The 144,179-nt window shown below is 43.9% G+C and overlaps 1 protein-coding gene and 1 long non-coding RNA gene across 2 annotated transcripts in view; both read left to right on the top strand.

Moving 5' to 3' along the window:
* LOC130285355 (izumo sperm-egg fusion protein 1-like) overlaps positions 1 to 11,453 on the top strand; it is a 12,524-nt gene extending 1,071 nt beyond the window's left edge. The window contains exons 4-12 of the mRNA XM_056536718.1: positions 2,273 to 2,293; positions 2,517 to 2,531; positions 4,023 to 4,106; positions 5,530 to 5,580; positions 7,310 to 7,384; positions 7,618 to 7,718; positions 8,063 to 8,204; positions 10,673 to 10,844; positions 11,038 to 11,453. Of these exons, the coding sequence (XP_056392693.1) occupies positions 2,273 to 2,293; positions 2,517 to 2,531; positions 4,023 to 4,106; positions 5,530 to 5,580; positions 7,310 to 7,384; positions 7,618 to 7,718; positions 8,063 to 8,204; positions 10,673 to 10,844; positions 11,038 to 11,092 (716 nt within the window). The 3' untranslated portion in view covers positions 11,093 to 11,453. The remainder of the gene's footprint in view (positions 1 to 2,272; positions 2,294 to 2,516; positions 2,532 to 4,022; positions 4,107 to 5,529; positions 5,581 to 7,309; positions 7,385 to 7,617; positions 7,719 to 8,062; positions 8,205 to 10,672; positions 10,845 to 11,037) is intronic.
* A 16,983-nt stretch (positions 11,454 to 28,436) lies between these two features.
* LOC130309960 (uncharacterized) lies at positions 28,437 to 117,670 on the top strand. The gene is made up of 7 exons (XR_008858534.1): positions 28,437 to 28,505; positions 64,356 to 64,415; positions 64,499 to 64,546; positions 80,738 to 80,949; positions 109,353 to 109,667; positions 116,980 to 117,135; positions 117,235 to 117,670. It is a non-coding gene; the product is annotated as an uncharacterized LOC130309960 (long non-coding RNA).
* The last annotated feature ends 26,509 nt before the right edge of the window (positions 117,671 to 144,179 follow it).

Here is a 144,179-nt window from a genome sequence, read left to right on the forward strand (position 1 = left end):
TGATTCACCTTCTCACATATCATTACCAGAAACATGAAATAAAGAAATTAAGAAAACACAACAATCCTCCTGTGTCATTGGGCTGCTTGAGGCTGTGTTCACACGTTCAGGTTTTTAATGATTAAAATGAAAGCCAAAAACAGCTCATATATGAAGGACACGTACAGAGGAGACAATTTATCTTCTCCTCTTTTAAGATCCATTCCTGGCTTGTGGAATGTGGATGGCTATGTGGGAATATCGCCTTATAGGCCAAAATACTGTGAGGTAACACAGCCATAGAGTTGATATCAAGGCTGGTGCAAGGATTTTTGCCACCCTAGGCAAAACCTCATTACGTCCCCCCCCCCCCCCCCCCCCCCCACTAAAAAAGAAAAAAAAAAAAAAAAACTTTGGTCTAAAGAAATATATTTTGGCCGGTGTGTAAGCATGGCCTTAGTAGGTTGTGTTCCCACATTTGTTTGTGAACGATATCACCATACAATGAATAACACCGCACTGTTAACACTGTGATGCTGGGGGGAGCCTGGGGTGTCAGTGCATGTGGGGTGCACATAGAAGATGCTGGGTAGCCCGCCTGATTGAATAGTATGGGTGTCACTAATAGATTGTAAGGCAGCATGGTGCACTACACATTATCATGTAACTGCCACCCTGTGTATGCCTTATCTTTGTGCAACTATAATACTAGGCAAGTACCCCCCTCATGAATAGTAGGCGTGTGAGTGGTTGTTCATCAGTATTTTACACCTGTGCGACCTCCCCTTATATAGCATTGTGGCTGACTTGCATCATTGTGGGAATAGGTGCCTAACCAGCCCTTGTACCAGTAACCAGTAAGTGTGGTGTTTTTTCTGTAATTTTTTTGAGTGATTTTTGTCCCAAACATATTCACACCCTTTCCCCCTTCCTAACATGTGCCGGGTGCCTCAATCTTCCACGCAACCTCTGAGGCAGTCTAAACAGGACACATAAAAGACGTCCCTAGCATGCATCATCTGTAGAGTTGCCATCTTTATCTTGCAAAAAAATACCAGCCATGCTAATTTGCATATTTGATGATATATGTGTGACATCAAAGGAAGAAATATAATACATATGTGGGGGGAAATTTTGTCCTCTTCTGACCCTTATAATTTTTTTATTTGTTTGTATACGGTGCTGTATAAGGAAGGGCTCATTTTTGTACCGTGATCTGCAGTTTTAAACTGTGCCATTTTTCATGTGACTTTTTGATCTCTTTTTATTACATATGGGAGTTGCAGATAGTTTCCAGCATGCCCTCACACAGCTCTGTAGCTACCCAAAACCAAAACTACAACTCCCAGCATGTTGCACTATATAGTAAAATAGTATAGGTTGCAGTGCAACATGTTGGGAATTGTAGCTTTGAGTCAGCTACAGAGCCATAGGTTGTGTCAAAGAATGTTGGAAGTTGCTGTTACTAGCTAATTACAATACCCAGCATGCCTTGACGCAGCCTAAAGCATCTGGTATCTTTATCCTAGAAACTGCCACCTCACCCACTTTCCTTGACTCAAAATGTGCCAGAATGGTTCACAGAGTAGAGAGGTGCAAACTCCTCCACCATTCTCTATGTTGGGGCCTTGTGAGGTCACGGCATTGCACATCTGTTGAATTTGGGGAGGGGAGGAAGTTGATAGCGGGGCTAAAAGTTAACTAAAATCCCAACAAAGTTTTTGCTCACCACAGATAAGGTTCACTAGAGACACATCAGGGGGTAGGCTGGGAGTGCACGGAACCATGCAGAGGAGCCGGTACTCATAAGGAGCTTGTCCAGGAACAAAAAAATTGTGGAATATCAGCTCCCCTAAAAATTCAAACTTTAATAATATCCATAAAAAATCTTGTGCTCAAAAACAAACATTTAAACGCTAAATGAAACACTGACGCGTTTCGGTTTGTTAGAAAGCCTTAATCATGGCGATAGTCTCACTACAGCAATAGTGTCTGCTAAAGGACACAAATAAAGTTGAAAATGGAGGCCATTGGCATTGAGAGGGGGAGGGGAAATATCTGAGTGCTCTGCATACTGGAGATGAGTGTGCCCCGGCAGAGGAAAAACAAAAAAAACCTGCTTCCTGAGCGCAGCACCCTTATTCAATGTGCGCTCTAGGATGGAGTCTACATTGCCTATAGGTGGCATCGGCGTTTGTTTACATATGTGTATAGCTATAATATATAGTGTGTTTTACTAATATTCTGATTTGTTATTAGTCATTTACATTTTTTTTTTATGTTCAATTTTTAGGGAGATGCCCTAACAAGAAAGGTGAGTTCTTATAGATATTTTTCTATGAAAACATTCTATATTTATTTTACAAGTGAGTTACACAGTAACAACTCATAGTAACTCACCATTTCTGGGACTAGTCACCTCAGTCGCTATTGGTAATTTAGACTGTTGTTTATAATTTTTTTCACTATTATAGTTTTTTTCAGTTTAAGTATATGACAATGAAATATTAATATTCCTTTTTTATGTTATTTTTCAGATTTTGACAACTGTGGTAAGTAGATTTTATATTTCTTATATAAATATTATAAAATAATTTTATAGGACCATGTTCACATGAACATTAACCATGTGGGTTTTTAAAGTAAAACAAGCACAATGATTTCAACATCAAAACCATGTCCTATCACTAAAAAAATCCCTGCTGCCATTGATCTCAATGAGGGATGTTTAACAATGAAGAAAAAAAGAAGTGACATGTGGCCATCCAGTCCCGAACTTATGCACCCATTAGAATCAATAACAACTTCAGGACAGGAACCCTCCCCGGTCTGACCAAAGTTTGGAGAAAGCTATGGTACAGTAATGTGTATAACCCCTTAACGACGAGCGCCCTAAATGTACGTCCTGGTGCGGTGGTACTTAACGCACCAGGACGTACATTTACGTCCAAAGCATAACCGCGAGCAGGAGCGATGCCTGAATCATGTGCGGCAGGTCCCGGCTGCTGATCGCAGCCAGGGACCCGACCGTAATGGTGGACATCCGCGATCCCACGGATGTCTGCCATTAACCCCTCAGATGCAGTGATCAATACAGATCACGGTATCTGCAGCATAGCGGTCACTTAAATGGATGATCGGATTGCCCACAGAGCTGCCGCGGCGATCCGATCATCCAGCACGGCAGACGGAGGTCCCCTCACCTGGCTCCGCTGCCTTCCCGGCATCTTCTGCTCTGATCTGCCTTCCCGCAGACCAGAGCAGGTGACCGATAATGCTGATAAGTGCTGTGTCCTATACATAGCACGGAACAGTATTAGCAATCGAGTGATTTCTATAAATAGTCCCCTATGGAGACTATTAAAGTGTAAAAATAAAAGTAAAAAAAGTAAAAAAATAAAGTAAAAAAAATGTGAAAAACCCCCTCCCCCAATAAAAATGTAACTTGTCCCATTTTCCCTATTTCATCCCCAAAAAGTGTTTAAAAATATTTTAAATACATATTTGGTATCGCCGCATGCGTAAATATCTGAACTATTAAAATAAAATGTTAATGATACCGTACGGTGAACGGCGTGAACGTAAAAATAAAAAAAAATCTAAATAGATGCTTTTTTATTCCCCCAAAAATTTATAAAAAATGGATTAAAAGTTCTATATAAGCAAATATGGTATCAATAAAAAGTAAAGATCACGGTGCAAAAAAGGAGCCCTCATACCGCCGCTTATACGGAAAAATGAAAAAGTTATAGGTCTTCAAAATATGGGGATTTTAAACATTCTAATTTGATTAAAAAGTTTGCGATTTTTTTTAAGTGCAACAGTAATACAAAAGTATGTTATCAGGGGTATAATTTTAATCGTATTGACCCAAAAATAAAGAACACATGACATTTTTACCGTAAATTGTACGGCATAAAAGCAAAACCTTCCAAAATTAGCAAATTTGCCCCTTCCAAAATTAGCAAATTTGCCCATAGCAAATTTGCCCATGTTAACATACCCTAACATTGTAAGTTTTTTAAACAACTGCCTTTCCTCAGGTTTATTGGTCCAAACATTGACCAACTGCAGGACCTGTGAAAAGGAGAAGACGATTTGCGCTGGAGGATCTCCTGGAAATCAAGGTAAGGTTAATAGTAAAGTAAAATAATTGTAAGCTTCATAGTAAAACTCATAATAGTGACCAGAATGAATACGATCGCATCATCATCAACCTTATTATTCCATAAGTCACTGCTGTGCATGTACATAAGATTTGTATTAAAAGTTCACAGTGGTATCAGAATATGACTATTATACAGGAATACGCAGCTCTACATATCTGCTATACTTCTCTCTGTGAAAAAATAATCTAAAACCAGTAAATAGGAGCTGCTGTTGACTGGCTTCCAATATTTATTTATAACAGAGGGCATCAGAAAAGGAACATGAGGAAAGTGAGAATAAACAGGCAGCTGTTTTGTTGGGGCACACTTGGGTTGTCTCTATCTTTAGTGCTGGCTACTTGGATGGTGTTATTTTAGACTACTGGCTGATACTTTATGGAGGTCACTATGGTCAGCAGTCTATGGGGACATTTGTGCACAGTTTAGAGGGTGCTATGTAGAGGACACTATATATAGAGGACATGTTTGGGAGAATATAAGCTTTGTTATTGGACAGGGGACATTAGCTTAGGTGGTGTGCTAATATGACATGTTATAGTTTTAGTATTGGAGTGCAGCTACAGACAAATAGTCACTTGTGACATCAGGGTAGCGTTAACCACCATGCTCCAAGGTACAACAGTTCTCCTGGGCCAAGCACTGGAGAATAACAACATCAGATGCAGGGTTATGGAAAACTGCCTATACTGAGGTTCAAGATAACTGTTAAAATCCCTTACAATGCAAATTGAAAGAGGGGAGATGCAGAGGAACTATTAGACTTTAGACTTGAGACCACCCGCGCTGACTTGAAACTCACTGCTGTGCTTCCCGCCAGGCTTTGACTTTAGACTTTTGGATCAAGAGTTGCCTGGGGCTTTCTATCTCCTGCTATTGTAGACTTTTAGACTGGACCTGTGTGGAGGGGTACTTGCAGATGGTTGAAGGGTTTTGACTTTTCCACAGGAACTCTTCAGGTTACTACAGACTCCTCCCCACTACTCTCCACACTGCTTCTTCAGTTCTTCTCCTCAACAGAATATCTCCTCCCCCCTACACTACTTAAAGCACAGGCTTGGGGGCATCCCATCGGGCATAAGGATCACATGGTTTTCTCTGCATGAGGAATGTTAAACATTTATTAAATGCAACATAATAAATACATTGGAAAACAAGAAATGGCAAATTAGAGCACAATACAGAACCCTGAGCAGTGGGGCCAAGCAAAGGCACCTGAGGCAGCATTTACCTGACAGGGCCATGTCTTGTACTAGAGCACCACACTTACACTATGTAAAATAAATCACAGGGCCTGGACATTGTGCATATCCTCCTTCTATAGAAATTACAATATTGTGTCTTGATGATGTAATTTTTATATTATGTTTCCCTCTCTTCACAGAATTCTTTGACAAGTGCACCTGCATATGCACCACCCAGAACAAATGTTTCGGTAAATATCCACTTATATTTAGGAAGTAGAAAACATAGAACATAAAATCCAGTACATTTTTGTACAATATTAAAAGGCTACATTGTAAAATGAGAAGGAAAAAATGGCAGTATAATGGGTAGCTGCAAATTTATACAAAGCTTCAGTTTTTTTTAACCCCTTAATGACCAATGACGTTTATACATACCGGGCGGCCCTCACCTGACTCCTGTAGCTGAGGGCCACCAATAATAGCCAACATGATGTAAAGGATTCACTACTAAGGTAACCAGAGGGCTTACCTTTCTTTCCCTGTGATCCATCCTTGAGCCCAGCTCTTTAAATCAAGCGCAGAGCACACAGTTCAATGCAGTTTTATGGAACTACATTGACTTGTATGAGGAATTTAATGATTCCTCCTAAAAGTCCCCTAAGTGACCAATAAAGTGAAAAAAAAATTATAAAGGTTTAACCCACACATTAACCATTACATTAACCATTTCATAGAGCCCGGTAAAAAAAAAAAAGAAAGAAAAAAGTAATAGTGGTCAGAAAATGGAAATTCAATTTTTATTTTATTTTTTCTAAAAAGTTTAGAATTTTTTTTAATCAGTAAAACATAATGCAAACAATATAATTTGAGTATTGTTCTAATTGTGCCAACCTAAAGTATCAAGATTACATGTTAGTTTGACCATACGATGAATGAAGTCTATGCACTTCCATAGATTTATATAGAGGGGGCGGGGCATGATGTCACAAGAGGGTGTGACATCACTGTCGCACATTCCGTAAGAAAGAATTTAGGTGCTAAACCTGACAAAAAGAGCCAGAATCATGTTAGTAAAAGAGGGCCAATATGTTTGGTTTTTGAAAAAATGTCAGGAACACACCCCTTTTCTGTGACCATGCCCCTTTCGGGTGTTCTCATAAAATGGAGACTTAGTCGGGTTTTTCTCAATTCTGGAGCAAAATCTGGTGCAAAATCTGGTGCAGACAGAATTTCTGGCGCAAAGGGCACAACCCGACAAAACATGTCGGGTTTGCAAAAAAAACATTAGAGCCAATGTGTGAACATCTCCATAAAGGAGTAATCTGGGTTCAGAAAGTTATACAGATTTTTAATTTACCTCTATTTAAACATCTTAATCCCTCCAGTACTTATCAGCTGCTGTATACTACACAGGAAGTTGTATTGTTCTTTTCTGTCTGACCAGAGTGCTCTCTGCTGACACCTCTGTCCATGTCAGGAACTGTCCAGAGCAGGAACAAATCCCCATAGCAAACATCTCCTCTGGACAGTTCCTGACATAGACAGAGGTGTTAGCAGAGAGCACTGTGGTCAAACAGAATTATTTTTTTTTTTAAACTAGAAGGAAATTTGTAGTATACAGCAGCTGATAAGTACTGGAAGGCTTAAGATTTTTAAATAGAAGGAGGTTAAAAATCTATTTAACTTTCTGGCACCAGTTGATTTAAAAAAAAAAAAAAAATTTACACCGGAGTACCCCTTCAATATTCAGTACCCTGCTAATAGAAAATCTTGCTGAACCAGAAGGACATTTACTTTACTATACCTCTCCAATGGTGCCATAAGCAGAATAGAAGCCTCATTCATGGCGGCCTGTGTTTTGTCCATGTGACAGAGGGGTGATACCCATCACCCCTTTATCAGGAGATTGATTCTAAGGAAAAATTCTACAGAGACTTTAATACTCGGATCACACTTTACTTTTTTTTTTAAAATCAGATTTAAAGTCCGGAGATGAATGCACTCCGTGCAAAGATATGACATCACGTCTTGCAGAGGTTATAGACTGTGGAGGTAAGTAGATAGTATAAAATAAACCAGTCACTAGCATATACAATGTAAAGGCATCTCTCTGTAATGACAGACAGATGTAGTCCCATGTAAGGAACCCCAGCACATTCATATGCTATGATAGTATATATATATATATATATATATATATATATATATATATATATATATATATGAAAGTGCAGAGACAGACTAGCTACAAAATTATGACTATAATATTTCATGTCACTTTTTAGAGAGAAATATTGCAGTTACAGAAGATCACGATGTTCTCCTTGCCTGTAACTTAGAATGGTATCCGAGGCTTGAGGACGGATATAAAAACATTTTCAGTAAGGTAAAAACCATTAAAATTGTCAATAATATAGGTGTAAAGTAGAAAATGATTGTCATAAAAGGAGATATGTCATACAAAAAAGGGGATAGGGTTTGGATCGCAGGGGGTCCCCACAATCTCCTGTACGGAGCCATGGCTCTCCCCTGGAACGGCGCGTCAGGACCCCTGCCCGAAGCGGAGGCGCCATGCCTCCTCCACATATCTCTATGAGAGAGCTGTTCGGCTATCTTCCGTTCTCCCATAGAGATATATGGAGGGGGCGTGGCAGACCCTGCTTTGGGCGTATAAATCTATAGTTTATAAGCCATTGAGACATATCTGAAACACTCTTATTATCTCTCCAGACTTCTCATCCTGCACAAAGGGTAACTGAGGATCCTTATATTGAGCTGAAAGAAATTCAGAAATATGAAGCTGGCCAATACATATGTACCACCATTCTTAATTCTGGTGTGCCAATCGCTAAATATACTTATAACGTGAAAGGTAAGAGCCCATTATTACGGACAATTTACTGGATTTTGGATTTAGTTCTGTTATACATGACTATAATATTATTTATAGTGTTACAGTTATTTAAGAAAATACCCATCTCTAGATATAGTCAGTAGAAGTGTATGGTAGCGGCCTTCACTCCCCAGTTTACTTCTCGCTCCCACTTGTTGTAGGAGACAGGCCCCAGAGAATTAGGATCTCATACAATGAGATGAATTGAGGGGTGAAGCAGGGAGTGAAGAGCACTACCATGGGCTATATTTAGAGGTTGGTAAATTAAAAGGGGTATTCCAGGCCAAAACTTTTTTTTATATATATCAACTGGCTCCAGAAAGTTAAACAGATTTGTAAATTACTTCTATCAAAAAATCTTAATCCTTCCAATAGTTATTAGCTTCTGAATTTGAGTTGTTGTTTTCTGTCTAACTGTTCTCTGATGACTCATGTCCCGGGAGCTGTGCAGTTCCTATGGGGATATTCTCCCATCATGCACAGCTCCCGGGACGTGACATCATCATTGAGCAGTTAGACAGAAAACTTCAGAAGCTAATAACTATTGGAAGGATTAAGATTTTTTAATAGAAGTAATTTACAAATCTGTTTAACCTTCCTGAGCCAGTTGATATATATAAAAAAAGGTTTTGCCTGGAATACCCCTTTAACCCCTTAAGGACTCAGCCCATTTTGGCCTTAAGAACTCAGACAATTTAATTTTTACGTTTTCATTTTTTCCTCCTCGCCTTCTAAAAATCATAACTCTTTTATATTTTCATCCACAGACTAGTATGTGGCTTGTTTTTTGCGCGACCAGTTGTCCTTTGTAATAACATCACTCATTATATCATAAAATTTATGGCGCAACCAAAAAACACTATTTTTGTGGGGAAATTAAAATGAAAAACGCAATTTTGCTAATTTTGGAAGGTTTCGTTTTCCCGCCGTACAATTTATGGTAAAAATGACATGTGTTCTTTATTCTGAGGGTCAATACGATTAAAATGATACCCATTATTACAAACTTTTATATTATTGTTGCGCTTAAAAAAAATCACAAACTTTTTAACCAAATTAGTACGTTTATAATCCCTTTATTTTGATGACCTCTAACTTTTTTATTTTTCTGTATAAGCTCATTTTTTGCGCCATGATCTTTACTTTTTTTTGATACCACATTTGCATATAAAAAAATTTTAATACATTTTTTATAATTTTTTTAAATAAAATGTATAAAAAAAGTAGGAATTTTGGACTTTTTTTTTTTTTTTTTTCGTTCACGCCGTTCACCGTACGGGACCATTAACATTTTATTTAAATAGTTCGGACATTTACGCAATACCAAATTGGCGATACCAAATATGTCTATTTAAAAAAAAATTACGCTTTTTGGGGGTAAAATAGGAAAAAACGGACGTTTTACTTTTTTATTGGGGGAGGGGATTTTTCACTTTTTTTTACCTTTTACTTTTACATTTTTTTTTACACTTGAATAGTCCCCATAGGGGACTATTCATAGCAATACCATGATTGCTAATACTGATCTGTTCTATGTATAGGACATAGAACAGATCAGTGTTTTCGGTCATCTTTGGCTCTGGTCTGCTCGATCACAGACCAGAGCAGGAGACGCCGGGAGCCGTGTGGCGTTCTGAATGATCGGATCCCCGCAGCAGCGCTGCGGGCGATCCGATCATTCATTCAAATTGCGCACTGCCGCAGATGCCGGGATCTGTATTGATCCCGGCACCTGAGGGGTTAATGGCGGACGCCCGCGAGATCTCGGGCGTCGGCCATTGCCGGCGGGTCCCTGGCTGCGATCAGCAGCCGGGATCAGCCGAGCATGACACGGGCATCGCTCCGATGCCCGCGGTTATGCACAGGACGTAAATGTACGTCCTGGTGCGTTAAGTACCACCTCACCAGGACGTACATTTACGTCCTGCATCCTTAAGGGGTTAATAGTAAAACGGATTAAGGTTAAATGATGGCTGTTCTTTAATTATAAATTAAACTGGGTTCACACTGTATCATATTCGGTGTGTATTTTATTCTCTGAGCGGAGATTCCATCTCTAGCTGGAGCTGATAATGAAGCTTGGCAATTATATACAGGGGCATAGCTATAAGGGGTTCAAAGGTAGAAGTCGCACCGGGGCCCTGATGCCTAAGGGGGCCCCAAAGCACATATGCCCCATAAGAGACCAGTAGTATAATTGACACATGGGGCCCTGTTGCAGATTTTGCACGGGGGCCCAGAAGCTACAGGTTACGCCTGTAGAAGTGTATTGGGCTTTCATTTGAGGCAGAAATTTTATCGTGTGAATAGACCCTAAGACCTGTACAATTGTATTCAACCTGCAGCTCTATGTTTCATATGGTATGAAAAGCCTTTATGACCAATATTGTTATGTTATACTTTATTCTGATGGTTTGTACTATTAAGACAATTTCTTTAATATTTAGTTGGCAGCGGATTAGGAGCAGTGACTGAAATAGACAAGCCTGTGCCAACACTTCCCGCAGAGACAGAAATGTCAACCTCCGAGCCACTAGCTGAGGATCCCACACTTAAGTTACCCGACATTGCAGCATATGTAGCTGGTGCCATCACCTTATCACTGTTCGCTGGCCTAGGGTTTGTAACACTTAGTAGTATTTACATTGCCATATAACAAAGGGATCAGTTATTCTAACTAACAGACATCCTCAGCTATACAGTACAATATATCCATTTAATGATGTCTGCTCACACTCCACCCATTCTCAAGGTGGTGGAATGTACATGTAGATATCAAATAATGTAATAATATCTTTATTTTTTCTTTCAGTATCTTCATGTGCTTAAGAAAATCAAAAAAGGCTAAGGATATCTCGCCAGTGTGAAGGCTTTAAGATCATGTGGCCACACAAAAAAAAAGTAGAAAAAAAAGATGAAAAAACAAAAACAAAGAAAAAAAAATAAAAAACCACAAAAAACTTAAAAAAATAAATGTTTCCTTCCCCCGAAGAAACCTTGTCTGTAGCATTTATTTAATTTACACCGATATCTGCATGTATCTAAAACAGCCGACAATGAATTAGAACTACTAGGGGCAGCTGCCCTGGGCACTGTCATTCCTGGTGACCCAAAGTAGCTAGCTCCATGCTAAAGCAGCTAGCCACTGCCGCCGGTCCAGAGAGGGCCGGCCCTGCCACTACACTGCGGCTCACTGTTCTAAAGCGGCACCGTGGCCTTTAAAACAGTGAGCCTGCGGCATGGACAAACAGGGGACACCGCACAAGTGACGTTCCTCCGGAGACCCGCGCAGGAGGACGTCACCGTCGTCAAACGTCAATCTCAGCCGATGCAGGAAAGAGGAAACCACTGACGGCCAGGTGAGTGTGTCTGTAAGTGTATGTCTGTAGTGTGTCTGTAAGTGTATCTGTCTGTAGTGTATGTCTGTAGTGTGTGTCTGTAAGAGTATGTCTGTAGTGTGTGTCTGCAAGTATATGTCTGTAGTGTGTGTCTGTAAGTATATGTCTGTTAGTGTATGCAGGATCGGCGTTGGGGGTGGCAAACCAGGCAATTGCGTAGGGCCCCCGTCCCCTAGAGGGCCCCCTGCCAGCTGCTCAGTAGGAGGGGGGACTGTTTTAAAACAGTTTAAAACAGTGACCAGCTCCATGCCCCGTGCCCGCAGGGGCCCCCCGTCACATTCGTGGCATCCCATTGTCACGAAAACTCTTTTCAGGACTCTTTAAGGATGCCCCGTTTACCTCACCATAACTTTAAAATCACTGAGGCCGCTGGGAGGAAGCGCACGCAGGGACGTCACTCACGTCCCTTGCGTGCACCCATAGCAACAGTACAGTGGAACGGAGCAGTGAGGAGGACGCGCGGGTATGGTAAGTGACCAGCGGTCATCTTCAGTGTTCTGACCACCACTCCCGGGATCTACTGCTATGGCCCATAGGCCATAGCAGTAGATCGTGACCCCGGAGCGGTGGTCGGAATACTCAAGTGGGGCAGTAAACAGGCATACAGCCTCCAGCCATACACTGTATATGTCTGAAGGCTGTATGTCTGTGGGAGAACATAGTGCACCTAATGTGGGGGATTACTGTATACTGCACCTCATGTGGGGAATTATACTGCACCTAATGTGTGGGAACTAAACTGCACCGAATGTGGGGGAACTACTGTATGCTGCACCTAATGTGGGGGAACTACTGTATTCTGCACCTAATGTGGGGGAACTATTGAATACTGCACCTAATGTGGGGGAACTACTGTATACTGCACCTAATGTGGGGGAATTACTGTATACTGCACCTAATGTGGGGGAACTACTGTATACTGCACCTAATGTGGGGGGACTACTGTATATTGCACCTAATGTGGGGAACTACTGTATACTGCACCTAATGTGGGGAACTACTGTATACTGCACCTAATGTGGGGGGACTACTGTATACTGCACTTGATGTGGGGGAACTATACTGCACTTAATGTGGGGGAACTATACTGCACCTAATGTGGGGGAACTATACTGCACCTAATGTGGGGGAACTATACTGCACCTAATGTGGGGGAACTATACTGCACCTAATGTGGAGAACTATACTACACCTAATGTGGAGAGCTATACTGCACATAATGTGGGGGACTACTGTTTACTGCACCTAATGTAGGGGACTATACTGCACCTAATGTGGGGGACTATACTGCACCTAATGTGGGGGAACTACTGTATACTGCACCTAATGTGGGGGAACTACTGTATACGGCACCTGATGTGGGGGACTAAATGTATACTGCACCTAATGTGGGGGAACTACTGTATACTGCACTTAATGTGGGGGAACTACTGTATACTGCACCTAATGTGGGGGGACTACTGTATATTGCACTTAATGTGGGGATTACTGTATACTGCATCTAATGTGGGGAACTACTGTATACTGCACCTAATGTGGGGGGACTACTGTATACTGCACTTAATGTGCGGGGACTACTGTATACTGCACCTAATGTGGGGGAACTATACTGCACCTAATGTGGGGGAACTATGCTGCACCTAATGTGGGGGAACTATACTGCACCTAATGTGGGGGAACTATACTGCACCTAATGTTGGGGAACTATAATGCACCTAATTTGGAGAACTATACTACCCCTAATGTGGAGAGCTATACTACCCCTAATGTGGGGGACTACTGTATACTGCACCTAATGTGGGGGAACTATACTGCACCTAATGTGGGGGAACTATACTGCACCTAATGTGGAGAACTATACTACACCTAATGTGGAGAGCTATACTGCACATAATGTGGGGGACTACTGTATACTGCACCTAATGTAGGGGACTATACTGCACCTAATGTGGGGGACTATACTGCACCTAATGTGGGACAACTACTGTATACTGCACCTAATGTGGGGCAACTACTGTATACTGCACCTAATATGGGGGACTATACTGCACCTAACGTGGGGCAACTACTGTATACTGCACCTAATGCGGGGGAACTACTATATACTGCACCTAATGTGGGGGAACTACTGTATATTGCACCTAATGTGGAAGAACTACTGTATACTGCACCTCATGTGGGGAAACTACTGTATACTGCACCTAATGTGGGGGAACGACTGTATACTGCCCCTAATGTGGGGGAACTACTGTATACTGCACCTAATGTGGGGGAACTACTGTATACTGCACCTAATTTGGGGGGACTACTGTATACTGAACCTAATGTGGGGGAACTACTGTATACTTCACTTATTGTGGGGGTATTACTGTATACTGCAACTAATGTGGGGGAACTACTGTATACTGCACCTAATGTGGGGGAACTGCTGTATACTGCACCAAATTGTGGGGGGACTACTGTATACTGCACCTATTGTGGGGGACTACTGTATACTGCACCTAATGTGGGGAACTATACTGCACCTAATGTGGGGAACTATACAGCTCTTAATGTGGGGGGACTATACTTGCACCTAATGTGGGGGAACTATACTGCACCTAATGTGGGGGAACTATACTGCACCTAATGTGGGGGAACTATACTGCACCTAATGTGGATAGCTATACTGCACCTAATGTAGGGGACTACTGTATACTGCACCTAATGTGGGAGACTATACTGCACATAACGTGGGGGACTATACTGCACCTAATGTGGGGGAACTACTGTGTACTGCACCTAATGTGGGGGAACTACTGTATACTGCACCTAATGTGGGGGAACGACTGTATACTGCCCCTAATGTGGGGGAACTACTGTATACTGCACCTAATGTGGGGAACTACTGTATACTGCACCTAATTTGGGGGGACTACTGTATACTGAACCTAATGTGGGGGAACTACTGTATACTTCACTTATTGTGGGGGTATTACTGTATACTGCAACTAATGTGGGGGAACTACTGTATACTGCACCTAATGTGGGGGAACTGCTGTATACTGCACCAAATTGTGGGGGGACTACTGTATACTGCACCTATTGTGGGGGACTACTGTATACTGCACCTAATGTGGGGAACTATACTGCACCTAATGTGGGGAACTATACAGCTCTTAATGTGGGGGGACTATACTTGCACCTAATGTGGGGGAACTATACTGCACCTAATGTGGGGGAACTATACTGCACCTAATGTGGGGGAACTATACTGCACCTAATGTGGATAGCTATACTGCACCTAATGTAGGGGACTACTGTATACTGCACCTAATGTGGGAGACTATACTGCACATAACGTGGGGGACTATACTGCACCTAATGTGGGGGAACTACTGTGTACTGCACCTAATGTGGGGGAACTACTGTATACTGCACCTAATGTGGGGGAACTACTGTATACTGCACCTAATGTGGGGGAACTACTGTATAATGCACCTAATGTGGGGGAACTACTGTATACTGCACCTCATGTGGGGAACTACTGTATTCTGCACCTAATGTGGGGGCACTACTGTATACCACGCTTAATGTGGCGAAACTACTGTATATTGCGCCTAATGTGGGGGAACTACTGTATACTTCACCTAATTTGGGGGGACTACTGTATACTGCACCTAATGTGGGGAAACTACTGTATACTGCACCTAATGTGGGGGAACTACTGTATACTGCACCTAATGTGGGGGAACTACTGTATACTGCACCTAAGGTGAGGAACTACTGTATACTGCACCTAATGTGGGGGAACTACTGTATACCTAACCTAATGGCGGGGGACTACTGTATACTGCTCCTAATGTGGGGAACTATACAGCACCTAATGTGCGGGAACTATATTTGCACCTAATGTGGGGGAACTATATTGCACCTAATGTGGGGGAACTATACTGCACCTAATGTGGGGGAACTATACTGCACCTAATGTGGGGGAACTATACTGCACCTAATGTGGAGAACTATACTACACCTAATGTGGATAGCTATACTGCACCTAATGTAGGGGACTACTGTATACTGCACCTAATGTGGGATACTATACTGCACCTAATGTGGGGGACTATACTGCACCTAATGTGGGGGAACTACTGTGTACTGCACCTAATGTGGGGGAACTAATGTATACTGCACCTAATGTGGGGGAACTACTGTATACTGAACCTAATGTGGGGGAACTACTGTATACTGCTCCTAATGTGGGGGAACTACTGTATACTGATCCTAATGTGGGGGAACTACTGTATAATGCACCTAATGTGGGGGAACTACTGTATACTGCACCTCATGTGGGGAACTACTGTATTCTGCACCTAATGTGGGGGCACTACTGTATACTGCACTTAATGTGGCGGAACTACTGTATACTGCGCCTAATGTGGGGGAACTACTGTATACTGCACCTAATGTGGGGGAATTACTGTATACTGCACCTAATGTGGGGGAACTACTGTATACTGCACCTAATTTGGGGGGACTACTGTATACTGAACCTAATGTGGGGGAACTACTGTATACTGCACCTTATGTGGGGGAACTACTGTATACTGCACCTAATGTGGGGGAACTACTGTATACTGCATCTAATGTGGGGAACGACTGTATACTGCACTTAATGTGGGGGGACTACTGTATACTGCACCTAATGGCGGGGGACCACTGTATACTGCACCTAATGTGGGGGACTATACAGCACCTAATGTGGGGGAACTATACTTGCACCTAATGTGGGGGAACTATATTGCACCTAATGTGGGGGAACTATACTGCACCTAATGTGGGGGAACTATACTGCACCTAATGTGGGGGAACTATACTGCACCTAATGTGGAGAACTATACTACACCTAATGTGGATAGCTATACTGCACCTAATGTAGGGGACTACTGTATACTGCACCTAATGTGGGGGACTATACTGCACCTAATGTGGGGGACTATACTGCACCTAATGTGGGGGAACTACTGTGTACTGCACCTAATGTGGGGGAACTAATGTATATTGCACCTAATGTGGGGGAACTACTGTATACTGCACCTAATGTGGGGAACGACTGTATACTGCACTTAATGTGGGGGGACTACTGTATACTGCACCTAATGGCGGGGGACCACTGTATACTGCACCTAATGTGGGGGGACTACTGTATACTGCACCTAATGTGGAGAACTACTGTATACTGCACCTAATGTGGGGGGACTACTGTATACTGCACCTAATGTGGAGAACTACTGTATACTGCACCTAATGTGGGGGAAACTATACAAAAATATAAAATTGTACTATTCTGATCCCTATAACTCTTATTTTTTTGTATATAGGGATGTATGAGGGTCATTTTTTGCGCTGTGATTTGTAGTTTTTATCGGTACCATTTTTGTTTTGATCAGACTTTTCGATAGCTTTTTAGATATTTTTTTTATAGTATTTGAAGTGACCAAAAAAGTTCAAATCTGGTTAGTTCACTACTACGACGTTTGGGGCCCCACTTTTGATTTTGCCTAGGGCCACGCTAAGCCTAAAACCGGCCCTGAGTGTATGTCTGTAGTTTCTGTCTGTAAGTGTATGTCTGTTAGTGTGTGTCTGTAAGTGAATGTCTGTACTTTCTGTCTGTAAGTGAATGTCTGTGGTGTGTGTCTGTAAGTGTATGTCTGTAGTGTGTCTGTAAGTGTATGTCTGTAGTGTGTCTGTAAGTGTATATCTGTAGTGTGTGTCTGTAGTGTGTGTCTGTAAGTGTATGTCTGTAGTGTGTGTCTGTAAGTGTATGTCTGTAGTGTGTCTGTAAGTGTATGTCTGTAGTGTGTGTCTGTAAGTGTATGTCTGTAGTGTGTCTGTAAGTGTATGTCTGTAGTGTGTGTCTGTAAGTGTATGTCTGTAGTGTGTCTGTAAGTGTATGTCTGTAGCATGTGTCTGTAAGTGCACGTATGTAGTGTGTGTCTGTAAGTGTATGTCTGTAGTGTGCGTCTGTAAGTATATGTCTGTTAGTGTGTGTCTGTAAGTGTATCTGTCTGTAGTGTGTGTCTGTAAGTGTATGTGTGTAGTGTGTCTGTAAGTGTATGTCTGTTAGTGTGTGTCTGTTAGTGTATGTCTTTTAGTGTGTGTCTCTAAGTATATGTCTGTAGTGTGTGTCTGAATGTGTATATCTGTAGTGTGTCTGTAAGTGTATGTCTGTTAGTGTGTGTCTGTAAGTGAATGTCTGTTAGTGTGTTTCTGTAAGTGTATGTCTGTAATGTGTGTCTGTAAGTGTATGTCTTTAGCGTGTGTCTGTTAAGTGTATGTCTGTAGCATTTGTCTGTAAGTATATGTCTGTTAGTGTATGTCAGTAAGTGTATCTATCTGTAGAATGTGTCTGTAAGTGTATCTGTCTGTAGTGTGTGCCTGTACGTGTATGTGATAGCCTGGGGGGTGTAGGGGATGGGGAGTGTAGCTGCGCGGTAATCAAAGTGTGCTTGTTAACCCTTGCTATTCGTGACACCAGTGTGAGGGCTCCTCAAAGCTTTTCCTACCGCCGCCCTTCCCAGGAACGATAGGGAGGTAAATGATAACGGGTTTGAGGTAGAGAATAATAGATTGTCCACAACTGGAGAGCTTCTGTAAACAGTGTTAACTTTTACTGAAGATTTTCTGTACACTTCATTAACACAATAGTCTCTTAGCATAGCAATAGCTTTCCTTTGGAGATTGACAATGGTTGGGAATTTAGCCTTCAGAGTCTTTTAGTCTATTGCGCTGTTCCACTGGATTTAGGGAATTAGTTGCAGTCCAGTAGTCACGCTAGCATTAGCAGGAATTTAGATTTGAACTCCCGATTTTGGTTCTGCTGAGGCCGTAGGTTTTGAGGCCTAGCATGTCTTTGAAAGTTGCGTAGCACACCGTCCTGTTAGTCCGTCATCCACAAGAGCAGCAACCCAAGAGAGCGATAATTGGACGCAGCTCCCTTATATGGGCAGCGTCTGGACGAACGCTAATTGGTCCATACTGATGTCAATCACCATTACAGAGATTTGTGGGTAACACGTGACCCAAGGACCTCCTACGGTCCTACAACATACCAAAGAGGTTGCTAGCATGGTCACATGACCGAAGGTCTGGCGACACTGAGCAAGGTAAGTACTATACATTCCTATGAAATATAGATATAATTATTAAATATAGACATATATTAACATTAAAGTTAGACTTTAGGAGAGGCGACTAGGGGCTTTCCCATCTGAGGAACCCTTCCTGAACGTAGTTATTCTGACTTTGGGGACCTCTACACTAGGTACGATATGCAATACGGTACCGGGACACAACAAACCCCCTTACTTAAGATAAGTTGGCCTCGACGTCAGTCCCCTAAGACAGAGGGACTAAGTGAAGGTCGGGTACAACCTATAAAGCTACTTAACATTTCTTTTTTTGTGTACATACATTGGTTTGGGTAAACCCACGAACAGGATTGGTTCATGAATTTAGAAACAGGATGGTATTATTCACATGAGATACATCCTACTTAACATTTTTTTCCCTTTCTCTATCTCACTAGACAAGTTAAATCTCACAATACATTTTTGCCATGTTAGCTACCTGTTTAGTACACTGGAAGTATATTGGCTTGCCCGAGGCTTTCGAACAATAAGTCTGGCTACTATTGGCTGCACACTCCTATCCCTAGAACACAACAGATAAACCTTACCTAGGTTACCTTTAATTACGTGCATTAATTTCAGCTTGCAAGAGTATCTACTGGCCAGGCAGAACATCTCGCACACGTATAAGAACAGAGAATTAGTGTACATGACAGTGGCAGGAATTGGAAAAATTTGACATTAGCTGCAATTCCCAAAGCATTTAATTTAGTGTGAGACAAGTTTTTGTTTGTTTTGTGTATTAAGTTTAAGTGAGGTAAGTACACTTAAGTGATTGTTTTGTGAAGTACTATGTGTTTAGTACTATGTGTAAGGTCAGTCTTGAAACCTTAGGGGTAGTTTCCCTTGAGTGGACCTTTGAGAATGACGCAACACCACTTCCTTACTCTCAGGGACTTCTTCGAAGGACAATTCTCTGGCAACTTCGGTGGGACCCTCTCGAGGACTATAAACAGAAGTCATATCTTCTGGAGGACTGGCGTTACCCATCAGACTTGGTGAGGGAAGTCCTGGAGTACTTGGTGCAAGCACGGGAGTACTTGGAACTGTCACTGTAGGTCACTCAGTGCCAGGCGAAGATATCAAAGCCGGTTGTGCTGCAGCCGGACACTGTACCCCAAAGAACGTGGTAGGGCGATGAGAGGAGAACAGTGTAACATCCATTGTAGGGTGGATTCCTTCTTCTGCAACATACTCTCTTGTCGGCCTTGCCTCTGAGGAAGCTGAAGGAGGTGGCTGGGGCAAGTCATCCTTCATGCACAACTTTATCCTATTTTGGTGGACTACCTGTGGCTGGAACCCCTCCTTCTGTATTTCATAAAATTCTGTGTCGGGGTATAGCATGACAGTAATAGTGTAAGCCTCCGTCTCCCACAGAGAGTCCAGCTTATGCGACGAGGAAACTTTCGGAGCCAGACTGTATCCCCAAGTTTCAGTGGTGGAGTGGATGCATGCCGGTTGTAGTCCTTTTGCTGTCTGTACTGAGCCTCACCCATTTTCTTCTCCACAATATCCTTAGCTTCTTTAATCCTCCTTTGGTGCTCAGAAACCCAGTTTTGAGAGGCCTGAGGAGAGTTGTTGAAAGGTGCTTGCAAGCCGAAGGCTCTATCTTTAGGCAGTTGACCGTGTTGGCCCATCATCAAGAAGAAGGGAGTGTACCTGGTGAAACAGTGGATAGTATTTTTGTAGATTTCCAACAGTTCAAGCAGTAGTCGGGGCCCCTCTTCGTGCTTCGAAACAGATGCTGCCCTTAGCATGTGAATAAACACCTGATTAATTCTCTTGCACAGTCCATTCCCTTGAGGGTGATATGCAGTGGACCTGAGCTTCCTGCAGTCATGAAACTGACAGAGTTCCTGGAATAGCTGAGCTTCAAATGCAGTTCCCTGATCAGTGAGGACCGATTCAGGACACCCGAGTGGTTGGACCCAATGGCTCTAGAAGACCTGGGCGGCCGTCCTGGCAGTTAGATCCTTGACGGGCACGACAACCACCCACTTGGAATAATGACCCACTATAGTCAAAGCATAGGTGTATCCAGATCGAGTAGGAAATAACTTCACATGATCCAGAGAAAACAGCTGGTTAGGCCTCTCAGTACGGATGGGATGTAACGGGGCTCTTGCATCTCTGCAGGAATTTTTTGTAACATTGCAGATGTGCATTCGGCACACCACTTCTCAATATCTCCACGCATCCCCACCCAATAGAATCTTCTTCGGATAGTGGCCTTGGTCTTGTGGACCCCAAAGTTTCCCGACTGGTCGTGATAGGCGTTTTGGACCATGGCAGCATCCCTTAAGGGGACCAAACCCTGATACAAGCGTTCTCCAGAGACTGTGTCCAAAGAATTCCGGCATAACAATCCTTTGTGGAGGAACAAACGACTTCTCTGTCGCCATAACCGCTTCAACTCCAGATCCCCTTGCGCCTTGCGAAGCCTAGTTGGCACTCTCTTCTGCAATAGGTAGTCCACAAGATCTCCCATAACTCGACTCTCATCCTGCAGCGTTTTCCAGGTGTACAGGGAACCTTGAGGGGCCCTGGGTCGTCACCTTCCTGAGCTGTCAGAGTGCTCTAACTCATAAACCTCTGATAAAAGGTTGGCATCTCTACGTCCTCCCACACATCTTCCATAGGCAGCTCTTCTCCAGGGGACATGCGGGAGAGCACGTCTGCGTTAACATTAGTTTTTCCACTACGATACTTGATGTTAAAATCGTAGTTTTCCAGCCAGGAGGCCCAGCGTTGCTCAATGGCCCCCAACCTAGCAGTGTTCAGGTGCACCAATGGGTTGTTGTCGGTGTAAACTGTGAAAGGAGTGGCTGCCAAATAGTCCTTGAATTTCTCAGTGACCGCCCAGACCAGAGCAAGAAACTCGACTTTAAAAGAACTGTAGTTAGTGTCATTCTTCTCTGCACCCCGGAGGTGTCGGCTAGCATAGGCTATGACTCTCTCCATACCATCCTGCAGCTGCAATAGAATGGCCCCCAAACCTTCAAAGCTGGCATCAGTGTATAACCGGAACGGCTGGCTGTAGTCGGGGTACACTAGGATGGGAGGCTCAGTAAAAAGATGCTTCAGGGCCCGGAAAGCCACTTCTTAGTCTTTGCCTCCACTGTATAGGGAGTCTCCCATTATAGTTCTCTTTGGCAATTCCCTGTAGCAGTGTAGTCAGGGGCCCGACAATCCGAGCGAAATGGGGAATGAACCGTCTGTAATAACCGGCAAACCCCAAGAAGCTTCGGACTTCACGTACGGTCCTAGGTTTTGGCCAATCTTTCACGGCACTCACTTTATCGGGATCAGGTTGTACGCCTTCGGCACTGACGACATGCACCAGATAGTGAATCTTGGGCTTCAGCAGGTGGCACTTGGAGGGCTTAACTTTCAGGCCATGTTGTATCAGAAATTGAAAGACTTCTCGGAGATGCTAAAGGTGTTCTTGATATGTCCGAGAGTAGACGATGACGTCATCCAGATAAAGAAGGACACTCTGAAAATTCAAGTGCCCAAGGCATCTCTCCATCAGTCGATGAAAGGTAGCCGGGGCATGGAAAGCCCAAAGGGCATACTCTTGAACTCGAAGAGCCCCTTCGGGGTCACAAATGCCGTATTTTCTTGATCCTCTTTGGCCATAGGGACTTGCCAGTACCCACTAGTCAGGACTCTTCTATCCTAGGAAGAAGGTAGGCATCCTTATGGGTGATGTAATTCAACTTCCTGTAGTCCACACAAAATTGAATGGTTCCATCCTTTTTCTTAACAAGGACTAAAGGAGCAGCCCAAGGACTCTGGCTCTCTTGGATGACATCAGCTTCTTTCATTTCCTGCAGCATTTTTTTCACGGTCTGGTTCATTGCAGGAGCAACCCCCTGGTGCCTTTCCTTGATGGGGGGGGGGGGGGGGGGCTATCCCCAGTTAGAATCCGATGCTGGATCATCATGGTCTCGACAAAGTCGGTGGGGTGTTTACTGAAGGCTTCCTGAAACTGTTTAGCCCCATGAATGACTCCCCCAACCTGGTCCACGGGAGAATCGTCATCTCCTATCTGAGAAGTCCACTGTCTGGGGCTTGGACATCACGTCTCGGGAATCCAGATGGTGCAACTGAGCAACAGGAGTATACTTGGCCAATCTTGTGAAAACTGGGGAGAGGTTGACCACTCGAACTTGGACTCTCCCATTCCTCACAGTGACAAGGCTTCTAGCTGCACGTACCAAAGGCTAGTCTTCCAATTGCATGGGTTCCAAGAGTGTCTGGTAATCTTGATTCTTCACCCGTGGTTGGGCTCGGCACCAGATAATAGTCCGCGTCTGCGGCTGCAGTGTGACGGCTCATATGTCTTGAATTCTCACCCAACAGATCTCTCTGCAAGGATTGAGAACCATTTCTTCAGCTTGGAGTGTCCTGAGGTGGTGTTGCGCGACTCTCCGGCCAGAGGGTGACATGTAGGGAAGAGAAGCCTGCAAAGAGTTAACTATGTCATCAAAACAGTGTCTCATGATGTTCATTCCCAGAATAAACTCAGCTGCATGGTCATCAACAACACTAGTAACAATAACACCTTGTCCCCTTAGAACATGATTCCCTACTTGCACTGTGGGCTTCCAGTAGCCATGTTTGGGTACTGGTTTCCCATTCCCTGCCATTACGCGAAAGTCTACGTCATGAGGCTCACACAACATTTCAGGACCCCAATACTTATAAAACACCCCTCGAGGAATAGTGGACACCTGGGACCCAATGTCAATCAAAGCTTGCAATTTGACCCCTTCTACTAATACTTGTACATAGGGGCAGGGGGCAATATACACAGAGTCCTGTTTTGGTGCTGGTTGATTCCGGACCTTCTGCGATTACTCCCGGGGTGCGGTCCTTGACCCCAGGGGATGCCCAACATTGGCTCTTCCAGTGTCCAGTCTTGTTGCAATGGCTACAAACAGGCCGTTGCGTCCAAGGGGGCCGCACAGGGGGGGGGGTATTAGGCGGCCTGGCGGGATGAGGGGCAGTCTCTTTGGAAGAAGGGGAATTAGTCCTACCCACCATCTCTTTCACAACTTTAGTTAACTGGTCAATGTCTTGTCAGACATGTTGTAAGTCATTAGCCCAGAGACTAGAGGGAGGTGACACCGCAGCAGGTTGGGGTGTAGTTATGGCCGAGGCCCCCAAGGGTTCAGTAGAAAGGGGGCTAACTTCTTCGGCTTCGGGGCCAGATTCAATGACCTTAATGACCAACCTCTTAAAGGCTGGAAAAGCCATATAAGGGTTTTGGGCCGCCAGCATCCTGAATGGGGCCTTATCCCATTTATTCTGGGCCCCATCTATGAACCTGACCATCAACACCCGGTTACCCTGATCGGGCGTAATGCCATCTAGCTTTTGTACTGCTTCTAATGCGTTCTGCAGGGCTACAGCATAGGCCCGAAGAGTCTCACCTGGTTTCTGACATCGCTCATACAATCTTAAATGTACATCAGAGGGGGAGTGAGACTCGAACACTTGCTAGAGCCCCTCAAAGATTTTCTCCACTGTAGCCTTGTCGGCCGATGGCCAGTTGTGTTCTTCCGCCAATGCAGGTCCCTGCAGCTGTCCAGTAAGTAACTGCACTTGTAGATGAGGGGAGAAAGCCTAAAAAGCAAAGAGGCTGGATATCTTCTCTTTGAAGTCCCTCACTGTAAACGGATCCCCGCTATAATGTGGGAGAACAGGGTTCCCCAAAAAGACAGGAGTAGCCGCAGGTGTCCTGGAGGTCAGTGCAGCGGCTGGAGATGAATCAGGTTGGACCTGCCCTGCTGGCTGTGCTGGTTCCCCTGAGGAAACCGCTGGAGTACTATCATCTTGCTGACAAAGGGGCGCAGGTGACGCTGGAACAGGTACCGGATCAGGGTCCGGTGGTGGAGCAGGCCCTGGAAGTGGTACTGCCACTGCGGGATCCGACATATTGGCAAACGGCATTGTCCCTTTAAATGAAGCTCGGGAACGTTGGTCCCTTTAAGAGACGTAGCTGTTCTCTGATCTGGAACTTGAGTGCGTAGATCTCAAACTTGAGAGCGTTGATCTGGAAATTGTGTACACTGAGCTGCAGCTTGAGTGCGATGAGTGGGAGTTGAATGGAATGCAGCCAGGGTTTTAGTTTAGCGATCTGGTGCTTCAAGGTTTTACACTGTGCTGGCTCTTTAACACTTTTAGTCTTCAGCCCGACTCTACGTTTCTTTTTCACACCCGCTAGGTCTGTCTGCAGATTTTCTGTCCGGGTCTCTCCCAAAATGGCCGCCGCAGCTCCGGAGACTTCGGTGGGCGGAGTTTCAGGATCGCGCGCGTGGAAAGGACTAGCTGTGCCCTTAACCCCTTGCGCTGCGAATTGCGGCTCCGCAGTATTTTTCGCCTCCCCCTTATTTTTTGTGCACACTTTCTGCACACTGCACCAGCAGCATTTTAGCAGGAGATTCACAATACATTAATAAAGTCTTTTGCTTAGGGGGAGTACACTATACTTGGTGGCAACAGCTGGAGGCACACACCCGTATCCTGTTCGTAAGATGCCTGATAGCCTGGGGGGTGTAGGGGATGGGGAGTGTAGCTGTGTGGTAATCAAAGGATGCTTGTTAACCCTTGCTATTCGTGACACCAGGGTGAGGACTCCTCAATAAAGCTTTTCCTACCACCGCCCTTCCCAGGAACGATAGGGAGGTAGATGATAATGGGTTTGAGGTAGAGAATAATAGATTGTCGACAACCGGAGAGCTTCTGTAAACAGTGTCTTTTAGTCTATTGTGCTGTTCCACTGGATTTAGGGGAATTAGTTGCAGTCCAGTAGTCACGCTAGCATTAGCAGGAATTAGAGCAAAACTCATAATTTTTGGTTCTGCTGAGGCCGTAGGTTTTGAGGCCTAGCGTGTCTTTGAAAGTTGCGTAGCACACCGTCCTGTTAGTCTGGTATCCACGAGAGCAGCAACCCGAGAGAGCGATAATTGGACGCAGCTTCCTTATATGGGCAGGGGCTGGACTAACGCTAATTGGTCCATACTGATGTCAATCACTATTACAGAGATTTGTGGGTAACAGGTAACCCAAGGACCTCCTAAGGTCCTACAACATAACATAGAGTTTACTAGCATGGTCACATGACCGAAGGTCCTGCGACGCTGAACAAGGTAAGTACTATACATTCCTATGAAATATAGATATAATTATTAAATATAGAAATATATTAACATTAAAGTTAGACATTAGGAGAGGCGACTAGGGGCTTTCCCAACTGAGGAACCCTAGCTGAACATAGTTACTCTGACTTTGGGGACCTCTACACTAGGTACGCTACGCAATACGGTATCGGGACACCACATGTATGTCTGTAGTGTGTGTATGTAAGTGTATGTCTGTTAGTCTGTGTCTGTAAGTGTATCTGCCTGTAGCATGTGTCTGTAAGTGTATCTGTCTGTAGTGTGTGTCTATTAGTGTGTCTGTAAGTGTATGTCTGTAGTGTGTGTCTGTAAGTGTATTTCTGTAGTGTGTCTGTAAGCGTATGTCTGTAGTGTGTGTCTGTAGTGTGTGTCTGTTAGTGTATATCTATTAGTGTGTGTCTGTCAGTGTATGTCTGTGGTGTGTGTCTGTAAGCATATGTATGTAGTGTGTGTCTGTAAGTGTATGTCTGTTAGTGTGTGTCTGTAAGTGTATGTCTGTAGTGTGTGTCTGTAAGTGTATTTCTGTAGTGTGTCTGTAAGCGTATGTCTGTAGTGTGTGTCTGTAGTGTGTGTCTGTTAGTGTATATCTATTAGTGTGTGTCTGTCAGTGTATATCTGTTAGCGTGTGTCTGTAAGTGTATGTCTGTAGTGTGTGTCTGAAAGTGTGTGTCTGTAAGTGTATGTCTGTAGTGTGTGTCTGAAAGTATATGTCTGTAGTGTGTGTCTGTAAGTGTATGTCTGTTAGTGTGTGTCTGTAAGTGTATGTCTGTAGTGTGTGTCTGAAAGTATATGTCTGTAGTGTGTGTCTGTAAGTGTATGTCTGTAGTGTGTGTCTGAAACTGTATGTCTGTAAGTGTATGTCTGTAGTGTGTGTCTGAAAGTGTATGTCTGTAGTGTGTGTCTGTAAGTGTATGTCTGTAGTGTTTGTCTGTAAGTGTATGTCTGTTAGTGTATGTCTGTAAGTGTATGTCTGTAGTGTGTGTCTGTAAGTATATGTCTGTTAGTGTGTGTCTGTAAGTGTATGTCTGTAAGTGTATGTCTGTTAGTGTATGTCTGTAAGTGTATGTCTGTAGTGTGTGTCTGTTAGTGTATGTCTGTAGTGTGTGTCTGTAAGTGTATGTCTGTAGTGTATGTCTGTAAGTGTATGTCTGTAGTGTGTGTCTGTCTGTAGTGTGTGTCTGTTAGTGTATGTCTGTAGTGTGTGTCTGTAAGTGTATGTCTGTAGTGTATGTCTGTAAGTGTATGTCTGTAGTGTATGTCTGTAGTGTGTGTCTGTAAGTGTATGTCTGTAGTGTGTGTCTGTTAGTGTATGTCTTTTAGTGTGTGTCTGTAAGTGTATGTCTGTAAGTGTATGTCTGTAGTGTGTGTCTGTAAGTATATGTCTGTAGTGTGTGTCTGTAAGTGTATGTCTGCAGTGTGTGTCTGTAAGTGTATGTCTGTAGTGTGTGTCTGTAAGTGTATGTCTGTAGCATGTGTCTGTAAGTGCACGTATGTAGTATGTGTCTGTAAGTATATGTCTGTAGTGTGTCTGCAAGTGTATGTCTGTAAGTGTGTGTCTGTAGTGTGTCTGCAAGTGTATGTCTGTAGTGTGTCTGCAAGTGTATGTCTGTAGTGTGTGTCTGTAAGTGTATGTCTGTAAGTGTATGTCTGTAGCATGTGTCTGTAAGTGCACGTATGTAGTATGTGTCTGTAAGTATATGTCTGTAGTGTGTCTGCAAGTGTATGTCTGTAAGTGTGTGTCTGTAGTGTGTCTGCAAGTGTATGTCTGTAGTGTGTCTGCAAGTGTATGTCTGTAGTGTGTGTCTGTAAGTGTATGTCTGTAGTGTGTGTCTGTAAGTGTATCTGTCTGTAGCATGTGTCTGTAAGTGCACGTATGTAGTGTGTGTCTGTAAGTGTATGTCTGTAGTGTGTGTCTGTAAGTGTATGTCTGTAGTGTGTGTCTGTAAGTGTATGTCTGTTAGTGTGTGTCTGTAAGTGTATCTGCCTGTAGCATGTGTCTGTAAGTGCACGTATGTAGTGTGTGTCTGTAAGTGTATGTCTGTAGTGTGTCTGTAAGTGAATGTCTGTAGTGTGTGTCTATAAGTGTATGTCTGTAGTGTGTCTGTAAGTATATGTCTGTAGCATGTGTCTGTAAGTATATGTCTGTAGTGTGTGTCTGTAAGTGTATGTCTGTCAGGGACGTGCACACATAGGGTTCAAAGGGGGCTTCAGCCCCTGCCCTTTTTCGCCCTTGCTTCTTTAATGCCCTTTTTTTTTATTTTTGCAAAACTGGTAGACAAAGGGAGTCTGCTCACTCTATAGAGGTGCTACCTCTCTGCAGGGGTCACTTGTATAGCGCTGGCACTAGCAGGGAGATGCTCGGCTCCTTATACAAGCCGCCCCCCCCCCCCCTCCTGTTCTGTTGCTGAACGATCTCGCACAGTGTAACTTCCTGTCGGCTGAGTCTGCAGGGACCAGGAAGCACAGAGTCCTGCCGAACATCCAATTACTGAAGTATTCCCTGCACCCAGCCAGCTTCCTATAACAGTGAGTGTATTCATATATAGTGTGCAGATGTATTGTGTGAACATGTCTGTGAAGCCTTTGTGTATAGTGTGGTGTATATGTACTGCATGTATATACACATGTATGGTGTATGTGTGAGTATGTGTATGTAAGTGTGTATATGTATAGTATTTTATGTATGTTACATGCAGTGCTGTATCTGTCACTAGGCCAACAAGGCCCAGGATTGATGCAGCACTTATTGCAGTGTTGGTCACAAATCACATGGCGCCCCTGAAGTACACTAATGTTTGTATATAAGTTTCTATATTTGTCTGTAATCAGTGTTTCCCAACCAGGGTGCGGCCAGCTGTATTGGCTGTCTGGCCATGCTGGGAGTTGTAGTTTTGCAACAGCTAGAGTCACCCTGGTAGTGAAACACTGATTTATGCATGTGTGTGTATTTATCAATGTCTCACAACCAGAGTGCCTCCAGCTGTTGCAACTGCTGAAAGCACTCTGGTTGGGAAACACACACACACACACACACATATTTACATTAACCACTTAAGGACCTAGGGCGTATGGATACGCCTTGACGTCCTGGTACTTAACCCCTTAAGGACTCAGCCCATTTTGGCCTTAAGGACTCAGACAATTAAATTTTTACGTTTTCATTTTTTCCTCCTCGCCTTCTAAAAATCATAACTCTATTATATTTTCATCCACAGACTAGTATGAGGGCTTGTTTTTTGCGCGACCAGTTTTCCTTTGTAATGACATAACTCATTATATCATAAAATGTATGGCGCAACCAAAAAACACTATTTTTGTGGGGAAATTAAAACGAAAAACGCAATTTTGCTAATTTTGGAAGGTTTTGTTTTCACGCCGTACAATTTATGGTAAAAGTGACATGTGTTCTTTATTCTGAGGGTCAATACGATTAAAATGATACCCATTATTATGTACTTTTATATTATTGTTGCGCTTAAAAAAAATCACAAACTTTTTAACCAAATTAGTACGTTTATAATCCCTTTATTTTGATGACCTCTAACTTTTTTATTTTTCCGTATAAGTGGCGGTATGGGGGCTCATTTTTTGCGCCATGATCTGTACTTTTTTTTGATACCACATTTGCATATAAAAAACTTTTAATACATTTTTATAATTTTTTTTTTAATAAAATGTATTAAAGTAGGAATTTTGGACTTTTTTTATTTTTTTTCGTTCACGCCGTTCACCGTACGGGATCATTAACATTTTATTTTAATAGTTCGGACATTTACGCACGCGGCGATACCAAATATGTCTATAAAAAATGTTTTTTACGCTTTTTGGGGGTAAAATAGGAAAAAACGGACGTTTTACTTTTTTATTGGGGGAGGGGATTTTTCACTTTTTTTTTACTTTTACTTTTACATTTTTTTACATTTTTTTTTACACTTGAATAGTCCCCATAGGGGACTATTCATAGCAATACCATGATTGCTAATACTGATCTGTTCTATGTATAGGACATAGAACAGATCAGTATTATCGGTCATCTCCTGCTCTGGTCTGCTCGATCACAGACCAGAGCAGGAGACGCCGGGTGCCGCACGGAGGAAGGAAAGGGGACCTCCGTGCGGCGTTATGAATGATCGGATCCCCGCAGCAGCGCTGCGGGCGATCCGATCGTTCATTTAAATCGCGAACCGCCGCACATGCCGGGATCTGTATTGATCCCGGCACCTGAGGGGTTAATGGCGGACGCCCGCGAGATCGCGGGCGTCGGCCATTGCCGGCGGGTCCCTGGCTGCGATTAGCAGCCGGGATCAGCCGCGCATGACACGGGCATCGCTCCGATGCCCGCGGTTATGCTTAGGACGTAAATGTACGTCCTGGTGCGTTAAGTACCACCTCACCAGGACGTACATTTACGTCCTGCGTCCTTAAGGGGTTAAGGACCCAGGGCGTATCCATACGCCCGTGGGAATTTCGGTCCCCGCTGTGCGCCGGGCGGGGACCAGGCCGGGGTGACTGCTGATATCAATCAGCAGGCACCCCGCGCAAATGCCCAGGGGGGTCATCATGATGACGTGCCACCCCTCCTATCCCTGCTATTGGTCTGCTATTGATTGTCAGAGGCGACGACCAATAGCAGACCGGAGGCGAGGGGGGGGGGTTAACTTTCATTTTCTCCATCCTGCCCACCCACAATAGGCCGGGCAGAACGGGGAACCGAAGGGGACCGGGCACCGACGTCCATTTACCCATTCGGAGGCTGCGGCAACGTTGATCGGCAAGCGGCGTGATGTGCGTCAGAAGAGGACGGCTCCCGGGATCCTACGGAAGCCGGTAAGTTGATCTGGAGGGCTACAGTCTGAGACTGTGGTCTCTAACTGTAGCCCTCCAGATGTTGCAAAACTACAACTCCCAGCATGCCCAGACAGCTGTTTGGGCATGGTGGAATATGTCGTTTTGCAACAGCTGGAGGGCTGCAGTTTGAGACCACTATACAGTGGTCTCTAAACTATATCCCTCCAGATCTTGCAAAACTACAACTCCTAGCATGCCCACATAGCTGTTTGTTGTCTGGGCATGCTGGGAGTTGTAGTTTTGCAACATCTGGAGGTCCACAGTTTTGAGATCACTGTGCACTGGTCTAAAAACTGTAGCTCTCCAGATGTTGCAAAACTGCAAATCCCAGCATGCCCAGAAAGCAAACAGCTGTCTCGGCATGCTGGGAGTTGTAGTTGGGTACCTCCAGCTGTTGCATAACTACATCTCCCAGCATGCCCTTCGGTGATTAGTACATGCTGGGAGTTGTAGTTTTGCAACAGCTGGAGGCACACTGGTTGGAAAATACTGAGTTAGGTAACAGAACCTAACTGAAGGTTTTCCAACCAGTGTGCCTCCAGCTGTTGCAAAAGTACAACTCCCAGGATGCACGGTCTGTCAGTACATGCTGGGAGTTGTAGTTTTGAAACAGCTGGAGGTTTGCCCCCCCCATGTGAATGTACAGGGTACATTCACACTGGCAGGCTTACAGTAAGTTTCCTGCTTCAAGTTTGGGCTGTGGCAAATTTTTCGTTGCAGCGGAAACTCCTTGCGGGAAACTCATCGTAACCCGCCAGTGCGAATGTACCCTAAAAACACTACACTACACTAACTCATAATAAAGGGTAAAACACTACATATACACCCCCGTACACTGCCCCCCCCCCCAATAATAATTAAAAACGTCTTGTATGGCAGGGTTTCCAAAACGGAGCCTCCAGCTGTTGCAAAACAACAATTCCCAGCATTTCTGGACAGCCACTGACTGTCCAGGCATGCTGGGAGTTTAGCAACAGCTGAAGGCACCCTGTTTGGGAATCACTGGTGTAGAATACTCCTATGTCCACCCCTATGCAATCCCTAATTTAGTCCTCAAATGCGCATGGCGCTCTCTTACTTCGGAGCCCTGTCGTATTTCAAGGAAACAGTTTAGGGCCATATATGGGGTATCGCCGTACTCGGGAGAAATTGCACTACAAATTTTGGGGGTATTTTTTTCCTTTTACCGCTTGTGAAAAGGAAAAGTTGGGGGCTACACTAGCCTGTTAGTGTAAAATTTTTTTTTGTTTTTACACTAACATGCTGGTGTTGCCCCATACTTTTTATTTCCACAAGCAGTAAAAGGAAAAAAAGACCCCCAAAATTTGTAACGCAATTTCTCCTGAGTACGGAAATACCCCATATGTAGGCGTAAAATGCTCTGCGGATGCACAACAAGGCTCAGGAATGAGAGCGCACCACGTACATTTGAGGCCTAAATTGGTGATTTGCACAGGGGTGGCTGATTTTACAGCGGTTCTGACAAACGCAAAAAAAAAAAAATACCCACATGTGACCCCATTTTGGAAACTACACCCCTCATCGAACGTGACAAGGGGTATAGTGAGCCTGAACACCCCACAGGTGTTTGACGAATTTTCATTAAAGTTGGATGGGAAAATGAATAAAATTATTTTTTCACAAAAATGTTGGTGTTACCCAAAATTTTTAATTTTCACAAGGGAAAATAGGAAAAAAGCCCCCCCCCAAATTTGTAACCCCATCTCTTCTGAGTAAGAACATACTCCATATGTGAATTTAAAGTGCTCTGCGGGCGAAGTACAATGCTCAGAAGAGAAGGAGCGCCATTGGGATTTTGTAGAGAAAATTTGTCCGGAATTGAAGGCCACATATGTTTACAAAGCCCCCATAGTGCCAGAACAATGGACTCCCGACACATGTGACCCCATTTTGGAAACTACACCCCTCACTTAATGTAATTAGGGGTACATTGAGAATTTACGCCCCGCAGGTGTCTGACAGATTTTTGGAACAGTGGTCCGTAAAAATGAAAAATTACTTTTTCATTTGCACAGCCCACTGTTCCAAAGATCTGTGGGGTGTAAATACTCACTGCACCCCTATTAAATTCTGTGAGAGGTGTAGTTTCCAAAATGGGGTCACATGTGGGGGGAGTCCACTGTTCTGGCACCACGGGGGGCTTTGTAAACGCACATGGCCCCTGACTACCATTCCAAACGAATTCTCTTTCCAAAAGCTCAATGGCGCTCCTACTCTTCTGAGCATTGTAGTTCGCCAGCAGAGCATTTTACATCCTAACATGGGGTATTTCCATACTCAGAAGAAATGGGGTTACAAATTTTGGGGGTCATTTTCTCCTATGACCCCTTGTAAAATTGTAAAATTTAGGGGAAAACCTGCATTTTTGTAAAAAAAAAAAATACATTTTTCATTTACACATCCAACTTTAACGAAAAGTCGTCAAACACCTGTGGAGTGTTAAGGCTCAGCGGACCCCTTGTTACGTTCCTTGAGGGGTGTAGTTTCCAAAATAGTATGCCATGTGGGTATTTTTTGCTGTTCTGGCACCACAGGGGCTTCCTAAATGCGACATGCCCCCAAAAAACCATTTCAAAAAGCCAAATGTGACTCCTTCTCTTCTGAGCATTATAGTTCGCCCGCAAAGCATTTTACATCCTAACATGGGGTATTTCCATACTCAGAAGAGATGGGGTTACAAATTTGGGGGGGCATTTTCTTCCATTACCCTTTGTGAAAATGGTAAATTTGGGGGAAAAACTGCACTTTAGTGTGAATTTTTTTTCCATTTACACATCTGATTTTAACGAAAAGTTGTCAAACACCTGTGGGGTGTTAAGGCTAACTGGACCCCTTGTTAGGTGCCTTGAGGGGTGTAGTTTCCAAAATGGTATGCCATGTGGTGTTTTCTGCTGTTCTGGCACCATAGGGGCTTTCTAAATGTGACATGCCCCCCAAAAACCATTTCAGAAAAATTCACTCTCCAAAATCCCATTGTCGCTCCTTCCCTTCTGTGCCCTCTACTGCGCCCGCCGAACACTTGACACACACATATGAGGTATTTCCTTACTCGAGAGAAATAGGGTTACAAATTTTGGGGGCTTTTTCTCCTATTACCACTTGTAAAAATTCAAAAACTGGGTCTACAAGAACATGCGAGTGTAAAAAATGAAGATTTTGAATTTTCCCCTTCACTTTGCTGCTATTCCTGTGAAAAACCTAAAGGGTTAACACACTTACTGGATGTCATTTTGAATACTTTGGGGGGTGCAGGTTTTATAATGGGGTCATTTGTGGGGTATTTCTAATATGAAGGCCCTTCAAATCCACTTCAAAACTGAACTGGTCCCTGAAAAATTCTGATTTTGAAAATTTTGTGAAAAATTTGAAAATTGCTGCTGAACTTTGAAGCCCTCTGATGTCTTCCAAAAGTAAAAACATGTCAACTTTATGATGCAAACATAAAGTAGACATATTGTATATGTGAATCAATGTATAATTTATTTGGAATATCCATTTTCCTTATAAGCAGAGAGCTTCAAAGTAAAAAAAAAAGCTAAATTTTCAATTTTTTTCATCAAATTTTGGATTTTTTCACCAAGAAATGATGCAAGTATCGACAAAATTTTACCACTAACATAAAGTAGAATATGTCACGAAATAACATTCTTAGAATCAGAATGAAAGATAAAAGCATCCCAGAGTTATTAATGCTTGAAGTGACAGTGGTCAGATGTTCAAAAAATGGCTAGGTCCTTAAGGTATATTTGGGCTGGGTCCTTAAGGGGTTAAGGGATGTGGGACTCCTATCACCCGACACCAGGGACATACTACTGGTGGTTGTAGTCGTGCTATGTTCCTTTACATACTGGTGGTTGTAGTAGAGCTATGTTCCTCTACATACCGGTGGTTGTAGTAGTACTATGTTCCTTTACAAACTGGTGGTTGTAGTTGAGCTATGTTTGGGTGGAGGCGGGGGGGGGGTTATGATTTTGAGGAGATCAAGCATATAATGGCCTATAACCAAACCAGTGTTTCCCAACCAGGGTGTCTCCAGTTGTTGCAAAACTACAACTCCCAGCATGCCCAGACGAGTTTTGCAACAACTGAAGACACCCTGGTTGGGAAACTCTGAATCAAACATTCCCAGAACAAAATAAAAGAAGAATAGAACTACAGAAGTAATTTTTTCACGTTCGTGTCTTCCTCCTCACATTGTAAAAATCATAACGTTTTAAATTTTCCACCTATATACCTATATAAGGGCTTGTTTTTTTGCATCAGAAACTCTATGGCAAAACCAGAAAAATATTTGTGGGGCAAAAGTAAAAACAAAACAGCAATTGTGTAACTTTTGGGGGCTTCTGATTCTACACAGTGCACTTTTCGGTAAAAATGACACCTTATCTTTATTCTGTAGGTCCATACGGTTACAAGGATACCTAATTTATGTAGGTTTTATTTTATTTTTCTACTTAAAATAAATTATATCTACATGCACCAAAATTCGTGTTTAAAATTGTCATCTTCTGACCCCCTATACGTTTTTTTTATTTTTCAGCATATAGGGCGGTATGAGGGCTCATTTTTTGCGCCGTGATCTGAAGTTTTTATCGGTATCATTTTTGTTTTGACCGCTTTTTATAAAAAAAATGTATATTATAAAAAATATGCTATTTTTTATAGTGCCTTTTTTTATTTGAGCCCCTGCCCTCCAAAATGTCTGTGTACGTCCGTGTATGTCTGTAGTGTGTGTCTGTAAGTGTGTGTCTGTAAGTGTGTGTCTGTAAGTGTGTGTCTGTAAGTGTGTGTCTGTAAGTGTATGTCTGTAGTGTGTGTCTGTCTGTAGTGTGTGTCTGTTAGTGTATGTCTTTTAGTGTGTGTCTGTAATTGTATGTCTGTAGTGTGTGTCTGAAAGTGTGTGTCTTTTAGTGTGTGTCTGTAAGTGTATGTCTGTAGTGTGTGTCTGTAATTGTATGTCTGTAAGTGTATGTCTGTAGTGTGTGTCTGTAAGTGTATGTCTGTAGTGTGTGTCTGTAATTGTATGTCTGTAGTGTGTGTCTGAAAGTGTATGTCTGTAGTGTGTGTCTGTAGTGTGTGTCTGTAAGTGTGTGTCTGTAGTGTGTGTCTGTAAGTGTGTGTCTGTAGTGTGTGTCTGTAAGTAAGTGTGTGTCTGTAGTGTGTGTCTGTAAGTGTATATCTGTAGTGTGTGTCTATAAGTGTATGTCTGTTAGTGTATGTCTGTTAGTGTGTGTCTGTAAGTGTATATCTGTAGTGTGTGTCTGTAAGTGTATGTCTGTAGTGTGAGTCTGTAAGTGTATGTGTCAGCATCATTAGGGTTAACAGGTGCTGACATGGTGTTGTTGCAAGATTGCCCGGTTACACCCTGCTGTCTGAGTGGCTAGCTACTGATTGACCACATGTGCATCTCCCTATATTACCAGGCATCAAACACTGGGAAGATGCCTGTGAAACTGGTCATTACCTGAGTAGCTAGCATTTCCTCATTCCCTTGTATACCCGGAAACTTGACTTCTGGCTTCTTATCTGACTTCTCTTTTGTTATAGCGATTCGGCACCTCTTCTGGCTAGACTCGGTTTGACTGACATTGACTTTATGTGTGTATGTTTAGTTTGTCTTTGCTAGTTGCTTGTTTCCCTGTTGCTCCTGACAACTGACAGGATTGTATTTTATTGTGTTGCCATTTGACTCCCCTCACTTATTCAGGAAGGGATTGTCGACCAGTTGCCGACCTATCATTTAGGGTAGGCAGGGACAGGGGCGTGACAGTATGTCTGTAGTGTGTTTCTGTAAGTGTATGTCTGTAAGTGTGTGTCTGTATGTGTATGTCTGTAGTGTGTGTCTGTAAGTGTAATTCTGTAGCGTGTGTCTGTAAGTGTATGTCTGTAGTGTATGTCTGTTAGTGTGTGTCTGTAAGTGTATGTCTATAGTGTGTGTCTGTAAGTGAATGTCTGTAAGTGTAATTCTGTAGTGTGTGTCTGTTAGTGTGTGTCTGTAAGTGTATGTCTGTTAGTGTGTGTCTGTAAGTGTATGTCTGTTAGTGTGTGTTGGTGCTTGCCTCGGGTCCAATCAAAATTAAAGACTGCCCTGGTTGTAGGGGACACAGAGGTAGCAGTCTCAGGAAAGCCCTGGTGCCAAGAACATACCAAAATTACAAACAATATACACCTGACACTTTTAACCCCTTAAGGACTCAGCCCATTTTGGCCTTTCATTTTTTCCTCCTCGCCTTCTAAAAATCATAACTCTTTTTTATGTTTTCATCCACAGACTAGTATGAAGGCTTGTTTTTTGCACGACCAGTTGTCCTTTGTAATGACATCACTCATTATATCATAAAATGTATGGCACAACCAAAAAACACTATTTTTGTGGGGAAATTAAAACGAAAAACGCAATTTTGCTAATTTTGGAAGGTTTCGTTTTCACGCCGTACAATTTATGGTAAAAATGATGTGTGCTCTTTATTCTGAGGGTCAATACGATTAAAATGATACCCATTATTACATACTTTTCTATTATTGTTGCGCTTAAAAAAATCACAAACTTTTTAACCAAATTAGTACGTTTATAATCCCTTTATTTTAAAGACCTCTAACTTTTTTATTTTTCCGTATAAGCGGCGGTATGGGGGCTCATTTTTTGCGCCATGATCTGTACTTTTTTTTGATACCACATTTGCATATAAAAAACTTTTAATAAATTTTTTATAATTTTTTTTTTATAAAATGTATTAAAAAAAGTAGCAATTTTGGACTTTTTAATTTTTTTTTTTCGTTCACGCTGTTCACCGTACGGGATCATTAACATTTAATTTTAATAGTTTGGACATTTACGCACGCGGCGATACCAAAAATGTCTATAAAATTTATTTTTTACGCTTTTTGGGGGTAAAATAGGAAAAAACGGACGTTTTACTTTTTTATTGGGGGAGGGGATTTTTTACATTTTTTTTTACACTTAAATAGTCCCCAGAGGGCTGCGATAAGCAGCCGGGATCAGCCGCGCATGACACGGGCATCGCTCCGATGCCCGCGGTTATGCACAGGACGTAAATGTACGTCCTGGTGCGTTAAGTACCACCGCACCAGGACGTACATTTACGTCCTGCGTCCTTAAGGGGTTAAAGGGTATTCCGGCCATAGACATATTATTCCTTATACAAAGGATAGGGGACATGAATAGGGGGAGCATGTTGTGACATCACGAGGGGACGTGACATCACGTCTCCAGCCCCTAAAACACATAGGATTCCAAGACTGGAGCAGCAGCCCGACATGGAATGCAGGTGCTGCATGGAGATTGTGGGGGGTCCCAGCGGCCGGACCCCTGTGATCAGACATCTTATCCCTTATCCTTTGGATAGTGGTTAAGATGTCTATGGCCTTTAACCTTTGACCTTAAGGACACAGCCAATTTTATTTTAGTGTTTTTGTTTTTTCCTCCTCACCTTCTAAAATTCAGAACTCTTTTATATTTCCATTCCCAGACCCCTATGAGGGATTGTTTTTTGCGTGACCAGACGTACTTTGTAATGACATCACTTACTTTACCCTAAAATGTATGGTAACCCCCCCCCCAAAAAAAAAAAAAAAAAAAAATTTGTGTACGGAAATTTAAGCGAAAATCATAATTTTGCAAGTTTTGGGGTGGGGGGGGGATTTGTTTTTGCGCTGTACACTTATCCCAGAATAAGCAGAGTTTACATGAATCAATTATTAGCTATACTAAATATATTCCTGCAAAACTATACATACATCTCTTCAACTCCTCCTGCTTTATAACATACTGTAGATTGTTCTGCATTTTCACAGTGACAGAATTATTTTAACCCCTTGAAGACATAGCCCATTTGGCATTGAGGGCACAGGAAGTTTTAATTTTCGTTTTTTTGTTTTTTCTTCCTCGGCTTCTAAGAGACATAACTCTTTTATGATTCCATCCACAGAGCCACATGAGAGCTTGTTTTTTGCATGGTCAATTGTACTTTGTAATAGCACCTTTAATTTTAGCTAGCAGAACTGACTTGTTCCCTTTATTATCTGGGCTGATACAATTAAAATGATGAAACACAAATAAAACTGAGGTAAAGCTCACTTCACCTTCCTATAACTGCGCTTACTGCAAATTCTAATACCCAAGGAAAAGGGGAATATAAATAAACAAAGAGTAGTCCTCTAAGTTATAAGGAATAAGTATTTATTTAAACACATGTTAAAAGATAGTCTTGGCAATAATGTATATAGAATAAATGGTTATTATCAAACATATCTGTCTTTACTGTAGATAAATAGATATTTTGCAGTAGCAGTTTTTCCAATTGTTGTTTCAAAAGAATAGCAAAAATGTAGCAGCAAAAAAATTATATAAATATAACTTTTAACCCCTTAAGGACTGAGCCCTTTTTCACCTTAAGGACTCAGCCATTTTTTGCAATTCTGACCACTGTCACTTTAAACATTAATAACTCTGGAATGCTTTTAGTTATCATTCTGATTCCGAGATTGTTTTTTCGTGACATATTCTACTTTAACATAGTGGTAAAATTTTGAGGTAACTTGCATCCTTTCTTGGTGAAAAATCCCAAAATTTGATGAAAAATTTGAAAATTTAGCATTTTTCTAACTTTGAAGCTCTCTGCTTGTAAGGAAAACGGATATTCAAAATAATTTTTTTTAATTCACATATACAATATGTCTACTTTATGTTTGCATCATAAAATTGACATGTTTTTACTTTTGGAAGACATCAGAGGGCTTCAAAGTTCAGCAGCAATTTTCCAATTTTTCACAAAATTTTGAAACTCGCTTTTTTTCAGGGACCAGTTCAGGTTTGAAGTGGATTTGAAGGGTCTTCATATTAGAAATACCCCATAAAAGACCCCATTATAAAAACTGCACCCCCCAAAGTATTCAAAATGACATTCAGTCAGCGTTTTAACCCTTTAGGTGTTCCACAGGAATAGCAGCAAAGTGAAGGAGAAAATTCACAATCTTCACTTTTTACACTCGCATGTTTTTGTAGACCCAATTTTTGAATTTTTGCAAGGGGTAAAAAGGAGAACATTTTTACTTGTATTTGAAACCCAATTTTTCTCGAGTAAGGACATACCTTAATTGTCTATGTTAATTGTTCGGCGGGCGCAGTAGAGGGCTCAGAAGGGAAGGAGCGACAAATGGTTTTTGGGGGGCATGTCACATTTAGGAAGCCCCTATGGTGCCAGAACAGCAAACAAAAACACATGGCATACCATTTTGGAAACTAGACCCCTTGGGGAACGTAACAAGGGGTAAAATGAACCTTAATACCCCACAGGGGTTTCACAACTTTTGCTTATGGAAAAAAAAAAAAATTACCTAAAATGCTTGGTTTCCCAAAAAAATTACATTTTTACAAAGGGTTAAAGCAGAAAATACCCCCCAAAATTTGAAGCCCAATTTCTCCCGATTCAGAAAACACCCCATATGGGGGTGAAAAGTGCTCTGCTGGCACACTACAGGTCTCGGAAGAGAAGGAGTCACATTTGGCTTTTTGAAAGCAAATTTTGCTCTGGGGGCATGCCGCATTTAGGAAGCCCATATGGTGCCAGAACAGCAAAAAAAAAAAAAAAAACACATGGCATACCATTTTGGAAACTAGACCCCTCGGGGAACGTAACAAGGGGTTAAGTGAACCTTAATACCCCACAGGTTTTTCACGTCTTTTGCATATGTAAAAAAAATTATTTTTTTTACCTAAAATGCCTCTTTTCCCAAAAATGTTACATTTTTAAAAAGGGTAAAAGCAGAAGATACCCCCCAAAATTTGTAACACAATTTCTCCTGAGTATGGCGATACCCCAAATGTGGCCCTAAACTGTTGCCTTGAAATACGACAGGGCTCCAAAGTGAGAGTGCCATGCGCATTTGAGGCCTAAATTAGGGACTTGCATAGGGGTGGACATAGGGGTATTCTACGCCAGTGATTCCCAAACAGGGTGCCTCCAGCTGTTGTAAAACTCCCAGCATGCCTAGACAGTCAGTGGCTATCTGGCAATACTGGGAGTAGTTGTTTTGCAACAGCTGGAGGCTCCGTTTTGGAAACAGTGGCGTACCAGACATTTTTCATTTTTATTGGGGAGGGGGGCTGTGTAGGGGTATGTGTACATGTAGTGTTTTTTACTTTTTATTTTATTGTGTGTAGTGTAGTGTAGTGTAGTGTAATTTTTTTTAATTCACATATACAATATGTCTACTTTATGTTTGCATCATAAAATTGACATGTTTTTACTTTTGGAAGACATCAGAGGGCTTCAAAGTTCAGCAGCAATTTTCCAATTTTTCACAAAATTTTGAAACTCGCTTTTTTTCAGGGACCAGTTCAGGTTTGAAGTGGATTTGAAGGGTCTTCATATTAGAAATACCCCATAAAAGACCCCATTATAAAAACTGCACCCCCCAAAGTATTCAAAATGACATTCAGTCAGCGTTTTAACCCTTTAGGTGTTCCACAGGAATAGCAGCAAAGTGAAGGAGAAAATTCACAATCTTCACTTTTTACACTCGCATGTTTTTGTAGACCCAATTTTTGAATTTTTGCAAGGGGTAAAAAGGAGAACATTTTTACTTGTATTTGAAACCCAATTTTTCTCGAGTAAGGACATACCTTAATTGTCTATGTTAATTGTTCGGCGGGCGCAGTAGAGGGCTCAGAAGGGAAGGAGCGACAAATGGTTTTTGGGGGGCATGTCACATTTAGGAAGCCCCTATGGTGCCAGAACAGCAAACAAAAACACATGGCATACCATTTTGGAAACTAGACCCCTTGGGGAACGTAACAAGGGGTAAAATGAACCTTAATACCCCACAGGGGTTTCACAACTTTTGCTTATGGAAAAAAAAAAAAATTACCTAAAATGCTTGGTTTCCCAAAAAAATTACATTTTTACAAAGGGTTAAAGCAGAAAATACCCCCCAAAATTTGAAGCCCAATTTCTCCCGATTCATAAAACACCCCATATGGGGGTGAAAAGTGCTCTGCTGGCACACTACAGGTCTCGGAAGAGAAGGAGTCACATTTGGCTTTTTGAAAGCAAATTTTGCTCTGGGGGCATGCCGCATTTAGGAAGCCCATATGGTGCCAGAACAGCAAAAAAAAAAAAAAAAACACATGGCATACCATTTTGGAAACTAGACCCCTCGGGGAACGTAACAAGGGGTTAAGTGAACCTTAATACCCCACAGGTTTTTCACGTCTTTTGCATATGTAAAAAAAATTATTTTTTTTACCTAAAATGCCTCTTTTCCCAAAAATGTTACATTTTTAAAAAGGGTAAAAGCAGAAGATACCCCCCAAAATTTGTAACACAATTTCTCCTGAGTATGGCGATACCCCAAATGTGGCCCTAAACTGTTGCCTTGAAATACGACAGGGCTCCAAAGTGAGAGTGCCATGCGCATTTGAGGCCTAAATTAGGGACTTGCATAGGGGTGGACATAGGGGTATTCTACGCCAGTGATTCCCAAACAGGGTGCCTCCAGCTGTTGTAAAACTCCCAGCATGCCTAGACAGTCAGTGGCTATCTGGCAATACTGGGAGTAGTTGTTTTGCAACAGCTGGAGGCTCCGTTTTGGAAACAGTGGCGTACCAGACATTTTTCATTTTTATTGGGGAGGGGGGCTGTGTAGGGGTATGTGTACATGTAGTGTTTTTTACTTTTTATTTTATTGTGTGTAGTGTAGTGTAGTGTTTTTAGGGTACAGTCGCACGGGCGGGGGTTCACAGTAGTTTCTCGCTGGCAGTTTGAGCTGCGGCAGAAAATTTGCCGCTGCTCAAACTTGCAGCCGGATACTTACTGTAATCCTCCGCCCATGTGAGTGTACCCTGTACGTTCACATTGGGGGGGGGGAAACATCCAGCTGTTGCAAAACTACAACTCCCAGCATGTATGGTCTATCAGTGCATGCTGAGAGTTGTAGTTTTGCAACAGCTGGAGGCACACTGGTTGTGAAACACCGAGTTTGGTAACAAACTCAGTGTTTTGCAACCAGTGTGCCTCCAGCTGTTGCAAAAGCTACGACCCCCAGCATGTACGGACAGCGGAAGGGCATGCTGGGTCTTGTAGTTATGCAACAGCTGGAGGCATACTACTTTGGCTGGGGATGCTGGGGACTGTAGTTATGCAACAGCTGGAGACACACTGGTTTGCTACATAACTCAGTGTGCCTTCAGCTGTTGCAAAACTACAACTCCCAGCAGTCACCGACAGCCAACGGGCATGCTGGGAGTTGTAGTTATGCAACCAGCAGATGCACTACTACAACTCCCAGCATGCACTTTAGCTGTTTGTGCAAGCTGGGAGTTGTAGTTACACAACAGCTGAAGGTACACTTTTCCATAGAAAAAATGTGCATCCAGCTGTTGCAAAACTACAAGTCCCAACATGCCCATAAGGGCATGCTGGGAGTTGTGGTGGTCTGCCTCCTGCTGTTGCATAACTACAGTTCCCAGCATGCCCTTTTTGCATGCTGGGAGCTGTTGCTAAGCAACAGCAGGAGGCTGTCACTCACCTCCAACGATCCAGCCGCATCATATGAGTCCCTCGTCGTTGCCGCTGCGGCCGTTGCTCCTGGGGCCCCGATCCCAACATTGACGCCGGGGATCGGGGTCCCCAGCACCTGGGGTGCACGTCCCGCACCCGCTCACGTCCTCCGGAAGAGGGGCGGAGCGGGTTGCGGGAGTGACACCCGCAGCAGGCGCCCTGATTGGTCGGCCGGGAAACCGGCCGACGAATCAGGGCGATCGTGAGGTGGCACCAGTGCCACCTCACCCCTGCAGGCTCTGGCTGTTCGGGGCTCTGGCTGTTCCTACACTAAAACTGCCCTCTCCCACACCACCCCTCCTGTACATGGGTCAGTCCATAACCGTTCGTACAGTTCTTAAGTCCAGTCCTTAACTGACCCATGTCTGGTCCCCCACCACCCACACATACACCCTCCCCACCTAGCACTCTAAACAATCAACTAAATACAACCTTATATACAAGACCATAACCCAATTTAGGCCCAAGTTCAGTGCCTGTAAGCCCTTCATACCATATCAGCTGAAAACAAAACAAAAAGCTATGGTGCACATGCAACAACCCACCACCAGGGAGAAGGATGGCAGATCTGATACACTGAAGAAATTTAAACTCTTTCCCTAACTCCCCCTACTATTCTCCCTAATTCTATCCCTTCATTAAAACTGACCCTACTATCACCCTATCCCTAGCCCTGTATGCCTGTCCCTAACTAAAAATAAAGGTACTCTACCAAAAAGGTCTAGTACCTAGGGCACATGAAAAGAAAACCCTCTCCATAGGAGAGAAGCCCTATGGTACCAAGATTGTCATACTCCAAAGACCTGATCTTCCCGAGGTCACCGGTGATGTTCCTACAGACCTCCACCTCAGAGAGGACTTTTTGTTGGGTGGACACTAAACACCGTGCATTCCACGTGTGATACTTAACCACTAAGCTGGCTAAAAATAAAGTGCCCCGATCTCGGCCACCGAGGGTCCTGAATGCCCCATAAGCTCACTCTGGATAGGTAAGGCCGGCAAGTTGACTCCAGCCGATGGAAGAACCCACCCGGTTGTAGACCCCTACGTTAAAGGGACAATCAAGCAGGAAGTGGTCCATGCTTTCCATTGTGTCCACACACTCTTCTCGGGGATACCCCCGGTCATCAGAGTTCCTGTACTTCAGGTTGTCCCTTACACCTAGCTTCCCCGTAAAGCAGTGCCCGGCCAAGTCCCAAAACTTCTGGGGGATCCTTTTCAAGTTTAGAGGATACAACCCCACCCTCAGATCCCAACCTGGGCAGTCCCTGAGCACCAGAGGCTTCTGGAAGTGAGTCAACAGAACCCATTTGTCAAGGAACTGCCTTGACTGGGTCCTGATCTTCCACACTCCCAGACCCCACCGACGTAACGCCTTCAGAGTTGGGGTAGCGTAAGCCGGAAGATATCCATGGGGCATACGGAGGTCCTTAACTTGCCCTCCTCTCTCCCATTCCTGGAAGAAAGGCCGAAACCATTCTCTGCAGGAGAGTACCCACAGAGGAGCCCTCTCTTTCCAGTGGTTCGAAATGTTAGCTTTCAAGAAGGTGTTGGTTAAGAACACCACAGGGTTTACCATAGATAAACCCCCTAGTCTCCTCGTGCGGTACGTAACCTCCCTCTTGACTAGGTTCAACCTGTTCCCCCATAACAGTTGGAAAAACAGGCCGTAGACCCTAGTCTAGTAAGCCGCTGGCAAGATACATACACTGCCCAGATAGATAAACAAGGGGAGCAGGTACGATTTGATTAGGTGTACCCTTTCCCTGAGGGTCATAGACCAACCCTTCCACTTGGTTCACCCTCTGAGTGGCATCCTGGAGCTTACCGTCCCAGTTTTTGGTGGGATAATCATCCTGGCTGAATGTGATCCCCAGAATTTTGTCTTGGGGCCCCGGGAGGGTGTCCGGGAGATCAAACGTGGGATCCCCCCCTCCCAGTTGGAGACTTTCACACTTTTCCCGGTTAATCTTGGACCCGGATGCCTCCGAGTAGCGATCCACCTCTGACATCACCACATCGACCTCCTCCCTCGAGGAGACAAAGATAGTGACATCATCAGCGTACGTCACCACTCTCTGGGTGACATCCAGCTCCACCAGACTCATCCCGACTCCCGCCAACGGCCCACGATCTACCCTCTGGATGAAGGGATCAATCGCGAATACGTATAAAAGCGGGCTCAAAGGACAACCCTGACGGACTCCGGACCCCACCTCAAAGGAGCGGCCAGACCACCCGTTCACCAGCGGGAAACTCTCTGCCCCGGCATACAAGATCTTAAGCCAATTCACGAAAGTACTCGGTAAGCCATACCTCAGGAGGATGGACCAGAGGTACTCGTGGTTCACCCGATCAAATGCTTTGGCCTGATCCAAAGACAGTAAGTACCCCTTCCAGATACCCACACTACTCCACTCCAGTGCCTCCCTGACACTGAGGACAGCACTTAAGGTGTTTTGACCTGGAACAGAGCAGTGCTGAGCCGCCGAAAGGAGCCGGGGTGCAAACTTCACCAACCGATTAAACAGTATCTTGGCCAGAAGCTTCCTGTCCGTATTGAGAAGAGCTATGGGCCTCCAATTCTCAATCCGGCTAGGATCTTTACCTTTTGAGAGAAGAATCAGAGCTGACCTCCTCATTGACTTTGGCAGAGTGCCCGAGGAGAGACACTCATTGAATACCTTGGTCAAGAGGGGAGCTAAAGACTCCTTAAAGGTCTTATAACACTCGGATGTTAAGCCATCCGGACCTGGCGACTTCTTGGGGGCGAGCCCCTCAATCGCCAGTCTCACTTCCTCTTCCCTGATATCTTCTGCCAAAACATCAAGAGAGGGGTCTACCACTAGCTCAGGAATGGTTTCAGCCAGGAAAGCCGACATCCTGTCTCGATCTAGATCCTTCCTCCCCAAGAGGTGCAAGTAGAAAGATCTAACGACCTCCAAGATCCCTGATCTGGACTGATTCAGGGATCCCGTACTATCAACCAGTCCTGAGACTACTTTACTACTCACTGACATCTTGCAGTTCCTGTAAGGGTTGGGCGAGCGGTACTTCCCGAAATCCCTCTCAAAAACCAAAGATGCATGCCTATCGTACTGACACCTCATCAGCAAGGACTTCACTCTGGAGATATCATCACGACTACCTCCAGTCGAGAAAAGAAGCTCGAGTTTCCTCCTCAGACCCTGATACAAGCGATAGCTGTTCAGGGACCTGAGGCTCGAGAGCTGGCGGAAGAACCCCGCAACCCGCTTCTTGAATATCTCCCACCACTCTGACTTACTACTACAAAGGCCCAGTAAAGGTACCTGACTCTGAAGAAAATCCTCAAAGGACCTTCTTATCACCGCTTCTTCCAGGAGGGACGAATTCAGCTTCCAATAACCTTTACCCATCCGGGGGGTCTCAGAAACATTCAAGGAAAACAAAATCATACAGTGATCAGAGAACTCCACCTCAACCACGGACACTGTGAAAGAGACGGCTTCCTCCTTCAAATAAAACCTATCTATCCTAGACCTGCGACTACCTTGATGATAGGTGAAACCAGAGTGGCCTGAGGGGCTCCGGATGTGGGCGTCCTCTAGGCGCGCTTCCCTAACTATATTATTAAGGACCACACTATCGCAATCCAGCGGACCATTGGAGCCTCTCCTATCTTGGGACCTCGTGACATTATTGAAGTCCCCTCCAAAGATCACCTGCCGGCTTGTAAAAAGGAAAGGCTTAATCCTCATAAAAATATTTTTACGGCCCAGCTTAGTTTGTGGGGCGTAGATGTTTATGAGCCGGAGCTCTTGTCCCTTCATGAGGACATCTAAGATCAGGCACCTCCCCATTTCTAACTCAATAACCCGTCTGCATTCAAACGGAGCGGTAAAAAGGACCGCCACCCTACTATACGGCTCAGCCGCTAGAGACCAGTGGGAGGGCCCGCGCCTCCACTCTCTTCTGGCTTTCACCAGAGAGGCTAGATCTGACAACCTGGTCTCCTGTAAAAAGAAAATATCAGCTTCAACACGGCCAAGAAAATTGAAGGCTGCGAATCTAGCCGTATCAGACTTTATACTGGCACAATTAATAGATGCCAGCGTCAGTGGAGTGAGTGCCGCCATCATGGGTGATTGAGTTAGACGGCCACACCTTTACTTCTGCTTCCCCTTCTTTTTCGACCCCTCTTCCCCTGAAGAAGAGGAAAGGGCAGGATCACTTTTGGACCTTTTCTTAGACTCTGATTGGTCCATGTGGTCCCCGTCTCCGTCCGGCCCCAGTCTAGCCCTGCCCTCCGAGGAAGATGCCTCCGCAGGACAGGGCCCAGTTCCCCCCAGAGGCTCTCGTACCCTAGGCACCCCGCTCTCACCTTCCCCCTCCAAGGAGGGGGAGGAGATGGTATCGAGGACGAGGTACCGGTTTGACAGGTCAATCAGAGGGGGGGCAGTCAGGCTTCCGTTTTGGACCTGGTCCGTAGTACAAGGCTTAACAGAGGGCTCCGACCTCTTCTTTCTCCCTTTACTTTTGCCCTTGTCTTTCTTTTTTGGCCTTTCCCCACTCTCCTCGTCCACACTTTCATAGTGGGAGGAATCAGAAGGGTCGGCCATTTTGACTTCCTCTCTGCGCAGCCTCCTGATCTCCTCATCCAGCACGTTCTCCCCCAGGGCTTCAGTGGTTACAGGGCCAGCTTCAGGAGCAGGGGCCAGAGCTACCCCAGTCACCTGGGCACTCTCCAGCTCCCTACTCCTCCTACGATTTTCCTCCCGCCTTAGTTTGGCGGGACCCTTTTTCCTCGTCACTAGCCCTGTTATGCCCCCATCCCTACTCGTACCCTCCCCAGCCGGGACAACTTCACAGCTCTCACCGGCCAGAGCAGCCCCAGCACGGGCGAAGGCGCTCAGACAACGGCTGAAAGGGTGCCCGAGGACACCACACAGGTGACTCCGGATCTGTCTGCAGGATGCAGCCAGATGACCCACCCCACCACACAAAGCACAAACCTGTACAGTACAGGCTGAACTAAAATGGGTGGGGCTACCGCACCTGTGACAGACCTTAGGCTGCCCCTGGTAAAAGACCTGGATTCTGTCACGTCCAAGGAAGGCAGCTGATGGAATGTGGGCAACTGTACTACCTGAACGCTTGAGTTTGACGGAAAACGTCCAGGCCCCAGACCAGATCCCGTGCTCATCTAGATTTTTCTTGGGCATGTCCGTCACATCCCCATACCGTCCCAGCCAGATCATGATGTCATAGCAGGAGAGTGACTCGTTACGAGTCAAAACGGTCACTTTCTTGACTGAGTTCTGATGGGAAATAGCCTTTACAGCAAAATCCCGCCTGCCGGGCTCATTCTTCGCCACTTCATAGTTCGACCAGAAGAGTTCGAGACCCTCCGGTCGAACAAAACTGACGTCAAATTCGGACGAACCATAGGGGTGAATCAGGGCAAAGATGTCACTCGCCCTGAATTCCATCTGGAGAAGGAGCTGAACCACTTTAGCGCGAGGCGGGCACACATCCTTGCCCCTCCAAATTAGACGGACCACGTTCCTACGGTTATTGTCCTGCCCGGGTGTTGGGAGGGACCAGACCACCTCCCCATTCTGCTCTCGGAATGCCCCCAAACCGTGCCTCTCTATCCAGAAACACAGGTCGACCTCACCCCTTCCCTCTAGCTGGATTGACCTGTCTCCCCTACGTAGAGCCTCCAGGAGGCACTGCTGCAAGTGACCCCCGGGGCCGGATGGAGAGGGGAACCCCCCCCGGCAGCGACATGAGCATAGCTCCTAGGAGCAGTCACTACCGGGGGGCAGCCGAACCAGACCCAGATTCAGACCCAGGACCACCATTCACACCACTACACCCACTACACTCGCGTTGTGCCTAACGTATCCTGGGCTGGCTGGGACTTGTAGTTCTGCCGATTTTAACAGAGTCTTTTTTGCTGGCTTTGCTGTTGCTGGGGTCGACTCCGATGGCTCCTCCTCCATGGGCGATGTTACTGCCTGAGCTTGGGGCTGCCCCTCCGAGCGCACCCCAGCTCCTCCCAGAATGCCATCAACATGTCTGCCCGACTGCACGGGCTCTGAGGCTGGCACTGGCGCTCGGACACTCTCCCCCCTCACAGGAGAGTGCCCCGCAGCACCCACAGAACACACTGACCGACCGTTTTCCACTCCCGAAGCCCGGACACTCCCCCCCCCTCACAGAGGAGTGCACTGCAGCGCCGGTAATGTCCACGACACTCGGGGGACCGCCCCCCAAGCACACAGACATTTCACTTATCTGGACACTCCACCCCCTCACAGGGAAGTGCCCTGCAGTGCCAGCAACACCTGGGGAACCGCTCCCCGAGCAAACAGCAGCATAGCTTGCCCCTGGTGCCTGGACACGCCCCCCACCACCCTGGGGCGGTCCCGCAGCACCAGGGCTGCTCGCCTTAAGCCCAATAGGACTTGCTGACTCTATAGCGTCCTCTGCTGTCTTGGACGCCATGCTGTACCCCCCTTTCTGGCCCTGCTTCACCACAGAAACGGGGACTGGCAGTTTGGGGTGCCCAGCAGTCTGAACCAACTTTACAGCTGTCCCAGACTGCTGGAAAGGACGAAACACATAAGTCACAGTCTCCTGAACCTTCTGCCTTTTCTTCCTTTTCTTTACTAGATCATCTTTACCGAGATCCTCACCAAAGGTAAAATCCTCCATACGGTAGGGGACTCCTGCTGTATAATGGCTTGCAGCAAACCCCCACTGGCCAGCTCCTCCTCACCGCTCTCCTCTGTCTCCCCATCACTGGAGGATAGCGCCACCTGGGCGGGCTCAGGGTAGCTATCTTGGGCGGGCTGGGGGTCACACACACTAGGGGTGGCATCCATTTCACTTCCCACAGCCGACTCTCCGCCATCTTCCTCCCCTCCTTCCTCCTCACTGCTCTCCTGAGGGCAGCCTGCACCATATTTCCTTTCTTTGAATCTCTCCTCATTAATCAGTTTTTCTTTTAGGAATCCTGCCCCCTCAGAGATTTTTCTTTTGGCCTCCGCCACCTCTATCTTCAGAGCCCGCCCCTGGGCAGTGAACTTCTGCCTCTTACCTGTAGGGCCCTGGTCAGCCTGGTAGCGAGCAAATCTCAGGTCCTCTCTCAGGCTCCTCAGCTTCCTGCCCAGCTCTTCGTACTCCGCCATCTTGGCTTGTATCCTTGAGCCATAGGTCGCCAATGACTCCCTTGGTCCCCGTGCCCCCCATTGCTGGGGTTTCGGGGTAGCAGGAGGACCGCTGGTCTTTGCTGATGCCTTATGTCCCTCTGATCCGGTCGGGGGAGTGGGCTCCACATTTCTGCGGGCCCTGCTGGAACGTCTCACCCCGACCTTGAATCTGGCTGTAGACACTTTCTTCCCCCTTCTCGCCAGCCGGGAACGAGAGGTAGAAGCCAGAGGCTCCATGCAGGAAAGCCCTCCCAGGGAGCCTGCCATGCTCCTGGGAAAGCCCGATGTAAAAACCTGCTTCTCTGCCTGGAAGTCTGGAGAGCAAAAGGAGCCACACCCGACAGCTGCACACACTGAAACCACAGGATGTGTTCTCTGCTGACACCTCTGTCCATGTCAGGAACAGTCGAGAGCAGGATAGGTTTGTTATGGGCATATGCTTCTAATCTGGACAGTTCCTGACATGGAGAGAGGTGTCAGCACAGAGCACTGTGGTCAGACTGGAAAGAACTGCACAATTTTCTCTGTAGTATACAACAGTTGATAAGTACTGGAAGGATTAAGATTTTGAAATAGAAGTAATTTACAAATCTGTTTAACTTTCTGGCACCAGATGATTTGAAAACATTTGTTTTTCAACGTATTTCAACCGAAGTTCCCCTTTAGGGAGGTTTAGGGGACCAACTAAAATAAGAGAAGAGAGTGTTAATGGTAGCGGAAAAAAAAAGTGAGGCAGAAAAACAGGTGAAGTCTAAAAAATGCTCAGAAGTTTAGGAGGAATGTTCATTTTGAGGATGTTAATCAGGACTACCCACAAGAAATCTTTCTTTCCTCATTTAGAAAGATCAGATCAGATGGCATGGAGTGGGGTTGATAGATAAGGGCAAAGATATCATCTGATGACTTAGTGGGAGCTTCAACACATAGAAATTTAATAGAACATGAGTACATGGTAAAATAATAGTTTGCTTGTACTGTCTCCGTCACAGCATGTGGTAAGCTGACATTTAGGTCCACACTCTTGCCAACATTAAAAGGGTACTCCAGTGGAATTTTTTTTTAAATCAGCTGGTGCCAGAGAGTTAAACAGATTTGTAAATGACTTCTACTTAACCCCTTAAGGACCAAGGATGTACCGGTACGTCCTTGGTCCTGCTCTCCTGATATAACGCGGGGTTACACAGTAACCCCGCGTCATATCACGGTGGGCCCGGCGTCATAGTGAAGCCGGGACCCGCCTCTAATAGCGTGCAGCGCCTATCGCGGCGCCGTGCGCTATTAACCCTTTAGCCGCGCGCTCAGAGCTGAGCCGCGTGGCTAAAAGCGAAACCGAAAGTGGCCGGATAGCTCAGTCGGGCTGTTCGGAATAGCCGCGGCTAATCGCGGCATCCCGAACAGCTGACAGGACAGCGGGAGGGCCCCTACCTGCCTCCACGCTGTCCGATCGCCGAATGACTGCTCAGTACCTGAGATCCAGGCATGAGCAGTCATGCGGCAGAATCGTTGATCACTGGTTTCTTATGAGAAACCAGTGATCAATGATGAAGATCAGTGTGTGCAGTGTTATAGTGTTATAGGTCCCTATGGGAAAAAAGTGAATAAAGATCATTTAACTCCTCCCCTATTAAAAGTTTGAATCACCCCCGTTTTCCAATAAAAAAAAAAAACACAGTGTAAATAAAAATAAACATATATGGTATCACCGCGTGCGGAAATGTCCGAATTATAAAAATATATCATTAATTAAATCATTAAATCAATAAGTCCTATCAATGCAAAAATGATACCGTTAAAAACTTCAGATCACGGCGCAAAAAATGAGCCCTCATACTGCCCCATACACAGAAAAATTAAAAAGTTATAGGGGTCAGAAGATGACAATTTTAAACGTATTAATTTTCCTGCATGTAGTTATGATTTTTTCCAGAAGTCCGACAAAATCAAACCTATATAAGTAGGGTATCATTTTAATCGTATGGACCTACAGAATGAAGATAAGGTGTCATTTTTACCGAAAAATGTACTACATAGAAACGGAAGCCCCCAAAAGTTACAAAGCGGCGTTTTTTTTCTCAATTTTGTCGCACAATGATTTTTTTCCATTTCACCGTAGATTTTTGGGCAAAATAACTGACGTCATTACAAAGTAGAATTGGTGGCGCACAAATAAGCCATCATATGGATTTTTAGGTGCAAAATTGAAAGAGTTATGATTTTTTAAAGGCAAGGAGCAAAAAACGAAAATGCAAAAACGGAAAAAACCCCGGTCCTTAAGGGGTTAAACATCTTAATCCTTCCAGTACTTATCAGCTGGTGTATGCTCCACAGGAAGTTATTTTCTATTTGAATTTCTAATCTGTCTGACCACAGTGCTCTCTGCTGACACCTCTGTCCACATCAGGAACTGGCTAGAGTAAGAGCAAATCCCCATTGCAAACCTCTCCTGCTCTGAACAGTTCCTTAATCGAACAGAGGTGTCAGCAGAGAGCACTGTAGTCAGACAGAAAATACATTCAAAAAGTAAAGAACTTCCTATGGAGCATAAAGCAGCTGATAAATACTGGAAGGATTGATATTTTTAAATAGAAGTAATTTACAAATATGTTTAACTTTCTGGCATCAGTTGATTTAATCCCTTAAGGACCACTGATTTTTCAGTTTTTGCTAATTTTTCATTTTTTCCTCATCACCTTCTAAAAAATCATTATGCTTTCAATTTGGCACCTACAAACTCATATGAGGGCTTATTTTTTGCGCCACCAATTGTAATTTGTAATGACATCAATTATTTCACCACAAAATTTGCAGCAAACCTAGAAAAAAAACTTTTTGGTAAAAATGACACCATTTCTTTATTCTGTTGTTCAATAGGGTTACAAGGATACCCAATTTATATAGGTTTTCTTTATTTTACTACTTAAAAAAAATTATAACTACAAACACCATTATTTGTATGTTTAAAATTGTCCTCCTTCATATATTGGGGGGGGGGGGGGGGGGGGTATGAGGGCTCATCTTTTGTGCCATGATCTGAAGTTTTTATCGTTACCATGACTTTTCATACATTTTTTTAAGGTATACAAAGTGACCCAAAATACGCAATTTTGGACTTTGGAATGTTTTTTACGTGTACACGGTTAACTAACCTTATAATTTTATAGTTCGGACATTTACGCACGCGGCAATACCTCGTATGTTAACTTTTATTATGTTTATATATTTTTTATGTAGAAGTCGTGAAAAGGGGGGTGATTTTAACTTTTAATAAGGAAGGGGTTAATGTGTGTGTTTTTGAATTTTTTTTTTTTACACTTTTAGTCCCCTTAGTTGACTTTTAGGAGGAATCACTTGATATAACCACATTGCTCTGTGTGCTCTGCACTCAATTGATAATCATTCACAGCTCAGCAGCCAACACAGGTGGAGAGGTAAGCCGTCCGGCGATCACGCTGCGGGGGGGGGGGGGGGGATCCATCCCACTGAACCACCAGGGAGCAGTGGAAGGTACCTTTAGACACCACTGTCAGCTTTGACAGCAGTGATCTAAAAGGTTAATAGCCAGCCGCATTGATCGCCGCATGTCGGCTGTTAACGCCGACCCCCAGCTACAGGAATTAACTGGGGGCTGGCTGCTATGACGGGAGCTTGAGTCGGGAGCCCGCATCATACCCTGTTAACGGCACAAGGACGTGTATACATAATAAGCAGTTTGTTCTCTATGGGGAACAAAGACCATTTGATCTGAGTTGGTTAGGGATTCTAGATGGCTCAATAAACTGTTGACCATCAATATTTATCAACAAACAGGGGTGGCAACTGGAGCAGAGTTGAGGGTCCTTGATTTCCTTAGGGAGCACCACAACGTAAACACCTAAGAATGATTGAGGGAAAGAAGGAGAAGGAGAGTTGCTATTGAAAGACGCTGAGAGGAGAGGATTGCCCAGAGAGTAAAATCTTATACAACCTTGCCTAATGTGTGCCCGGCCGGCCGATTAGGGTAACCTATGATAAGAAGGGGGCTAACCATAAAGATAAGCTAAGATAAAATAGGCTAAAAATGAGGGAGGGTGGGTGGGTGAACAAAATCAGACAGCCGTGACCTGGACACCCAGAGTCACTGCTTGTTATAGTGCCCAGACTCCTCCCACAAATTGGGTTAAAGAGGTTATCCAGGAAAAAAACTTTTTTTTATATATCATCTGGCTCCAGAAAGTTAAACAGATTTGTAAATTACTTCTATTAAAAAATCTTAAACATTTCAGTACTTATGAGCTTCTGAAGTTGAGTTATTCTTTTCTGTCCAAGTGCTCTCTGATGGCACGTGTCTCGGGAACCGCCCAGTTCCCAGTTTAGAAGAGGTTTGCCATGGGGATATCCTTCTAAACTGGGCAGTTCCCGAGACACGTGTCATCAGAGAGCACTTAGACAAAAAAGAACAACTCAACTTCAGAAGCTCATAAGTACTGAAAGGATTAAGATCTTTTAATAGAAGTAATTTACAAATCTGTTTAACTTTCTGGAGCCAGTTGATATATATTTTTTTCCTGGATAAGCCCTTCGACTGTTTCAGCTAACCTCCACTTATGGTCCGGTTACTTTACGTGTACTGTAATGAAAATCAACCAGATGATGGATAACCTATCATAAGAAGGGGTCAAAACACCAATCTGATAGGAATACTATTTTATTGAAAAAAGTACAATGAAAATTAAACATTAGCCAACTGATTAAAGGCTCTTGCCATCTCCAGCTTGGGTCAGGAATGTACCTGTGGTAACACAGGGAATTCCAGCGGCCCAACTTCTTGATAACATGCAAAGGGATGGCATGCCTAGAAGCAGATTACGCTGCCCCTATCCTAAATGAGTGACATGAAACGGTAGCCGGATCCATGCCAATGCTACGTGCTAGTATTTGGACATGTCTCAAAAAGTCCCTGGAGGTCAAAGGGGATCCCGGAAATGGAAGTAAAGGGGAATCAAGAGGTTTAGAGTGTAGCAAACTTAATAACTGATAAAGGACTTTCAAGGGGCTCCACTGATTGTTGGTGGGGTAGAAAATTACTTCTACTTGTTTTGTTTGTTGAGTTTTGGTACGCGCTACCAATAGCTTGAAGCCAAACCCAGAAGGCAGTAAATGTTTGATTAACATTGTTTGTGAATTGTAGGCAGTCTTAGTAAATTCACCCTGTCTGAGAAACCCGTAATTACCCATATAGATTGCTGCTTTGATCACCATACTGGCAGAAACACCAAAAGGGTTTGGCTGAATTGCTGGATGTTTGCAGCGGACACTGGAACTCTGGAAGGTGGCCTATGTTTCTTAGTTTTTTGGATTCCCTTCAAGGCTGCTTTAACCGGAAACGGTAGTGTGGTATGCCTGCTAGATATAACAGGATAGAGCTGTGGGATAGTTTGAGAGATGAGTGGCATAAGGAGACAAATGCTAGGATGTACTGGATGTCCAGAGGGCAAGGTGACGGGTATTTGAGTTGGAACTTGAGGAAAGTGTTCCAAGCTATTTTGTTTGATATAACAGTGTTATTTGCTAATGAGTGGTTTATTAAGTCAAGGGGCTCTGATAAATGGCTGCTTATTCCAATATCAGAGTGTTGAAAAGAGGTGCTGGCGTGGCCATCCTGTCTGCTTCCGGCATCACTTGGCGGAAGACCTGGAAATTAAAACGAGTGCGTCAGCGGCGACATTCTTTTTCCCCTCTATGTGAACACACAAGTGAAATTTTTGTAACAGGGCCATGTGAGTAAGTCTGCGGAGGAATTACATGATAATTAGGGATTTTGACCTGCCCGTGCAAATAATGTCGCGGGTGGCCATGTTGTCTGTATGAAAAACCAAGGGACTGTAGAAGAATGGGGTGTGGACAAATCGTATATCAAACAGTATTTATTAGAGAATTTTCCCCATGCCACACCAATAGGACTCACCCTTCACTGGTTAAAGGGGGCCCTGGAGAAAGGACCAATCACAATCCCTTTAGAGACTTCATTCTTTAATAACTCCATCACAACCTCGGAGTTGCTAGCAGCAGACTGGAGATTCCTGCACTTGAAGGTATTGTGAGGTAAGCTTATCAAACCGGTGTTGAAACCTTTATCAAAACCTTTGCACAGGAATTCTACCAGATATGGTGCAGGGTGACCGCCCAAGTATTCACGGAGGACCTCAGTCTAGTCATACCTCGGGACCTGACTTTTTGGGGCACAGACCCTTGGGGTGAGCTCTGTGACAGATACAGGAAATGTGCAGCAAGCTACACTGGCTGAACTGACATGAAGAGAGGTTGAAGCTGTTGCAAATTTGTGCATTTCCTAAATAGTGGACCGGCCTACGAAGCTTGTCAACAGTAGGGCCTGGTTGCGACTTGGGCATGACTCCACTGTCTGTGGCTGAGGTGCTGGCTATGGCATTAGGACACCAGTCTGTGGCATGGGTGGAGGACTGGCAAATGGCGCAAAGAGGTACCCTAAGGCCGGCAAAATGCCTGCAAAAAAGTTCAGTGTTGAGAATAGCCCAGTTCGTAACTTGCTGGAATTGTGAGAGGGTGGCTGCTGCTTTAGCGTAAAAGGACCGATGATAATTGTAAAATGAGTAACCCCCATATTTGTAGCCCAAATCCACTAATTTGTGTAGATACTGGTAAAATTCTATCCTCCTATTGGGATAAACGACACAAACTTCATCCCTATAGAGACAGAAGGATGGTACAAATTCAGAGATGTTCAGCTTCCTGTTGAGCTGAGGATCCCTAGCCTTCACTATAACTGACACCTCGTCGCATGCTAAGGTCTTTTTATCCAAGACATATTGTGATGCCACCAGGAAAGATGCTAAATTGACATCCTTCCCGTCAAGGATATCTTTCCTGAAGGCCTCAGGGATGAAGTGAGCAGGAATGAGGCCTACAGTGGGAGAGGATGTATCTGGAGACGATAACCCTGGTGAGGGAGTGGCAGCAGATGGTGTAGCAGTGCCTGGCCCAGAGGAAACCGCTGATCCAGTGAGGACAACAGACACTGTGGTAGCGACAGACACCGGGGTGGTGATGGACCCTGATGGGACAACAGCCTCAGTGGAGACACCTGACACAGGAGAACCAGCAGACTCGGGGGAGAGTCCCGGGGCTGCAGGACTAGCATGAGACTCCAGTGCTACTAGCCTATCTTGCATATCCTGCATGGATGTTGACAAAGAATTCAGGAGAGTATGAATCTGAATTAGCGAGACATACTCTCAATCAGCCTGATCTTGGGCACCCGGAATCCCATGGGAGCATAGGATCCTGAACAGTTCTGCTTTCCTGGTCGTGGCAGGGAAAGAAATGCCCCAATGACACAGTTCTGCTGTGATCTTTGGAATAGTCCAGGCCCTGAGCAACTGGGCACTACCCTGTGATGATGATCTGGAAGGTGAGGGGGGGAACTGCTGCCCCTTCCATGCTTTCAGAAATGAGAGACATCCCCCTAAAATAATCCTCCCCACTCTTTTGACAAAAGAAGGCAACGTGAGGCGCGTGGATTGATGAGCAATCTGCCTCGAGAGGGGCATAGAGACAAGACAGGTGAAGTACAAAAGCCAGAAAATGAGGCGTGAGGATTGATGGGGGCAAACAACCTCTACTGGCGCCCCCCCCTTCTTAATATTTCAACCCTGATGCAATACAACCCTAAACATGAGGCCTCGAGGACTGATACGGCAATCCACCTCTGAAAGAGACGGGGAGAAAATACGACAACATAACTAATGATAGCCTCTCCCCATAATCCGGAGAGCCATGATACTTATGAACAAAGATATGACCGGTGCACTGCTAAAATTAAAGAGAGAGAACTAAATATATATATCGCCTGACAACCCGAGTCAGTGTCAATTGCGAGTGACGTGATGTATTGCGTACACGTGATAAATAGGGGTGAACAAAAAAATAGGTACGATACCTTGACACTTGAAATGCAGATAATTGAATTCAACATTTGTCGAAGATGGATAGGAAGAAATGCCTTATAATATAAGACAAAGCAAGGAATGGCAAATGAAACCCTTCTACTCCTAAAACGGGAGAACTTAAGGTAGCTAAAACACTATTCAGAGTCTACCTAACACTAGGTAACTAACTAAGCAAACATCTTAACATGACAGAAAAATTTAATATACATATGCAATAACCCTACAACACATGCAATGTAAAATGGGATCGGTGCAGAGTACAGTGATCCCTAAACATACGATGGTAATTCATTCCAAATGAACCATCGTTAGTTGAAATCATTGTATGTTGAGGGATCCGTGCAATGATAAGTATAGGAAGTTGGACGGCGTGCGCGGCAACGTGATGACGACAAAGGAGAGCAACGACCATGCAGGGGATCCTGAAGAGGACGGTCCGGAGCGCAGGGGACAGGTGAGTGATCATCACCGCAGCACATGGGGCAACTTAAACAGCTATTCGGCAGCAGCTGAAGCAGTCTTATGCTGACTTCAACATGCGATATCCTCTGAGAGGCCATCGTATGTTGAAATGATCGTATGTCGGGGCCATCGTAGGTCGGGGTTCCCTGTATGTAGTGATTTCGCCAACAGGGTAGCCCGAACGGCTCTGGAATATAATGCAGTATGTAATTCAGAATCAGTATGGCATGAGTAAATTAAGTAAATATCCAGAGACCATACCAGCAGAACGATGCCACGAAGCTACTCTGGAGTAAAATGCAGGATACAACTTGGTGCAGCGTAGGTAACGTAAAATATGTACATCGTGACCACACCAGCAGAATAGTAAGTGCAGCTCTGGAGTATAATACAGGATATAATTTAGGATCAGTACAGGATAAGTAATGTAATGTATGTACACAGTGACCCCACCAGCAGAATAGTGAGTACAGCTCTGGAGTATAAAACAGGATATAACTTAGGATCAGTACCGGATAAGTAACGTAATGTATGAACATTGTGACCGCACCAGTAGAATAGTGAGTGCCCCTATTTAATGCATTCCTGTCTGGTTCCTCGATCCCTTCTACAATGTTAAATTCATATATCACAGTTATACCAAAACCTAACAAAGACCCCACAGACTGTGCTAGTTATCGGCCCATTTCCCTTCTAAATTCGGACTTGAAAATCTTCTCTAAATTTTTGGCTAACAGATTGAGCGATATCCTACCGAAACTTATACACCAAGACCAAGTGGGCTTTGTGAGATACAGGCAGGCAGGCGATGGCACACGGCGCAACATAGACATTATAGAAATCCTCAATAAACATAAACAATCTGGCCTGCTGTTAAGCTTGGATGCCGAAAAGGCATTTGACAGGCTAAACTGGTCTTTCCTGTTGAAAGTGCTAGAAAAATATGGAATTACTGGCCAATTCGCCTCTGTTGTAGCCGGCATGTATGTATCTCCATCAGCGCAAGTACGGCTCCCACATGCCATGTCCCCCCCTTTTAGCATATCGAATGGAACCAGGCAGGGATGCCCGCTATCCCCGCTTCTTTTTGTCCTCAGCATAGAACCCCTGGCCACTAGCATAAGAAATCACCCCGATATTTCATGGATTAAGGTGCCGTCCGCTGAATATAAAATCACTCTGTTTGCAGATGATGTCCTACTCTCGTTAACTAATCCCCACATCTCACTACCTAATCTATTTACAACTATAGGGACCTACTCTAAAGTCTCTGGCTACAAGATCAACTCATCAAAAACGGAAGTATTACCTATTAATATTAACGATACTAACTTACATAATCTGAGACTTAATTATAATTTCCGTTGGCAGGACTCTACTCTGAAATATTTAGGGATTAACCTTACTCCCAAATACTCCCCCTACAAATTTTCCCCCTTTGATGCGAGAGGTAAACGATTTACTTCAAAAATGGTCGCAATTACCTTTATCACTACTAGGCAGAATAGCCGCAGTCAAAATGTCTGTTTTACCAAAATATCTGTATTTGTTTGAAACGATCCCCGTATCTATGTCTAAAGCCGCTATACGTAAAATCCATACACCGTTGCTGAGATTTGTTTGGAAGGAGGGAAGACATAGAGTGCCCTTTTCAGTTTTGGCGTCCCTAGAGTCATACGGAGGTTTAGCTTTCCCGGATCTCCATAAATACTATTTAGCTGCACAATTACGGATGGTTCCGTTTTGGTCCTCTTTCTCACTATACCATAGGTGGTGTGAATTAGAACAAAAGTGGACCCTGCCCATTGGCTTAAACTTATATCTATGGTCAAACCCCCCCACTGCTTCCACCAAAAAATTACTGGGCCCTATGAAACATTTACTTGACATCAGAAATAAATGTTCCCTGGAATATAATTTGACATCACATAACAATTTACAAACCCTAATCCTTTTCAACACTAATATACCTCTCAGTAATGATTTGGATGTGATCTTCCCTTGGAAGGAAGCGAGACTAATATAATCTCCATAATATTGTGGATCCTCTAAGACACAGTGTTCTGCCTTTCACTGTTTTACGTGATAAATATAATCTCCCTGACTCTTCTATAACATTATATAGAAGAATTGTTGAACACTTTTTTTCCATCCCAGACTACTAACCCGCTTCCCCCGTCTACCTCATTTGAGGGATTATGTAAAGGGGCGATCTCTAATTCTGACTGCGGCTAAATCTCTCATAGCACAGTGGTGGATGCATTCAGAAGTCCCCCCTCTCCCGGTGCTATCGGATAAAATAAGAGAAACTAAACGCATGGAATATCTAACTGTAGTTATGGAAAATACCCTGCCTAATTATCAGCGAATTTGGCATCTTTGGGAGGTGATGGACACTGACTCCTCCTTCTCTCAGACCTCATAATCCATGACCTTGCGGACGTACAACATTCTTTGTCCTTTCTTTCTGCTAATTTCCTTTTCTAATTATTTTGTTATTCTTTTCTTCTTCTCTTACTTATTCCCCTAAATTAATTTAATGTTTTGTTCTTTAACAGCAAGGAGACCTAACTTAAAGTTACCCTCCTCTGCATTAAGACCTGGGTCTGTTTTTACCTAACTCCATGCTTTTCAGTCATAGCCGTAAATACTGTGTAAGCCTCTTACTTTAACTTGCTACCTATATTTAGGTTCATTAACATGGTGCATAACAATTGAGTTTGGCTTCCTGCCATTACATACCTACATATCAAAAGGAGCACGGTATGCCTTTTTGTTGGATTAATGATCTTCTTGAATACTTTCTCTCTCTTTGACCCCATCAAAGATACTGATTGAACTGCTTTATATATTCTTCTACAGACCTTGATTGATGACAGCTGTGACTTTATGACAATTTTATATGTCTTATGTACTGTTAATATGCTATGTTATTTTATTACTTTATTATGTTATTTTTCTTGCAAAAATAAAATAAACAGTTATATAAAAAAAAAAGAATAGTGAGTGCCGCTCTGGAGTTTAATACAGGATATAAATCCGGATTAGTACAGGATAAGTAATGCCATGTATGAACACGCATCCAACGTATATAAACCAAAGAATGGAGCACTCCCCGGTCTTGATGGGTAGTACAACTTCTTTATTGTATCACGGCATGTTCAACATAGCGTGTCAGATGGGGGAGAGGACAGGAACAGGTGGAGTGGGGGAGTGGGATGGGCAACGGTCTGTATCGCGCAATCAGCGCTTCGTCAGGCCCCTAGCTTGATTACACAGGAGGGAGTGTTTATAAAGGTAAGGTGAACGATCACCATAGTGATAGTGTGAACAACAAAAGGATTTTAGTGAATTCACAATTTATTTTTTAAACAAACTTCTCCTTAAGTGTGAACCATTACACAGTACATCAGGAAATTAGTTATACCGTATTTATCGGCGTATAACACTCACTGGCGTATAACACGCACCCCCATTTTAACAGGGTAATTTAAGTAAAAAAAATAAAATGTAAAATAAATGACTTGGACTAAATGCCACATCATCCCCCCAACTTCGTTTTCTTCTACACCTCAGTTTGGTCCCATCCCCTCCAGTGCCACATCATTCCTTCCCTTTTATCAGTCCCTGTGCCACATTTACCCCTCTCATCGCCACCCCCCATGTATCATCATCTCCCCATGTCTCATCATTCCCCCCTCATCATCCCCCCACCCTGTCTCATCATGTCCCCCATCATTCCCCCTCATCATCCCCCACCCTGTCTCATCATGTCCCCATCATTCCCCCTCTTCATCCCCCCACCCTGTCTCATGTCCCCCATCATCCCCCCACCTTGTCTCATCATGTCCCCCAGCATTCCCCCTCATCCTCCCCCACCCTGTCTCATCATGTCCCTCATCATCATCCCCCCACCCTGTCTCATCATCCCTCCCTCATCATTTCCCCATCATTTCCCCCTGTCTCATCCCCCCATCATCCCCCCTCATCATTTCCCCGTCTTATCCCCCCATCACCCCCTCATCATTTCCCCCTGTCTCATCCCCCCATCATCCCCCCCTCTCATCATCTCCCCCTGTCTCATTCCCCCATCACCCCCCTCATCATTTCCCCCTGTCTCATGCCCCCATCATCATTTCCCCCTGTCTCATCATCCCCCCATCATGTTCATCCTATGGCATCCAGTGTTCTTCAACCTGCGGACCTCCAGATGTTGCAAAACTACAACTCCCAGCATGCCCGGACAACCAACTGCTGTCCGGGCATGCTGGGAGTTGTAGTTTTGCAACATCTGGAGGTCCGCAGGTTGAAGACCACTCTTCCCCTTTCTTTACTTGTCTGCGCTTCAGCTGTCTTGCGGGGTCAGTGAAGCAGATGAGTTACGTCCTCTCCCGCCTTCTCTGCACGGTATCACGGATGTCACTTTTCGGCGGCGACTACAGGAAATGAAGTGATGCCACACAGAGAAGCCGGCAGAGGTCGTAACTCATCTGCTTCACTGACCCCGCAAGACCCTCCGCCTGACCTGACCTGCCAAAGGGTAGCCAGGTTAGGAAAATAAACAAAACTATAAAAAGCTGGGAAAGGGGGAATGATGAGGGAGGGGGGAGGGAAAATGAAAAGTGAAACTCACTTGTTTTCTCCCGCACTATCCACAGGTACTGGTGGATAGTGCGGGAGTCGCTGATTAAAAGGTAGCGCAGATCTGGACATAGTAGGGCTCATTTTAATCAGCGTCTCCCGCACTATCCACCAGTACCTGTGGATAGTGCGGGAGAAAACAAGTGACAGTGCGGGGAGGAGATGCTGCTGGACACTGATTTAAAGTGGCCAGGCCATGCTGTTAATACTTAACAAGCAGACGCTGCTGCGGCTGCTTTAAATCAGTGACCAGAAGACTTATCTGTGTATAACACGCAGGCAGGCTTTTTGCCTTAAATTTAAGTTTTAAAAGTGCGTGTTATACGCCGATAAATACAGTAATTTCTTTCATTCCTTTCATTTAATCCAAGCCCTTCTGTAGCATTTAATCTAGATATCCATCTAGCTTCTTTAATAAGCAGCTGCTGATGTCTGTTTTCTTTCCTAACTGACTGTTCAAGAACCTTTATGAATCTCTGTGACATGTGAGATAAGTTTAGTTGCTCCCACTCCGGTTTTAAAGGATCTAAAATGCTCTCTTATCCGATGAAAGAGTGGGCGGATTGTTTGGCCAATATAAAAGTATCCACAGTCACAGACGATTACATAAACTACAAATTTGATCTGCATGTAACAAATTGTTTTATTTTAATACTATAGCCTCCTATGCGAAGTTCTTTTGATTTAGAATTGTGACTACAGAAGGAGCACAACCCACAGGTATGATTTCTAGTTGGTCTGTATTCAGACAGCCACTGTGTTTTTTCTTATTTTCATTTTTCTGTGTTTGTTTTTTAATATAGTCTCCAATGGCCGTGCTTCTCCTGTAAGTCACCATGGGGTTAAATTCTGTAAGTTCTGCAAGATCTTTATCTTGTTGCAAGATATACTAATAACTGACTATAGCTCTTCTGAATGTCTCATTCATTGGTGTATTAGGGTACACAAACGTGAACCTGTTAGTAATTTTTTTGGTTTCATTTTTAATAATTCTCTACGATCTATATTCTCTATTCTTTCTCTTGCATTTTTCAATAGTCTCTCTGGGTACCCTCGGTTGCAAAGTCTGTTTTCTAAATCTATTACTTGATCCTGGAAAATATTTTCATCGTTGTTAAATCTTTTGGGGGCGAATCATTTGACTGTAAGGGATACTCTTCCGGGTATGACTGGTATGAGATGAGTTATGATGTAGTAGAGCATATTTTGCAGTGAGTTTTCTATACCCTGTGGTAATAATTCTATCAACGACAATTTTAACTAGGACATCAAGAAATGCCAGTTCTGTTCCTCCGAAGTGTGACGTGAACGACATATTTACCGTTTTGGTAGTGTTCAAAAAGTCATAAATGTATTAAACTGTTCTTCACTGCCACTCCAAACCACAAATATGTCATCCACGTAACACCACATTGTTTTGATAAACCTGATATATGGGTTAATAAAAGGAAAAATATAATTTCTTTCGAAAATTGCCAAAAAGTTGCGAATGTGCAGGAGATGGGAGTACCCATCGCCGTGCCTTTCGTTTGTTTATACCAGGTGTTATTGTACTGGAAAGTATTATTCATTAATATGAATTCCACTGCTTTGGTAATGAAGTCGAAAACTTCAGGAGACTTATCCGTGCATGCCAGAAACTCCCTAAGAGCCTGTATACCCGCATCCCAAGGGATGCAGGTATCCAGGCTCTCAACATCAATAGACGCCAACCTAAAATCGGACTGCCATTCCAGTCCTTCCAGGGCCACAATGAGGTCTCCAGTGTCACGCAGATATGCTGGTATCAGCTGCAAAACTGGGGAGACAATCCTGTCTACATAACTGGACAAAAACTCAGTGGGGCTGCCAATGCTTACCACGATAGGGCGGCCCCGGGGGAGGGGGGGATGAACGACCTTTGTGCGTTTTAGGAAGGATATACCAATGAGCATTTTTGGGGGAAGGAGTTTTTCAGCTGTTTGTGTGGTTAAGATACCCTTTTCTACATACACCCTGAGAAATGAATGGAGCTTGCCCATCACTCTGGGTGTAGGATCATGGCCAAGTTTCTCATATACTTTGGGATCACTAAGCTGTGTGTCTGCTTCTTCTTGATAATGTTTCTTATACCACACAACTATAGCACCTCCTTTGTCTGCCTTTGAGATAATAATATTTTCTTTACTGCTTAACCAATCTAGGGCTTTTTCTCTTTTATAGTAATAGTATGCTTTGGATGGGGATCAATAAGTGATTTCACATCCCTGTGTATTTCTTTGCTGAGCAAAGGACTGAATTTTGGACTAAATGACCCATTTAAATACCATCTGTTTGAAGAAGAGTTACATAAAAGCATGGAGATTACAGTTCTAAAAAATGCTTAACAGGGCTCTGCAGGACTTATGTTTAATCACAGAGTATACATGCATGTGAGTGCCCATGATCCCGAGGCGGCTAGGGTACAGTGCCGAAGAATCCACCCGGATCACTGTGGGGCGGAGTGCAGTACTGGCACCTAGCACACCGCCCCACAATGTTCGCAGGTGAGCACATGCTAACTAGGTTCCATGATGGCCGCAGTAAAGACAACGTGACTCTGTATGACAGATAACCGTGGGGCCCCCTCACAAAGCCGACTGCCGCCTGTGCTGAAAAGCTCTGATGCTGGAGCGTATATGTGCCAGCAATAGGAACATGAAGAAAAAAAAAAAACTTTAGCGCAGGCGAGCTGCGCTCTTTCCTGACCCCTAGACCACGAGCAGAGACACTTGCCAGAACACAAGTGCCGGTGCTGACCCGGAAGTAACTGAACAAAATCAGACAGCCATGACCTAGGCACCCAGAGTCACTGCATGTTATAGTGTCCAGACTCCTCCCACAAATTAAGTTAACTGTTTCAGCTAACCTCCACTATGCAAGAGAAAAAAAAAGTCCTTCAGAGTGGATCAGGGCAAAGAAAGAGATAGAAGATTATAGAGAGAAGAATAATTTGTATCAAATGCTTCTGTTACATCTTTTTTTATAATTATAAAAAGTGTGATACTAGCGCAAGTTATGGGTCTGTATAGGGATATTGAAAGCCGCCCGGCACTGTACAGTGTCCTGTGTATCTGTACTATAACAATGGTGGTAAGCCACTGATATTAAAATATAAATAAATATAAAGTGCTGGCGCTAAATTAGGTAACTTATTGCAAGTGACACAAATAAAGTGGCTAGTTGCAAATATATCAGGTAAGAATCACTAATTGCAATGGGGATTGAATAAATGATCAGTATTTTATTAATGTGCAATTATTTACATAAAAATTATAAAAATTTGTAAAAAGATGTAAAGGCATACTGTTAATGATCTGGGCTGGTCAACTGTTGCCCCAAGTGATCTGAAATAAATAGAATATTGACACAATACCCATTACCAACGACAAACAGATATTCACCACTATATGAAGAGGATGTGGATCCCCAAGATGAAACAATAAATAGAGAACATATAGTACAAAATAGGAATCCCCCCATATACCAAAAGAGAAAAAAACACCTCTAAGACTACTATCAAATCTTCCTCAAATAAAACACAAAATAGAGATCAGTTAAGAAGAAAAACTATAAATCATATTTTTTTTCAAAAAAGGGGAATAAACATCCCAAAAGAGGGAAAAGAGGTGGGAAATGCACCAAAAAAAAAGATGTTAAAAACAAAAGAACAAAACACACTTGACACATATGACCAGAAAATCTTTAATCTGAGCTCCTATAAATTCTCACAGGATGAAGAAAGCGTTTTGAAGAAAGGCTTTAAATTTGCCCCCACCAATCAACTTAACAAATTTGACGTATTTATAGGGGTGAAGAAATTCATGCATAATCTTACGTTAAAAAATATTTAAAAAAAAAACCCTGTAATGCGGACGGACCAACTGGATACAGTTTATCAACACACAGACCTAAAAAAGCGTTCCAAATTCTATCCACAGCAGGAATATTCAAAAGTTTTCCATACCTTTGAAAAAATGGTGATTCAGGATCTACGAAAAATTAAAAATAATAAGTATACATTAAAAAACATTTCAAGAAAGGAAGAAATGGCTATCAAGACCTTACAAAAGAACAATAACATAATCCTCCGTCCAGCGGACAAGGGAGGGGGCATTGTAGTACTTGACTATGCCCAATACCATCAGGAATGTATACGATTATTAGGAGACTCACAAACTTATAAAAAACTTAAAAGTAACCCAACGGAAGTATATAAGAATACATTATTAAAAAAGGGAACAGAGAAAGGGATCTTGAACAAAAAGGAAAAAGAGTACCTTATGGTAGACAATCCTAAAATACCAATGTTCTATCAGATCCCAAAAATTCACAAGGACCAACAGAATCCCCCAGGAAGGCCAATAGTATCTGGAATAAATTGTTTAACCACCAATCTATCACATTATGTAGATGTATTCCTGCAAAAAAGTGTTATTAAAATCCCAGCTTATCTGAAAAATACCACACATGTGATAGAAATTTTAAATGAGATCAAATGGGAAGATCATTTTATTTTTGGTACCCTGGATGTTTCATCCTTGTATACAGTTATCCAACATGAGAAAGGAAGGGAGTCTGCTGAATCTTTTCTAAAACAAGAAGAAAACCTTATGGAGGACCAAATTGTTTTTATCGGGGAGTGTATTACTTTTATCTTGCAACACAATTATTTTAAATATGAATCAGATTTTTACGTGCAGTGCTGGGGCACAGTGATGGGGACCAAATTCGCTCCCAGTTATTCAAATTTATATGTAGGAAGCTGGGAGACCACCAGGATATTCCCTGGTGGTAAACTGGGTGCGAATTTGGTCCTCTGGAAACGATTCATCGATGATGTGCTTTTTATATGGAGAGGAGGTGATGAGCTTTTAAAAGTATTATTAGATGATATAAATAAAAATGATTATTTTTTAAATTTCACATCTGAGTATAGTACCAGACAAATTAACTTTTTAGATCTGACCATATTTATAGAGAACAATCAAATAGAGACAAAAACTTATCACAAACCCACAGATTCCAACAGTTATATATGGAAATTAAGTTGTCATCTATCTATCTGGTTGGAGAATATACCTAGAAGCCAATATATCAGAGTAAGGCGCAACTGTAGTAAAATGGAGGAATACAAAAGAGAGGCAAACATGTTAAAAGACAAATTTATGAACAGAGGTTATGAAGAGGAAAAACTAATGATGATTGCAGAAAATATTGGAAAAATAAAAAGAGAAGAAATTTTAGAGAAGAAGAAGAAGGACCATACCAGGAAGGTCGACATAATAGGAATAAAAGAAGACACCATTAATATTCCAGTGATCACCACTTACTCAAATCAAAGCTACAAAGTTAGGAAGATAATAAAAAAGCATTGGGACCTGTTAAACGAAGATAAGATAATAGGAGAAAAACTACCATCCAAACCTATGTTTATTTTTAAGAAGGCTAAAAAATTGGGAAATCTTATTGCCCCAACTGTCAAAAACAACTGTAAAATCACACAAAAACAGGTGCAACTAGCAGATAATTTTACATACAATGCCTTACCCAATGGCTTCTACCCTTGCAAAAATTGCAAGGTTTGCCGCACCATGATTGCAAAACCAGTACAAAATATTAATAATGAAGGAATACAAAAAAAGATACTTCAACACATACATTGTAAAAGTAGAGGAGTGATCTATGGCATTCAGTGTCCATGTAATAAATTATATATAGGGCGTACAAAAAGAACCCTCACACAACGCTTAAAAGAACATATGTATAATGTTAATAGAAGTTTTGAGGGTCACCCACTCTCCAAACACTTCAAGGAAAAACACAACTCAGAAATAAATAAAGCACAATTATTTGGCTTAGAAATAGTTACCCCACACTGGAGAGGGGGTAACTATATAACCCAAATGTCCAGGTCAGAGGCAAGATGGATCTTTGATCTAAACACGGGTGTCCTGCACGGTTTGAATACGGACTTTGAGTTATTTGGCTTTCTGGAGGAAACATAAAAAAACTTACCGGCACTGAAAGGGGTTAATGGGAGAGGACCATAAAAGGCAGATGATCCAGGGAGGAAGCCATCCCAGAGGAAGGAGACCACACGTCTCCGAAACTAGTCGGAACCTTTTTGGACTCCTGGACTAACCGTAGTGACGTCACACGGGAAAAATAACATCTGATCATCTCCCTTGGATAGTGCATACGGTAGAGGCACCATCGGTCGGGGCTTCCTCCAGCGAACCGGATCGCACCTCAGGAATAGCACATCAGCAGGACCAACACCCCGGACTTCAAACCAATATTGCGGTAATATTAAAATTACAGTTTAATTTGAAGCACATTGCAACAGCTAAGAACATATATGGAATCTAAATTACCGCTCCACTGTAGGACACCTTCAAGCATCATTAACCGTGGAAAAATCTGCACCAATTCTTCTATGCACATCGCATAAGAAACTACATATACCAAAGTGTACTATCGGGTAGGATATTACCAATATACATAATCACATCCTGCATTATTGGCATTTATCTCATAATCAGTATCTCTTAGTTACCTTTCTCTCATTAAATCATTATATCACTTGCAATAAGTTACCTAATTTAGCACCAGCACTTGATATTTATTTATTTTTTATAATTAGAAACTGCACCCAAGGGCATAAAGGGAGAAAAAAAGGAGGCATGCTGAATAATTTACTGGCTTTGTTCAGCTATTTGTTAAAAAGTCTTGCATGGGGGCATATGTGTAACGCTTAGCTCTGTACTCCTGGACTCTCTGTATCAGCTCACATGGGGAAGATTGACCCATAATTTCTTACCTGTGCTCTCATGAATACTCACCTGCATCCTCTATTCATAATGGGTCCCACAAGAAAAAAACTGAGGTTCCTAAACTCACTACATTCTACTCGTCCATTCGGGCGCAACATGGTACCAGTAGTTTGCTACATGGAGATGCCTCCTCCACTTCAACAAGTGCATCACGGCCAGCCAGAAATCAATCATCCATAGTGCTGCAACAACCCCAGTTCCTGTGTGGTGTCCCAGCACCAAAGGCTGTCTTGTGGGCTGAGGATCTCCTCGGGCATGTCTGCTGCACATGTATTGGGCCCACTGTGAAAATGTATATTATGGTTTAATTTGTTCCAGCACTTTGTAACATTTACTGTATTCACTGTGTATTATTTAATTTATGTATTGAGCCTTTTAGAGAGAAGAGGAGTGTTAATCAGGTGACCCTGTCTGCCCACTGGGAACACGTAAATTGGTCAGTATATAGTGTAAGGGGGGGGGGGTTGCCCTAGTTCATTGCTGAGTCTACTCTGCTCGGTACTGTGTGTAATACCATCTGCACCTGCTGAGTAAAAGGCATTTATCCGTAACCTGATGTCGGTGTGTTTATTACTCCCCGTGTCTGGCCCAGGAGAAGTTGTCTCCACCTAGGACCATGTATAGGCTAACGGTGCCCTGATGTCATGAAGTGTTAAGAATTTCTTGCACTCCCGTGTCACCACACCTGCAGCTCATTATTCTCTTTTGCATTCCAGAGATTGCTCTTAGCAAGCTCATATGGAAAGTACCTATGCCATGACATGACTGAATTACATTAAAGGGTACTATGCTAGAAAACATATATATATATATATATATATATATATATATATATATTTTTTTTTTTTTTTTTAATCAACTGGTGCCAGAAAGTTAAACAGATTTGTAAATTACTTCTATTAAAAAATCGTAAGCCTTCCAGTACTTAGCAGCTGCTGTATGCTCCACAGGAAGTGCTTTTCTTTTTTAATTTCTTTTCTGTCGGCCCACAGTGCTGACACCTCTGTCCATTTTAGGAATTGTCCAGAGTAGGAGAAAATCCCCATTGCAAACCTCTCCTGCTCTGGATAGTTCCTGACATGGACAGAGGTGTCAGCAGAGAACACTGTGGTCAGACAGAAAGGAAATTCAAAAAGAAAAGTACTTCCTGTTGAGCATACAGCAGCTGATAAGTACTTGAAGAATTAAGATTTTGTAATAGAGGTCATTTACAAATCTCTTTAACTTTTTGGCACCAGTTGATTTAAAAATGTTTTTTTTTCCAGCTGAGTACCCCTTCAATCTTTGCAGCAAGATATTATGTCCACCTGTAAAGGGTTGATAAGGACAGTATTGAGCTGGATGACCTCACTGAACATTTGGAGGTCAAAATGGTAAATTTTTCCGAGGACCATGAAAATGTGGCTGAGCTAAGCAACTCATTAGAATGACCAGGGTGATGTCCTCCGCCTTAAAATTGCGGAACTAGAAGACTGCTCAAGCTGCAACAATGTGCGTTTTGGGGGCATTTAAGAGTCCAGAGACTTCTTTGTGGCCCTTTTACCAGACACCCCACATTTGGATATATCCATAGACTGTTTGTATCGCAGTTCCAAGTCGAGATGTTATTGCTCAAGTCCATCATTATCTTTTCAAGGACAAGCTAATGTTTGATGCACAGTCCTAAAATGGCATACCTGACCATTCTCGAGATTCGCAATGTTCTCAGATTTATTTGCATATTTCCTTTTAAAATGATCATCACCAGGGGGGCGTGGCCTGTATGGGGAGCTGAGCGGTCACACTGCTGTCGAGCTGCCGCTCACCCTGTGACTTTTCCCCTGATAAATCTCCCCTGACCCATGGTACCTTTCATCGGAGGGTGCCACAGGGCTCCTCGGACACAGATCCTGCCAGTGGTGCGACGTGTGGCTCCATTCCGGTGCTGACGGTGGGACAAGCGCTGCAAGCGGGACCGGACTGCGGTGGTGACTGTGCGGAGGTGGTGTCGGAGCCACTTCTGAAGAGCTCCGGTGGCGCTTGGAAACGGTGGTGAGGTGCCTGGAGGGTCCCCGCAGTTGTCTAGGTCTTGGAAGGCCCCTGGATTACAAGGCTGAGGCCCACCATTGCTAGCCTTCGTGGGCGGGGCTTCATTCTGGGCCTGGCTGCAGGGCAACCCCCGCTCTTTGGGCTGCTGGGACATCTGGATACTGTTTATGGAGCTGCTGTGCTATACTGGCTACTGGTGGAGGAGAGTGAATGTTGGCTTGCTCCCATTCCTGCTTTAGCAGTGAGTAACCGCTGCTGTATTCTACAATTGGGCCCTCCTGGAGTTGCAAGTGTGGTGTCCCGGTACCGTATTGCATACCGTACCTTTGTATGGTGGTCCCCAAGTCAGAGTTACTATGTTCAGGTAGCGTCCCCCAGGTGGGACAGCCCCTAGTCGCCTCTTTTCTTCTCTAATTTTGTAATGTTTAAATGTATATATTTAATATAATGTATATTGGTATGCTTACCTTGGTAGCGTCGCAGGACCTTCGGTCATGTGACTATGTTGATTCCTCTATAGTATGTTGGAGGACCTTTGGAGGTCCTTGGATCACATGATTACCCATAACTCCTTGTACAGATAATTGACAGAAGTATTGGACCAATCAGCTTAAGGCCAGCCCCTGCCCATATAAGGGAGCTGCAGCCAATGATCACTCTCTTGGGTTCCTGACTATCAGAAAGGACAGATCCGTGCAACTTGCAAAGACAACCCTAGGCCTGAAGCCTGCTGGCCTCAGCGTGAACTCAAAACGTGAGTCTTAAACTGAATCCCCGCTAAAGCTAGCATGACTGCTGGACCTCAACTAAATCCCCTAAATCCAGTGGAACAGCGCATATCAGTCTACGGACTCTAAAACGCTTAAGGTCCCAACCACTGTCAACATCTAAGAGACTTTGCTTGTACAGAGACTGTTCCGGTTATAAAGCTTGCATAAAATCTTCAGTAAAAGTTCAGTGTTTTCAGCAAACTCTCCAGTTGTGGACATTCAATTATTTCATACCTCCCTATAGCTTTTGGGAAGGGTGGCGATAGGACAAGCATTGCAGAGGAGCCCCTCACCCTGGCATCACAAGTAGAAAGGGTTAAACAGACCCCATTGAAGTACCGCACAGCTACACCCCATATGCTCTACACCCCCAAGCTACCACACAAGTCTACCTACTCCTGCAAGCCTTGCTGAGACATAAGGTGGTTTGATAGTTGGTCACAGTGTGGGCTGCTGTCCTATTAACTCCCTCTGTGCTGGACTGTGCAGCAGTTTTTTTGAGGGATCTGTTCCTCCTGTTAACTCCCGTGGTGCTGGAGTGTGCTGCTGTTACAGTGAGGGCTCTCCTGCCCCAGTTGACTCCCTTAGTGCTAGACTGTGCTGCTGTTACTGTGAGGGACCTGTTAACTCCTGCGGTGCTGGACTGTGCTGCTGTTACTGTGAGGGCTCTGATACTACAGTTAACTCCCTCTGTGCTGGACTGTGCTACTGTTAACTGCCTCTGTGCTGGAATGTGCTGCTCTTGCTGTGAGGACTCTGCTAATACAGTTAACTCCCTCTGTGCTGGACTGTGCTGCTGTTACTGTGAGGGCTCTGGCACTACCGAGTGGCCCCATATTGCGGCTGCATTACTTGCTGTGGAGCTTCCTGCTATCCAGTGTACAACTATGGGCGGCTCCAGGGGCAGATCCAAGCGCAACAAGTCGGGCGCTGGAGTGTTTCTTCCTCCTTTGGATGATGATGCTTCTTTGGACGACGGTCTCTCTGAGGCTAGTGGTTGCTCCCAGAGGGACTCTGTGACCCAGACTCCTTTATCTACTAAAGTGGCGGCCAATGCTGCTAAAACATTAAGTCAGTTTTCCAGATCTGAGGAGCCATCGGGAAGTGCCCTGCCTTCACTTCTTCCCTCTCTGGATAAGATGCCGTTTGATGGGGCTCTCCTGGACTTGCGCTTTAGGGAGATTCTATCTACCATAACGTCCTGTCATACATCTATGAACTCCAAAGTGGACGAGCTTCAACAGGAATTTGTCATTCTGAGCCATGAGAATCAAAAGCTTAGGGAACGCACTACGGAGGTGGAGAATAGAGTTTCTATGGTTAAAGACACACTCCGCCCTATCCCTCAACAAATTTCTGATCTCTGGGGTGTGGTGGATAGAGCAAATTACTTTGAAAACCGACTGAGGCGTAACAATGTTCGGCTGGTGGGCCTTCCAGAAAAGGCGGAGGGTTCAGATCCCGAGGCGTTCTTGAAGTCCTGGCTGAGAGAGCTGTCACCTGCAAATAGCTTTTCTCCCTTCTTCTCTGTGGAGAGGGCCCATAGGGTCCCCGCCAGACCTCCAGTGTCCCCGGGGGGCCTCCACGCCCGTTTTTAGCAAAGATTCTTCACTTTAAAGACAGAGACGCTATCCTGAGATCTGTGAGGATCAAGGGAGACGTGTTCTTTGGTGATAGCAGGGTCTCCTTCTACTCGGACTTTTCCGTGGAATTGAGAAAACAGTGCACCCAGTTTACGGAAGTCAGGGCCAAACTCCGCTCCAAGGGGTATCGCTATGCCATGCTGTACTCGGCCCGGTTGTGGGTGGTGGATGGACGCACCACCAAATTCTTCACCTCACCCGTGGAAGCGCTGCAGTGGGCGGAGGCCACGCCTAGAGCATCTCAGCCGCCGTACTGATGTGTCGGATGGTCTGCCTACCCTTTTACTTAGTTAGCGGATAGGCTGTCAGTGTTAGCTGTCCGAGGTTCGAGTTCCCCCTAGGGCTTTCCTGGTTAGTGGGTTGGGGGTTAATGACTTGAATTTCCTGGGTGGGCGGGAGGTGGCGGTTGGAGGTTGTAAGCAACTCCCGCACTCGCCTGTTACATGTTCTGGTTCGGAGTATAGGTCTGCACTGGTTTAGTTAGTGTTAGACAGGGAATTGTTTTGGGGATGTTTTTCTGGTATTATTTGTTTTTCATGGTTGGAAGTCTGTTGTCTTCGCTGTCTGTCCATGCTGTCTATGTGCCTGTCTGTTTGTCAGGTGAGTGGGGTGTGTGTGGTCCCGGTGCTGGATCCTCCCTAGTCCTGGTCAGGAGTGGGTCCATCCTATTTCTTATAAGTGCTCTTTATCCGGATGGCTTAAAAAAACCGGACCTATGGGTGGAGGGTTATTATCCTCAATTTATTTACATTTGATCACTAAGTGATCACTAAGACCCTAATTTTACCACCCATAAAATGATATCTAAAATATAACTTTTATTCCTTGCCATAAACATTAAAATTTAAAGTGGATTTGTCTCCGGTAGAGATTATAATCACTACATGATGCTACATGCTATTGTATGTATGTCTGCATTGCTGTGGCTGCAGTCCACATGCAAGAATGCTGGGACTCCACTCTATATTAAAAACTGTCACACACTACCCCCCCCCCGACGTTTCACCACAACCTGTGGCTTTATCAAGGGCTATGGGGTCAATGGCGTGTGTTTGAGCTCCGTTTGGGGTTTTATAACCTCCTATTTAGTGATGTCATCAAAGGAAATGATCTCACAAGCAAATAGACCCATATCATTGGTATTTTCCATGATTGACTCCTGAGGAAGCCAATCCCCTCTTCTCACATCATAGCATCCAGTCATTCAATTCATTATGACATCATGATGGACATTCATAGTCTCCAATCACTGCTTCAACCTTATCCTTACCTTTCTCATTGGCCAATCTACCGACTGCATCTCTGCGCTAAGCTTCCTGCGCGAACTGATAGTATTTTCAGTGCTTTTCTTGCTTATTGCGCAGGCGTCCCTGCTTTGTTTACATACCTCTTCATTGGCTCCTTGGTGGTGACGTATATGCGCTAACAGCAGCTGCGCGTACTGTTAGTGTGTTATTCAGTTCTACAGCGCTTCTCTATTTCCACTGCGCAAGCGCAGCGTCTTTTTTTATCTTTGCTCTCATTGGTCGGCCGTATTATGACATATATGCGCAGGAATAGCTGCGCGTCCTGTTAGAGTATGAATCCCGGCTATATCCATACTTTTATACAGGATTTCAGTACTACGCTGCACAGTGTAAGTTTCACTGCCTACCATAATTATAGCCATCCTACAAGCAGGCTACACCGACTGTTAATATAAATGTACAATATTATATAAATATTGATCTTAAATGAGTTCTTAACGCAGGTAAGTATGGTTATATATAAAAATACATTTTAATTTTTCAATGCTATGAGGCTATCTTCTTCTTTATGTTATTACTTATTAACTGATGTTTTTATAGGAAGTTACTATACTTCCTCTTGTTTATACATGCTTGTCTGAAAATATTGGTGAGATTCTCTTCCACATGTTATTCTTCTTGGACATCACTATTGGGGCTCACTATTGGCATTATTTATTCATATCTGATTCTAAATTTCTGCAGGCATTTAATCTAATTACAGAAATGCAGAGAAGGTAAAACCTTCATTCAAACCACTGGGACTTTTTGTTTTTAAGCGGTATATCCACCGTGCTTCTTCACGTAACAATTGATTATTCAAATTTCCACGTCTTGGTCCTAATTTGTAGTGTTTTACTCCCCAAAATCTCAGATTTAAGGGGTTCACAGAATGAAATTCTCTCATATGCCTTGAAATTGGTGTATCAGCACAAGTATTGATAGTGCTAATATGCTTGGATATGCGTCTGCGTAGCTCTTGCACCGTTTTGCCCACATATAATTTGGGACATGGACATTGGGCCACATAAACCACTCCCATTGTCCGACAATTTATAAAGTCCTTGATTACATAAATTTCATTATCAGCCGGATTGACAAATTGTTTTGTTCTAGGCATATAACGGCAAAAAGTACAAGATCCACATGAATAGGATCCTTTAATTGATGTCTGCAACCATGATGTGCCTGACGTTTCCTGATAGAAGCTCTTCACCAGTTGTTCTTGGATATTACGTCCTCTCCGGTAAGTTATCGACGGACTCACATTTATTACTTCCCTCAGTTCTGGATCTGATGTTAATAACGGCCAGAATTTCCTCAAGATTCCTGTCACCTGCTGGTTATTCTGATCATAGGTGCCAATGCACCTTATGATTTTATCTCCAGTATTTTTCGGTTTGTCCTGTAAAAGGGTTTCTCTTGGAGTTGCCCTGGCCCTGGCATATGCTCTATGTAAAACTTTTTTCGGATATCCTCGTGATATAAATCTACGATACAAGAGATAACATTCCTCCTGGAAATCTTGACTATTAGTACAATTTCTTTTGGCCCTTAAATACTGGCCAATAGGTATGCCTCTTTTTAATGGTTGAGGATGGTAACTTTGCCAGTTTAAAAAATTGTTTGTTGAAGTTGGTTTCCGAAATATTTTGGTGTTAATTTTGATGATATTTTAATTTTTTGGGATGGCACTGAACATCAATTCAAATCTTTTGTTCAAACTCTTAACACAAATCACATTGGAATGCACTTCACTTCAGAAATTCACAAGACACACCTTAATTTTTTTGATTTGACTATTTCTTTTGATTTATCAGGTCACATTAACACCAAAATATTTCGGAAACCAACTTCAACAAACAATTTTTTAAACTGGCAAAGTTACCATCCTCAACCATTAAAAAGAGGCATACCTATTGGCCAGTATTTAAGGGCCAAAAGAAATTGTACTAATAGTCAAGATTTCCAGGAGGAATGTGATCTCTTGTATCGTAGATTTATATCACGAGGATATCCGAAAAAAGTTTTACATAGAGCATATGCCAGGGCCAGGGCAACTCCAAGAGAAACCCTTTTACAGGACAAACCGAAAAATACTGGAGATAAAATCATAAGGTGCATTGGCACCTATGATCAGAATAACCAGCAGGTGACAGGAATCTTGAGGAAAGTCTGGCCGTTATTAACATCAGATCCAGAACTGAGGGAAGTAATAAATGTGAGTCCGTCGATAACTTACCGGAGAGGACGTAATATCCAAGAACAACTGGTGAAGAGCTTCTATCGGGAAACGTCAGGCACATCATGGTTGCAGTCATCAATTAAGGGATCCTATTCATGTGGATCTTGTAATTTTTGCCGTTTTATGCCTAGAACAAAACAATTTGTCAATCCGGCTGATAATGAAATTTATGTAATCAAGGACTTTATAAATTGTCGGACAATGGGAGTGGTTTATGTGGCCCAATGTCCATGTCCCAAATTATATGTGGGCAAAACGGTGAAAGAGCTACGCAGACGCATATCCAAGCATATTAGCACTATCAATACTTGTGCTGATACACCAATTTCAAGGCATATGAGAGAATTTCATTCTGTGAACCCCTTAAATCTGAGATTTTGGGGAGTAAAACACTACAAATTAGGACCAAGACGTGGAAATTTGAATAATCAATTGTTACGTGAAGAAGCACGGTGGATATACCGCTTAAAAACAAAAAGTCCCAGTGGTTTGAATGAAGGTTTAACCTTCTCTGCATTTCTGTAATTAGATTAAATGCCTGCAGAAATTTAGAATCAGATATGAATAAATAATGCCAATAGTGAGCCCCAATAGTGATGTCCAAGAAGAATAACATGTGGAAGAGAATCTCACCAATATTTTCAGACAAGCATGTATAAACAAGAGGAAGTATAGTAACTTCCTATAAAAACATCAGTTAATAAGTAATAACATAAAGAAGAAGATAGCCTCATAGCATTGAAAAATTAAAATGTATTTTTATATATAACCATACTTACCTGTGTTAAGAACTCATTTAAGATCAATATTTATATAATATTGTACATTTATATTAACAGTCGGTGTAGCCTGCTTGTAGGATGGCTATAATTATGGTAGGCAGTGAAACTTACACTGTGCAGCGTAGTACTGAAATCCTGTATAAAAGTATGGATATAGCCGGGATTCATACTCTAACAGGACGCGCAGCTATTCCTGCGCATATATGTCATAATACGGCCGACCAATGAGAGCAAAGATAAACAAAGACGCGGCGCTTGCGCAGTGAAAATAGAGAAGCGCTGTAGAACTGAATAACACACTAACAGTACGCGCAGCTGCTGTTAGCGCATATACGTCACCACCAAGGAGCCAATCAAGAGGTATGTAAACAAAGCAGGGACGCCTGCGCAATAAGCAAGAAAAGCACTGAAAATACTATCAGTTCGCGCAGGAAGCTTAGCACAGAGACGCAGTCGGTAGATTGGCCAATGAGAAAGGTAAGGATAAGGTTGAAGCAGTGATTGGAGACTATGAATATCCATCATGATGTCATAATGAATTGAATGACTGGATGCTATGATGTGAGAAGAGGGGATTGGCTTCCTCAGGAGTCAATCATGGAAAATACCAATGATATGGGTCTATTTGCTTGTGAGATCATTTCCTTTGATGACATCACTAAATAGGAGGTTATAAAACCCCAAACGGAGCTCAAACACACGCCATTGACCCCATAGCCCTTGATAAAACCACAGGTTGTGGTGAAACGTTGGGGGGGTAGTGTGTGACAGTTTTTAATATAGAGTGGAGTCCCAGCATTCTTGCATGTGGACTGCAGCCACAGCAATGCAGACATACATACAATAGTATGTAGCATCATGCACTGATTATAATCTCTACTGGAGACAAATCCACTTTAAATTTTAATGTTTATGGCAAGGAATAAAAGTTATATTTTAGATATCATTTGATGGGTGGTAAAATTAGGGTCTTAGTGATCACTTAGTGATCAAATGTAAATAAATACTTTATCCAGATGGGGACTTTAAAGGTGGTAAGTTGGAATGTCAGGGGGCTCAATTACAAGTTTAAGAGGGCCCTTTGTCTTGATTTTGTTAAGCATCAGTATCCTCACATTATCTGCCTGCAGGAGACTCACGTTACGGGTCAGAAGATCCTGGCCCTTAAACGGGCTTGGATTGCGAGGGGTTATCATGCTACCTACTCCACTTATGCTAGGGGGGTCTCTGTGCTAATTACTAAAACCCTGCCGTTGGTTGTCTCTCAGGTGGCCTGTGATCAATTTGGGAGGTATGTTCTTTTGCACTGTTCTTTGGGGTCTGCCTCTTTTGTTCTTGTTGCTGTGTATGTGCCCCCTCCCTTCCAAGTTTCCATGCTGGAGCTTCTTACTAACGAACTGCTCTCTTTTCCCTCTGACCCTGTTCTCTTTGTAGGTGATTTCAACGTGGTTCCTGATCCAGTCCTTGACTGTACCACGGCTGTTGACCATGGCTCTTCTGCGTTCAATACCTGGCGGCTGGCCTTGGGCTTGACTGACCTCTGGAGGCGGAAAAACACTGGGTCCTCATTCTTCTTTTACTCTGCGTGCCATAGGTCGTTTTCTTGCATAGATCTGGCTTTGGCGTCCGAGGATCTTCTTCCGGTGGTAAGAGACGTTTCCTACACCTCTAGGGGGATCTGCCCTGTTGGTAGTTCTGCACCTTGGCCCTGTCCCCCTTCCTGTATATGGCGCATGCACCCTGGCTGTTTACAGGCGGAGGTGGTAGTGAAGGCTTTGGGGGTGGCTCATACTGACTACTGGGAACACAATACTGACTATCCAGATGCTTTGGTTCAGTGGGACCCGTACAAGGCCACGATCAGGTGTGCTTTTATTGCCGGGGTCGCCGGTCAGCGGAGACCTAGGTCGGTCATGGAGGTTACACTCTTACAGAAGGTGGGGGTTCTGGAGGCTGGGTATTTTAGGAATCCGTCACCCGAGAATGAGAGGGAGTGGGCTAAGGCTCAGAGATCCTTATTAGTTGTTCAGAAAGACAGGGTCTAATTGAAGTTAGCAGATAGGGAGGCTGCCCTGTTCGAATTCGGTGATAAGAATGGTAAATTGTTTGCCTATTTGGCTAGGGCCACCCGTCCGACGGTCTATATTCCTTGCATTATGGGACGTGATGGGGTGGTAGTTACAGCTCCTTCTGAGATAAATGCAGTCTTCCAGGAATTTAATTCCTCCTTAAATGCTGCCCCTTATGTGCCCTGTCGGGGGAGATTCTCTCCTTCTTCCAGGACTTGGCTCTCCCCTCGCTTACGCGGGCTCAGGCGGAGGCATTGGATGCCCCCTTTACTGTGGAGGAGGTAGCTCAGGCTATTAGGGATCTTCCTCGGGGGAAGACTCTGGGTTTAGATGGGATGGTGGGTGATTGGTACAGGATGAATGAGGAGTGCCTGGCCCCTATTCTATGTAAATTGTTTCACTCCATAGCCGATGCTGATGCCCTTCCAGATTCTATGAGGGAGGCGCTCATCGTTGTGCTTCCTAAACCTGGGGAGGATCCAGTGCTCCCTGGCTCCTATAGACCTATTTCCCTTCTGAATGTCGATATTAAAATTATGGCTAGAGTTCTGGCTACCTGATTGTATGGCATTGTCGGTGCTATGATTCATCCTGACCAAACAGGGTTTATGCCAGGTAGGGCTACAGATGTCAATTTGAAATGTTTGCAGCTTAACATAGCGGCGGTGGATGGGGGCTTTCCCACGGGTGTGGTGGTGAGTCTGGATATCTATAAAGCCTTTGATTCAGTTTTGTGGCCCTATCTCTGGGAGGTATTGGGGTCGTTTGGGTTCGGCCCCCGCTTTGTTACCTGGGTTCGCCTGCTGTATGATAAGCCAAGGGCCCAGATCCGTACTAAATTGGACATTTTGGCTCCATTCTCCCTGGGTCGGGGAACAAGACAGGGGTGCCCGCTTTCTCCCTTCTTATTTGCTCTTGCGATAGAGCCGTTGGTGGCGGCCATACGGAGGGACCCGGATATATGTGGCATTCCCAGTGGGTCTATTGTGGAAAAGGTTTCCCCCTATGCAGATGATACTCTGGTGTGTATGGCAGATGCTGAGGGCTCCTTACTGTCCCTTATGGACTTGCTTACCCGCTTTGTTTTAATCTCGGGCCTGCAGGTTAACTGGGATAAGTCCTCAATGATGGCGCTTTCCTCTGGGGTCCCCCTGCTGCCCTCTCTTCCGGCTGAGGTGCAGGGGGTTCCTCTTTTTTGGTATATGGGAGTGGAGGTTACTCTGTCCCTGCTAGACTATATGCCTCTTAACTTGTACCCATTACTGCACTCCACTGTGGAGCGACTGCTCGCATGGTCTACCCTCCCCCTCTCCCTGGCAGGCAGGATCAATATCTTTAAAATGATTTACCTCCCTAAGCTTCTATATCTATTTCACCTGTCCCCCGTCATTCCCCCCAGGAGGTATTTTAACATGCTATGCAATGCTCTGGGATCCTTCTATTAGCAGGGAAAACCTCCCAGACTCGGTCGGGCCCTGCTCCAGGCCCCCAAGCGGGAGGTGGCTTAGCTGCCCCTGATGTGTATAACTAATTTCTTGCCTCTCAGTTGGTTTATGCAGCATGGTGGATCGACCTGGATCTGTCGAACTCTGCGACAGCCCTGGCTGGTGCGCTTATGGGATCATATGAAGCCCTGACCAATACACTCTACAGGTATCACCCTGGCTCCTCCTTCCCTACTCCTCTGTTAACTGTGGCTAAAGTTTGGTCCGTGGTGTCGAGTAAATTTCCACAAGTTAAATTTGTGACCCACTTGTTCCAGGAGGATCAGGTTTTCCTGTCCTTTGAGGAGATGAGGGAGTGCTATGGCATCCCCGAATCTGCTATGTTTAAGTATTTTCAGCTTCGGCATGCGGTTCAGGTGCAGTTTGGCTCCCTGATGTTTACCCCAGCTTTTTCTGAGGTGGAGCTTCTCTTGGGCACCACAGATCTCTCTAAACCTCTCACCTAGTCCTATGCCCTTCTCCAGTCTTTGGGGCCCTGTCCCTTTTCCTTGGCCTTTTCTAAATGGGTAGCTGATATCCTGGAATTGTCGGAGAGTCAGTGGAAGGAAGTGGAGGGCTCATACTATGCTACTGTCAGTAGCAGGGATATGTTGTTCCAATCTAGATACGTTCTGAGGTTGTACTATACCCCTGCTAAGCTTAAGCGTTTTGGATTGTCTCCCTCTGACCTTTTGTTTTCGATGTTCCCTTAAAGTTGGTACCTTTCTGCCTGCAGTATGGGATTGTCCTGTTATTGCAGCCTTATGGAGGGAGGTGATGGGTTTCTTGGGTGTTCATTTGGATTTTCCCTCTGTATTTAGCCCTGCAGTGTGTCTATGGGGGGTAACTTGATCTTTAGTGCTCATAGATGGCTGTTGATTCATTCCCTGCTGTTTTTTTCCCGCAAGGTGGTAGTTATGACTTGGAAGGATACGTCCACCCCTCCGCTGTCTCGTTGGATAGCCTTGGTGAACAAATATGTTCCATTGTATCAGGCCCTTTATGTTAGTCGTAAGTGCCCTAAGAAGTTTTATATGGTGTGGACCCCTTGGTTGTTGTTAGCAGAGTCGGCTGATCGGCCAGTTGGACTATCTCAGTAGGTCGCCAGGGGAATTCACTGCTTGGTCGGTGTCTGGGCTGGGGTGAGGGTGGGGATACCGGAATGTATGTATGGATGTGTGTCTAGTTGTTTGTTTATGTTTGATCCCTCTCGGGGCCTCGGGGTAGCCTCCAGTGTACCTTGCTGATCCCTTTGGTATACCTCAGGACTTGACTTTTTTCTTCATTCCAGCATACTTTTTTATGGTTACATGCGTGTTATATTACTTCTATTGTAGCAGGGGGATGAGAAAAAACAGAGAGACGGCGCTCTGTGCAGGCAATTGATTTGTGGAAAACTGTTTTATTCACCAAAGTGTGGGTTGTACAGAGGCAAAAAAAAAGGTTTTCACAATTGTTTTTGTAGGCTGGACAATGCGTTTTGAGAGGGGATTCCTCTCTTCGTCAGGTCCACTATCATAGGGTGTATGGAATGGCATTTATACTGTAGTGGCTTTGGACAATTTTTCAAATTTTGGCGGGCTTGTGAGGTCACTGGTGGCTGGTCTGGGATGTCAGCCTCCGGGACCTCTATGGGTGGGTTTACTGTAATTTTGTTATGTGTATCTATTACACACAACCACAAACTCAATCACCCAAACCACAAATTACATTAATAACTTCCCCAAATCACTTAACCTATTGACCCCAGCTGTCATCACCAATAAAAGTTACACCAATGATGCTTCAATCCCCGAACCCAGCCTGGCTCCCATCCACAACCTAGCCAAGCCCAATTTGCTTAGCTTAAAATGGTCTTCAGCAGACTTAGCCATAAACCATTATTGCCTATTGATGTCCATGGGCAAAAATCTTTAATGTTATAGATACACATAACACAATTACAGTAAAACCCACCGATAGAGGTCACGGAGGCTGAAGTCACAGACCAGCCCCCAGTGACCTCACAAGCCCGCCAAAATTGTCCAACCCCACTACTGTATAAAAGCATTCCATATGCCCTATTATAGCGGACTTGACGAAGAGAGGAAACCTCTCTTGAAACATGTTGTCCAGCCTACCAAGACAATTGTGAAAACCTTTTTTTGCCTCTGTACAACCTGCACTTTGGATAATAAAACGGTTTTTCAGTGCAGTGGCGCTCCCGCAAGTCGTATTATTGGGCCAACCCCCGCCAGGGACTCCCGCAACTATCCTCCTGCTACATTACTTCTATTATTAGGTTTGGAAACAAAAAACAGAAAATAAAAATGTACCTACTGTTTATAATCTGTGCATACACTTGCCTCTCAGATACAATGTTTATGGTTCAAGGTACTACTTTGCATATGGTTCTTTTTTTTTTTTTTGTTTCTTCTCTGCCTTTTGCCTTCTGTTCTTTTCTATATTACTCTGTGGGTACTATGTATTCTCTGTATTACTTCCATTAATGCAAAAGGACTCAGCAGTCATTTTAAAATGGGGAAGTTGTGGAAATGTGACAGACACCATGAGCCCAGACCCATAGACCCCCTTGTTACCAGAATAGACCATTGGCCAGAACTTGCCCAGTTTGCCATGAGTGCTCTTTTTTGTGAATTCTTTATTGTAGTATAAGAGAGTGCTTATCGTGGAAGGCACCATTGTCAATCCTATGGAAGCCAGATTGTCTGTCAGAAAAGTGGAAAAACTCATAATTGTTAAACTAAATCAGGCATAGATGAGTGAGGAATTTAAAACTCATGTGCCAGATACTGTACCACTAATAAGATAATACTACCAGCACCCTTGCTGTCCTGTCCTCTCACTCCCACCAGTCAACCACTGCCTGCTGCCTGCTGTCTACTACTACTTCCCCAATCCATCACTGACTGCTGTTATGTATACTAGCCATTACAACAACTCCCACCAGTCCACCTCTGCCTGATGAAGGAGTATAAAAGAAGACCTTTGGAGCCCAGGAGCTGCCAACTCTTAATACCAAACTGGATGGAGACCGTAGTGTTCTTTTCAAAAGTCCATAAGAGGACTGTTTTTATTAAGCATATAAAAAAAACAAAGTAGCAGATGACGCATTCCAAGGGGAAACTCCCTCTTCTTCAGATCAGTATACAGGTATGAGGCATGGTGGTAACATAAAGAATAAAAAAAAAAAACTGTGCCAAACACAGTGGGAGGAGCCTCTAGAAAATGTTTATCTGCACATAAACATGTTAAATACAAGTATTAATGGAAAAATATTTCAATATAATAATTGCAGAATAATAGTATGCAGTAAATAAAAGCTCCAAAATACATTACAGTATGCCGGAAGACCGGAAGTGCTTTGTATTGAACAGAAGCGCTCTGTTCCCGGTTGCTCACATGTAGAGCCCAAGGACGTGTTGTTAGGGTGAGGGGAGCACATGATCCAGCCAGGCCAATCCAGTACATGGAGGCAAAGCATGCTAACATCTGTGGTATATCTCTATGTACAGGACGCATTGCTATAGGAGCAGCCCAAGTAAACACAGAATAATTATCTTAGTCTGCAAAAAGGCAACCGTAAAGCAGGTCCATGTGGGCACGGAGGAAACATATATTGCACTTGGGCACATAAAGTTTGTCCAAGTAAACAGTGTAATATTGGACAAGTACGGTAAGTATACAGATGAAGGTGGAAGTTGGAGGGCACACAGGATATGGCTAAAAACAAATGAAATGGGAATAAAAAGGAGAATGAAAAAGGGGGGAATCAAAGAGCGAGTGACTTATACAAGGGGCCATAAAAATGTGATGTAGAGTGACAAAGTACTAGAATGAATAAATACATAATTAAATAATTGACAAAAGAAAAGATAACGGAATTAAGAGTTTGCTCAATATATAAAAAACACAAAAAATTATACTGATATAACAGAAATAAAATCAAAAGCTAGGGAACATATAAAATAGAGCGGGTGAAAGTAATACGTGGAAACATAATTATATGGATGACAGGTAACACGAATGGAGACACATGTAGGTGTACAAATGAGTATATATATATATATATATATATATATATATATATATATATACATACAGTACAGACCAAAAGCTTGGGCACACCTTCTCATTCAAAGAGTTTTCTTTATTTTCATGACTGAGAAATGTAGATTCACACTGAAGGCATCAAAACTATGAATTAACACATGTGGAATTATAGACATAACAAAAAAGGGTGAAACAACTGAAAATATGTAATATTCTATGTGGAAAGTGTCCCCAAGTGCAGTCACAAAAACCATCAAGAGCTACAAAGAAACTGGCTCACATGCGGACCGCCCCAGGAAAGGAAGACCAAGAGTCACCTCTGCTGCGGAGGATAAGTTCATCCGAGTCACCAGCCTCAGAAATCGCAGGTTCACAGCAGCTCAGATTAGAGAGCAGGCCAATGCCACACAGAGTTCTAGCAGCAGACACATCTCTAGGGCAACTGTTATGAGGAGACTGTGTGAATCAGGCCTTCATGGTAGAATATCTGCTAGGAAACCACTGCTAAGGACAGGCAACAAGCAGAAGAGACTTGTTTGGGCTAAAGAACACAAGGAATGGACATTAGACCAGTGAAAATCTGTGCTTTGGTCTGATGAGTCCAAATTTGAGATCTTTGGTTCCAACCACAGTGTTTTTGTGCGACGTAGAAAAGGTGAACGGATGGACTCTACATGCCTCGTTCCCACAGTGAAGCATGGAGGAGGAGGTGTGATGGTGTGGGGGTGCTTTGCTGGTGACACTGTTGGGGATTTATTCAAAATTGAAGGCATACTGAACCAGCATGGCTACCACAGCATCTTGCAGCGGTATGCTATTCCATCCGGTTTGCGTTTAGTTGGACCATCATTTATTTTTCAACAGGACAATGACCCCAAACACACCTCCAGGCTGTGTAAGGGCTATTTGACCAAGAAGGAGAGTGATGGGGTGCTGAGCCAGATGACTTGGCCTCCACAGTCACCAGACCTGAACCCAATGAAGGCAAAAGTGCCAACAAGTGCTAAGCATCTCTGGGAACTCCTTCAAGACTGTTGGAAGACCATTTCAGGTGACTACCTCTTGAAGCTCATTAACAGAATGCCAAGAGCGTGCAAAGCAGTAATCAAAGCAAAAGGTGGCTACTTTGAAGAACCTAGAATATGACATATTTTCAGTCGTTTCACACTTTTTTGTTATGTCTATAATTCCACATGTGTTAATTCATAGTTTTGATGCCTTCAGTGTGAATCTACAATTTTCATAGTCATGAAAATAAAGAAAACTCTTTGAATGAGAGGGTGTGTCCAAACTTTTGGTCTGTACTGTATGTGTGTGTGTACATTACACATATATAAAATGGATGTGGAATTAAGATAAAGGGTATAAAAGATAGGTATAACTTAATGCATATGTATGAAATAAGAAGGATAAAAAGGATAGACATACAGTGAATGATATGACTGGGCAGTAAGTAGGTTACAGTGAGCATTCAATCAGTTCATTTAAACATGAAGGCATGAGCGTCTGTAACCTGTATACCCAGTAGTTTTCTCTTTTTCTCAGAGTACTGAATCTTTGGGGTTTTTCTTTAGGAATACATTTAATTGAAATAACAAAAATACAGCTGTATTTTGTAATCTCAAACCTTTCACCGGTCTTGTTGGAAACAAATTGTTCACAGCGATTCTTGATGCTTTTGCATCTAGATAAACCCCACGTGATACAGCCCACACAAACCAGAAAATTGGAATTAACAGTTGTATTGGCCCTCAATCTACTGGGGGCTACAATATTACACACGGTTCTGCCTACTCTGAATGTTACCGTGAGTTTCTAAAGAGAGATATCACAAAGGAATGGGTCCCTAGGCAGAGTTGTCCAATATTTATAAATAGTAAGATAGCCTTAATCTGCTTATTCTCTCTAGTGTAGGTGGTGTTATAGCAGTATCATTTTTAGTGATATATATATATATATATATATATATATATATATATATTTAGCAAACTATTCATTCCATTATTATTTATTTTGCCAATTACTTGATTATTTATTCATTCATTCATTTATTCTAGTGCTTTGTCAGTCTACATCACAATTTTATGGTTCCTTGTATAAGTCACTCGCTCTTCGATTTCCCCCTTTTTCAGTCTCCTTTTTTCTTCCCATTTCTTTAGTTTTTAGCCATATCCTTTGTGCCCTCCGACTTCCACCCTCCTCTGTATACTTACCATACTTGTCCACTATTACTCTGTTACCTTGGGTAAACTTTATGTATTTATGAATTTATGCCCCCAGTGCAATTTTTTCTCTGTGCCCGCATCTACCTAGCACACAGACCAGGCTTACCGTTCCCTTTTTGCAGACTCAGGATATTTTTCCCATGTTTGCTTGCCCTATTGGTCTACACAAAACATGTGACTGCTGCTCCTATAGCAATGTGTCCTGTACATAGAGATGCGCCAAGGATGTTAGCATGCTTTGCCTCCATGCGCTGGATTGGCCCAGCTGGATCATGTGCCCTCTGCACACTAGCAACGTGTCCTTGGATTCTACACATGATCTGGAACGGGCCCTTCTGTTTACTACAATGGACTTCTGTTTTTTCTGTCTACTGTAATGTATTTCGGTGCTGTTATTTACTGCATACTATGATTCTGTATACCCATCTCTAAGTTATATCATGCAGTTATTATGTTATTGATACATTTTTCCATTAATACTTGTATTTAACATGTTTATGTGCAGCTGTACATTTACTGGAGGCTCCTTCCATGGTATTTGGTTTAGTTTTTTGTGAATATTTATGTTACCACCCTGCTATTTACCTGTATACTGATCTGAAGAAAAGGGAGTTTCCCCTCAAAATGCATTATTAAAAATTGTCCTGCTATGGACTTTTGTAAATAACACTATGGTCAGGGCCGTCTTTAATTTTGCAAGCAATTTTGCCATACTGTGACTGAATAACACCGCCATACCAGAACAGAACAATACCCCCATACCGTGACTGAATAACACCGCCATACCAGAAAAGAAAAATGTTACCATACTGTGATTGAATAACACTACCATACTAGAAAAGAACAATGCCCCCATACTGTGACTGAATAACAATGCCATACCAGAACAGAACAATACCCCATACCATGACTAAATAACACTGCCATACCAGAACAATACCACCATAATGTGACTGAATAAAAACGCCATACCAGAACATAAACATACCACCATACTGTGACTGAATAACACTGCCATACCAGAACAATACCACCATACTGTGACTGAATAAAAACGCCATACCGGAACATAACCATACCACCATACTGTGACTGAATAACACTGCCATACCAAAACAGTTACAATACCAAATTTACAGTGACTGAATAACACCACCATGACTGAACACAACAATACTGCCATACCTTGACTAACACTGCAATCACACATACCTTGACTGAAGATGCTGAGATATTTATCACACATGTACGGTATATATATATATATATATATATATATATATATATATATATCTGTGCTTCCCAACCAGGGTGCCTCCAGGTGTTGCAAAACTACAACTTCCAGCATGCCCAATTGCAGTTTTGCAACTGCTGGAGGCACCCTGGGAAACACTGGTGTATATATATATATTTATATATATATATATTTACACATTTAATTCCCCCCCAACAACTCACATACAGGGAGCTGTCTTGCCGAGTTCCTGGAGGAAGCCTTGCGTGTGGAAACACAAGAGCGGGACGGAACTGTAGGAGGCGGCGGGACAGTGTTTACTGTGAGCCGCTAACACAGTGCAGGGAGTAGGAGGGGGTTTGGATGAGGATTTAGGTATTGTGCACGCTGTTAAGACTGTAGCGCGGGGGTGGGGGGAATGTTTACACACTGCTTACACTGGGACTGTGCGGGGTTGGGGGGGGGGGGGAATATTTGCTTACACTGTGGGACTGGGGGGACCACTGCTGAAGATAATGGAGTGCTCTGCGTCCGAGGGGGGCTGCTGCTGGAGATAATAGAGTGCTCCGTGTCTACGACAGTGTGATAGGGCGGGCCTGTGACTTCGCGTCCGGGGGGGGGGGGGGTTCCTGGATGGACCAGCGGCGGAGGCTAGCTGCTTTAGCGTGGGGCTAAAGGGTTAGCAGCTTTGGGCCCCCAGGTTTGACAGGGCCCAGGGCAGCTGCCCCTTTTGCCCAACATTGAAGACGGCCCTGACTACGGTCTCTATCTAGTTTGATGTTAAGAGTTGGCAGGGGCCTGGGTTCCGAAGGTCTTCTTTTATTCTCCTTCTGCATACTACCCTAGTACAGGCACCTCTGATTCCTGTGACCTTCCGGCACAGCAGTACCCCTTTATTTTGGGATTATAGGCATGTTTTTATCTTATGTAAGGTGAGGGGTCACTTGTGAGGGGTTTTATTCACCCTGTGCTGTTTTCACCTCTTTGCTTGGGATAATACACAAGGCGCCGATTGCAGTCTCTCGCTTTTTTCTACATTACAACAACTTCTGCCTGCTGTCCTCTCAACTGCCAACTACAGCTCCTGTTGAACTCCCAAAAAAGGTAGATTATAGTTATTTTGTCAGCTCTGTCGGTTAGTATTAACTCCAGTAAGGCGACCCCTCTGGTTTGGTCCTGCACCATTTTGGACATATAATTATCCTTAGTTGTAGCCAGAAACTTGTTTCTTCACATGTCTCAGTTTCCCAGTTTACATCTGAATAGTTAAAGTCTCTCATAATAACTAGTGTTGAGCGGCATAGGCCATATTCGAATTCGCGAATATTCGCGAATATATGGACGAATATTCGTCATATATTCGCGAATATTCGCATATTCGTTATATCCTCGTTTTATTTTCGCATATGCGAAAATTCACGTATGCTAAAATTTACAGGTGTGAAAATTAGCATATACAAAATTAGCATAAGGTAAAATTCGCGTATACGGAAATTCGCATATGCTAATTTTCGCATATGCGAATTTTCGCACGCCAGTCTCACACAGTAGTATTAGAGCCTTCTTTACACCACACAAGCTGGAAGCAGAGAGGGGTGATCACTGTGATGTGTACTGTGAAGAAAAAAACAAAACAAAACAAAAAAAAAAAACAATATTCGTAATTACGAATATATAGCGCTATATTCGCGAAATTCGCGAATTCGCGAATATGCGATATTCGCGAATAATATTCGAATTGCGAATATTCGCGAGCAACACTAATAATAACCACATAGGGTGTTTGCTGACTTGTTTTTTTTTTCCTCAATAATTAATTTTCTGCCGCTTTCATTATATTCGGCAGCTTAAAGCAAACCTCTATGAATATTTAATCATTTTTATCTTCATATATTTCTACCCATAATGATTGCACATTATTATTTCCCTCACATATATCTTCCACCAGTGTGGCCTTTAGACTGGACTTTACACAAAGGCAAACTCTTCCTCCTTTCTGATTTTTCCAGAATAGATTATAACCATGTTAACCGCCCAGTCACAACTATAGTCCAACCATCTTTTCTTGGGCAAGTTTTTATCTGCAATAAATAATTCGTTCTTTATCCTGCTGCGCTGGACATCCGTTTGTCTTAATAAAACTAAGCTATCTGTAAAATTCTATAAAATAATAAATAATAATAGTAATATTAAATAATAATAAATAATAGAAATATTCTTTCAGAACCATGAAGTGTAATTATGTGAAGATAATCAATAAATAAATAATCCCACCTGTATTGGTCTGCACAGTATGTAGAATTAGCAGTACTCTGATACTGGAAAAGAAATTGTTCCCCCTGAGATGATTAAAGGAGGAAAGAAATAAAATAATAAATAGATCCTTTTGCACATGAACAGTATGTATAACAGCCCGTACAACATGCTTCCATATACTCATTATGTTGCTATTGATTGTTGTCAAGGTTACATCAATGTCATCCAATCTACAACTGAGCAGTTTGAATCATTAGATAAGGATCAGGGGTCATGTGAGGATGTAAATGTGGTCTGGATTTCTATCTGTTCGATTAGTTAAAAAGAAATATAATCTACTGCACATGGACACAACATAACATAACAAAACATAAGCCAGATGAAGGACACTGTATGGCCTTCCTCCTACATGGGGTTTACAACTGCTGCACTTCACACACAAAACCTGCATTATATAACTATAACTGTTATAATAAACTTCTTATATACAATTATTGTTGTAAAAACAGTTTGTACAATATGAATACAATGCTACTTGCTTTTATGTTGCCTTTTTCCCTTCACTACAAAGCAGCACTAAAATGTAACACCTGTTGCATGCTTCCCTGAGGCTGTTTATATCAGCGTTAGGGAAATTCATTGTGATATCTCTGTTATTGTCACATAATGGCGGTCATTGTTAACCCACTTAAGGAAAACGGACATAAATGTACTGTACGTCCTGATGTCCTAGTATTTAGCGCAACCAGGACATTCAGTTACGTCCTGTACATGATGCAAGCACCGGAGGGGTGTTTGCATCATGTAAGGCAAGTTCCAGCTGCTATCAGCAGCCAGGGACCCACCGGTAATGGCAGACAGAAACAATTGCACTGATGTCCACCATTAACTCTTTAGATGCCATGATCAATACAGAGTTAAATAAAGTTTGATTTAAGTAGTACAATAATAGAAAAAGTGTGCAAACATGGGTATCATTTTAATCGTATTAACCCTCAGAATAAACAGAACATGTTATTTTTTCTGTGAAGTGCACTGCATAAAAACAAAGCCCTCCAAAATTTGCAATGTTGCATTTTTTCTTTTTAATCTCCCCACTAGAGATGAGCGAACTTTTGAAAAATTTGATTCGACCGATTTGTCAAATTTTCCGAAAAAATTTGGTCCGATCCAAATTTATTGGTGGCAAATCTATATTAAAAACAGCTATTTCTGGCCTCCAGAGAGCCTCAATAGGGGTTTAGAACACTTTGCTGTGTTCTAACACGCATATGGAGTGTGCTGGGGTAGTGAAATAATACTGTTATTCAGAATAACATGCAGATTACAGGCATAGTTTTAGAATCACTGCCGCAGAGCAGCACAATGACAGAGCCTGGAGGTGGCATCAGTATGAGGAGACCATATAGTGGCTGAATGACACAACATGGAGGTTTTTGCAACATGAGGAGACCACATAGTGGCTGAATGACACAGCGTGGAGGTGTTGGCAGCATGAGGAGAACATAGTTGCTGAATGACACAGCTTGGATAAGGCTGAAGCATGAAGAGACCACATAGTGGCTGAATGACACAGTGAGGAGGTCTTGGCAGCATGACGATACCATATAGTGGCTGAATGAAACAGTGTGGAGGTTTTGGCAGCATGAAGAGACCATATAGTGGCTTAATGACACATCGTGGAGGTGTTGGCAGCATGAGGAGACCATATAGTGGCTGAATGACACAGCTTGGATGAGGCTGAAGCATGAGGAGACCATATAGTGGCTGAATGACACAGCTTGGAGGTCTTGGCAGCATGAGTAGACCATATAGTGGCTGAATGACATAGCGTGGAGGTGTTGGCAGCATGAGGAGACCATAAAGTGTCTGATTGACACAGCCCGGAGCTGGCAGCAGCATGAGTAGACACTAGGGCTTCACAATCCCTAAGATTAAAAGATGAATTTTGAAATTTAAATTAAAGATTTAGGGAAGCTAGTGCTACCATAACAACATTTTTATTCCCAGACCTAGGCCCAGCAACATCAGTAAACCATATATTGGCTGAATGGCACAGCCTGGAGTTGGCAGCAGCACGAGAAGACACTAGGGCTTCACAATCCCTAAGATTAAAAGACAAATTTTGAAATGTAAATTGAAGATTTAGGGTAGCTAGTGCTACCATAACAAAATGTTTCTTCCCAGACCCAGGCCCAGCAGCATCAGTAAACCATATATTGCCTCAATGACGCAGCCTGGAGTTGACTGAAGCATTAGGAGATCATATAGTGTCTGAATGGCACAGCCAGGAGTTGCCAGCAGCATGAGTAGACACTTGGGCTTCACAATCCCTAAGATTAAAATATGAATTCTGAAATTTAAACTGAAGATTTTGGGTAACTAGTGCTACCATAGCAAATTTTTATTCCCAGACCAAGGCCCAGCAGCATCAGTAAACCATATATCGGCTGAATGACACAGCCGAGGGTTGGCTGAAGCATGAGGAGACCATATAGTGTCTGAATGGCACAGCCTGGAGTTGGCAAAAGCATGAGGAGACCTTTGAAATTTATGATTTTTTTATTTAATTTAAGATTTTGAAATTTAAATTAAGGATTTTTAAATTGAACTTTTAACTCCCAAGTTTTAGTGTCCCGGGCCTTGGCGTGTGGGTACAAAGGACCAAATCTAACAAGGAGTCACATGTGGCATGGCAGCACAATGACAGAGTCTGGAGGTGGCATCATTAGGAGGAGACCATATAGTGGCTGAATGGCACAGCTTGGAGATTGTGGCAGCATGAAGAGACCATATAGTGTCTGAATGGCACAGCCCGGAGGTGGCAGAAGCATGAGGAGACCATTGAAATATAGGAATTTTAAATAGAAATGTAAGATTTTGAAATTGAAATTGAGGATTTTGAAATTGAAGTTGGCTGGAGTTGGCTGAAGCATGAGAAGAGACCACATAGTGGCTGAATGAGACAGCCTGGAGGTGGCATCAGTATGAGGAGACCATATAGTGGCTGATTGACTGCCTGTAGTTTGTGGCAGCATGGGGAGACCATATAGTGGCTGAATGGCACAGCCTGGAGTTGGCGGCAGATGTGGAGACAATAGGGCCTCACAATCTCTAAGAATAAAAGATGAATTTTGAAATTTCCATTGAAGATGTATGGTACCTAGTGCTACCATAAACATATATAGGTAATGTCCTAGGCCCAGCAGCATCACAAAACCATGTGGTTGTTGAATGACACAGCCTGGAGGTGGCTGAAGCATGAGTAGACCATATATTGGCTGGATGACACAGCCTGGAGGTGGCTGAAGCATGAGGAGACCATATAGTGGCTGAATGAGACAGCCTGGAGGTGACAGCAGCAGTATCAGGAGTTCTGAAAGTGACCGGGTGACAGAGGGGTGTGGTGGGTAGCAATACCAGTACAGTAGTCCCTCAAGTTACAATATTAATTGGTTCCAGGATGAGGATTGCATGTTGAAACCATCGTATGTTGAGACCAGAACTCTATGGACACCTGGTAATTGGTTCTGAAGCCATCAAAATGTCATCCAAAAATAGGAAAAAGTGAGGATTAAAGAAAACTAAGTAGATAACTAATGCAGATAAAGCAAATCCTTACATATAAAAGTAATACAGATCTGCTGGGAGCTGTCAATTTCAGTGTTTCCCAACCAGAGTACCTCCAGATGTTGCAAAACTACAACTCCCAGCATGCCCGATTAGCCAAAGGCTGTCCGGGCATGCTGGAAGTTGTAGTTTTGCAACAGCTGAAGGCACCCTCTTTGGGAAACACTGGTCTATGTAGAGAACAGAAGCTTCTTCAGGGTCGTGTACAGAACACGCAGTGTCCTAAAAAAAGGAAAATGGAGCCGCCCTCACCTGGTGTCCAAAGGAGCAGCTAACCCTGGCAGAGGTAAAGAGTACAGAACATGTAATACCTCCCTGTACTGTAGGGGGCGCTACCAGACACCAGTCAGTACATGCACTTTATTAATACATGAGTATTACCAGTGAAATACCCATTCTGATTGGTCGGTTCTTCCAGTCATTGACAAGTTTCGCACATTCCATAGCATTGTATGTTGAGTCTGGTTTCAAGTTACTATGGTCCAGAAAAGACCATTGTATGTTGAAACTATTGTATGTTGAGGCCATTGTAAGTTGAGGGATCACTGTACCCGGTGACAAAGGTGGGGGGGGGGGGGGGGGGGAAGGTCTGAAGCGGAGGACTGTTTGTAACTGGGGAATATTTGTAATTAGCTCTATCCATATTTGTGAAGTGTTGATGTGGCACCATGGTCAATCTACTCTGATGCATCAGGCATTGGTGGTTGGAAATCCTGGCTGATCCATGTCTGATTCATCTTTACAAAGGTCAGTCTCTCCACATTTTTCGTGGACAGATGAGTTCTCCTTGAGGTGACTAAGGCCCCCGCCGCACTAAACACCCGCTCTGATATCACACTACTGCCTGGGCAGGACAGCTTTTCCAGGGCAAACTCTGCTAGTTGCGTCCACAAATCAAGTTTGGCTGCCCAGAAGTCCAGCGGATCTTCAAGGTGTGTTGGCATGGGCATGTCAAGGTATGCAACTACCTGCTGGTGATGAGTTGCTTCAATATGCGGGTGAAGAAAGCTACTCATCAGCGACTGTAGACTCAGGCTGCTGCTGATGAAGCTGGTACTGCTACTGCCACCCCACCCCTCCGAAGCAGCCATGGCAATGGAAGGTGAGCGCAGAGGGCCCCCGAGTCAGACCTGCGAGAGGATGGACAAAAGCGCCAATAGGCATCGGCCAACTGACTACATAGAATGCCTCTGTAGTAGGTCATTTTGTCCTCCCTCTCAGTGGGTGTAAAAAAGGCCCCTATTTTGTGGCGGTAGTGAGGGTCCAATAAGGTGGAGATCCAAAAGTCATCCTGCTGCCGAATGGTGACAATTCAGCTGTCCGTATGCAAGCAAGTGAGAATGCATCGTGCCATTTGTGCAAGTGACTCGGAGGGAATCCCAGCCTCCATCTCCACTGCATACTGCCACGGTGTGTCTGGGTCCTCTATCTCGCCTTCCTCATAACCCTCTAGCTCCTCTGGCTGCTCCTTCTCTCCTGTCAGATTACTAGAAAAACCGGCCATTTGACAAAACCAATACTGTGCTCAACTGTGCCCCTTCCCCTCCTCATCCTCCTCCTCCAGTTCAGCCCCCACAGGGCTCATGTGGCTGTGAAATGTAGGGGCCACGTCTCCATTGCCCTGACCAGCCATAGTTTCCAACATGTTCTGTAAGAAATGAAGCAGTGGAATGATGTCGTTCATCCCGTAATCCTGACAACATACTAATAATGTGGCTTCCTCAAAGGGTCTGAGCAAATGGCAGGTGTCACGTATGAGCTGCCACTGGTTCACATTGAAGTTACACAGGGGAGTACCCTTATCCGCTTGGATCATCAAGAAATCGGTGATGGCTTTTCTCTGTTTGTACAGTCAGTCCAACATATGGAGGGTGGAATTCCAACGTGTGGCAATGTCATAAATCAGACTATGTTGGGGGATAATGTTCTGACGCTGCAGCTCAAGGAGGGTGTGCTTTGCAGTGTACGAGTGGCTGAAGTGGATGCAAAGTTTCCTTTCCATTGTTAGGATGTCTTGCAAATGGGGGAACACTTCAGGAACTGCTTCACAACCAGATTGAACACGTGTTCCATGCAGGGCGCATGTCTCAGCCATCCCAATTGCAGCGCATGCAAGTTGTTCTTCCCGTTGTCAGCCACCATGGTTCCCATTTCCAAATTTCGTGGCGTAAGCCATGCTACGATTTCTTTACAAATTACTTTTAGCAGTTCCTCGTCTGTGTGACTCTTTTCGCTAAGGCAAACAATGTGAAGAACAGTGTGACATTGCCGTGCCCTGAACACATGGTATGCTGGAGGGCCACTGAGACTTGTCCGGGCAGTGGAGGCTGAGGACACAGTGGAGTATGAGGAGGCGGAGTCGCACACTGTCACAGGACCAATGGCCTGAGAGCGTGGAGGATGAAGCGGCATGACCTGTGCAAGTTGGTGTTGTGGCTGTGCAGGAACCACATTCACCCAGGGAGCCGTAAAGGACATGTATTGTCCCTGACCGTAGCTACAGCTCCAGGCATCGGCGTTGCCGTGCACTTTGGTACACACAGAGAGGCTCAAGGACTGGACCACCTTCTCTTCCACAAAATTATGCAGGGCTGGTACTGCCTTCTTTGCAAAGAAGTGACGGCTTGGCACTCTCCACCTCGGCTTGGCACAAGCCATCAGTTTTCTGAAAGGTGCAGAGTCCACCACTTGAAAAGGGTGGGACTGCAGCCCCAGCAACATAGACAAGAGCACATTCAGCTTCTGCACTGTTTCATGAGTGAGCGCATACTGTTGTCTTTTTGGACATGGCTTCACCGATGGATTGTTGGTGGAATGGTTGACTAAAATTTGGAGGAGCAGGAGCATCTGGAGCGACAGAAGATGGGTATGACACACAGCTCCCTTCGGCTGAGGAGGTGGAGCCTTGGCTGGCTGAAAGAGGGAGCGGCGTGTCACTGGGGGATGCAGCAGGCTGGACCACTACATCGGAGTCATGGTTCTCCCAGGCCTCTTTATGGTGGCGAAGCACATGTTGATGCAAGGTCGTGGTGCCGACATTGGGACCCTGGCCACGCTTCACCTTCTGCCGACATATCTTGCATGTGGCTATGTGAACCTCCTCCGGATGCTTGATGAAAAACTGCCAAACTGCCGAGTAGTTGATTTTCCCACCAACAGTCCGCACTAATTGACTGCTACTGCTGCAGTCTCCAGGAACCCCTGTTCAACTACCTTACGGGAAGGTATGCTTCCGCAAAGCAGGTGGTCTCCCCCGGGCATGTGTGGCTCCAGAATTTCCACTTCTGCCATGATACTGACTGCCAACCATGCTACCACCTTGCTAGCTCAGGGGCAACCTGCGACTCTCTTTTCCTGATGATGATGAAGCACCTTCTTTACCCGGCTCCCAATTACGATCGGCTTCATCATAATCAACAAGTGTCTCCTCAGGTTCCTCAACAGTGTCTGCTTCAGGACCCTGAATGCTGGCAAAAACCAGCTCCCACGTCACTCTCCTCATCACTACTTGCCCACCTAGCGGAGGAAGCGGCGGATGTCTCCTCCACTTCTTGGCTGGGCAGTAGCTGCTGACTATCCTCTATTAGATCGTCCTCACTGAATAGTCGAGCTGAACCCACGGCATAAGATACTACTTTAGGGGACAGAACAGCATAGGACAGAGGCAATGGAAGACAGAGACTGCTCTTTGGCCATGCCAACTGAGGGTTGTGTCTGAGGAACCCACCGACTGTTGACTGGGGGTGTCAGATGTCCCATTAAGTGGATGACCGTGTTAACCAAACAACGACGGCAGATGGGTTGCTGGTCGAGACACGACCACTAGCTGATAATGGGAGCTCAGGCCTCTTGCTGTGACTCCTGCTGCCACTCGCACCTAGTCTGCTGAGACCTCTGCCTGAAGGATTTAGGCCTCTGCCACTCCTCTGTGCACGTCCTGGCACTTCTCTACCTGACATACTTAGAGCGCATATAAGGGGAGTACAATACGCTCCATTACGCTTAAAACAGTATTTGTCTAGAACAGCAGCAGGTGTGCACTTTTGGCTGGCCTTTCACAGTATGTAGGCCCTTGACAGATTAACAGGTACAAAATAGTACACTACTTAGATGTACGTATGCGGAATGCACTGATGAGGGCAGAAAAATGCGCTACAATACGCCCAAAAACTATGTATGTTTGTAAAACACCAGCCGGTGATTACTTTTGTCTGTCCTTTCACAGTATTTAGGCCCTTGACAGATTAACAGGTACAAAATAGTTCACTACTTAGATGTACGTTTGCGGTATGCACTGATGAGGGCAGAAAAATTTGGTACAGTATGCCTAAAAACTGTATTTTTGTAAAACACCAGCCGGTGATTACTTTTGTCTGTCCTTTCACAGTATTTAGGCCCTTGACAGATTATCGGGTACAAAATAGCACACTACTTAGATGTACGTATGCTGTATGCACTGATGAGGGCAGAAAAATGCGCTACAGTACCCTTAAAAAATATATAATTTTGTAAAACACCAACAGTACACAACAGTGCTGCAGCCAAAAAAAGATGTGTACTAAACACAAAATTGCACTCTGTCACAGACTATTAGGAATGGACTGCTGGGTTTTATACCATCTACAGACTTGTATAACCAGTAGATGATTTTTTGTGGAACAAAGACACTGAATTAAGCTGAAAAATTATTCCTTCCTCCTCTGCTAAGGTTTATGAAGTTGATACAGCTTGTTGAAATGTATGAGGCAACACACAGTTATGCGCCCCTCTCTGTAAAACTATGCCGAAGAAATTGACTGGGAGGTTAATGCCAGCAGCTGCAGTAAAAATCCTTTTCAGTGAAAAAAAATAATGCTCTCTGTCCACGAGAACGCTGATGTGACTAGGAGGATGTTGAACGCTGCTGGAATGCGCTTTTCTCTGTTGTAACACACACACACAGGCTGTCCGTCCTATATCTCTGCCGTGTAATGAATGAAGTGGCTGGCCGAAATATGGCTGCCGATTATATAGGGCTGTGACATCACAGGGGTGACTGGCTGCTGATTCAGGGTCATACCACCTATTTCCCTTCCCACCTTGCCTTCCCGCCTTCCCAGCGTCCCTTGCCCCATGTACTGACATATGGATCCGCCATTTTAGATGCCCCGGAGCCTGTACCACAGTAAATCGAGTTTAATGAAGTGATTTGCGTGATAGAATCTCAGCGATATTCGCATTCATTGTGAATCGAATATTTCTTTAAATTCGTAACAAATTCAGGTTCATCAGCTTCGATTCGCTCATCTGTACTCCCCACAAAATAATATTTTTTATTGCGCTGTACATTTTATAGTAAAATAAAAGGGGATATTACAAAGTACATTAGATCATATTAAAAATCAGCCCTCATTTGGGTCTGTAAGTGAAAAAATTTAAAACAAAAAGGCAAAAAACAAAACTGTTGTCACGATGCCGGCTGGCAGGTAGTGGACCCTCTGTGCCAGAGAGGGATTGGCGTGGACCGTGCTAGTGGAGCGGTTCTAAGCCACTACTGGTTTTCACCAGAGCCCGCCGCAAAGCGGGATGGTCTTGCTGCGGCGGTAGTGACCAGGTCGTATCCACTAGCAACGGCTCACCTCTCTGGCTGCTGAAGATAGGCGCGGTACAAGGGAGTAGGCAGAAGCAAGGTCGGACGTAGCAGAAGGTCGGGGCAGGCAGCAAGGATCGTAGTCAGGGGCAACGGCAGAAGGTCTGGAAACACAGGCAAGGAACACACAAGGAACGCTTTCACTGGCACTAAGGCAACAAGATCCGGCAAGGGAGTGCAAGGGAAGTGAGGTAATATAGGGAAGTGCACAGGTGAAAACCCTAATTGGAACCACTGCGCCAATCAGCGGCGCAGTGGCCCTTTAAATCGCAGAGACCCGGCGCGCGCGCGCCCTAGGGAGCGGGGCCGCGCGCGCCGGGACAGAACAGACGGGGAGCGAGTCAGGTAGGGGAGCCGGGGTGCGCATCGCGAGCGGGCGCTACCCGCATCGCGAATCGCATCCCGGCTGGCAGCGGGATCGCAGCGCCCCGGGTCAGAGGACGTGACCGGAGCGCTGCAGCGGAGGGAGTGAAGCGAGCGCTCCGGGGAGGAGCGGGGACCCGGAGCGCTCGGCGTAACAGTACCCCCCCCCTTGGGTCTCCCCCTCTTCTTGGAGCCTGAGAACCTGAGGAGCAGACTTTTGTCAAGGATGTTGTCCTCAGGTTCCCAGGATCTCTCTTCAGGACCACAACCCTCCCAGTCTACTAAAAAAAAATTTTTCCCTCTGACCTTTTTGGCAGCCAAAATTTCCTTGACCGAGAAGACGTCCGAGGAGCCGGAAACAGGAGTGGGAGGAACAGATTTGGGAGAAAAACGGTTGAGGATGAGTGGTTTGAGAAGAGAGACGTGAAAGGCATTAGGGATACGAAGAGAAGGAGGAAGAAGAAGTTTATAAGAGACAGGATTAATTTGACACAAAATTTTGAAAGGACCAAGATAGCGTGGTCCCAACTTGTAGCTAGGGACACGGAAGCGGACATATTTAGCGGAGAGCCATACCTTGTCTCCAGGGGAAAAAACGGGGGGAGCTCTTCTTTTCTTATCCGCGAACCTCTTCATGCGTGAAGAAGCCTGTAAGAGAGAATTTTGGGTCTCTCTCCATATAATGGAAAGGTCACGAGAAATTTCATCCACAGCGGGCAGACCAGAGGGCAAGGGGGTAGGGAGGGGGGGAAGAGGGTGACGGCCGTACACCACGAAAAATGGGGATTTGGAGGAAGATTCAGAGACCCTGAAGTTATACGAGAATTCGGCCCATGGAAGGAGATCTGCCCAGTCATCCTGGCGGGAGGAAACAAAATGTCGCAAATAATCACCCAGGATCTGGTTAATTCTTTCTACTTGTCCATTGGACTGGGGATGATATGCAGAGGAAAAATTTAATTTAATCTTGAGTTGTTTACAGAGAGCCCTCCAGAATTTAGACACGAATTGGACCCCTCTATCCGAGACAATCTGCGTAGGCAACCCGTGAAGACGAAAAATGTGTACAAAAAATTGTTTAGCCAACTGAGGCGCAGAAGGAAGACCAGGAAGAGGGATGAAATGTGCCATTTTGGAGAATCGATCAACGACCACCCAAATAACGGTGTTGCCACGGGAAGGGGGTAAATCAGTAATAAAATCCATACCAATCAGAGACCAAGGCTGTTCGGGGACAGGCAGAGGATGAAGAAAACCAGCAGGCTTCTGGCGAGGAGTCTTATCCCGGGCACAGATAGTGCAGGCTCGCACAAAGTCCCCAACATCCGTCTCCAGAGTCGGCCACCAATAGAAGCGAGAGATGAGTTGCACAGATTTCTTGATGCCCGCATGACCTGCGAGATGGGAGGAGTGACCCCATTTGAGGATTCCGAGGCGTTGGCGTGGAGAAACAAAGGTCTTTCCTGGAGGAGTCTGCCTGATGGAGGCAGGAGAAGTGGAGATCAGGCAGTCAGGTGGAATGATGTGTTGCGGAGGGAGATCAACTTCTGAGGCATCCGAGGAACGAGAGAGAGCATCGGCCCTAATGTTCTTATCGGCAGGACGAAAGTGAATCTCAAAATTAAATCGGGCAAAGAACAGAGACCACCGGGCCTGGCGAGGATTCAGCCGTTGGGCAGACTGGAGGTAGGAGAGGTTCTTGTGGTCGGTGTAGATAATAACAGGAAATCTTGATCCCTCCAGCAGATGCCTCCATTCCTCAAGTGCTAATTTAATGGCTAGAAGCTCTCGATCCCCGATGGAGTAGTTCCTCTCCGCTGGAGAGAAGGTCCTAGAGAAAAAACCACAAGTGACAGCATGCCCGGAAGAATTTTTTTGTAGAAGAACAGCTCCAGCTCCCACTGAGGAGGCATCAACCTCCAATAGGAAGGGTTTGGAAGGGTCAGGTCTGGAGAGCACGGGAGCCGAAGAAAAGGCAGACTTGAGTCGTTTAAAGGAGTCTTCTGCTTGAGGAGGCCAGGACTTGGGATCAGCATTTTTTTTGGTTAAAGCCACGATAGGAGCCACAATGGTAGAAAAATGTGGAATAAATTGCCTGTAATAATTGGCGAACCCCAAAAAGCGTTGGATAGCACGGAGTCCGGAGGGGCGTGGCCAATCTAAGACGGCAGAGAGTTTGTCTGGATCCATCTGTAGTCCCTGGCCAGAGACCAAATATCCTAGAAAAGGAAGAGATTGGCATTCAAACAGACATTTCTCAATTTTGGCATAGAGTTGGTTGTCACGAAGTCTCTGAAGAACCATACGGACATGCTGGCGGTGTTCTTCTAGATTGGCAGAAAAAATTAGGATATCGTCCAGATATACAACAACACAGGAGTATAACAGATCACGAAAAATTTCATTGACAAAGTCTTGGAAGACGGCAGGGGCATTGCACAGTCCAAAGGGCATGACCAGATACTCAAAGTGTCCATCTCTGGTGTTAAATGCCGTTTTCCACTCGTCCCCCTCTCTGATGCGGATGAGGTTATAGGCGCCTCTTAAGTCCAATTTAGTGAAGATGTGGGCACCTTGGAGGCGATCAAAGAGTTCAGAGATGAGGGGTAAGGGGTAGCGGTTCTTAACCGTGATTTTATTAAGACCGCGGTAGTCAATGCAAGGACGTAGGGAGCCATCTTTTTTGGACACAAAGAAAAATCCGGCTCCGGCAGGAGAGGAGGATTTACGGATAAAGCCCTTTTTTAGATTCTCCTGGACGTATTCGGACATGGCAAGAGTCTCTGGGGCAGAGAGAGGATAAATTCTGCCCCGGGGTGGAGTAGTACCCGGGAGGAGGTCGATAGGGCAATCATAAGGCCTGTGAGGAGGTAGAGTCTCAGCTTGTTTTTTGCAGAAAACATCCGCGAAGTCCATATAGGCCTTAGGGAGACCGGTTACTGGAGGAACCACAGAGTTACGGCAAGGGTTACTGGGAACCGGTTTTAGACAGTTCTTGGAACAAGAGGACCCCCAACTCTTGATCTCCCCAGTGGACCAATCCAGGGTTGGGGAATGAAGTTGAAGCCAGGGAAGTCCAAGGAGAATCTCCGAGGTGCAATTGGGGAGGACCAAAAGTTCAATCCTCTCATGATGAGATCCGATGCTCATAAGAAGGGGCTCCGTGCGGAAACGTATGGTACAGTCCAATCTTTCATTATTTACACAATTGATGTAGAGGGGTCTGGCGAGACTGGTCACCGGGATGTTGAACCTGTTGACGAGAGAGGCCAAAATAAAATTTCCTGCAGATCCAGAGTCCAAGAAGGCCACTGTAGAGAAGGAGAAGGCAGAGGCAGACATCCGCACAGGCACAGTAAGACGTGGAGAAGCAGAGTAGACATCAAGGACTGTCTCACCTTTGTGCGGAGTCAGCGTACGTCTTTCCAGGCGGGGAGGACGGATAGGACAATCCCTCAGGAAGTGTTCGGTACTAGCACAGTACAGGCAGAGGTTCTCCATACGGCGTTGTGTCCTCTCTTGAGGTGTCAGGCGAGACCGGTCGACCTGCATAGCCTCCACGGCGGGAGGCACAGGAACAGATTGCAGGGGACCAGAGGAGAGAGGAGCCGAGGAGACGAAACGCCTCGTGCGAACAGAGTCCATATCTTGGCGGAGTTCCTGACGCCTTTCAGAAAAACGCATGTCAATGCGAGTGGCTAGGTGAATAAGTTCATGTAGATTAGCAGGAATTTCTCGTGCGGCCAGAACATCTTTAATGTTGCTGGATAGGCCTTTTTTGAAGGTCGCGCAGAGGGCCTCATTATTCCAGGACAATTCTGAAGCAAGTGTACGGAATTGTACGGCATACTCGCCAACGGAAGAATTACCCTGGACCAGGTTCAACAGGGCAGTCTCAGCAGAAGAGGCTCGGGCAGGTTCCTCAAAGACACTTCGGATTTCCGAGAAGAAGGAGTGTACAGAGGCAGTGACGGGGTCATTGCGGTCCCAGAGCGGTGTGGCCCATGACAGGGCTTTTCCGGACAGAAGACTGACTACGAAAGCCACCTTAGACCTTTCAGTGGGAAACAGGTCCGACATCATCTCCAGATGCAGGGAACATTGGGAAAGAAAGCCACGGCAAAACTTAGAGTCCCCATCAAATTTATCCGGCAAGGATAAGCGTATCCCAGGAGCGGCCACTCGCTGCGGAGGAGGTGCAGGAGCTGGCGGAGGAGATGACTGCTGAAGCTGTGGTAGCAACTGTTGTAGCATAACGGTCAGTTGAGACAGCTGTTGGCCTTGTTGCGCTATCTGTTGTGACTGCTGGGCGACCACCGTGGTGAGGTCAGCGACAACTGGCAGAGGAACTTCAGCGGGATCCATGGCCGGATCTACTGTCACGATGCCGGCTGGCAGGTAGTGGACCCTCTGTGCCAGAGAGGGATTGGCGTGGACCGTGCTAGTGGAGCGGTTCTAAGCCACTACTGGTTTTCACCAGAGCCCGCCGCAAAGCGGGATGGTCTTGCTGCGGCGGTAGTGACCAGGTCGTATCCACTAGCAACGGCTCACCTCTCTGGCTGCTGAAGATAGGCGCGGTACAAGGGAGTAGGCAGAAGCAAGGTCGGACGTAGCAGAAGGTCGGGGCAGGCAGCAAGGATCGTAGTCAGGGGCAACGGCAGAAGGTCTGGAAACACAGGCAAGGAACACACAAGGAACGCTTTCACTGGCACTAAGGCAACAAGATCCGGCAAGGGAGTGCAAGGGAAGTGAGGTAATATAGGGAAGTGCACAGGTGAAAACCCTAATTGGAACCACTGCGCCAATCAGCGGCGCAGTGGCCCTTTAAATCGCAGAGACCCGGCGCGCGCGCGCCCTAGGGAGCGGGGCCGCGCGCGCCGGGACAGAACAGACGGGGAGCGAGTCAGGTAGGGGAGCCGGGGTGCGCATCGCGAGCGGGCGCTACCCGCATCGCGAATCGCATCCCGGCTGGCAGCGGGATCGCAGCGCCCCGGGTCAGAGGACGTGACCGGAGCGCTGCAGCGGAGGGAGTGAAGCGAGCGCTCCGGGGAGGAGCGGGGACCCGGAGTGCTCGGCGTAACAACTGTCTTTGTCCTTAAAGGAAATCTGTCAGCAGTGTCACCTACACTAACCTGTATGTACCGACAGGTAGTGCAGGGGACACCTATGACAATGGTACTTACCTTGTCCTGTTCCGTGCAGAGGATCTCTGGTAATCTTCTCCGAAAAGCTTCAGCTCCGGGCCCGGCTTGTGGCACAGGCAGAGCTTAGCGAAGTCACCGCTACTGTTTTCTAGCAGCAGGACCCAGCAGAGAACAGCAGCATGAGTGGAGCTTATTGACATCACTGCTGCTGCTCACTTCTGGGACCCGCTGCTAGAGGACAGTGATGTCACTAAGCTACGCCCGTGCCCCCAGGTTACTGGAGATTCCCTGCACGAAACGGGAGAAGGTAAGTACCGTTGTCATCAGTGTCACCTGCACTACCTGTTGGTACTGACAGGTTAGTGCAGGTGACACTGCTGACAGATTTCCTTTAAGGCCAAAATTGTCATGACCGAGAGTGGACAGGGACAGTGAGCCTTAAGCTGTCCCTAGAAACACTCTTCCTGCCTACTTGCCAATCCAGCCTAAATGATGGATCGACAAACTAGGTGCCGGCCCCTTCCTGCACTAAAGTGCAATGGGCATAAAGGTAAACAAAAATACAGTGCAAAGTTGCGGACAGGTCAGAAACGTAACAGGAATACAAAAACCAGAACAGATATTATTATAGAAACAAGGCAGAATAAAGCATACTAACATACAATTCAGAAACCAGAATCAAGATTAACGGCAGATAAGAATATATAAACAAGACTGGGTATGGAATAAGTATACAGCAGAAACCAGGAGATGCAGGGGATGAACAGATGAACTTAATGTCAACACTAAACAGGTCAGGAAACCTAGAACACAGTTCACACTGTACACTGAACAAAGAAACAAACAGAACACATCACTCCAAACATGCAGGGATCTAAATACCAAAGCCAAATAGACTTGTTGTCAGTGGGCAATCTCACTGAGATATCAGAATGCTGGCCTAGAAGGAAACAGAGATATAATACACAGAACACTGAACTGAGAACCAGATGAGTCTGAACAGACTCCAAAAAAAGCCAAACTCCAAAACATGGAGGAATACAAATCAAGATAACATACAGGAATATTACAAAACTAAACTACATAAGATGGAGGAATACGGGTCAGAACTCTAAACAGGAATACTAAATACTGAGCATGGGTACAAGCACAAGACTAACAGTGAACACAGACTAAGATAACAAGGTTAAAGCAGAATGGACATACATATACTAAAAAGCGAGAGATCTACTAAAACCATGCAGACTAAAATCAATATCATAACAGGAAACAACAATGGTAAAAACTCAGAATATAAACAGACAAACATAGCAAAGGTGAATCATAAAACAGTCAGAGTATAACTAATCACCTGTCCAGTGTACCCACAGAGCTCGGGTTTTAAAACCACACCCAAGCTTTCATAGGCTGAGAGCATTAACTCTTCCAACCAAAGGAAGAATTAGCACAGAAACTGTTCAGACATAAAAACAAAGTCTGAATAGGACCTAAAACAGAAAAGTGCAATACCACAGAAAACAGACATTACAAAAATAGGCTTTGTCCTTCTATTTAAAAATCTTAATCCTTACAGTATTTATCAGCTGCTGTATGCTCCACAGGAAGTTGTTTTCTTATTGAATTTCTTTTCAGCAGAGTGTCAGCAGAGAGCACTGTGGTCGGACAGAAAAAAGATTAAATAGAAAAGAACTTCCTCTGGAGCATACAGCAACTGATAAGTACTGGATGGATTAAGATGTTCAATTAGAAGTAATTTACAAATCTCTTTAACTTTCTGGCACCAGTTGATTTTATAAAAAAAAAATTCCATCAGAGTACCCCTTTAAGGGGTTAATAGATCAGAAACTGATTTCAATGCTCCGTTATATCAAATTATTTTTTTTTTTTTTTATCACTGTTGATGTCTGTTATTTAGCTCAATTATTTAACCTATTCCGTTCTGTTTAACTTCTTCTCTCTCAGATTCAGGAAGCTATAAAAGGAATCGCCAAACAGGGATTGTCAGTCTGCATTGAGCATTGAAAAGGAAAGTGTGGTTTGTGGCTCTTTGCTGTCAGACGATGTGCCTGGAGTTTATTCACCATGTAGAAAATGTACATTCTTTTCAGTTTTGATGTTCTGCTGCTGAGGAACATGAGGAGAAGACGAAGAGGAGAGACAGGAACAGAGACAACACTATTGGATCCACCCCATCACATCTGCTCAGATGACTCATGGGCTGCATGCCACCCTATATGTCGAGCTTCATAGCCATCTGGAAATGTTTTCCCCTAACAGGTCAGTAGGCTTGAGGAAGAAAGGTAAAAAATAGGGGTCATGAAAGACAATACAATAGAACTATCCTCTCCCAATGCCTGATGAAGGGCTGTTGTCTGAAACGTTGCTCTGAACTTTATCAACCTGCCTGAGACCAAAGTTGTCTGATTAGCCCATAGCAACCAATCACAGCTCAGCTTTCAATTCTAAAATTGCTCTGGTAAAGTAGAGCTAAGCTGTGATTGGTTTCTATGGGCAAATTGGACAGTTTTTGTCTCAATGATTTTTGCTGAGATATGGAGAGTAGGTATAATCAATTCTAGAATTTATTGCTTCATGATCGCTGACTGAAGATTGAACTTTTTTTTTTATATATATATATATTTTTTTTTTATTTTTTTATTTTAAATATGAGAACAGATTACAAAGAGAATAATACAAGTATACAGATGAAACAATGAGCAGCCTACACCCAGGATGCATGGACATAGATCTATGTAAATTCGGTCCAGAAAGGACTAGACATACGAAATTAGTGATAACAAATAACAGAAGGCTGTTAACAGATGCCCTGGTTTCACCAAGTACAACATATGAACATATTGCGATAAGGGTACTGTTACGCCGAGCGCTCCGGGTCCCCGTTCCTCCCCGGAGCGCTCGCCTCATCCTCGTTGCTGCAGCGCCCCGGTCAGATCCACTGACCGGGTGCGCTGCGGTCCCGCCTCCAGCCGGGATGCGATTCGCGATGCGGGTGGCGCCCGCTCGCGATACGCACCCCGGTCCCCGTACCTGACTCGCTCTCCGTCGGTCCTGTCCCGGCGCGCGCGGCCCCGCTCCCTAGGGCGCGCGCGCGCCGGGTCTCTGCGATTTAAAGGGCCAGTGCACCTATGATGGTGCCTGGCCCAATCTTCCAATTAGCTTAATTAGTTTCCACCTGTGCACTTCCCTATATCACCTCACTTCCCCTGCACTCCCTTGCCGGATCTTGATGCCCTTGTGCCTAGTGAAAGCGTTCCCTTGTTTGTTCCTAGCCCGTGTTCCTGACCTCCTGCCGTTGCCCCTGACTACGATCCTTGCCGCCTGCCCCCGACCTTCTGCTACGTCCGACCTTGCTTCTGCCTACTCCCTTGTACCTCGCCTTTCTTCAGCAGCCAGAGAGGTGACCGGTTGCTAGTGGATACGACCTGGTCACTACCGCCGCAGCAAGACCATCCCGCTTTGCGGCGGGCTCTGGTGAAAACCAGTAGTGTCTTAGAACCGGTCCACTAGCACGGTCCTCGCTATCCCTCTCTGGCACAGAGGATCCACCTCCTGCCAGCCGGCATCGTGGCAGTAGATCCGGCCATGGATCCCGCTGAAGTTCCTCTGCCAGTTGTCGCCGACCTCACCACGGTGATTGCCCAGCAAGCCCAACAGATTGCCCAGCAAGCCCAACGGATTGCCCAGCGAAATCACCAGCTGGCATACTTGACCACCGTGACACTGCAACTTCAGTCACAGATACAGCAGCTGCTGCCACAGACACAGCAGCTACAACAACCATCTCCTCCGCCGGCTCCTGCAACTCCTCCGCAGTAACCGGCCGCTCCTAACCCCTGCTTGTCCCTGCCGGACAAATTTGATGGGGTCCGCAATGATCCTGCCACAGCCACAGTCCAGTCCTACTTCGCTGAGGTCCGTGGTGTCTTCGAGGAGCCTGCCCGAGCCTCTTCTGCCAAGACTGCCCTGCTGAACCTGGTCCAGGGTGTTTCTTCCGTTGGCGAGTACGCCATTCAGTTCCGTGCTCTTGCTTCCGAGTTGTCCTGCAATAGTGAGATTCTCTGCGCGACCTTTAAAAAAGGCCTATCCAGCAACATTAAAGATGTTCTGGCCGCACGAGAAACTCCTGCTAACCTGCATGAACTCATTCATCTTGCCACTCGCATTGACATGCGTTCTTCCGGATGGCGTCTGGAGCTCCGCCTGGATATGGACTTTGTTCGCACGAGGCGTTTTTTCTCCCCGGCTCCTCTCTCCTCTGGTCCTCTGCAATCCGTTCCTGTGCTTCCCGCCGCGGAGGCTATGCAAGTTGACCGGTCTCGCTTGACACCTCAAGAGAGGACACGACGCCGCATGGAGAATCTTTGCCTGTACTATGCCGGTACCGAACACTTCCTGAAGGATTGTCCTATCCGTCCTCCCCGCCTGGAAAGACGTACGCTGACTCCGCACAAAGGTGAGACAGTTCTTGATGTCAACTCTGCTTCTCCACGCCTTACTGTGCCTGTGCGGATATCTGCCTCTACCTTCTCCTTCTCTACTATGGTCTTCTTGGATTCCGGATCTGCAGGAAAAATTTTTTTGGCCTCTCTTATCAACAGGTTCTACGTCCCTGTGACCAGTCTCGCCAGACCCCTCTACATCTATTGTATTAACAATAAAAGATTGGACTGTCTCATGCGTTTCCGCACAGAACCCCTCCTAATGTGCATCGGACCTCATCACGGAAAAATTGACTTTTTTTTCCTCAGGTTCTTTGGCCCCAAGAAGAGGGGGAGACCCAAGGGGGGGGGTACTGTTACGCCGAGCGCTCCGGGTCCCCGTTCCTCCCCGGAGCGCTCGCCTCATCCTCGTTGCTGCAGTGCCCCGGTCAGATCCACTGACCGGGTGCGCTGCGGTCCCGCCTCCAGCCGGGATGCGATTCGCGATGCGGGTGGCGCCCGCTCGCGATACGCACCCCGGTCCCCGTACCTGACTCGCTCTCCGTCGGTCCTGTCCCGGCGCGCGCGGCCCCGCTCCCTAGGGCGCGCGCGCGCCGGGTCTCTGCGATTTAAAGGGCCAGTGCACCTATGATGGTGCCTGGCCCAATCTTCCAATTAGCTTAATTAGTTTCCACCTGTGCACTTCCCTATATCACCTCACTTCCCCTGCACTCCCTTGCCGGATCTTGATGCCCTTGTGCCTAGTGAAAGCGTTCCCTTGTTTGTTCCTAGCCCGTGTTCCTGACCTCCTGCCGTTGCCCCTGACTACGATCCTTGCCGCCTGCCCCCGACCTTCTGCTACGTCCGACCTTGCTTCTGCCTACTCCCTTGTACCTCGCCTATCTTCAGCAGTCAGAGAGGTTGAGCCGTTGCTAGTGGATACGACCTGGTCACTACCGCCGCAGCAAGACCATCCCACTTTGCGGCGGGCTCTGGTGAAAACCAGTAGTGACTTAGAACCGGTCCACTAGCACGGTCTCGCCAATCCCTCTCTGGCACAGAGGATCCACCTCCTACCAGCCGGGATCGTGACAGGTACAGTCATAGTAGAAAAATAGAGCACAATATATAAAAACCGGTACCAATAAGCTAAATAAACATGAGCATGAACTTACATAAACAAGAGCTTAAATGTACGAGTCTATTCAAATATTAAAGAAACAGATAAACAATATCCCAATCTATGTCGTGTCAAGTACACAATCTTGTTTATTCGTAGAGTCAACCAGGGAGGCAGTGTGGGCTTGAGATCCATTTCTGCCATTGCTTTATAAACTCGGCATGTGTATGTTGAGCTAAAGCATAGGCTCTCTCATAACTGCAAGTTAGGTTAACCAAGTTGATGACTTCATGTAGGGAAGGGAGCGTTCTGATTTCCACTTCCTCGTAAGTAGTGTTGAGCGGCATAGGCCATATTCGAATTCGCGAATATTCGCGAATATATGGACGAATATTCGTCATATATTCGCGAATATTCGCATATTCGTTATATTCCCGTTTTATTTTCGTATATGCGAAAATTAACATATGTGAAAATTAGCATATACAAAATTAGCATACATGAAAATTCGCATATGCGAAAATTAGCATATGCGAAAGTTTCGCATATGCGAATTTTCACACACCAGTCTCACACAGTAGTATTAGTGCCTTCTTTACACCACACAAGCTGGAAGCAGAGAGGGGTGATCACTGTGATGTGTACTGTGAAGAAAAGAAAAAAAACGAATATTCGTAATTACGAATATATAGCGCTATATTCGCGAAATTCGCGAATTCGCGAATATGCGATATTCGCGAATAATATTCGAATTGCGAATATTCGCGAGCAACACTACTCGTAAGGAAGAGTTTAGTTGACATAACCAGTTGGGTCACAATCATCTGTGCATGTCTCGAGACAGTATCCAGGTTAAGTAAGAATAGGGTTGTTTCAGGTTGAAGAATGCACTGCGGTGTAATAAGGCGTTGTAAGAGCAGTTGGATGTATGACAGGGCATTCCCATAGATCGTGGAACAATGTTCCAACATCGCCACATTTTTGCCAACACAAATTGGAGTACATACGATCAAGTAGGTGCAATCTGGAAGGGCGTATAGTACTATCAATATATAGTTTTAGCAATTGCTTCTTGGGAGTTGGTGGAAAGTAACAGTTTTCGTGATAGACGAAGAGCTTTATGCCATTGCGGCAGAGTAATAGAGATTCCAAGATCTCATTCCCACTTTTACATAAAAGGTAATTTGTGTGGCAATGTCCTATCACTACGTTTTTTATAGAAAAATGTCATTCCTTTTAAGAAAATGCAGAGTTGGTGTTGGTATTTACAAGCTTAATTTAAAGTCATTAGTCCATAGACTTTTAATTTGAAGACTTTTATAGAAATCGCCATGTGGTAGGTTAAATTTCTCTAAAAATGCATTGCTCCTAGTTCACTAATCAAGTCCTAAACTAATTGTACTCCTTTCTCTGTCCAGAAACGTAGGCTTAGTCCTGGAATGTGATGTTCAAGGAAATCCAGTGGAATGTATTGTGGAGTATAGAGGTCGGGTTTGTTTTAAAGGGGTTATCCAGTAATAGAGAAACAGAGCTACTTTTTTTTCATAAACAGCTCCCCATCTGTCTCCAGGTTGGGTGTGGTTCTCCAGCTCAGCTCCATTAAAGGGTATGGAGCAAAGTTGTAAAATCACACCCAACCTGGAGACAGGCGTGGAGGTGTTTTTGAAAGAAATTAGCTGTGTTTGCTATTCCCGGATAACCCCTTTAATGCCAAGAGCATACTTGAACATAAGGAGAATGGGGCTGAGCAGGTACTCTCGAGGGAAACCCACAATTTATCCGTGTTACCGGACCACCAGTGTTGTAATTGATCTCAGATACAAGCTCTTTGGTAGTCTTTCAGATGGGGAAGTCCCAGTCTGCCAGCCTCTCTATGGTAATAATGTTTTGTGATATTCTGGGTTTTCTACCATTCTAGACAAAGGTGGAAATGTGTTTGTTGAAGGTGGTATAGAAAGACCTTAGGACTAAGATCGTAATTGTGCAAAATAGATATAGCTATGTTTAGGGGTTTGAAAGGGGTTTGAAAGGACTGAAAACCGGGCGAACAGTATGTGTAGTCGCGTTCTGAAGCATGTTGGAGACGCCATGCATCATATAGGTCATAATCAGCAAGGAGGCTTTTTATGGAAAAGGAATGACCTCCATAGTGATTTGAGAGATCTAATGCAGGGTCAGAGACTGAATTAAGGGAGTATTGTGGCCAAAAAAGCTTATTCCCTGTCCAAAGGTTAAGGGATAAGATGTCTGATAGCAGAGGGCCCGCCGATGGGAACCCCTGCGATCTCCGTGCTGCACCCGCAAATTGTTTTGCCAGGCTGCTGCTCCAGTATTGGAAACCTCTGTATTTCTGGGTCTGACGTCATGCCACGTTCCCTTGTGACATCCTACCCCGTCCCCTCGTGCGATCACACCACTTTCCCTCCATTCATGTAAATGTTGTTGTTACATGCCTTCTTGCTCTCTAATACCCATAACTCTTTACATTTTTAACCTACAGGGCCATATAAAAGCTTGTTTTATGTGAGACCAATTGTCCTTTCTAATGAAATACCTAATTTTACCACAAAATCAATATCCAATTTTGTAAATCATCTCTTTGCAGTGCACTTTATGGTTAAAATAATGTTCACTTTTGAGCCATATAACACTTTTGATCTGTCATTTTTATTGGTACCTTTTTTGGGAGGATGGGACTTTTTGAACAAATTTTATAAAAAAAAATAAAAAAAAAATAAATGATATGTGAATTGACATAAAATCAGCAATTCTTTTTCTTTTTTACATTTACGAAGTTCACCAGGTGGTTTCATTAACATAATATTTTTTTGACTGGAAATACTGTTCAATTCTATGCCATTGGATAGCATTGATCAGTGTTATCGGCACACTGCCTCTTTAGTCTGCCAAAGCAGCCTGGTAAAGCAGATCAAGCAGCAGAAGGCACAGAGACAGGTGAGGGCCCTCTGTTTGTCATGAAGGCTGATGGGGACCCTGCACTAGTACTGTGGAGATACCAATCAGTCCCCCTAAAGCATCGACACTGCAATTTTAACACTTAACGCATAGCTTGTAAGCAAGCTTCATACACTTGGGCCTCAACCAAGGCATACATGTACATCTTGTGTCCTTAAGGTGTTAAACCTGTATTCTAATTTTCAGCTGCTTCTTGCCCTATAACACAGGGTGATATTGGCCTTTTCAGTCGATAATTGCCCTGTGTAATAGGGCCCTAAGCAATGGAGGTGTGTGATAGACACCTGTCCGTGACTAATTCTAGGCTTGGCATCAGCCCACAGTATCCTTTGTGACACCAATCCTTTGTGACACTAACCCTCCTTACTAATATGCTTCAAGGGTAGCAGAAAGAGAGAGGTGCCATCAGAAGGGGACCATCTAATGAGGTGGACTTTCCTTACCTGATAATACCAGCCTGCTGCTGGTTTACCTTGGACCCCCCACCTTTTCATAAATAAATAAATAAATAAAATAAAATATTAAGAAATAAAGACATAATTAAAAGAATAGAACACAAAAACCTTAGTATTTGAAGCGCATACCATCTAAACTAGGCTACAGGATCAGTGCTTAAATAAGTACTTCACCACTTGGCATCTTATCCCCTATCCATAGGATAAGGGATAAGATGTCTGATCGTGGGGGATCGGTCTGCTGGTGTATGTGATCCCTTATAGGGTAATGTTGGATAATCTTAGCATACTATTTTTGTTTGGTAACAGTTTAATGGTGATGTGTATGATGATATTATTTGTTTCTTGTATAGTGCTCTTCTTTGGTAACTTAATGACCATTATTTAGAGGTATACAGTCCACTTTGCTGATTTTATTACACTGTGGACACAAATCTGCTACAAAAAAAATCTTATCGGCCCCTGTGTGAACAAATCCTTGTGTGGATGTTTATAGAGTTGTAATCTTTTCCAAATGTTTTTTCCAAATAGAAATAATAAAAAAGTATCAACTGTAATAAAAAAGGTAATTTCTTCTGTTCTGCAACTATTCACTGCAGATGATTCAATGCCTGGACTTAACCTAAAAATTGCCAGGAATATGTTGAAAGCTGCAACCAAACAGGCGGTCCCATGTGGTAGTAAAGAATACCCCTGATCATTACTGGCAGCCTGTAAGTGAAGACCCCCACAGTCACTGGAGCACTGGATCAAGTGTATGTGTGTGTGTCTGGGGGGGAGGGGGAACTTTATAGAGGAGCACATTTTTTATTTTGCTGTTTTTTAATATATTCTTTTTTTTTATATTTAACCAGGCTTTCCATGCTGCTGACTATAGACAAGGTGCAGTGGGTGAGAAGCCCAAGTTTTTTCATTGGCTAAGGGCCTGAAGTACAGTTAATCCACCGCTGTATAAAACATCTCATCTGCAGACAACAATAAAGACAAATACTAGTCACCTCTGTGAGGAATCAGGAGCAACGGGATTTTTAATAATCATCAATTCCAAATCTCAGCAGCTGCTGCAACGATTTATCCCACAACTAGAGAAAGTTTCTATATATTTTACACTCCTTGTTGAAAACTATATAAAAATAGCTGGAAGCAGAAACACTTTAGATACAAAATAAATGTCATTTAGATAGGAATACTTTCTATTATGACTTCATTTAAGGTGGCCTTTTCATTCATGTTTACTCAGATCATGGAATGCAATTAAAGCTGGTGTCAGGAGAAGGGCACCTTCCACCAGCCTTGGCAGGAACGCATTTAATGAATTTCATCTTAATTTGACAATAAAGGAAATTTGCATGATTAAGAAACTTTATGGCAGTACAAATCATGCCATCCATATTTTACTTTATAATCTCAAAAACGATGGTTTCTTATGCTCCTGGAAGCATCCATTTTATTGTTTTATGCACAGAACTTATGTATATATGAGGTTGACTGAGGGGGAGGGGGTATCAAATTAGAGAGAGATTATACTGTACTGGGAGGGGGTATTAGATGTGAAATATGTACTGGAAGGGGGCATTACATGGAGAATATCAGGTACTGGAAGGGGGTATTATATGGAGATTATCAGGTACTGGAAGGGGGTATTATATGGAGATTATTAGGTACTGGAAGGGGATATTATATGGAGATTATCAGGTACTGGAAGGGGATATTATATGGAGAATATCAGGTACTGGGAGGGGGTATTATATGGAGAATATCAGGTACTGGGAGGGGGTATTATATGGAGAATATCAGGTACTGGAAGGGGGTATTATATGGAGATTATTAGGTACTGGAAGGGGGTATTATATGGAGAATATCAGGTACTGGAAGGGGATATTATATGGAGAATATCAGGTACTGGAAGGGGGTATTATATGGAGATTATCAGGTACTGGAAGGGGATATTATATGGAGAATATCAGGTACTGGAAGGGGGTATTATATGGAGAATATCAGGTACTGGAAGGGGGTATTATATGGAGAATATCAGGTACTGGAAGGGGGTATTATATGGAGATTATTAGGTACTGGAAGGGGGTATTATATGGAGAATATCAGGTACTGGAAGGGGATATTATATGGAGAATATCAGGTACTGGAAGGGGGTATTATATGGAGATTATCAGGTACTGGAAGGGGATATTATATGGAGAATATCAGGTACTGGAAGGGGGTATTATATGGAGAATATCAGGTACTGGAAGGGGGTATTATATGGAGATTATTAGGTACTGGAAGGGGGTATTATATGGAGAATATCAGGTACTGGAAGGGGATATTATATGGAGAATATCAGGTACTGGAAGGGGGTATTATATGGAGATTATCAGGTACTGGAAGGGGATATTATATGGAGAATATCAGGTACTGGAAGGGGGTATTATATGGAGATTATCAGGTACTGGAAGGGGGTATTATATGGAGAATATCAGGTACTGGAAGGGGATATTATATGGAGAATATCAGGTACTGGAAGGGGATATTATATGGAGAATATCAGGTACTGGAAGGGGGTATTATATGGAGAATATCAGGTACTGGAAGGGGATATTATATGGAGATTATCAGGTACTGGAAGGGGATATTATATGGAGATTATCAGGTACTGGAAGGGGGTATTATATGGAGGACATAATGTAGCAGACGGGTGTATTAGATGGAAATTTCATGTACTCAAAGAGGGCATAAGATGAACTATATTATGTACGGGCAGGGGGTATTAGATGGAGGATATCATGTACTTGGAAAGGGCTATAATATGAAGGATATCATGTACAGTGATCCCTCAAGTTACAATGGCCTCAACATACAACAGTTTCAACATACAATGGTCTTTTCTGGACCACTGTAACTTGAAACCAGACTCAACATACAATGCCAGACTCAACATACAGTCCAGATCTGTGAAAAATGTCAATGGCTGAAAGAACTGACCAATCAGAATAGGCATTCACTGGTAAAACACCTGTATTACTGAAGTGTATGCACTGAATTCCTGTCTGGTAGCGCCTCCCTACAGTACAGGGAGGTATTACATGTTCTGTACTACTCTTTACCTGTGCCACAGTTAGCTGTTCGTTTGAACACCAGGTAAGGGCGGCTCCATTTTGCTTTTTTAGGACATTGCATGTGCTGTACGGGACCCTGAAGAAGTTCCTGTCCTCTACATAGTCAGTGATTTACAGCTCCCAGCAGATCTTTCTTACTTTTATATATAAGGACTTGCTTTATCTATACTAGTTATCTACTTATTTTTGTTTAATCCTCACTTTTTTCTATTTTTGGATGACATTTTGGGGCTTCAGAACCACTTACCAGGTTTCTATAGAGTTATGGTCTCAACATACAATGATTTCAACATACAATGGTCGTCCTGGAACCAATTAATATTGTAACTTGAGGGACCACTGTACTGGGAAAGGTATTAAATGGAGCATATCATGTATGGGGTCTGGTCTGTGTTCTGCTTTTGGGATAGCAATACTTGGGTATAACTATTAAAAGATTTTGTGTCACATTCAATGTGATACTGCCCAGAGCTGGGTGTTTGTTTGATAAATATATTCATAGATCCCAAAGGAGTGGAAATTCTTTTCAGTTTACTACTCCTTTAAGGTCTATGGAAAGCTTTTTCATTGACTTTAACAGGACACATTGTTAGATTAAAAAAAGACCGCTATTTGAATGCATTTTTTGGTTTTCATTTTATACTGTGTGAACTAATATTATATCCGTTCATTCCAAGCAGGCAAAATGTAATTGTACCATACCATAATACTATTACCATAGCATAGAGGTGAGGATAGTCACACAGTCTGCGGCCCTGTTCTGTAAAACTGTAGCTCTGCTCCCATTTTCCAGTGTGCTGTCTGGTTTTCCTGTCCATATTATGGTTCCCTATGGAGAAACATTTGATGATATACATCACTCTGCCTCCTTCACTTTGTCTGCGCTGTATACACTATGGAGGAAGCAGAAGGACGTGTATCATCACATGCCTTTCTATAGGATACGAGGATATGGAAGGGAAAGCTGCCAGCACACTGGAGTATATTCCTTTGCCTGATTATAACCCTGTGTAAACAGGTGGCACACCGAGCCCCCTCTGTGGGCACGCGGCCATAGTTCGCCATGGATGCCTTTTGATGCACTCCGCCGGCTCCGGACTTCCGCTATGCTCAGGGCCAGATGATCACTACTACTCCTCAAGTGCCTGCTCCGGGCCCCGTGCACCGAGTAAATAGAAGGGGGCACGACCCGCTGCTGCCCACCCTAGACATGTCGCTGGCCCTGCCGCTTACTTGATATGCTGGTGCGCAGTCTGCAACAAGTCCCGGATGAATGCTCTGGCAGGGGGCAGTGGGGCCCCCATGTTGTAATCATTACCGTCCAGCACAGGCTGCCTATAAGTCCCCCTGACATTTTGAGAGTAGGGGGCGGGGGCAGGGTCACAGGCAGCCAGGCTGACGGCAGGCACATGACGTCAGGTCACATAAACAACATGCTAACGCTGCACCAGCAACACAAGTAAGCTCTGCTAGTCTCCTGTAATTCCCTAGAGCCCTTCTCCTTACTGAAATATGGGGAGCACATAATACAGCACATGGGGATACAGTGTGTGGCCCTCATATACCATGTGTGCTGTATACCATCTCCCCCCGATTAGCTGTACACCATCAACCTCCTCGTGCGCTGTATACCATCTCTTCCCCATGTGCTGTATACCATCTCCCCTGTGTACTGTATACCATCTCCCCCATGTGCTGTAAACCATCTCCTCCCCATGTGCTGTATACCATCTCATCCTTGTGTGCTGTATAACATCCACTCCCCATGTGCTGTATACCATCCCCTCCCCATGTGCTGTATACCGTCTCCTCCCCGTGTGCTGTATACCATGTGCCAATGTGCTGTATACCACCCCCCGTGTGCTCTATACCATCCCCTCCCCGTGTGCTGTATAATATGCGCCTATGTGCTGTGTACCATTTCCTCCCCATGTGCTGTATACCATCTCATGCCCATGTGCTGTATACCATGTGTCCATGTGCTGTATACCATCTCCTCCCCGTGTGCTGTATACCATCCCCCATGTGCTGTATACCATCTCCTCCCCGTGTGCTGTATACCATCTCCTCCATGTGCGCTGTATACCATCTCCTCCCCATGTGCTGTATACCATATCCTCCCCGTGTGCTGTATACCATCTCCTCCCCATGTGCTATATACCATCTCCTCCCCGTGTGCTGTATACCATCCCCCATGTGCTGTATACCATCTCCTCCCCATGTGCTGTATACCATCTCCTCCCCATGTGCTGTATACCATCTCCTCCCCGTGTGCTGTATACCATCTCCTCCCCATGTGCTGTAATACCATCTCCTCCCCATGTGCTGTATACCATCTCCTCCCCGTGTGCTGTATACGATCTCCTCCATGTGCGCTGTATACCATCTCCTCCACATGTGCTGTATACCATCTCTTCCCCATGTACTGTATACCATCTCCTCCACATGTGCTGTATACCATCTCCTCCACATGTGCTGTATACCATCTCTTCCCCATGTGCTGTATACCATCTCCTCCCCGTGTGCTGTATACCATCTCCTCCCCGTGTGCTGTATACGATCTCCCCCATGTGTGCTGTATACCATCTCCTTCCCGTGTGCTGTATACAATCTCCTCTCCATGTGCTGTATACCATCTCCTCGCCGTGTGCTGTATACCATCTCCTCCCCATGCGCTGTATACCAAAAAACAAGTTTGGATCATTGAACTCTGTTGTGCTCTTCTTTTAAAACAAAATATGTTGATTAGTTATGGTAACCGTATGAGTTGTTTTTTTTAAACTTAAACCTCAGTATTCTGATTTAATTGCTGTGCTGGCACTTTGAGGGAAAAAATGTTGGCGTGCATTACGTTTTGGGCACTTGGGCTCAAATAGGTTTGCCATCACTGGCCTATAGTCTGGAATATATTTTACATTGAGAATGGGTGGTGTTTGTAAGTAAACGCTCACTAAAAACCTAGCAAGAATGTATGACTCATTTGCATTTTAAAGGGCCAGGGTGTCTCCATTGGAACACAAGTATTGTTGTTTGGGTGCTACAGCTGGAGGCACACTATGGGTCGGGTTACTGGCAGTTCCGCATCGTATAATACGCTGTGGATCTGTTACGTGTGACCCTGCCCTTAAAGGGGTACTCCCCTAGATAACTTTTTTTTTAAATCAACTGGTGCCAGAAAGTTAAACAAATTTGTAAATTATTTCTATTTAAAAATCTTAATCCTTCTAGTACTTATCAGCTTCTATTTGTTCCACAGGAAGTTATTTTCTTTTTGAATTTCCTTTTCAGTCTGACCACAGTGCTCTCTGCTGACACCTCTGTCCATTTACAAATCTGTTACTAAATATATAATATATTATTAGTCCTAAAGTATATATACAGTGCCCATACAAGAGTATGAATACCTAAATAACAACATTTGACTGTATTCATTTGTAGGTACGCTCTGATGGGCATGGTTTATGGTATTATTTTATTGTTTGTTTATTAATGGACCATGCCTGTTACATTATTTATTTATTGAGGTGATAAATGAAAAAAAAAATGCATACTGTATTATGCAAATACACACAGTTCATTTTTTTCAGTTTTTGCATTTTTATTTTTTCTTCATCACCTTCTAAAAATCATAACGCTTTCAATTTTGCACCCAAAATTCCATATTATGGCTTATTTTTTTGCAATTTTACTTTGCAGTGATATTAGTAATTTTACCAAAAAAATTCACGGCGAAACTGAAAAAAAAAAAATAATTGTGCGACAAAATTGAAGAAAAAATTCAATTTTGTAAATTTTGGGGGCTACCATTTCTATGCAGTGCATTTTTTCGGTAAAATTTACACCTTCTCTTTATTCTGTAGGTCGTTACGGTTAAAATGATACCCTAGTTATATAGGTTTGATTTTGTGTTTCTACTGAAAAAAATCATAACTACATGCAGGAAAATTTATACATTTAAAATTTTCATTTTCTGCCCCCTATAACTTTTTTATTTTTCCACGTACGGGCCGATATGAGGGCTCATTTATTATGCCATGATCTGAATATTTTATCGGTACCATTTTTGGTAAAGATCAGTGTTATCAGCGGTCGATTACTCAAGCCTGGATTTCAGGCTTGGAGCAATCAATCACCGATCGGACACGACAGAGGCAGGTGATAGACCCTCCTGCTGCGTCCTAGCTGATCGGGACATCGCAATTTCACATCGATGATCCCGATCAGCAAGAATGAGCTGCCGGGAAGCTTTCACTTTCATTTTAGACCCGGAAATCAACTTTGATCGCCGCGTCTAAAAGGTTAATAGCATAACGATCAGTGCTGCACGCTATTAGCCCATACTAACCCGGTATGAACCCGCATTATATTCCGGGACCAGGTGCAGGGTGTACAGGTATGCCCTGTGTCCTTAAGAGGTTAAAGCTCAAAATGGTGTACTTTGTGGATATTATATGTAGTGAGCCTTTCTATCGCCAGGGGTTTTCTGGCCAGAAAAATACTGATGGCCTATTCACAAGGTAGGACCCCTTAAGGACCAAGCCCATTTTCACCTTAAGGACCAGAGCATTTTTTGCACATCTGACCGCTGTCACTTTAAAGGGGTTGTGCGCTACCCTAATTTTCGGAGCTCCGCTCACAGCGTCTCCGAACGCTGTGTGCAGGCTTCCGTGTTCGCGGCCGCCGGGTGTGACGTCACGCCCGGCCCCTCGCCCGTCCCCTCGTGACGTCTCACCCGCCCCCTCGTGACGTCACGCCCGCCACCTCTACCAAAGTCTATGGGAAGGTGGCATGACAGCGGTCGCACCCCCTTCCCATAGACTTTCGTTGAGGGGGCGGGCGAGACGTCGCGAACACGGAAGCCCGCACACAGTGTTCGGAGTAATGAACGGAGCGGAGCTCCGAAAGTCAGGGCAGCGCACAACCCCTTTAAGCATTAATTACTCTGGGATGCTTTCACTTATGAATTTGATTCCAAGATTGTTTTTTTCGTCACATATTCTAAATGGTAACTTTTTATCAATACTTGCACCATTTCTTGGTGAAAAATTCCCAAATTTCATGAAAAATTTGAAAATTTAGCATTTTTCTAACTTTGAAGCTCTATGCTTGTAAAGAAAATAGAGATTCCAAATAGTGTTGAGCAGCATAGGCCATATTCGAATTTGCGATATTTCGCGAATATATGGACGAATATTCGTCATATATTCGCAAAATTTGCATATTCGTAATATTCGCGTTTTATTTTCGCATATGCGAAAATTTGTGTATGCGAAAATAAGCATATAAAAATTAGCATATCCAAAAATTTGCATATGCGGAAATTAGCATATGTAAATTTTCGCATATGCGAAAAATGCGCAGGCCAGTCTCACACAGAAGTTTTAGAGCCTTCTTTACACCACACAAGCTGGAAGCAGAGAGGGATGATCACTGTGATGTGTACTGTAAAAAAAAAAAAAATACAATATTCGTAATTACGAATATATAGTGCTATATTCGCGAATAAAATTTGCATTGCGAATATTCGCGAGCAACACTAATTCCAAATGTATTTTATATTGATTCACTTATACAATATGTCTACTTTATGTTGGTATTATAAAGTTGACATGTTATAACTTTTGGAAGACATCAGAGGGCTTCAAAGTTCAGCGGCAATTTAAAAAAAATTCACGAAATTTTCTAAATCGGAATTTTTCAGGGACCAGTTCAGTTTTGAAGTGGATTTGAAGGGCCTTCCTATTAGAAATGCCCCATAAATGATCCCATTAAGGAAACTGCACCCCTCAAAGTATTTAAAATGATATTCAGAAAGTTTGTTAACCCTTTAGGTGTTTCACAGAAATAGCAGCAAAGTGAGGGAGAAAATTCTAAATCTTCATTTTTTTACACTCGCATGTTTTTGTAGACCAAGTTTTTGAATTTTTACAAGGGGTAATAGGAGAAAAAGCAACCAAAATTTGTAACCATATTTCTCTTGAGTAAGGAAACACCTCTTATGATGATTTAAAGTGTTCTGTGGGTGCAATAAAGGGCTCAGAAGGGAAGAATGGCATTTTGGAGAGTGAATTTTACTGAAATGGTTTTTGGGGGGCATGTCGCATTTAGGAAGCCCCTATGGTGCCATAACAGCACAAAAAAAAAATACATGGCTATTTTGGAAACTACACTCCTCATGGCACGTAACAAGGTTTTTTTTTTCCAAAATTTTACAATTTTTACAAAGGGTAATGGGAGAAAATGCCCCCCAAACACGTTGGCGTGAAGGGACCCATTTCCAAGCTGTCTACTGAATGTGATATTGCCTGATGTACTCCCCTACCTGCTTTTCTATGGAACTTTTAACAAGATATTAATAAACTCCAGATTTGATGTGCTGGCTTCATTTTTCTATTGTGCTAATTTACAAATCTGTTTAACTTTCTGGCACCAGTTGATTTAAAACCAAAAATTTTTTCCAGTGGAGTACCCCTTTAATATCTGTGCAGAGGCTTCATTCAGCTCCCATACATGGTTTAATTCCAGCATTACAGCTGTGCTGATCAGTTGAGAAGCAGGGGTGCAGTGTGTTTGTGCCCTGTTGATAAGGTATTGATGACCTTGAAACTCTTGAAAGAATATTTGACCATAAAATATCTTTAAAGAAAAACTGACAAGCTGTTCACCAACACTAAATCTTACTATTATCAATCAATTTGTAAAGTTATGTCTTTTTATTGCAGCTGTATTGTGCAGCTATGCACAATGGAGGCAGGGAGCCATCTAGCCATATTACCCCCATATTACCTGTCTGGCTCGCCCCTGTTGCCTCGCTACACCTATAAAGCAGCAGTGCCTGCAATTTGTTCAAAGAGAAGAGCGCTCACTTTCCAACAGCCATGAGCATATTCATAACTTTACAAATTGCATAGATTGCTGTGAGTACTTTTTTTTTAAGCTGTTAACCCAAATTATAACCCAGTATACTTGCTTTAGTGTGGATGAACAGCCTTTCAGTTTCTCCTTAAGGATCGGGGCACACGGGGCACATCCGCATCGTATTTCCCCATGCGGATGCGTCGAGAGCAGTCACAGAGGGACTGCAGAGCGGGGTCCCAGCTGCTGTCGGATAACTCTGTGTGTCCGCATCGTGTGACCGTGCCGTAAATGTTTATTTTAGCAATTTGCGCTACAGTCACTTTCTTCAGCCTTTTGGCACCCATTACACTGCCACTGGGTCACCAGTTGTTCTAATTAGGACCACTTTGGTACTAACCACAGCCTGTTGGAAGTTAAAAAAAAAAAATGTACATTTAAAACAGGTGAATGCTAAGGATTTTGTATGAATTTGTGTGTGTAATACAATCATACTACTAGTCACAATACAATATATAAATACTGTAAAAATGCTATTAAAGCAGCTGTTCTGACCTTTATGGCATTGAACATGTGGACAGTTCCCTCACATTACAGTCACTACAAGTAATGAAACTATAGCTTTTCTTGCCTGAATGTCTGCCTGTGTTCATTAAGTGGCACTTTTTCCCTTTTTCTTTTAACCTAACAAGTTGACTGATAGCCAGAATGGATGAGCCCGCTGAATGTTATTTTCACAGTATGAATTGAATTACAGCAGCCAGTGCCCTCAGCTACATCATTACCAGCTCTAGCGCACTTTAATTAGAATATTTTTATTTTTCCTTGGAGATTAATACTGCAGACTGGCATTTGTAACCTTGCCCCTGGGTGAGGTCTGCCATGACTGTCACTGCTTTATATGGACAGTGCAGCTGATGGGAGAAAATAGGAGGATATTGATTTCAGGTTTTTCATTCTACCATGTTCTGTACCAAATGTCCCAACGTCACATGGTTTAAAAGAGACGATAGAGGAAAAGGAATAGAGGAAAAGGACAGAAGAACAATTTGTGCTAAATAACACTGAGTGGGAAGAAGCTGGGGATTCTTCATAGGAGGATGCTGGGTACAATGTGATTGCTCAGTTTTTCCGCTTTTGTACAGCAGTTCAAGAATTTAGCGAGTGAAAATGTCAGCATAGATATGAATGACACATGTGCTAAAGGCTCTGGAGGCAGCTTCCTAATGCCTTTTAATGATGTGCTGCCCTATGATGACTAATATCTGGCTTAATAGATATGATGAAAAATTAAATACAGGGAAAGGGCACCTTTTGCAAATGAGGAAAAAGACTGTTGCGCCTTCTTATCTTTATCTAAGGCCCACCTTGAGAAAGTCACACAAAACCATCCACTACATTTACACGGTCTAGTATTATTATTTTGTTATTTATTACACAATGCCTGTCACACAACATACTTAATGTGGTAATAAATGGAAAAATTGAAAAAAAAACTAAAAAAAAATATTGCATGCTGTATTATTAAAATATACACAGAGCATCCATAACATTAATATCTTAAGGACTAAGGGCGTACATGAAAGTTCTTCTCCTGCTCCACTTCTATGACGTGCGCTCAGGAGCTGAGTGCACATCATTGCGGGATGGTCCCAGCAGCTATCATCGGCATTAACCCTTTTGACGCAGCGATCAGTTAATCGCGGCATATAAGATTGAAAGGAAAAACAATCCCGGCTGCCCAATTGGGCTGTGTCCTGATCAGCTGAGAGGATAGCGGGAGGGCCCATACCTTCCTCCTCGCCGTCCATTTGGTGCCTCGATGCTCAGTCAGCCATGGCAGGCTGGAGCAATCGAGCACTGATAACATTGATCAATGCTCTGCTATGGCATAGCATTGAACAGTGTATGCAATCTAATGACTGCATGTTATAGTCCCCAATGGGGTCTAAAAAATTGCGTAAACAATTTTTATAAATTGTGTACTTTGTGGATATGCAGTTTCCTATGCAGTGAGCTGCAAAGCTCTCTGTGTTCTAACACCTTTCTATTTCCAAGACCAAAAAACTATTGATGGCCTAGCCACTAGATAGGTCATATATAGCTGATCGGTAGGATGCCCACACTCGGCACCTCCACTGATCAGATGAATGGCACAGCAGCAGCCTTAGAAAAAAACAAACAAACAATGAACATGAGTCGGACGCTTTAGCTCCATACATTGTTTGAAGTGGTGATGCTGGGTTTCTGCAGAGCAGCTTCCATTGAAGTGAGAGGGAGCTACTACCCAGTGCCACTACAGGTCGTGGCTTCCAACTACTATATATTGTTTATTTCCAGTGCCACTGTTGCGCTGATCAGAAGGAGTGTCATGTGATTGCACTGCGCTGATCAACTATTGATTGACGGTGTCTTGTGGATAGTCCACCAATAGTTTTTTGTCAAAAAAATACAACATAATCTTCATTTGTAAATGAAAAAAAAAACAGTTGCAAATTCTTATGACACACACTCAAAATATGTCACACTCAAAATATGAACAAATTAACAATAAGAATATAGGTTTATTTCTAGCTTTCTAGGTTGCTTTCTTACAAGCTCTGGCCTGTAAATATTAGGTAATAACAACATTTGCTTTCCACTGAGCATTTTTACATTGTTGAAAAAAACACAAATCACAGAACACAAAAAAATGGGAGGAAAAAATAAAAAGGATCTGAGGCAAAAACTGTCAGGTTTGCTTAGAACAACCAATCACAGCTTAGATTTAAAAGGGCACTGTCAGATTCAAAAGCTTTTTATATGTTCTTACTGATGAAAATTAAAGACTTTGTCTTTGAATATTTATTAAAGAAAACGGCCTCTGAATATCCAACCACTGGGGGTCCCCATAGCTACTGGGACATTAACCAGTCCTACAGCAGCATCAGGCTTGTCCATGAGCCATGGGCAAGAGATGACTCATGGATAAGGCTCCATGAGCAGATACACCAATCCCCTCCCACCACCACAAGGAAGGGACACCCCCCCTTCCCCTGAGAGGATTTCTAACACTGTAAACTAATGACAAGAGGTACCTATATAATAAATATAGGTGATAGAGGCATAAAAAAATGTATGTACATGGACAGGATTAGGTACTGAGTAACATTATTTTTTTGTGTGGATCTGACAGGTACGCTTAAACTTTTTTAACAAGCTCTGTTAAAATGGAAGCTGCACTCTGTTTGGTTGCTATGGGTAAAACAGATAATTTTTGCCATGGTAGTTTTTATTTATTTTATTTATTTCCTCCAATGTTTGTTTACTTTGTTTGAATTTGTTTACATTTTGTCTTTGTGATACACACCTCAGACTAATGAAAAACATTATTCAAATTATGGACATATGTCTTTTTCAAATCAAGTAGAGAACACAAAATGGAATTACACAATGCAAAGAAAACATTATTAAATCATAAAAAATAAAAAAATAAAAAAATAGTTGGGACTTTTTAATTATTTAAGAGAACAGACTTATGACCCTAATATTTTTGACATAATCTTCATTAAATTGGTTGCATCGATTTTTTTTTTTTTTTTAATTCAGACATTTATTGTGATGACTGGTTCTGCCAGAACCAGTAGGGTTAATGCTTTCTAGCGCTGTTGTTTATTTTGGTTGCTGTGACTACGCATCTGTGCTCCTTGGTGTGTTTCAGCTTGCTGAGCCAATTAGAATCTTCCTGTTAGCAGCACAGGGATATATATATAAGGTAGTCTTACTTAGTCATGCCCTGCCTGTGAAAGTTCTTGTAACTGCAACTAGCAATCTCTGTGCTTATACTGTCTAATCTGGTTCTGTGACTTTTTGGCTTGGCTTTTGACCATTCTTTGGCTCTCTGGTATTATATTTTCTCCTGGCTTTGACTCGGCTTGTTGACTTCACATTTATTGGCCCTGATTTACTAAGAGTGGAGTGTAGGTTTTGTTGTGTTTTTTGCTGTTCCAACCTTTTTTTCCATGGTATTTACTAATTTACTCCGCTTTTGGAAACTTTATACTGTACATGTTTCAAAGTGAAGGGTTTTCTTTCCAGAAAATTCACATGATTTTCAGAGTGGTTTTTATAAAAGATGAGTGATTTTGGATGAAATGTAGGGATACGTCCCTTTTCCCGAAAACCACGCCCATTTTGTAGTTTGTAGTAATTCTGATTCTGTCAGTTTTTTTCTGTCGCACATTCTGTTGCATGGTCCGTGTGACAGACACCCTACAAAAAGAGTAGGAATCCTGTTAGTAAATAAGGGCCAATGTGTATGTGTATTTAGGTTTATTTCTATTAGTTTTGTGTGCCTCCAGCTGTTTCCTGACCTTTGTCAGTTTTTGTAGTTTATTTGTTTTGACCTGAAACTGTCCCTCACTTATTCAGGAAGGGAACGACAATGTGGTTGTTGACCCGCTGTATAGTGCGGGTACGCAAGTAGGCAGGGACAGAGGGAGTGGGTGCGAGATCAGGGCTGCACTCTATATCTGCCCGACGTGACATGTATAGTTCTTTTCTGTCTGACTACAGTGCTGACACCTCTGTCCATGTCAGGAACAGTCCAGAGTAGGAGCAAATCCCCATAGCAAAACTTTCCTGCTCTGTTCCTGACATAGACAGTGGTGTAAGAAGAGTGTACTGTGGTCAGACTGAAAAAAACTCCAGAATGAAGTACAACTTCCTGTGGAGCATACAGCAGCTGATAAGGACTGGAAGGATTAAGATTTTTTTTAATAAAAGTAATTTACAAATCTGTTTAACTTTCTGGAGTCAGTTGATATGAACATTTTTTTCCCACTGGAGTACCCCTTTAATTTCCCAAACCAGCTAACTATAAGCAGTGGCACATGAATCATTATGCAGCACAATAGGTTAGTTTACATATATGATAAAGATGGTTGTTCCCTTAATAACATGCAAATGTGGCTACAGGATGGGGATTCGTTCTTCAATGACTGTATGCAAATAGACTTCACTTAGGCTAATGGGTAATAATTATTTTGTTGTAACATGACTAAACATAACTGTCTCATTTCAGATTTACCTTCAGAAGCATCTCTTACTCCCTTAACTTTCCATCTTAATGTCTTTAGGGTTTATTTGATGCTGGAAGGTATAAAAGATTTACACACAGATCATTTGCAATTATGCAATTATGCTTGAGTGGAACTGAAAATATACAATAACTGGGGCTGTGTTTTAACCTTTAGAAAATTGAGAACCTACAAGTTTGTATTGCAAATGTTTGTAGATTAAGTCCAAAATTACACACACAACATAAAATTGTGTACTGTGTGAACATATCCTTAACCCCTTAGGGACTCAGCCCATTTTCTCCTTAAGGACTCAGCTCTTTTTTGCAATTCTGACCACTCTTTTACCTTTTATTCTGATTCCGAGATAGTTTTTTTTGTGACATATTCTACTATAACATACTGGTAAATTTTTGTCGTTACTTGCATCCTTTCTTGGTGAAAAATCCCAAAATTTAGAAATCTGAATTTTTTAGGGACTAGTTAAGTTTGAGGTGGCTTTGAGGGGCTTTTCTGTGAGAAATACCCCCATGAATGACCCCATTATAGAAACGGCACCCCTCAAAGCATTCAAAATGACATTCAGAAAGTTAATTAACCCTTTAGGTGTTTCACAGGAATAGCAGCAAAGTGAAGGTGAAAATTCAAAATCTTCATTTTTTACACTCGCATGTTCTTGTAGAGCCATTTTTTTTTTTACAAGGGGTAAAAAGAGAGAAATCCCCACAAAATTTGCAACCCAATTTCTCATGAGTAAGGAAATACCTCATATGTGAACATAAAGTGCTCTGTGGGTGTACTAGAGGGCTCAGAAGGTATGGAGCGACAATGGGATTTTGGAGAGTGAATTTTGCTGAAATGGTTTTTGGGGGCATGTGACATTTAGGAAGCCCCTATGGTGCCAGAACAGAAAAAAAAAACATGGCATACTTCTTTGGAAACTATACCCCTCAAGGAACGTAACAAGGGGTACAGTGAGCCTTAACACCCCACAGGTCTTTGACGACTTTTCAGATGTGTAAATAAAAATAAAAAAAATTCACAAAAATGCTGGTTTTCACCCAAATTTTACATTTTTACAAGGGGTAATAGGAGAAATGTTTATATATGCTTCAACGCATTTTAAGATCCATTTTTGCTGTTACTATACATCGTTTATCGAATTGAAACGAACATATTGAATGTGTTGATATATCTCTCTCTTCATTTTATATGACATGTTGAAGGTGTGCTTTTTCTTTAGCAGCCTGTCATTTTAACTGATTGAACTCACCTGGAACTGGCCTATATGTAGGCTCCAGGGAGTAGAGCAGGTACCTTTTGACAAAGAGCGCATGCGCTCGAAATGCATCAAGATTCCTCAGAACATGTGAAGTGTAACAGTCATACCATTTTAAGAGGATGTGAATAATAAAGTCTGCTGTTTTTCCAAGTGCTGGATCACTACGTTTTCTTTTGTAATAGGAGAAAATGTCCCCCAAAATTTGTAACCCCATCTCTTCTGAGTATGGAAATACCACATGTTTGGATGTCAAGTGCTCTGCTGGCGCACTACAATGCTCAAAAGAGAAGGAGCACCATTGAGCTTCTGGAGAGAGAATTTGTTTGGAATGGAAGTCAGGGGCCATGTGCGTGGTGTCAGAACAGTGGACCCCCACGCATGTGACCCCATTTTGGAAACTACACCCCTCACAGAATGTAATAAGGGGTACAGTGAGCATTTACACCCCACTGGTGTTTGACAGGTCTTTTGGACAGTGGGCTGTGCAAATGAAAAATTCCATTTTTAATTTCCACAGACCACTATTCCGAAAATCTGTCAGACACCTGTGGGGTTTAAATGCTCACTGTACCCCTTATTACGTACCATGAGGGGTGTAGTTTCCAAAATGGGGTCACATGTGGGGGGGGGGGGTCCATTGTTCTGTCACCATGGGGGCTTTGTAAACACACGTGGCCTTCAATTCCGGACACATTTTCTCTCCAAAAGCCCAATGGCGCTCCTTCTCTTCTGAGCATTGTAGTGCACCCGCAGAGCACTTTAAATTCACATATGGGGTACACATATTCTTACTCAGAAGAAATGGGTTTACACATTTTGTGGGGCTTTTTTCCCCCTATTTTCCCTAGTGAAAATAAAAATTTTTGGGTAACATCAGCATTTTAGTGATTTTTTTTTCATTTTCCCATCCAACTTTAACCACTTAAGGATGCAGCATTTTTCCGTTATTGCATTTTCATTTTTTCCTCATCACCTTTTAAAAATCATAACGCTTTTGCATAACGCTCAATTTTGCACCTAAAAATCCATATGATGGCTTATTGTTTGCGCCACCAATTCTACTTTGCAGTGACATCAGTCATTTTACCAAAAAATTCACCACAAAACGGAAAAAAAAATCATTGTGCGACAAAATTGAAGAAAAAATTTAATTTTGTAACTTTTGGGGGCTTCCGTTTCTACACAGTGCATTTTTCGGTAAAAATAACACCTTATGTTTATTCTGTAGGTCCATACGGTTAAAATGATACCCTACTCATATAGGTTGGATATTGTCATACTTCGGAAAAAAATCATTACTACATGCAGGAAAATTTATATGTAAAAAATTCTCATCTTCTAACCCCTATAACTTTTTTATTTTTCCGCCAACAGGCCGGTATGAGGACTAATTTTTTGTGCCGTGTTCTGGAGTTTTTATCGGTACCATTTTTGTATAGTTTGGACTTTTTGATCGCTTTTTATTCATTTTTTCATGATATAAAAAGTGACCAAAAATACACTATTTTGGACTTTGGAATTTTTTTGCGCGCACGCCATTGACCGTGCAATTTAATTAACAATATATTTTTATAGTTCTGACATTTTCACATGCGGCAATATCACATATGTTTATTTTTATATTTATTTACACAGTTTTTTTTTTTTTTATGGGAAAAGGGGGGGTGATTCAAACTTTTAATAGGGAAGGGGTTAAATGACCTTTGTTAACTTTTTTTTTTTCACTTTTTTTTTGCAGTGCTATAGCTCCCATAGGGACCTATAACACTGCACACACTGATCTCCTATGCAGGGATCAGTCAGATAGGGGCTTGATTGCTCAAGCCTGTAGCTCAGGCTTGGAGCAATCAATCGACGATCGGACACTGCGGAGAGAGGTAAGGAGACCTCCGCCTGCGTCCCAGTTGATCGGAACATTGCGATTTTATCGTGATGTCCCAATCAGCCTGACTGAGCTGCCGGGAACAGTTTACTTTAGTTTTCAGGTGCGGTGGTCAACTTTGATCGCCGCGTCTGAAGGGTCAACAGCGAGCGGCACAACGATCGATACCGCACGCTTTTAGCCCAGGTTCCCGGCTATCGTTAGCAGCCGGGACCGACCCGGTGTGATGCGGGGTCACGGCGTGACCCCGTTTTTCACACCAGGACCAGGCTTAGGGCGTACAGGTACGCCCTAAGTCTTTAAGAGGTTAACAAAAATTGTCAAGCACCTGTGGGGTGTTAAGGCTCACTATACCCCTTTGTTACATTCCTTGAGGGGTGTAGTTTCCAAAATGGGGTCACATGTGGGTATTTATTTTTTTGCGTTTATGTCATAATCGCTGTAAAATTGGCCACCCCTGTGCAAATCACCAATTTAGGCCTCAAATGTGCATAGTGCGCTCTCACTCCTGAGCCTTGTTGTGTGTCCGCAGAGCATTTTACACCCATGTATGGGGTAAAATTGTGTTACAATTTTTTTTCCTTTTACCTCGTGTAAAAATGTAAAGTATGGGGCAACACCAGCATGTTAGTGTAATTTTTTTTTTTTTACAATAACATATAAGTGTAGACCCCAACTTTACCTTTTCATAAGGGATAAAAGGAGAAAAAGCCTCCCAAAATGTGTTATGCAATTTCTCCCGAGTACGGAAATACCCGATATGTGGCACTAAATTGTTGCCTTGAAATAGGACAGGGTTCCGAAGTGAGAGAGCACCATGCACATTTGAGGCCTGCATTAGGGATTAGCATAGGTACGGACCCGGATGCAAGAATTACACTTGCCTCCGATACCAAAATTACCCTACAGCAGTGTATCCCAAACAGGGTGCCTCCAGCTGTTGCAAAACTCCCAAGATGCCTGGACAATCAATGGCACCGGCAATACTGGGAGTTGTTGTTTTGCAACAGCTGGAGGCTCTGTTTCGGAAATAGTGCCATACCAGACGTTTTTTATTTTTATTGGTGGGGGGGAGGGGGGTGCGTAACTGTGTAGGGGTAGTGTTTTTAGGGTACATTCACACTGGCGGAGGTATATAACAAGTTTCCCGCTGGGAGTTTGAGCTGCAACGGAAAATTTGCTGCATCTCAAACTTGCAGCGAGAAACTTATTGTAAATCCCTGCCTGTATGAATGTACCCTGTACATTCACATTGGGGGGGGGGACCTCCAGCTGTTGCAAAGCTACAACTCCCAGCATGCCCTATGGCTGTCGTGCATGCTGGGAGTTGTAGTTATGCAACAGCTGGAGGCACACTGGTTGCAAAACACCTAGAGTTTGTTACTTAACTCAGTGTTTTGCAACCAGCATGCCACCAGCTGTTGCAAAACTACAACTCCCAGCATGTATGGTATATCAATGTATGCTGGGAGTTGTAGTTTGCAACAGCTGGAGGCTGTGAAACACTGAGTTAAGCCTTCAGCTGTTGCAAAACTACAACTCTCAGCATGCGCTTACAGCCGAAGGGCATGCTGGGACTTGTAGTTATGCTACAGCTGGAGGCACACTACTGCAACTCCCAGCATGCCTTTTGGCTGTCCGTGCATGCTGGGGGTTGCAGTTATGCAACAGCTGGAGGCACAAAAATGTGCCTCCAGCTGTTGCATAACTACAACCCCCAGCATGCACAAACTACCAAAGGGCATGCTGGGAGTTGTAGTTGTGCCTTCTGCTGTTGCATAACAACAACTCCCAGCATGCCCTTGTGTGCATGCTGGGAGTTGTTGCTTAGTAACAGCAGGAGGTCAGCCTCTCGTCCTCCGCAACAGGGGCAGAGCGGGTGCCGTTAGGGACACCCCCACAGCAGGCGTCCTGGTTACCGGCCGACGAATCAGGACGATCGTGAGGTGGCACCAGTGCCACCTCACTCCTGCTGCTAAAGGATGATAGATGGCATCTCGGACGGCACCTATCATCCTTTTTCTCTGGGTCACCGGGTGACCTGTAATTGCCACAAATCGCTGATCTGAATTGATCATCGATTTGCGGTGATCGCTGACATAGGGGATCTCAGGACCCTCCCAGGCGTTGTCACGGGATGCCTGCTGAATGATATCAGCAGGCATCCTGGTCAGGTCCCTGTCCGGTGACCAGAAATACTCAGGGTGTACAGGTACCCTGAGTCCTTAAGGATCGGGGATGCAGGGCATAGGCATACGCCCTGCATTCCCTAGAGGTTAATGAAGCAGGATGTAAATGTACATCCTGGTACATTTACGTCCTGCCAGATCATGCGTGGCAGGTCCCGGCTGCTATCAGCAGCCTGGGACCAGCCGGTAACGGGGCACATCAGTGATCGTGCTGATGTGTGTCAGCAACCCCTCAGATGCCTTGATCAATGCAGATCACAACACAACTGCGGCAGTGCGGTCACTAAAATGGATGATCGGATCTGGTCTGAGATCGAGCTTACCAGAGCAGAAGATGACCAATAACACTGATCAGTGCTATGCCCTATGCATATCACTGAACAGTATTAGCAAGCAATATGGAGACTATTAAAGTGTAAAAATAAAAGTAAAAAAAGTATAAAAAAATAAGTAAAAAGATTAGAAAAATCCCCTCCCCCAATAAATATGTAAATTGTACCTTTTTCCCATTTTAACCCCAAAAAGTGTATAAAAAAATGTATTAACATATTTGGTATCACCACGTGCGTAAATATCCTATCTATTAACTCCTTGGGGACGAAGGGCATATGCATATGCCCTCGCGTCCCGTCACTTAAGGACGGAGGGCGTATCCATACACCCTCAGCATTTCCGATCACTGCCGCTCGCCGGGCGGTGATCGGACCGGGATGCCTGCTGATATCTATCAGCAGGTATCCCGTGGCAATGCCTAGGGGGGTCCTGAGACCCCCCCATATCGGCGATCGAAGCAAATCGCAGGTCAATTCAGACCTGCGATTTGCCGCGATCCGGGCAAATCGGGTCACTGGTGACCCGATCTCCCGGAAAATAAGACTGATCGGAGCTGTCAGAGACCAGCCGACCAGCCTAAAGCATAAGAGCGAGGTGGCAGTGTTGCCACCCCCTCCTAATCCCTGCTATTGGTCGGTCAGGCTGACCACCAATGGTAGGAGGGGGGCGGGGGGTTAGAGTTAATTTCCCCCCGCTCTGCGCACCGATCGAAGTCGGTACAGAGCAGGGGGAACACGGGCGAAACACGGGCAGCGAGGGGGGGGACATGGCCCGGCTTACCCGAACCGGTGGCAGCGGAGGGCAGCAGCGGCAGGAGGAAGAGCGGCGGCCGGAAAGTGCGGCTTAGAGGGCTGCAGTGAAGATCGCGATAAGTGATCTTCACTGTGGCCTGCTAAAAGCTGCAAAACTACAACTACCAGCATGCCCAGACAGCCAAAGGCTGTCTGAGCATGCTGGGAGTTGTAGTCTTGCAACATTTGGAGAGTCACAGTTTGGAGACCACTGTGTAGTGGTCTCTAAACTGTGGTCCTCCAGATGTTGCAAAACTACAACTCCCAGCATGCACTGACTGTCTGGGCATGCTGGGAGTTGTAGTTTTGCAACATCTGAAGTGGCACAGTTTGGGGACAACTATATGTGGTCTCCAAACTGTAGCCCTCCAGATGTTGCAAAACTACAACTCCCAGCATGCCAAGACAGTCAGGGATGCTGGGCGTGTAGTTCTGCAATATCTGGCCCTTCAGATGTTGCAGAACTACAACTCCCAGCATGCCTGGACAGTCTGGACATACTTGTAGTTGTAGTTTTGCAACATCTTGAGGGCTACAGTTTGAAGGCAGATTTTCTTCCCCAGTTGTTGCATAACTACAACTCCTAGCATGCCCAGACTGTCCAGGCATGCTGGGAGTTGTAGTTCTGCAACATCTGAAGGGCCAGATATTGCAGAACTACACGCCCAGCATCCCTGACTGTACGGGCATGCTGGGAATTGTAGTTTTGCAACAGCTGTAGGCACACTGGTTGGGAAACACTGAGCCTGAGTCTGTTTCCTAACTCAGTGATTCCAACCCGTGTGCCTCCAGCTGTTGCAAAACTACAACTCCCAGAGTGCACTGACAGACCGTACATGCTGGGAGTTGTAGTCTTGCAACAGCTGGAGGCACATGGGTTGGAATCACTGAGCTAGAGTCTGTTTTCTAACTCATCGTTCCCCACCAATGTGCCTACAGCTGTTGCAAGACTACAACTCCCAGCATGTACGGTCTGTCAGTGGATTCTGGGAGTTGTCATTTTGCCACAGCTGAAGGTTTGGGGTGCCCCCCCACCTTGGGGCGCCCCCCCCCCCCATGTGAATGTACAGGGTACATTCACACAGGCGGGTTTACAGTGGGTTTCCTTCAAGGAAACTTACTGTGAACCCCTGCCTGTGTGAATGTACCCTAAAAACACTACACTACACTAACAAATAATAAGAAGTAAAACACCACATACACCCCCTTACACGTCACCCCCCCCCCCCCCCCCCAATAAAAATGAAAAACGTCTCATACGGCAGTGTTTCCTAAACGACGCCTCCAGCTGTGGCAAAACCACAACTCCCAGTGTTGCCGGACAGCCATAGACTGTCCTGGCAGGCTGGGAGTCTTGCAACAGCTGGGGACACCCTGTGGGAGACACTGCTGTAGGGTTTTGGTGGAGACAAGCCCCATCCTTGTAACCGGGTCCACCCCTACTGCAATTTCCTTATTCAGGCCTCAAATGCGCATGGCGCTCTCTCACTTCAGAGCCCTGTCGTATTTCAAGTCAACAGTTTAGGGCCACATATGGGGTATCTCCGTACATTTTGGTGGGATTTTTCTCCCATTACCCTTTGTAGAAATGGTAAATTTGGGGAAAAAACCTGAACTTTAGTGAAATTTTTTTTTTCATTTCCACATCCGAATTTAAAGAAAAGTCGTCAAACACCTGTGGTGTGTTAAGGCTCACCGGACCCCTTGTTACGTGCCTTGAGGGGTGTAGTTTCCAAAATAGTATGCCATGTGTTTTTTTTTTTTTTGCTGTTCTGGCACCATAGGGGCTTCCTAAATGCGACATGCCCCCAAAAACCATTTCAGCAAAACTCACTCTCCAAAATCCCATTGTTGCTCCTTCCCTTCGGAGCCCTCTACTGTGCCCGCCGAACACTTGACATACACATATGAGGTATTTCCATACTCGAGAGAAATTGGGTTACAAATTTTGGGGGGCTTTTTTTTCCTTTTACCCCTTGTAAAATTTCAAAAACTGGGTCTACAAGAACATGCGAGTGTAAAAAATTTAGATTTTGAATTTTCTCCTTCACCTTTGCTGCTATTCCTGTGAAACACCTAAATGGTTAACACACTTTCTGAATGTCATTTTGAATACTTTGAGGGGTGCAGTTTTTATAATGGGGTAATTTATGGGGTATTTCTAATATGAAGGCCCTTCAAATCCACTTCAAAACTGAACTGGCCCCTAAAAAATTCCGATTTTGAAAATTTTGTGAAAAATTGGAAAATTGCTACTGAACTTTGAAGCCCTCTGATGTTTTCCAAAAGTAAAAACATGTCAACTTTATGATGCAAACATAAAGTAGACATATTGTATATGTGAATCAAAATGTTATTTATTTAGAATGTCTGTTTTCCTTACAAGCAGAGAGCTACAAAGTTAGAAAAATGCAAAATTTTCTATTTTTTCATCAAATTTTGGAATTTTTACCACTAACATAAAGTAGAATATGTCACGAAAAAACATTCTCAGAATCAGAATGAAAAGTAAAAGCATCCCAGAGTTATTATTGCTTAAAGTGACAGTGGTCAGAATTGCAAAAAATGCTCCCGTCCTCAGGGTTATAATGGGCTCCGTCCCCAAGGAGTTAAAATATAATGTTTATGATTCTGTTAGGTGAATGGCGTGAACGTTAAAAAATTGCTACTTTTTATAAGCTTTATATATGCAAATGGGGTATCAATAGAAAAGTATAGATTACGTTGCAAAAAATTAGCGCTCATACCGCCGCTGAAAAATTTCAGCAAAATAAAGAGATTTTAAACATACTAATTTGGTTAAAAAGTTTGCGATTTTTTTAAAGCGGTACAATAATAGCAAAGTATGTAATTATGGGTATAATTTTAATTTTATTAACCCACAGAATAAAGAACACATGTAATTTTTACTGTAAATTGTACAGCATGAAAAAGAAACCTTCCAAAATTTGCAAAATTGCAGTTTTCTTTTCAATTTCCCCACACTAATAGTATTTTTTGGGTTGCGCCATACATTTCATAGTAAAATGAGTGATGTCATTACAAAGAACAACTGGTCGCACCAAAAACAAGCCCTTATACTCGTCTGTGGATGAAAATATAAAAGAGTTTTATAGAAGGCGAGGAGGAAAAAAAACTAAAACATAAATATAAAATTTGCTGAGTCCTTAAGGACAAAATGGTCTGCGTCCTTAAGGGGTTAAGATACTACTAGCTCAAGTTTTCATTCATTTTTTTGTCCTTCCTTCAAATAATATAAAATTATTTAACCAATTATACACCCTGTTCCAAATTATTATGCAAATTATAATTTTCTCATTTATCTAAACAATTGATGTAAATAACAGTCAGCATAATTCTCATGTTTTTAACTATGAGTAGTACAATTAAAATTTTACTGAACAAACCTCCTAATGATAACAGTATTTTTTAACCCCTTAAGGACCAAGCCCATTTTCACCTTTTCTTGCACATCTGACCACTGTCACTTTAAGCATTAATAGCTTGGGATGCTTTTACTTTTCACTCTGACATATTCTACTTTCTGTTAGTGGTAAATTTTTGTCGATACTTGCATCATTTCTTGGTGAAAAATTCAAAAATTTTATGAAAATTTTTTGCTTTTTTCTAACTTTGAATCTCTTTGCTTCTAAGGAAAATAGACTTTCCAAATAAATTATACATTGATTCCCATATACAATATGTCTACTTTATGTTTGCATCATAAAGTTGACATATTTTTACTTTTGGAAGACATCAGAGGGCTTCAAAGTTCAGCAGCAATTTTCCAATTTTTCACAAAATTTTCTAAATCGGAACTTTTCAGGGACCAGTTTAATTTTGAAGTGGATTTGAAGGGCCTTCATATTAGAAATACCCCATAAATGACCCCATTATACAAACTGCACCCTCAAAGTATTCAAAATGACATTCAGAAAGTGTGTTAACTCACATATTCTTTTAGACCCAGTTTTTTTTCATTTTTACAAGGGGTTATAGGAGAAAAAGCCCCCCAAAATTTGTAACCCAATTTCTCTCGAGTAAGGAAATACCTCATATGTGTATGTCAAGTGTTCAGCGGGCACAGTAGAGGGCTCAGAAGGTAAGGAACAACAACGGGATTTTGGAGAGTGAACAGCAGAACCCCCCCCCCCCCACATGGCATAACATTTTGGAAACTACAACCCTCAAGGCATGTAACAAGGGGTCCAGTGAGCCTTAACACCCCACCGGTGTTTGACGACTTTTCGTTAAAGTCGGATGTGTAATTGAAAAAAACTTTTTTTGCACTAAAGTGCAGTTTTTTCCTTCCATTTTTACAAAGGGTAATGGGAGAAACTGCCCCCCAACATTTGTAACCCCATCTCTTCTGAGTATGGAAATACCCCATGTTAGGGCAAAAAATGCTCTGCGGGCGAACTACAATGCGGATCACATTTGGCTTTTGGAAAGCCAATTTTGCTGAAATGGTTTTTGGGGGGCATGTTGCATTTAGGTAGCCCCTATGGTGCCAGAACGGCAAAAACAAAAACAAACAAAAAAAAAAAAACATGGCATACTATTTTGATAACTACCACCCCAAAGGAACATAACAAGGGGTACAGTGAGCCTAAACACATCACAGGTGTTTGACGACTTTTTGTTAAATTTGGATGATGCTCCTTCTCTTCTGAGCATTGTAGTGCACCCACAGGGCACTTTACATCCACATATGGGCTACGTTCTTACTCAGAAGAAATGGGGTTACAAATTTGGGGGGATTTTTCCTGTTTTCCCTTGTAAAAATGGTAAATTTAGGGTAACACCAGCATTTTTGTGAAAAAAAATGTTTTCTTCATTTTCCCACCCAACTTTAATGAAAATTCTTCAAACACCTGTGGGGTGTTAAGGCTCACTATACCCCTTGTTAAAAATTATGTGAGGGGTGTAGTTTCCAAAATGGGGTCACATGTGGGTATTTCTTTTTTTGTGTTTATGTCAGAACCGCTGTAAAATCAGCCACCCCTGTGTAAATCACCAATTTAGGCCTCAAATGTAAATAGTGCGCTCTCACTCCTGAGCCTTGTTGTGCACCCGCAGAGCATTTTACGCCCACATATGGGGTATTTCCGTACTCAGGAGAAATTGTGTTTTTTCCTATTACTGCTTGTGAAAATAAAAAGTATGGGGCAACACCAGCATGTTAGTGTAAAAATGTTTGTGTTTTTTACAATAACAGGCTATTGTAGCCCCCAACTTTTCCTTTTCATAAGGGGTAAAAGGAGAAAAAGCCCTCCTAAATTTCTAGTGCAATTTATCCCAAGTACAGAAATATCCCATATTTGGCCCTAAATGGTTCTGTTACCTAACACAGTATTTTCCAACCAGTGTGCCTCCAGCTGTTGCAAAACTACAACTCCCAGCATGTACTGATCGCCGAAGGGCATGCTGGGAGATCTAGTTATGACAGAGCTGGAGGTATGCAACTACAACTCCCAGCATGCAGAGACAGCTGTTTGCTGTTTGGGCATGCTGGGATTTGCAGTTTTGCAACATTTGAGGGCTAAAGTTTAGAGACCACTGCACAGTGATCTCCAAACTGTGGCCTTCCAGATGTTGCAAAACTACAAATCCCATTATGCTCAGACAGCAAACTGCTGTGTGGTCATGCTAGGAGTTGTAGTTTTGCAAGATCTAGAGGGCCACAGTTTAGAGACCACTGCATAGTGATCTCCAAACTGTAGCCATCCAGCTGTTGCAAAACTACAAATCCCAGCATGCCCAAACAACAAACAGCTGTCTGGGCATGCTGGTAGTTGTAGTTTTTCAACATCTGGAGGGCTACAGTTTAGAGACCACTGTATAGTGGTCTCCAAACTGTAGTCATCCAGATGTTGCTAGGCAACTCACCGGCTTCCGTTGGATCCAGGGAGCCGCATCACCGTCCCCTGCTGCCTCCGTTCGCCGCCCGCTGCCGCCCGCTGCCGCCCGCTGCCGCCGTCAATGGTAAGTGGCCCGGTTGACGCCGGTTACCGTCGGTTCCCCTACTCTGTCCAGACTACAATGGGAGGCCAGAGTGGGGGAACCGAACGTTAACCCCCCCTCCCTGATCTGCTATTGGTCGGCACTTTTGAACGACCAATAGCATGGATAAGAGGGGTGGCACCCCTGCCACCTCACTCCAATCCCTTCAGGGGGATCGTGGGTGTCTTGGACAACCCCGATCCCCCTTATTTTCCGGGCCACTGGAGACCTGTATGACCCAGAATCGTAAATTCACCAGTAATTTGAGGCGATCACCGACATGAGGACCCCCCT

The sequence above is a fragment of the Hyla sarda genome, chromosome 1 (assembly GCF_029499605.1).
Source record: "Hyla sarda isolate aHylSar1 chromosome 1, aHylSar1.hap1, whole genome shotgun sequence".
Classification (NCBI taxonomy): Eukaryota; Metazoa; Chordata; class Amphibia; order Anura; family Hylidae; genus Hyla; species Hyla sarda.